Below are 144,179 nucleotides of genomic sequence, written 5' to 3' on the forward strand. Positions count from 1 at the left end.
TTTAATCCCAGCTTGTGGGAGCAAGAGCCAGGGGGATCTCTAAGTTCAAGACCAGCATGGTCTACATAGAGAATTCTTGGAGGCCAGCCAGAGCTATACAGTGGGTCTCTGCCTCTAAATGAATAAACAGCAAATTAATGAAAAGGAAAAAATAAAAGATACATTTCTCAGTATCCACTTTTGAAGAGACACTCAGACCACACAAATATTCCTAGAAAAATGAGTGAAACCAAGTGTCTTCCTTGCTTAAAATTCTTATATGCTTCAAGTCTTACCCTGTTATCTACATAATATACTATGAACTTTCTGGTATAAAATATAGAGATCTTCATGTTCCAAACATTTTTTTTCTCATTGGATATTTGTTTATCATTTATTCTGTGCTATCATTGGACAAGGCAATTGGGCTGGAATTTTTATATGCATATATATTCACACATACATATATTTATGCATTATATACATATATTTATTTATGCTACATATTTCATTGTAGCATAATAAAGACCATCTGTATTACACAGCTCTGACAAAAAAAATACAGCAAAGACACTGAGCAGCTAATTTTAGTAGAAAGATTTCTTTAAACAACAAGCATTCTTTAGACACATACTTTGATGGGCATAAACAGAGAGACTTTTTGCTTTAGAATACCAGAAAAGGCATCAAAGAAGTGAAGACATCTGAGTAATTAAGGAAAAATTTGTCAAATGAACTGAGGGGAAGAAGGCACTCCAGTCACAGACAGTAAGTAATGCAAACAAAGACAGGAGGCCCCCAAGAACTTAGAAATTGTGCGTAGAGAAATGAAGGCATCTCTTGGATGATAGTATTGAGGGGCAGTTCCTAGAGAAGAGATTGATAAAGTCTGCTAGGTTAGGTTTGGGGGATCATTTGTGTAACACTAATGGTTTGAAACTTCCCCTTACTTAGGAACCTCAATGGTGTCCTATTACTCAGAGGCTAGTAAATAAAATTGCATGTGAAACAGACAACCTGGTGATCTATTTCAGTGACAAGGGGAGACTGGAGGGTCAGAGATCAGTATGAAGGCAAGTGGATAGGACTTAGTGTGAGAGGGGTTAAGACCGTGAAGATTAAGGCAGTGTTGACAGCATTGAAGAACATAGGGTGAATTTCAAAGGCTGTGAAGTTCAAGTGAATAATAACTTGGTTGACTTAAGTAGACATTCAAAGTAAATAGAATGGTGAACAAGAAAGAAAGAGAGGCATGGTTCCTTACCAGTGGACAGGAACTCCTTGACACCCAAGCTAATGAACGAAGCTTTGAGAATCAAAAATGGCAAATAAACAGAAACCAGAAAGATATCCTATAGTCATATTTGTACTGCTACAGATAAAGAGGACTTCTTGTGCCTAATCAGAAACTTGTACCATCATGAAGACAATAACAAAGTGAAGACAAGACTGATGTGTGCCAGTTCAGTGGGAAATAGCCCAGCAGTGGAGTTCAGATCCCATAATACTTTTTTAAACCCAAATTTCATTTTTATATGCCTTTGGTCACCCCTCTCCTCAATTCCTTATCTGTGGAGGCCAGAAGAGAGCATCAGATTACCTATAAATGGAGTTACATATACCTGTGAGATGCCATGTGTGTGCTGTGAATTAAACATGGGTCTTCTGGAAGAATGGTCACAGCTCTTGACTGATGAGCCATATCTCCAAGTTCATACTAGAGAATTCTTTTGGAGACTTTCATTCTCATTTCAGTGAACACAGCCATGTAGACGGGTAGATGTCAGCTCCACTGATCTTGGCAGAGATGATTAATTTCTGTTAAATACCAAGTTCTTAGAACTTAGCTTCTCAATTGTGAGCTGCAACCCCATATGATGTCATCATGTATTGGAATGGGGGGGGTCACAAATTTTGGCAACAGTGAAAGGTTTCTGAACATGCAATGACCAAAAAGTAATTTAAAGTCAGTTATGTACTGAATCTGAGGTGTTCCTAGCAACAATAGCCCGTGTTGCACTGAGTGGTATTGTGACAGCCATGGCTCTGAACACACAGAATGTCCTCTTTATGGTGCACATATCATCACATCACATGTTGTCAATGAACACTGTCTAGTACAACTGTAACTGTTAATACTGATTGCCAAGTTGACAGCATCTAGAGTCAACTAGAAGACATAACACTGTGCATATCCATGAAGGAATTTCCAAATTCCATTAATGGAAGTATAAAGACCCAGCCTAAATATGGAAGCAGGCATTCCATGGCCTGGGTCCAGACTGAAAATCAAGGAGAAAGTGAGTAAAACATGAGCATTTGCCTTCCTCTGCTAGATGACAACTGATACACTGTCACCAGCTGGCTGCCTTACAGTACTACTCCCATAATTTTCCCATCAAGAAAAATCGTACCTTCAAACCGTTAGCCAAAATGAGCTCCTTTCTTCCTTAAGTTGCTTTTGTGAAGCATTTAGCCATGGAAATGAGAAAAATTATTAATAGAACCCCTTATCTCTAACTCAAGAATAACAATGACACACAAATATGTGAAGTGTTCCACATTAAAACGAAAAGAATATTGTTTACCGGTTGCAGTGTTATCCCAAGGTTTTCTGTACTTATAGAAATATAATGGTTTAATTACAGAAAAGAAAAACTTTATCCATTTCCTACTGTCATTCCTCAGAGATATCAGTAAATGATTGTATGCCTACATAGCAATCATTACATAAAACTCTCCCAGGTAGAAAGTGGTCCTAAGTGGAAACTGTTTATGACGCACCAGTCTAGAATACTCAACATTCAGCACTTGCCCATCTGCTTCTCTAAGTTGATGATTGAGCTGTAGGAATGAGTTACAGGAGTCCTGTCACTGCAATCCTTGCATCCCACACCAGCAGCAGTTTTCTGTCATTTAACAAACCCATAAACTACATTGTGCCATCAACCTAAACTGTCAGCTGTTGGTTTCCATTTTAAAGGAATGTATTCATTTCTGCTAGGTAACCATGTTCTTAACACCTGTCGATCAGCCTTTGCCCATCTCTCCTCCTTCCTGCCCCCCTCTCCTCCAGCCTCCACATATTACCATTCTGCTCTTCATTTCCTTGAGGTAAACTGTTTTAGGTTTTATGAAGGAGTGAGATGGTGCATTACGTTTAATTCCATCTCTCCTATTTCATTCTGAAGTTTTGTCTTTGTTGCAAATGCAGTGTTTTATCATTTTTTATGGCTGAATAGCACTCCATTCATTTACCAGCTCTTCAGTAGATAAGCACTTGGGTGCCTTCCATTTCTTGATTCTTAAGATTGTGCTATATGCAGCTCAGGCAGTTCGGTCACACAGCTTTAAGACTTCTATTCAAGCATTGTCTCATCTGGGTCCTCTAGCATTTCTTTGAGACACTCAAATGTTGGCTTCTGGGGAGATGCTTCGCATATCAGTGTGTGCTCTATGCTCTTCCATATTGAAGTTGGACTTTTTCTCTACTCATCTTTTCATGTCTTGTCCCTTGACCTTACCTGTAACTGAAGGCCGAGACTGATTGATATGAAGGAAATTCTAATTCCCCAGGGAGTTATGAGCTTGGAATGACCTGAACTCAATAAAAGCCAGTGGGACATCCCTCATGAGCTTCTAGGAAAGGTTCCTTCTCTTAAATGATGACTGAAGAAGTGGTGGTCTTTTTCTTATGATTTCATACTTAAAATTACTCTAGTCAGTTGGCCCTTACCTGAGGATGATGTAAACTCTGCAGCTGAGTCACTCAGTCTTGAGGCTTGCTCTACCTCTAGACTTCCTGTTATGTGAGAAAATAAATCTCTGTGTACTAAGGTCTTTATAATTGGGACAGGATTCTTTCAAATGGGCCATTTTGCAAACTATGTTACAATAGTGTTTTTCAATAAGGGAGCTCCAATTCCTATGATAAAGAGGGCTTTCTGAGGTTATTCAAGGCACTAAAAGGTCTGTATGAGCATTAAGTGTAATTTATGAAAACTTCTGACTTACATAGTCCTTTAAAATTATTATTTTATAAGTTTTAGAATGTTTATAGTTTATCATTTGAGAATTTTGTACAATATTTTTTTTATCATATTCTCTTTCATCCCCAAACTTCTCCTAGATCCTCCCCTCTCCCTACTGACACAACTACATGTTCTTTCTCCCTATTAAAAATAACTTTATTTATTGCTGAGTAGTGATGGTACATTCCTTTAGTCCCAGCACTTGGGAGGCAGAGACAGGGAGATCTCTGAGTTTGAGGCCAGCCAGGGCTACAGAGTGAGTTCCAGGACAGCTAGGATGGCTACACAGAGAAACCCTGTATCTAAAAACTAAAACACACACAAAAAAACAAAAAAAAAAAACATTTTATTTAGTTAGCCAAATAATTGACTGGGTTTTGTTTTTCATTTTGAGGCAGGATCTTTCTTTGTAACCCAAGCTGGCATGTAATTCACTATAAAGACCAAGGTGACCTAGAACTTGTGGGTTTCCTCCCTCACCCTCCTGAATCATGGGGTTGTTCTACTATGCCTGGCCTTATCTTATAATGTGAAACAGCATATTCTATAAAAATGAAAAACATTAATGAAACTATTGATATTTACTCTTGAGGAATGAAGTTCATGATTCAAAAAAAGATCTTCACATGTAGAATGAACTTCTTCAGTTCCTTTACAATGGAGCTCAGGAAAAATACTCAAGCTCACACTACCACAGGCACTGTAATGAAATGAGAAAATTCATCATTGGTTTGCCATTGTGAGTAAGCAGTGTGATATGAGAAATAAAAAGGCCTTTGTAAATAAAGGTGTAGTCCCCAGAGATGCTAGTACTGGATAATATATTCATTCACCATGCTTCTCTTCCCTCACATTGCTTCTTCACAACAGCTGTCCAGGCAGTACCGTGAAGAATGACCCCTTTTCTGCTTATTAGTTTCCCACCTGCTTTCTGGCTATTATTGCATTACAATGAAAATGACATCACAAATTCTTGAACATCTAATTTTTGCTACATGTTGAGTATATGGGAAGGATTGTAGTTCATTATCTCTGCTTCACTATAAATCAAAGGCTCAGTAAAAATTACCACATTCATCATTTGCAGGTTTTATATCTAGAATTGTTATTTGAATTGCATAAGAGAAAGATTCACATATGTGTTCCACAATAATTTCTGGCAGATTTAGGAAAGATAAACACAAAAGTATAAAGTAATCACCTGGGATTTAAACAGCAAAACAGAATACAGTAAGTCATGACACTAAGCTGTAACAGGCACAGGCTGGGGGAGGTGAGCCAGCCCAACTCCATAGATGTGTTTATCTTGGAAGATGCATACGGGAAGAAGGAGAAAGATTACAGTTCCCAAGAAGTAAAATTAGGGCAGGTCTGATCCACACTATGGGAATGCATTATCTTATAAGGATACAGCTGAAGTAAGCTTGGTTATGAAAGCCAAGACAAAATTACATATAAATACACTTACATATGTTTACTTATATCTACATATGCATATACAGGCACTTAAAGCTCACATACTTGAATGGTTCTAATAACTAGATATTTTGCAATTATAGACTAACATCAGTAATATCCAACAGATTATCTCATATGCTCCTTATAAGACTGGGACTTAGAGGGGACCACCGAGCTTTCCAATATGAATAAAGGAACTACATCTGAGAAATAGTTAATTGAGGTTGCTTTTTTCTTTCTTGTTTTTTTTCTTTTGCACTCTATATGTGAGTATGGCATATATGCATGGTATAAATGCATGTGTGTAGAAACCAAAGGAGGATTTTCAGTGTCCTTCTCTGTCACTGTTGACCTTATTCTATTGAGAAATTCTCTACTGAACATGGAGATAGATTGACAGTCACCAAGCTCCAACAAGCCTGCCTCTGTCCTTTGCAGTGCTGGGGTTATAGAGCCACACAGCTATGAGAGGCTTTTTATGTAGAGACTGGGATTTGAACTCAAATCCTCACTCTTGTGCAGCAAGCATTCTTACCCACTGAGCCACCCCCTATCAACTTGACTTGGGATTTTAAACTGAAACTTTTGGACTCAGATTCTTAGCTAATAAATGCTCTGTTTGGGAACACAAAGTCTCATTGTTTCAAGGCATCTTAAAATGGTCTAGCTTAACTCATCTTTGATTCAAGGACCAATCCTACACTTGATTATTTGGTTGATAAGTTCATCATACCCTGTGGAAAACAAAAAGATAACACAAAAATTACATGTAATTTGTCAAGTTTCCACCAACACCTTTCATCGAAAAGAAACAAAAATAATGCACACAATCATCATCCTGAAATGATGATGCTTTGCTTTGTTCCAGTGAATAAATAATTGTTCTGGTAGAAGCTCCACCTCAACTCCCCTCCCCCCTCTCTTTCCCTAAACTTGCCCCTTCAAAACCCACCAAACACAGATCCTCCCCCAAAGAAGCTCAAGACCACTCCCACAGGGTATATAAGCTACATCCCAGAAAACAGCCATGTGGTTTTTCTGGTCTCTCATCCCAGTCTCCTCTCTGCCAGAGAATCACCCAGGAACGCTTTACCCATTAAACCTGGGCTTTTCCAATTTGGTCTGGTTGGGTTTAATTTGGACTGAGGAGAGGCCTTCAGAGTGCAAAGACTTACCAATAATAAATAAATAATCAAGTCTCATATTTGCTAAGTAGATAAAATATAAAACATGAACAAGAAAATCTTCACATAACTTCTGAGTAGAAAGAAAACTGTCGTGGGTGCACATTGCCTCAGTTTGGCAGTGCTTAACTGGGTGACCTTTGGCAGATCAATTGTTCATTCTGTGCATGGATTATATAATGTGCTAAATGGCCAGGTTAGAAGAGATGATGCTTCAGGGCCTTTCTACTCACAGGCTTTATATCACCCCCATGAGTTGAATGAAGCCAGTAATGTATCCAAACAAGGGTAAAACTTGAGTGGTCTCTCTTGTGATTTTTAGGTGAATTATTGCAAGGGTTGGGCAGAATTCTGTTGAGTGGTATTAATTGTGTTACTCTGAAGCATATTAGATATTGAGTTGGCTTAGCAAAAAGTAATTTTAAAAACCTAGGCCAGCCTTGAAAGTAATTTTATTTTACCAAGATAAGCCTATTAACAGAATCTTCCCTGATTTCTGTTCAGAACTACCCCAGGATTTTACCTGTTACTTGTGGAGGTCCATAGAAGTTTCTTAGTGAGATCTGAGCTTGCTTTACCCAGCAGGACTGCATTAGAGGATGGCTTGACCATGTGCATGATTACCAGGTGATTGGAAGGGTTTTTGCACATGACTGTGCTAGGGGGAGATTTTTTGCTCCTCCCCTTGGCATTCTTATAAAAAGGCCTTTTGAAGAGACAGAAGGGGCTGGTGGACAATCATCTAGGCCCTCCCAAGGCTATCCTGTGTTTCTATCTGTTGCTCTCCCCTCTATCCTTCTATCTAAATATTTCTCATTCCTCCTTCCTCAAGAGTACCCTGGGGAAAATGTGGGAGCAGGCCTCCCACAGAGAAATGGGTAGGCCTCCCACAGTTACTTCATTCAGTTGTTCTTTTCCTTCTACTCATTACATAATGTCATTTAAAGTTACTGGGTCATACACCGTGGACTAATTGTGGCTGCTTCCTACACTGACTAGACAATTGTTCTAGTACATGGGATAATGTGGACAATGAGGCAGTGAGTAAGGGTGGGGAGGCTGGTGATGCCTTCTCCCCAAGCAACTGCACAGCAATTCATCTGCATGCAGTTTAACACAGATATGGATGGGACTCTGTATGTTTTCCCAATTTCTTAAGTGTCTTAGATGAATTTGTGGAGACGTGAACATACAATGCTTTCATGTTTCAGGACAGATAAACTAGGTCTGGTTATGGTTTTACCACTGTTTGATTATATTAAACCCAGACAAAGTATCTATGTCTTAAAAATCATTATCTACAGAATGGGACTTTGGGTATATATGTTATCAATTCTGCAAAACTTTAAGGAAGATCTTGTAGGTAATGTGTCACATCCCAGGACTAATTCTAGCCATGACCGTTTGATGGCTGGGAGATGGCTAGAATGTGAAATTCTGTCCACCCACTGCAATGGGAGAGTGGTGGGCAGAGACTCTATTATAGATTATACAGTTAGGAGTTCCAAGTCAGCCAACACAGTTTAGTATGTATAGGAAAGATATGGTTAAAGACAAGTGATAGTTACCTCGTGTAGTTTACTTACTTCTGGGATCAGTTATCTACACAGTTCTTAAAAGAGTTGAGAGATTCGCTAAATCCGATGTCAATCAATATATGTAATAACTTATCCTGTGACCTAAGGTAAGTATCTCTTCCCCTCAGACATTCATCAGCAAATGAAGGCACTGAACTAAGTAAACACTAAACTTTCAGTTTAACAGGTCTAAGGTCAAATATACTACTTGCTAGCTATGGAAACTTAATCTTTCTAAGCCCCAGCTCACATACCTTCAAAATGAAAGCAATAATTTTTATACAAAATTTCTGTGATAAAACTCATGTAACATACTCAGCAATCTCTTGGAAACAGGAAATTATGTTGCTGCTGTCATTTGGTGTTGCTTGGTATTAAATCTGAGACAGTGATTCCTCATGGAGATGGCTGAACATTATGAAGGGAAAGTGATGAACCATTCCTTGGACATCAAGTCAAGTTGACAGTATTGAAGAATTCTACCAGCAAAGAAGTAGGCTTGTTTTTGAAAAACAGTTTAGTATTGGATTTAAGGGGGCTGGATATTACTTGAATAGATAAAACTGGAAAAGTAGGAATCAAGTTCATTATATTTAACTCTAGTGGATAACAAAAAATATAGGGAAAGTGAACACTCTTAGGACTCCTGGAGCACTTAGCCAAGATGAATATAAATCAGGAGTCTCTAAGCCTCAATAGCATCATAGTCATGAGCAGGATGGGATCTGATTAAAAAATCATTGAGTACCCACTGAAAACTACAACATAATAAACTTAACATGAGACACTGTTCATATTTATAGAAGACATTGAGACTCAATTTCATTCCTGGAAAATGAGCACTGGTGATGTTGGCCTGTGATTTCATCCAGTTGTCTGCAGAGAAATACCTATGGAGAGAAGGATTCACAGAAACTGAAAGAAGTTTGACTTTTTTTTTTGTCTTAGCCCTTTGCTCTATTCTATAAATAAGGAAAAGTAGATGGTGTTATAGCAATACATACCATGTTTTTTAAAAAATGAGATTTAATATTTGTAAATAGTGGAGTCCTGAGATGTCCTCACTCTTGGGCCCCTAGAGGACTTATTTCTCTCCTAGTTCTTAGTATTTGTTAGCCACTATTCTTGTTTGCTTTCGTCAGTACCACTCAAAATATAAATCCTTCTCTATCCATCTGGATCATGGTTTTCACACTACATAAGGTTTATCTGAAGAGTGCATTAAAAGGCAGCTTTTGCAACATTTCTCCAAAAACTCCAATTTATGATGGGTAGGAAGCCATGGTACTCAATATTGTAAATTTTATAATGCAACATACTAGGCAAGAAATAATAGGCAGGTAAAAAAATAAGTGAACAAATAATTATAGATGTGATAAATGACACAGAGGAAGCACTCATGGTACTTCACTAGAAAACTATGGTAACATTTCATGTGAGATATTAAATTTGAGATAAGTAAGCAATAGAAAAGCCTAGCATATAGCACATAGTTTTTATTTGTAATGAAAATGATGACAATAATAATACTAAAAGTAATGTTTTCACAGTGATAGTAAATTTAAAGAATTACTTTTGGGGCCTGGAGAGATAGCTTATCAGTTAATTACACTTGTTGTTCTTTTAGAGGTCCCAAGTTCAATTCCCAGAATCCATACTAAGCAGCTTACAACTGCCCAATTTCAGATCATCAGACATCATCTTCTTGGCCTTGTTGACATTCACACACATTGCATAGATACACACACACACACACACACACACACACACACACACACACACTTTTAAAAATGTCTTTTATTTAGAGTCATTTAGCTATTTATATAGAATCAATCGAAACAAGTGTGGGTATCACAAATAAAGATAAAACAACTATTTAGGACTTGAAAAGCCAGGTGAAAGAACTTGGCAGCTTGATGTCCAGGTGCTGGTGGAAACTGACAGGATGCCATCTGGGTTCATGTTTGTCAGAAGCTATATCATGAACAGTAGATGATGTGTTGCTCATGGCAATTGAGAGAAACAGAAAACAAGGACCACACCTATGATTTTGGCATGATGAATTTTGAGAATTGTCTTATATGTAAGTTTAATCTGGTAAACTGGGGTTAAAGGATATCTGGAGATAAGAAAGGTCAAGAGCTATACTTTAAAGAAATGAAAGCGAGCAGATGAGCATGAGACAATTGGTAATAGTAATAATAATAAATATACTATTAGTATATTTAGGCAATAATAATAAATCAAGGTTTGGAATGTCTTGGATAGAACTGATAAGAATTTATGGCCAGTTAGAAGTTCTTGAACAAAATAGATACTGAAAACAATTTGAAAGTTTCAAGCTGGTAGTGAGGAAGTTCTGAATACAAGGAACCAATGAGGATGAAGAGTTTTTTTCCTGAGTTAGAAACAGTAAACTTGGATTTGAATACATGTTTAATAGTGTTTCATTAAAAAGAAGTTTGGGTCAAGAGTAAGGTTAAAATGGGAAATAAAGATTTGGAGCTATGTATCCTGAATACTATAGAGTTTCCTCCACTCTCCTGCTATGTGAACCCAGTTCCCATAGGACTTTGTTTACTCCCCTGTGGGGAATGCCTCTGCCTGTCCAAAAAATGATACCAGCAAGGTTCCTCCAGACAACCTAGTGATACAGCATAGCCACTCAAGGACGTTGTGCAAACAGCCCCTGTCTGGCAGTGAGACTTTCTGCCCCCTGAGCACACCTGGTGAAAGTGATGAGAACTACTCAGTAGGTTTATCATTGCTTCTCTGTCCCAGCTTTGAACCCTGAGCTACCCTGGAATTAAAGCCTCAGAGAAGCCCAGTAGAGGGCTCTTGAGCAGTATGACCTACAGTCCCCTGCTCCTGGTGAATCTCAAATTCTACTTCAGTTCTTCAGTACTGGTTATTTGAGCTCAGCATAGGTTATCTGCATGTATCAGAAGTGGTGGATCCAAAAGTATCATATTTAAGAGTAGGCAATGAAATTCGAATTTTCATGAAATTTGGAATGTCGATTTCATTTGATAAGTTCCCGTCATTTATCTGATTGTTGTCTCACAACATGCTCCATCTGGAGACATACAGAACCAAGGCACATAAAGATGGAATAAATGGTCTCAGCCTGGATTTAGCCAAGGGAAGAAGTGGAAGTCTAGGTTAAATATATCTAAATGCAAAACTTTACTACCATGCGAAAATTGTTTGACTTTATTGATTAGAGTCAAAAATTTCTAAGAAGTAACTAAGTTAGTTCAAAATACTATAGCACAGAAGATGATCAAATATTTAGAATGCCTGAATGTTGCCTTTATTAGAATAAAGAGATAGCAAAGTTAAGAAAGAATAGCTATCCTGAGATCACAGGAGAGGGAGAAGAGACTTTGCCTATGATTATGAGGGAGAAACTGATTAAGAGTTACAGATCAGGGAAGACAGAGTAAGAAAGGGGACTTTAGATTTTGCATCTTGAGGGTGGAGGGATTCTTCATATGAAGAAGGATAGGGTGTATCTTTGTGTACAAGTTACTAGTTCAGGTAATTCAACAATAAAAATTATTGGAGAACACAAAAAACAGAATTAAGGGAGCAATCAGAGGACATAACAATACTTAGTGTGTTGTTTAATCCAAATTAAATTTTATGCACTCTTTTGTATTCAGGGAGGCAAATTATATATTTATAGATGACTTTTAGGATATTTTCTTATCACAATCCCCTTGGATTTTATGACATATGGGTAGGTAGAAATTAATATCCAATTATTTAGAAAACTTAACTATATTAAACAATATTCTCTAAAAGATTGGCTTCCTGATATCTCACTTGAAAATATTTTTCATTACCTTTAGGTTCACTGTATGAGGTAACAGTTACACTGTGTTGTGTAACTAGACTTTCTGTTGCATGTAGCCAGGCTACCCATGGGTCTTTGAGTTGCAGTGCTAATAGGAGCAGGAGTCTCCACATTTCCAAGGTCCTACATTCTTTAGTGACAGATCAACTGAACTTTCTTTCCACCACCGTGTCTGAGAAGGTATTTTTCCTCCTTCAGATGACATTTCAGGAAGTTGACACACTTATTCCACCTAGAGTCACAGCTACTTCCTTCCTACTCAAATACTTTTCGAGTCCTATAAATATCTTCTTTCATCCAGCCCTCCTGCCTTCTTATTGAAACAAGTGAATAATTCTCAGAAAGAAAAACAAGCCTCCATAAACAAGAGCTTTCACAAAACTTGATCCTTGTGGTCCTAATGTGAGAGAGCGAGGCATTTCCAATTCTCTAACTAGTTAGAGACATTAATACCATGCCTAAGCTTCTTTCTCCTAGTCAGTAATGGTGGCCATTTGGAGAAACTTGATTTTGAAAATCCAAGCTCAATTTCCAAAAGCATCATTTAATTTATATAGTAAATTCAGAGACAAAAACAACACATTTAGGTAATGTCACCTTTGATTTACTGATAAAAAACCTTACCCTCAATGTTTTCAGCAAAAGCAAACAATACATCTTCTTTCTCTTCCTCTCCCTCCCCACTCCTCCTTCTCTTCCTCCTTCACATCTTTACCCTCTTCCTCCTACTGTTCTTTTCCCCCTTTTTACTTTCTTTTAAGATTTGAGTTTATTTCATGGAGGCCAGAATATGGCACATGATCCCCTAGAGCTGGACTTACAGGCAATTGTGAGCCAATGAGTGGATGTGGGTGCTAGGAAGCAAACTTGTGTCCTCAAGCACTTTTAACCACTGAACCCTCTCTCCAGATTTCCCTCCTCTTTATTTCATTACTAAAATATTCCTTGCACATCCCCTTAAGTACTCACACATTGAGTGGGGACATCTGAATATCAAAGAATTTTTTCCCTAGAATGAAATACTTTATTGAAAGTTAGGGGGGATATGCAATAAATAACAGTAACAGAAGAGTAAATATCCACTCTAAGGAAAAAATAGCTATTGTACTTTAAGCACATTTCTAGTTTCATTTCAGATCCTCTTAATAGGCAAAAATCCTTGCAAAGTAGATGTGTGATATTCTAAATACATGAGGAATTTTGTCCTCTTGATATGACATTTTTTCTTTCTTAGGTTCATTCATCTAGGTTTTATTAGATTTTCCTCTATAATAAGATAAAATGTTCACTGTGTATCTTCTACCCACAGACCTCTACCCATCACCTACAGCCACACAGATGAAAGCATCCAGCACCCACTTTCCTGAGGCCACCTTTTAGTCTTTCCAGGTCCTCTACTCAGGGAACAATATCATGATTACTTATTAATCTAAAGAATGTATCATCAAGTTTCCTTTAGGGAAATCTCCTATTTCCTTTTCGGGATACTTTATTGATTACATCCTTAAAACTTGGTAATTACAGTTGATTATAGTTTTTAATGTGTTCCTTCAATGGGTTATAGCACAATTCAATTTTATCCTTCCATTATTACAGTAACATGTTACTGTAAGTCCAGAGTCCATGATGATATTTTGGGGTAGCCAATAATGATCCACATTGATAATAGAGTGAATTATAAATATGAATGTCTTTTCCTATGATCACTCTACAGTGATTGTGTCTCTATACTCAGATTCCTAGTAAAGGCTCCTCAATCTCTTTGTAGAAATAATTCCTTAAACTGGAAAGTTGACATCTAGGGACTTTCAGTTAGAAATGTATGCCTCATTTACATAAAATTCAGCAATTCTGGATGTTTCACTTATTAACTAATGTATTTAATTTATTAACTTGGTTGTAAGTATATTTTAACAGTGCTAGTGTAAGGGAAATAAGATCCCTTAAAACAGTTTGGACTTCTATGACCACGGATGTATTTCACCTGCTCTAACATAAAAAAGGGAATATAATTCCCTGTCATCTTTTATGTATGCTTTCTTTCAATCATAATATGCTACTGAGATTGATTCAAGTTGCTATGAAGAGTTTTAATGCCCCAAAGACCTCCATTTCTAAAGAATGAAGTAGAAATGATCTGGCTAGTTCAACTGTGAGGTCTTTTTTGAGTTCTGGAAGTCAGTGAAAAGCTCTCTCCTTTGTTTTGCAATAATTAAAATGTAGGAATTTTGACCTGAATCAGTTGCCATGACATCATAACAATACTGGGAATGACAGTTTTGATGCGTAATCCAGTGAGAGCATTGACATTGCATGTCTGGTCAGGGAACATTTTATGCACCTGCATTATGTAACGTTAGAACCAGTGTTCCAGCTATGGATGCCCTCACTGACATCTGAGTTCTCCCACATCCAGCATTCTTCCCGGGTGACTTGCTAAGTTGGATTACACACATCACAATTAAAAAAAATTGATAAACAGGATTAAAATAAAACTCAATTCAAAACTCCTACTTACTTCTGTTTGGCAATATACATTTGTCATGTTTAGGAATAAATCTACAAGGTCAGGCAGACTGGTATTCAAATTCTGGTTCTTAATTCTTATCTGTAAGACCATGGACAAATTGGTGAAATCAAGGCAACATTTCTTCATCTGAAAATGAGATAAGGATAGCTACCTCCCAGGTTACTATGAAGGATTGATGAAATAATGCATGTAAAGTGATCAGATTTCCTGGAACAGGGATCCTGTGTAGTTTAAGCTGGTCATGAGTGCTGCTGTTTTTCTACAGTCATCAATCCTATGATCCTGCAATTCTAATTTCTCAGGGATAGTCCATCTCTATGGCTCTTCACATTTGATGGAAAAAGATTGATGTAATCACTGAGTTGTGGACTGCCAAATGGTTTTTAACCAATGCTATGGAGAGGGAACTTTCTAAAGAGAATGGATTAGAGCAATAGAATGAACAGTATGAACAATGGCCTGAGAATAGGAGCCCTGATTCCTTATGATTTCTCTAGAAATGGACATTTCATGATTTTTGAATGAACCATTAAATTTCTTTGGGAAAAGCAAAATCCTCAATGGTTTAGAGCACAGTATTTTTTTGTTGTTGTTGTTTGTTTTTGTTTTTCTCCATTTGAACCATATTTTACTACTTAATCTCAATTTTCTTAAACATTTCCAAAGGAAATTTCCCCTTTGGCAGGGCAATATTGTACATAAGTTAAGAAAATGAGTTAAGTCTCAGTCTCAATGTTGCTATTACTAATACAGATGAGATTTCATGGAGTTTATTTGATTTCTCTGTTCTTTGACTTCTTGATTTTAAAATGAATTTCTATGAGTTGGCTAAGAACATTTTAAATAATGTCTGACCCAGAATAACCCATTAACAAATGTTAAGTATTATTTGGAGAATAGCCATTATGGTATTTACCTCTTCAGATTGTTGAGCATATCCAGATGAGACAGGATTGTCTAAGTGTCTGGGATAGATCCTCAATCTAACTCACATGCTATTGCTAGATATTGTGACTTATAAAAACACAGTTTGGATAGATGTAATGAGGAAGTGTGAGGAAAAGTTAAACTTCCCAGTGTTGAAATAATAGGATCATTATTTTTTTCAATGAGAGAATAAGGAAACATGAATGGGAGATATTGAAATTGCAAAATCCATGATACAAAAGAACGATTTTAGTTTTTGCTTTATAATAGGAAAAATCAAACAGAAATTCTCAAATCAGTCAATAAAAGTTTATAAAAAATAATAGTGATAATAAAACCAATAAAATATGTTTGCATGAATAAACAGTTCTTTATAAGGTAGAGGCCTTGCTCTATATAGTTTGTGTTCTCTGCAGAAAAACAAACACTAAAGAAATAAGTATAGTCATAAAAAGGGACTCAATATGGTGATTGCTCTACAGAGGTAAGAAGATAAACAACATGTTAGAAAGTGACTGGGCTTGGAAGTGAGCCAAAGATAGTCTGATTTAGATTTTTATAAATAGAAGTCTCTGAAAAACTAACAGTTATGATGAATGATGTATAATGGTACAGAACCAGGCATTCACAACACCATGTTTTCTGGGCAGACAGAGCACCTGACTTATATGATACTGAAGTAGAAAGGGACTGCACATGTTGGAAGAGTTGGAACAGTGTGGATGGCTCTAGAATGTAATAAATGAAGCTTTCAAATAACAATATGATTTGATATTGGGAAATTCATAAACACCTTGTGAGACACAGCTAGGGCTTGTATCTAATTCCACATGTGAAGTTTAATGGAAAATAAATAAAAGGCTATAAAATTTAACCCAATTGCCCTAATTTTTTCCTGATTAGGCATCACATGCTATTATGTGAAAAATGGCTTGATAGCAGTATCCAAATAGGATCAAGAAAGCTGAGAAGGCTGGAGCAATATAAGTAGGCAAGACATAAATAGCTTCCTTCAGAGGACTGGGTAGAGGTGGAGAGATTCATAGGATTTTCCAGAGAAAGATTTTATAGGTTTTATTGGAAGAGTGGACATCAGAAATCTGATAGGAATTCTAAGATACTGGCCTGGAAAATTGAATTTCTGTTGCAGCCTCTTCCAAGGATAGGCTAATGAGATGGAGGTTGGGACTAGAGAGTTGAGGGGCTCCAGCCTAAATAGCTGTATAACTGTTATTTTACAAGTAATTTTAGTGGTACACCTAAGATATTATTTTTTAGTGGTAAATCCCATAATTATACTTATTTTTATGTTATTAGTATAAAAGAACAAATTATTAGATTGAGATTACCTTATTTAAAATATCTACTGATGTTGAATGCCTGAATAGGCATTCTTGAACAATAATATGCAAATGTCCCAAAATATCTGACATAATTCTTGACATGATTAATCAAAAGAGAAATTAAAACCAAGATCATAATGAGATATCATTTTTCTCATTTAGAATGTCTATTATCACAAAGATCAAGAAATATTAGCTAAAAATTTTAGAACTTCAATTAGTGTTGTCAATGCAGAAGACAAAGGATGGAATTCTTATATACCATCGGTAAAAATGTAAATTAGTATAGTCATTATGGAAAACAGTATGAAATTTCATAAATATATATATATATATACATATATATATATACACACATATATGTGTACACACACACACACACACACATATATACAGAGAGAACTATAATTGTTATCCAGATATCAATTCCTTGACATACATCAGAAAAAGGGAATTACTAATATTGAGAGAATATTATATTTTTACCAAACCAATATTTTGAAAAAAAATCAAGATTATAGGATCAATCTAGATGACCATTGACAGAAAAAATAGATAAAGAAAATGTGGCCTTTCTGCGCTCCTGCGGGCCTAGTGAACAGGCACAGCCTGAACATGCAGAACGACGACAGTGAGTTTGTATGTGCTGCGGAAATGCTCCATGAGCAACTGCATCATTGGTGCCGAGGACCACGCATCCATCCCAATGAATGTGGCCCAGGTTGACAGGGTCACAGGGCAGTGTAATGCCCAGTTAAAAACCTATGCTCTTTGTGGGGCCATTTGAAGGATGGGCAAATCAGGTGACTCTATTCTCTGATTGGCTAAGACTGATGGAATTGTCTCAAAGACCAGAAGATATCGGGGAATATTTGTCATGAATAAAAGTGAGGAGAGAGAGAGAGAGAGAGAGAGAGAGAGAGAGAGAGAGAGAGAGAGAGAGAGAGAGAGAGAGAGAAAGGAAGGAAGGAAGGAAGGAAGGAAGGAAGAAAGAAAGAAAGAAAGAAAGAAAGAAAGAAAGAAAGAAAGAAAGAAAGAAAGAAAAAGAAAGAAAGAAAGAAATGGTAAACACATGCAATAGAATATTATCCAACCATAAAAATATTCTGTTATTTTCAGGAACATGTACAGAATCAGAATACAGTAGTGCTGTGGGATGATCTGTATGTCCTGTGGGAGCCCTTCTTGGGTTCTTTGTGGCGTTACCCAGCAGGTCCGTATAGAGGATGATTAGGACCATGGGCCTGAGTGCAGGTGTTTGAGATGGTCTGCACTTGGCTGTGCTGGGGGATGGTCTCTATGTCAAGTTGTTCTGATTGGTCAATAAATAAAACCTGATCGGCTGTGGCTAGGCAGGAAGGATAGGCGGGACTAACAGAGAGGAGAAATAAAAGGACAGGAAGGCAGAAGGACTGGCTGCAGCCGCCGCCATGACCAGCAGCATGTGAAGACGCCGATAAGCCACCAGCCACGTGGCGAGGTATAGATTTCTAGAAATGCGTTACTTTAAGATATAAGAATAGTTAATAAGAAGCCTGCCACGGCCATACAGTTTGTAAGCAATATAAGTCTCTGTGTTTACTTGGTTGGGTCTGAGTGGCTGTGGGACTGGTGGGAGACAGAGATTTGTCCTGACTGTGGGCAAGGCGGAAAAACTCAAGCTACACAGTAGGTTAGGAGAACCATATTTAGCACAAAAAGGCAAATGCTTTTGTCACTTGTATGAGGAAACAAGAGTTGATCTCAAAGAAGAGAATAGCATAGTGGTTATCAGAATCTGGGATGGGCGTTAGGTGCAGAGGGATGACGAGACGATAGTAGAGGCAAGTGTGGGAAAGGAATTAGAAAATGTGGATGGATAGAGGATAATTAGTGGAAGCAAATGCACAGTTACATACAAAGAATAATGTCTAATGTTTTATAATACAATAGATTATAATTGATATCAATTTGTTGAATATTTCAAAAATAGATTTTCCTACACATAAATAATTGATATCTGACTCCAAGGAGATGGTACAGTTCACAAACTACTTTTTTCCCAATCATAAGGATCTACGTTCATATATCCAGCACTTGTGTAAAACTTGGACATGGCAACCTAAATGCCTGTAATCCCAGGAGGTGGAGACAGGAGAATTCTTGATGTCCGTTGGCCAGATAACTTCATCTAATTGAACCAGGCAGTGGTGGTACATGTCTTTAATCCTAGGACTTGGAAGGCATAGGCAGGTGGATCTCTGAGTTCAAGGCCAGCCTGGTCTACAGAGTGTGTTCCAGGAGAGCCAGGGCTACACAAAGAAACTCTTTCTTGAAAAAACAAAAAACAAACCAACAAACAACAAAAAGCCAAACTTTACTTTCACCTGATTATGAGGTCTAGATTCAATTGTAAACCTTACCTCAAAAAACAAGACATAGAGCAATTGAGGCAAGCAGGCGTATCCCTGGACTATTGAACAGAACAAAATAATAATATTGTCTAATACCTACTGAGACCTTAATACAGCAGGAACTGCCATGAAATTTATATAGGATAATTTACTTAATTTTAACTTGTGTAATCATGAGATAGCAACTGTAAAATTCATGAACAATTAGAGATAAGAAGTAATGTAACCTGCCTATATTTCCAGATGCAGAACCACGGAGAGTCTGCTTTCATCACCATGGTCTTCTGACCTTCAACAAGACATTTGAGCATTTTCCTCACAAATAGGAAACAGCATGAGACTATATATGTGGCCTAGTCCTCAAGCACTGTAGTAGTTATGAGAAAATACATATAGGCTACATAATACATTGTTTTGCTCAAGGATGATCTGGTTATAACTTGGTTGAAGCCCCAAGAGTGACCATTTCTGCTCTTTGTATTTGTGCAGGTGGCCAGTTATACCCACTCATCACCATTATTAACAACTATTGGGAGTTTCTAGGTACCATGCCCCTATTTATTAGTACTGTAGGTATTAGCAACAATCTTCATATGAGCCTTACCCTCTCACAGATGGAGCAAGGTTAAGTCAAATTCACAGGATCCCATAGCATGAAGTACCAAAGGCTGTGTTTAAAGTTTGCCTGTGTCTAGCTTCAAAATCCCAACGTTTCATCAGTGGAAATCGAAGGGCTATGCACAGCCAGTGTCAAGGATAAAGGGATGATTTGCATGTATTCCAATTATCACATTATGTGGGCTTTGAAAAACAGAGAGAAATAGAGAAAAAAAAAACCTTGACTAAGAAGAGTTACTGGAAGATATTTTCAGGGGAAGAAAGAATATAAGAGCCGGAGGATGGGGAGAAGAGCTGTGAAATGCTATCCCCAGAATATGACATGGCTGTTGCACACATGGAGTCACTACAGCTGTGGTTACCTACACAGGATCAGGCCAGTTAAAGTTTCTCCAGCAGGAAGGGGAGGGACTACCCCTGGCTGAGATCCTATTGAAAGTTGACAGCTGCTGAGGAAGAACAATCACTTTTCTTTGAAGAGTGGCTGCTGGTAGGTTGTTCATGCCCCCATGGATGATACCATACCCAAACTCATATGGGCAGTACCAACTGGACTCAGTGGGTGGGTCGATTATGAAAAAGACTAGAAGACATAACATTGTGAGGAAGATGTGTTGGGGGAGAGACAATGAAGGAAGTTGGAAGGAAGGGAGGTAGACAAGATCAAAATGCACTATACACATATATGAAAATTTCAAAGTATAAAAAAGTATAGAAATATCAGATTACTCCTAATTTTAAGAGAAAATGACAAAATAAGACTTTTAAAAAGTAACTAGGAATGGGTATCATTTATTGAGTGATGCTAAATCTCAAGAATACTCATGTTTTACCTTATTAATACAATAACTCTAAAATCCTATACTAGTGGAGTTGGTATGTTCACAGCCATTCAATGTTGGGTTCAGGATCCTGGCACTAAGCTATAATGCTAAAGCTTTTGCTTTGTTTTAATGTGTTCATGTTACAGTAATGCAGTTGGACAACACTTGAAATTGAGAGTGGTGGGAGCATGCAGGGCAATGGGTCATCCTCAAGAATGATCCCAAATAAATCCCAGTTCACAAGAGCATGTAGAAAAATGTGTAGTTTTTCTAGTTGGCCTTTTCTTTCTTATTTCTTTTAAAATTTCACTTCATTTATCTTCCTTGAAAAAGCCAAAGGTAATTCATTATTATAAAGTTTTTTTTTTGTATTTACCGACTTAAACTTGTTTGTGTAGGGATGTGTTTTATATGTGTTTGCCAGAAGAGTGTTTTGCGGGGGGGGGGGGGTATTATGTGGTATGTGTGTCTGTGTGTGTATGTGTTCCATGTGTGGGAAGGGTGTGTGAATGTGGCAAATGAATGCACCTGTTAAGTGCTTAGGGGTGAAATTATATAAATAGTATTTACAGCTTCAATTTGATCCTGAGCTATAGAAGAGATTTAAATTTGCTATAGTAAGAAAATGGATACTGAGTTAAAAGTAATTAATACTTAGGAAGGAAAAGGTATACCACATATTTGTGCTTTAATCTTCATTATGAACTTTCTTCGACATTTTATCCTGAACTCAACTCCTAGCTGCTAAATGCAAGCAAAAACATTTACTTCACAATATGAGTATATGAATGTTTAATGTGCTTTATAAGGTCTGATTCTGACATTAGTAATAAAGAGATTTTTTCTGAGCCAGAAAATAAGTCATCATTTTAAAGCATTCTAAGCAAACTAAAATTTTAACTAAAAAACCTTTGGAAAGTTAGAGAATGAGGTTTTCTTCTTATCACCGAATATTCATTTGTCATTTCAGTTAGACTGATTCCATCCTGCTAGAGATAGGACTAGAAAAAGAAATAGCGACTTATCATTTATTCACTAAAATTGTAATGTCAACTGGGTAATCTGAGTTTAATATCTGTGCACAAGAGGATGTCGTAGAGGAGTGTGGTCAATTACACTAGCACTCAGATTTTACAGCTCTAGATCCAGGGTGCAGAGAGAAGAACTGCTAAAACTTAGCTTTTAGAAATAACATCATCAGTGCTTAATTCTAAATGCATTTGGTTTCTAGTCTGCATTTTCTCGGCTCCTCCCCCATCCCTTTATCTATGTCATTGTCTCCTTGGAAAACAACTAAATGGGTAGGCTGCCTCATCTGTATGTTTTTATTTATATGCTGAGAATTTGATTTAAGAAAGCAGTCATCTGCTTTGGTTGCTTGTTAGAAGAAGCTGGGGTGGAAATAAAATGATTAAGTGAACTTAAATATATATGGATACTTCTGCATAAAAAGACATCCTCTAAATCCAATAATTGACCATAAATATGCACAAAGTCCTACAAAGACATAATTTGCCAGAATTTTAAAAAGATTTTGACTTTTTTCCCCCGGGACAGGATTTCTGGGTGTAGCCTTGGTTGTCCTGGAACTTGCTTTGTAGATCAGGCTGGCCTTGAACTCAGAGATCCACTTGTCTCTGCTTCCTAAGTGCTGGGATTAAAGGCATGTGCCATGACCACACAGTTAAAATTTTGATATTTTATTGTAATATGTGCATAATTGTGAAAGGAAAATATATGTTAGGCTGTTCTCTTGTTTCAAAGCTTCAGAATTTTACAATTTGGAGTTCTGTATCTTGTAAAAGTATGTGTCATATAATCAGAATTGATTGAGAAGCATTTTCTTCATCTCTGGGAAAAATGGGTTTTCTTGCTCCCAATGTTCTTGCTTTCAGTGATAAACTTGAATGTTATTCCTCTTGCTCTTGACCTTTTATTGGTTTCCTCTATGTTACACTCTTAAATTTTAGCAAGACAATTGCTCAGTTAAAATAATATCCATAACCCTTATTTAGCAGATGTTTTTTTTTTTTTTCACATAGCATCCTCAGTCAATAGATAGACAGCCTGAGGACTGTGCATCTACCTTAGGCCATTTATTGGCTAGGTCACTCATGATCAAAGAAAAGCCTGTAACTTCTCCTTCCTTAAATAAGCCAGGTGAGGCAGTTTCCTGCAGAAATGGCAAGCATGGTGGAAGACACCATTTTTATCACTCTTATATTTGGAGACTGAAGGGAATTTGGTTCTTTCTTCGTTGAATAAGAAATCTCTGACAGAGAAGAAATAAATTTTGTCCTAAAACAGATGTCTTGAAATTGTTATCCAAGCAATTGTACCTAGTCAGTATATCATATCTGGATACTTTGAAATGTTTCTCCTCTGCTTGGTATTAGCAGTCTGGCAATCGACTTTGTTAAAGAACACTATCTTATGTTGAACACTTTCTTTGTGAGGTATCAATTTTTTGTTGTATTTGTGAAAACAATTGTTATCACTGAATGTGTTGGTAGATAAAGAGAGATTGGTGTATGCGAATATAGATTGTGTGTGTGTGTTCATCCATCCTGGGGATTGACTCCAAGACTGTGCTCACAATATTCAAGTGCCCTGCCTTTGAACTCCAGAACCAAATCCTGCTTAAGCAACTATAAAACTTTGAAATTCTATTTTCTTCCAACTTCATTCATATATCTTGGCTGACCACCAATAAGATTCTTTATGCAGTTTCATTTTAATATGTTATTTTATGAACTTTGAACAAATTTTAATGACATGTCACTATTGATTATATAAATTCAATAAGGCTTTATTAATTATGTTTTTTAACTTGTGAAGCTACACTTCAATTTGGAATGCAAAAAAAATGTGGATGCATTCAACAAATATTCAAAGTAAGAAAGTTAACAAAGATATTTATTGAAATATAACATTGATTTCAGGTAGGTCTTCTGTAAAGAAGAGGTTAGATATTGATGAATTCTAGATGGGACAGCCATGACAAATAAGTCACATTCAGGGCAGAATCTAGGTGTGGTATCCCTTTTAGATCCAGTGCATTCTTAAATTCCATAATCATTTTAATGCATCTTGCTAGGATTAAATTAAACTTTGTAATATCACTTTTCCATAAAATAGTGCCCTCCTTAACTTCACCTACATAACCAGAAATATTTTGTCTCTTAAGGCACTTGCCAAATTCACTTTTCCCAAAAGTCCATTCTTCATCTCTCAGCTAATTGTGCAATGACTCTGTGGAATTTCACACTGAATTTTATCTTTCTGTAGTTACAAACTTGTGTTTGAAGATGACCCACACTGAGAATTTGGTTTATCTATCTTACTGCATCATGACTTTAAGACAAGGTTCCTGATTCATTTCCAATAACTACCACAGAGTGAAACCGATGTTCATTTTATCTGAGCCAATGAATGAATGAGATGTTTTGATAGAAATATAAGATGATGAAAGGGGTTGACTTTAGAAGTGGAGGAATGAGCAGCACCTGGGAATAGCACGGTCCACAGGAAAAGATATACTTCTCTCTCAAGTGAGGACTGGGGCAAGTTATAATGTGAAATCCAGAAACCACAGCAGAAAGTGTCCACATATGGTATCACTGAGATTTTCCAAACTGTGTTTCATGTTTTCTTTCTTTCTATCCATCAATAAATTAATCCACCAACAAATAGGGTTACAGTCCTTTGCTAATACCATCATGCTTGATGCTGGCTAAACTGGAAATTCAGGAGCAATGCCCCCTGTCCTTGTGATGAAGGAGGAGACACCTGCTTCTCCCCTTGAAAGCTAAGCACACATATATCTTATGCACATTGTGATCACATTCAAGATTTCATTATTTAAGCAATTATTCAGACACAGTGAAGATAAACATTACAAGTCTGAAAGAGATGCCCAGGCAGTTTCTAGAGAAGAAAGTAGAGAGGAAGTTAGTTATATAGACTTCGGACTGTAAAGTCAAGATAGGCTATACTTAGAAGAGAAGGAGACAGAAATTCAAGACAGATTCTAAAATGTAACAAACTGAACCGCCTTGGATTGGTAAAGATTTTTCACTAAGCATATGCCCAAGTCAGCTTATTATAAAGGCATCTTCTTATCCATGTTTGTTATCTAAATTATGAAACTAGCCTGGGTGTCCATCAGTGAATGAATACATAAACATGTTGGATACAGATGCAATGGAGTTTTATTCAGTCATAAAGAAAAAAATTAGGCTGGATTTCGTGATATATATCTTAATCCTGCAATTAGGAGGCAGAGGCAGGAGGATCATCTGCCCCCTGACAGCTTGGGCTTTATAACGAATTCAAGGTCAGAAAGACAGAAAGAAAAAGGAAAAAATATATAGAGATGACCATATTAGATGAGATAGCTCAGGCTCAGGGAGACAAATATCACATGTTTTCTCTCATATTTGGAATCAGAATGAAATGAGAAGGAAAAGACTGTAAAGAGAGCACTGTTTGGAATTTGGGAGGGAGAAAGCATGAGATGGGAGAGATAAGAAAGGATAGTGGAGGGTTGGGTGTGAGCATTCTATATGCATCTATTCTACACACCTATGAGAACTACAAAATGAAACTCCTTACTTGGTACAATTAACACAGAAAGAAGCTGTTTGAGAAAGAGGGACCTGACAGTTAGACATGGAAGAAAACAGCCTTTGAGAAACAGAGTCAAATAAAGGAGAGGGTTAGGAAAAAATAAAAAACAAGTTAAAACCTCTAGTCTACAAATCTTAGAAGCTGTTCTGTCTCTGGCCATGGGGGAGTTACTGACTGCTGGCAGATTTGTTCATGCATCCTGCACACAGTAGATTGAGACTAATCTTTTAAGTTATTACTAAGAAACTGGGCAAAATAATCATTTCATAGTTATTCATTAGAAAGTGGTCAGCCCTGAAATCATTCATTGTCATAAAAGTAACGTTATACAGAGCAGGTTGTTTTTATGTATTTAGGAATATACACACATAAGTATATGTAACAAACAAATAGAGGCCATGAATTTGAGACTAAGCAGGGTCGGGTATATGGATGGAAAGGGTTGGAGAAGAAAGTGAGAAATGATATAATTATATTTTAATTTCAAAATGTAAGTAATGAAAAATTAAAAGTAGGTGTTAGCTCTTCTGGTAAGTTCCCATATTGCCCTTTGAATATCATAGGGCTTTTTTGTAATAGAATTGATGGCCTAGTCACCAAGATAGTAAGTTGAGTCTTTATAGCCAATTCTGCACACAACATGGCTTCTGTATCTCTCCACTGGCCCTCTGAACTGGGTTATTCCTTGCTGAACATGTGTCTTACACATTGTAGAATATTTAGCAGCACCTCAGTCATTTTCTTCCAGATGCCATAGTGCCTTCCTAGGTACAACAACCAAAATCTGAGACATTGTCAAATGTTGTCTAGGAGCAGAACAGCCTCCCAGTTGGAGCTACTGGAAACAGTAAAGCTAATGAAAGTGTACATTTTTAATCTGCTAATGACAGTAGTAATCTAGAGTCAAACTCTGCACTAAATGATGCATATGAGGCTGAGTATATTCTCTGGAATATAAAATGAGGAAATGACAATCAGTCCCTAAGCCACACATAAATACGTTTTGGAAAAAAATGTTACAGGGACTGGGGGTGGCTTAGCAAGCATTTGAAGGCACTGAATGCACTTTCTGGAGACCAAGGTTCGGTTCCTGGCACCCACATGGAAATTTAACAACATCTGTAACTCCAGTTTCAAGGTATCTAATGCCCTCTTCTAGCCTTTGAGGGCACCAGGTGCTCAAATAGTTCATAGACATAAATTCAGGCAAAAAGCATATACACAGAGCAAATAAGTACAAAAACTTTTAAAGAAAATAGCAAATAAGGTACACACTAGACTGGCAACTGGGAAAGCTGAAACTTCTGACTTCTGCTGCTTTCTACCAATTGGTCATTGAATCAGTATCCTCCACCGGCTGTGACTGGAATAAGGAAAAAGGAATTCAATATATTAAAATATACTAAGGTTTCTACCAGCTTTAAGTCCTGTTTATGAACCTATGGTTCATCTAGATGATAAACTTCTAGAGACCACAGGTTGAATGTGTTTTCTTACCCAAGTCTACCCTCAATGGTTTTCCTTCTTTCTTTTTTTTTCTGATTCACAAGGGTCTCTGGGAACAATCCCTCCTGGTTAATGAGCGACAGAGAGAAGGTGTGATCTGGCAAAGGCGTTTATTTGCCCTAAAATGATATGAAGTTGGAAAGGAGGACTGGGTTCAGACTGCTCTGGTTTTGTAAGACACGTTTTGTTGAACTCATAAATGTGAGTTAAGTGAGCAAGGCTTCTAGCATGAGATCCTGTGGGAAGCTGCAGTCCTCAGACCTCTACACTGGCCTCTCTTCCCAGAAAACGGATGTCAGTGGACACTCAGCATTTCCGCCACAAGTAGGCAGTCACTGCATCATTGCATCATGACTCTAAAATGAGAGATTACTCTGCCTCCCAAGATTGTTTTTCCACACACCAGCTAATTAGGCAACATGACAGCAGGGTGGGGTGATACTGGTTGTCTCCACACCCACACTGGATTTGGCTGGGTGCCGCTGCAAACCACCCTCGCAGCAGGGCCATTTTCTGCAGCCACGCCCAGATACAGCAGCACATTGTTATTTTTTAAGGGCTTATTTAATTTAAAAGCGCGTATATTAGTTAATCTAGATGCAAAACAGGAAAGTGTCAGCTCTTTCTTGCCTTTAATTAATCCCTCTCTTTGTCTTTTAGTCTTTCTTTTTTCTTGTTTTTCAGACTGACAATTGCCCTTGTAGAGTATGCCCTATCATGAAAACAACTAGTGTAGCTTGACACACAATTTCAATTTGGACTAAAATGGGCCTTGGAATATCAGGAACGGCAGCCAACTTTAAGTCATCACAAAGAGCATTTTTAACTTATACTGTATGATTAGATATTCAAGACAAAATGGATATATGTAGGTTGGAATTTTTATTTACAAAAAAGGAATATGGCTTCAGATACATAAATACACATACCTTTTCCATTTCCAAGGTGCCTTGCTTCATGAGTAATCCAGGAATTGATTCTGTCCTGACAGACTCACATCAGCCAACAGTGAGGACAGAAATTCAAAGTCAGGCTTCCTAATATCACACCAATATGATTTTGACTGCATTCATGACTTTGCTAGTGACTTCACTGAGAACAACACAAAAGAACAGTTTCCCTCCAGCGTGTGAATTCAGCATTTGATTTTTAAACAAAGGGAAATGTTTGAACATTTCAGAGTTTAGAATGAGCTATTTTTCACGGACCAAATGATCTGTCAGTCTATCCAGCCATGTATGACTATTATTCATTGAAAGTGACCCAGTTCCCTGCAAAGGTTACACCATCTTGCAAACAATAAGCTGTCCGAGGGAAGGGGCATTGGTGAGTAAATGACTCCAATGCTCTGAGGCTATGAATTTGCCTCCTTAAAATCAGGTACTATTTTTGGTACTTCTCATATTATATTTGTCAAAGAGACTTAGAAGTAGATTTTCCCATTGTGATCTCAATGTAGCATCAATAGGCAGGCTTCTATTAACAGACAGCTACAGCTGACGATGTCCCATGCCTCCAAATACCACCTAAAGACTTCACATGACTTAACTCGCTTAATCCTCAGGACAATCACTGTTAACAATTCTTCTTTCATTATGACAAAGCAAGCTGACCTGGAGAATTTAGGTAAATTACCTAGTGGTAACATGACAAAGAAGTTAGTACTTAAACACAGTTAGTGTTACTCCAAAGTTCAATACTTCATTTATGAGTTACACTTCCAACTGGCTCTCAAGCAGACTCTATTATATATCACATTAGCAGTAACCCATGCTAATAAAGCCAACTGCTACAGCTTTCTCACATCATTACCCTGATATGCCTATCAATTTTGCCAAGTGGAAAGTATTGTAATCATGGTCCACTGAGGTAAAGATGGTGACAGGGCAGCATTTATAAAAAGTCATCATCTTCTATGTATAGGTTAGAGAACCTATATCCATCAGGCATTGAAAAACATGCTAGCAGAAGATGATTCAAAAAATTTGAAGATGCTTTATTGGGGAATCTGGAGTGGGATATGTCTATAGCTATATATCTATCTTCTTTTCTATCATATCTATAATCTTATCAATCATCTATATACCTACATATCAATTATTTATCTACCTATAAAATCTAACATCGATATATAATTTGTCTATAACTATGTATGCATGTATATTTGTCTATCAATAGTCTATTAATCACCTATAATAGATATCATTTAGTTATAATATTTTCTATCCATCTGTAATATCTGTCATCTATCTAGCTTTCTAGCTCTCTAGCTAGCTGTCTCTACCTGTCTCTAGTTCTCTGGAGAACCCTGACTAACACTAAGAAGAAGAGCTCAATGCATTTAAATGTCTTATGAAATACTCCAAATATCTAATTACTTTGCTAAAAATAGCATTTCTAGTCTCAAAAATAATACTCATTTAATATGAATATCTTACCAGATGAAAGTAGAAAGAGAAACATAAAATATAGAAGTAAATATACTCAGAGAGGAAAAAAATCTTAAGATCTTTAGGAAGGGAGGAATTCATTTCTACCTATCATAGTATATAATATGTGAGCTCTTTAAAAACAGTCTAGCAGTGAATGTACTTTTTTCTATAGTCAGAATTGTTAACAAGATTTTTATGAAGGATTTTCCTTTTGGGCTGAGTTGTGACATAGTTAATCACTTACATAACTCCAATGCAATCCAGATGCACAGTAGTTCCATCACCCCAGATGTTCACAACTGTCTTCCTCCTCTGACTTATGGTATGACAACCAGTGATCTAATTATTGTCTCTGAATTATTTTCATTTTAACCTGTCACACGAATGGACTCATGCAACATTTTATGTCTTGCCCCTCACAGAAGAATGCATGTTGTAGCAGGTTGGCAGTACATTTATTTTTGTTCTACAGTGGCAATCCATTACACAGATGAACTATTGTTTGTCTGCCCATTTATGAGTTCACATAAATATTAACTTTTCTGGGTTTTAGTGATAATGAATAATGTTATTGTAAGTAATTTTATATAGAAATATTTAAATGTATCTTGGGCAAATATCTAGGAGTTAGACTGTTATATTGTATGGTAAATATATGTAGAATTTTATAATGTATAGCATTTAATAACATTTTCAGAAATGATTGTAAATTCATGGGAATTTGAAAGATGATACACAGAGGTCTTCTGAATTCTTTACCCGTGGTTCCTAATAGCTAAGTCCTAATTATAATACAATAGAATTTGATGCAGCCTATCTGAATACTTGGTGTCATGCCATTCCATGCATAGATTTATTAACAATACACAAATTGTCGAATTTTCATTACCTTTAAAGTCATATCCTGCCTACATAGTCATATTGATTTTCTGTCCATCACATAAACTCCTGAAAACTACTAGTGTTACCATGTCTACAATTTTATATTTATAAGTTAATTACAATTTTATATTATATAAATTAAAATGTACTATAAGAACATTTAGAGAAAGGCTCATCTGAGTTGCTGTAGATGCATATAATTCACTAGTTTTTAGTGCTGATGGTTATATCTAACGTTTTGTTTTTGCTAACAATATTACTGCTGTAAGTTTTTCTTAGACTTTATTCTTGTAAAAGAGTTCCCACAGTTTTCTCTTCTTTTTTTTAAGAAATTTTTTTGATTCAGCTCAAACCTCCCCCATCCCTTGCCCTCCATTGCCCCCCCCCCCAGTTTGCTCATGTAGATCTCATCCATTTCTCCATCGCTGAGTGATCCCTGTGTCTATCCTAGGGTCCTACTTATAAGCTAGTCTTCCTGGAGCTGTGGATCAGGAACAGAGTGGGAGAACAAAGAAATACCATGCTAAATGAAGGCACCATGAGACTATGGAGAAGCAGAGTGCTAGAGAGGTCCCCAGGCACCCACAAATATGACTCCACCATAGACTACTGGCAATGGTAGAGAGGGTGCCTGAGCTGGTGATTTCATGGCTGGATACCCTAACTGTCATCACAGAACCCTCATTCAGTGACTGATGGAAGCAGATGCAGAGATCCATGGCCAGGTCCCACGTGGAGCTCCAGGAGTCCAATCAACAAGAGAGGAGGGATGCTATGAGCAAGAGATATCGAGACCATGTTTGGAAAAAGCACAGAGACAACTAGCCAAACTAGTGGAAACACATGAACTGTGGACCAATAGCTGAGGAGCCCCCAAGGCACTAGACTAGGCTCTCTGGATAAGCGAGACAGTTGTCTAGCTTGAACTGTTTAGGGGGTCCCCAGGTAATGAGACCAGGACCTGTCCCTAGTGCATGAAGCAGTTTTTTAGAACCTAGTGCCTATGGTGACACACTTTGCGAAGCTGTGGTGCAGAGAGGAGGGCTTTGGACCTGTCTCAACTGAATGTACCAGGCTCTGCTGACTCCCCATGGGAGACCTTGCCTTGGAGAAGGTGGCAGTGGGTGGTGGTTTGGGGGAGGAGGCTGAGGAATGGGAGGAGGGAGGACAGGGAAATCCATGGTTGATATGTAAAATGAATAGAAAAATCTCTTAATTAAAAAAAAGAAGAAAAATAAAGCATCCATAACCCTCTAAAAAAAGATTTTTTTTTATTGATTTTACATACCAATCAAAGATTCCCTTCTTCCCTCCTCCAGCCCCTCACTGTTTTCATTCTCATGTATCTATAGCGGTTGAAAGAGAACATACACTTTCACACACTGTTCTTGCATCTTGTGTGTGCTGTTCCTCTACTTAAACGCCACTCACATCACATCCCCATATGCTCAAACATCCTTAAGCATCAAGGCCAATTTCAAAGGCCACATCTTTTGAAACAGTCACTGCTCATTGCTTTGATATAAATAATATAATGTGTATTTCCTGTGCTTTCTTGATACTATTTATGTTCTATTGAGTCAGTTATTTTTCTTATTTAAGTATTATCATTTTAACTGTAAGTTGCTACAGTCTCCTGACCAGAGCAGTTTTTGTTGTTGTTGTTGTTTATTCTTTCCTTCCCTTCCCTAGGCATTGTGCAGCTATTTACTCTGAACTGAAGTGTTCCCCTCCAGAGGGAGGGTGGGGACTCATAAGACACAAGAGATAATGATTCTTAGAGCCTCAAAAAGTTAGGAGCTTCCCAAGTCCCCTCCTCAGTGTTACAAAAGCAGTAAACCCTTGCTGAGGGGCACTCCATTCTCTTCAGTGGAGCTGCCTACAAGATGGGCAGGGAGCTAGAGAGGTGCATATTTTGTGAGTCATCAACCATGCTGAGGTAGGCCATTCAATGGTGCAGCCATGTCTGAGTCAGACATGTTCCTGTAAGAAACCCCTCACTCAGGCTCCCGTAACTTGATGCACCCATTGACCTAGCAAGCTAGGCTTGGTTGAGATTATTCCTTGGTTCTGTCATCAGTTCATTATCTGATGAACAGATGCTTGTTCACATCTCCTGGGGAAAATGCACACGTGTGCAAGGCTTTCGGCTTCAGTTACGGGAATCCAGCATGCTTCCTATACATGGATATTGATTTAAAGTTTTGATTAGGATAAATCTTCATAGATTAGAGAAGAGGAAAATGTGAAATTCCACATATCTATGTTGATTGTATTCTTAATTATAACACTATTGTCATTTCTCATTAATTCCTATGTAGCACCCACATTTTATAGTTTTAAGTCCACTTATTCCGCTGGTGGCCCATTTAGCAGCTGCTTATTTACATGGGCTACAACTGTGCACTGTTTTCTGATGTCTCCTGAGAATGAAACTGCCTAGGCAAGGTAAATAGCTGCTTCTTACTTCCACTCAGACTGTCCGTAGATATCTGTTTCTTCCAAAGGACCGAGGTCCCAGCTTTGCTTCTTTGGAGTACATGGAGTAAAACTACCATTTTGTTCTGCTTGATAATAAACAATTTGAATTAGCTTTATTTCAATGGGTAAAATTCGTGATTGAAGTAATTTAGAAATAGATAATATGTAATTTGTTTATACGATTTGACAATCATTTTAGTCTAATCAAATGATTAATTGAAAATAAACTCTTGTCTACCTCTCTGTTATTGGGTACAAGGCTTTTAGATTTCAAGTGTCTTCTAGATGGGTTGATATTTGTCTTCGAGAAGAAATTTTCTTCAGTCCTGGTAATCTTTGTTTTGAAGTCATGTTGCCTAATATAAGTATAACTATTCACGTTTTCTTTTGATTAATTTTAGCATCATTTTTGACCTGTCTTTCACATTTTACACACTTGCATTTTTGTGTTTAATGTATACTCCTAGCAAGCAGCAAATGGGCAGCAAATGCTTTTTAAATCTAATCCGACAATAGCTATATTTTAATGTACATAGTTGCATATGTGATATGTTTATGTAGATTACTCTAAAATAAAAATTTGTTTAATTTACATATCAATCATAGAAAATAGCTACTTATTATATGGATTGTTGTTAACACAAGACTACCAGTTTGTTACTTATATTACATGTTTTCAATTTGTTCCATTTTTTTAAATTCTCTTTCAAAAATGAGGAAATGTTCTGCAAAATGCCATCTTCTGGGCAAAATACAGCCATTACAATAAAATCTCACTACAGTTGGGAATGCCTATACTGAATTTGCACAAGAATAGGCCTCTCAGCAACCAGACATTAATAGAAGAAGAGCTCAAGGGACTACTCACCCCTGCTGAACTATTTACAACTAATAGAGCCACAGAAGGGGAGGCATTGTCTTTAGTTGAGTACTCACTGATGACACCACCAGTCCTCAATTGATAGTTCCAAGCTAGCAGTGACACATGTGATCCTGTTTAATCTAAATGAGACACAAAACCAGACCAAAAGTCATGGGCCTGGTAGGGACGATGGAGTTGGAGCTGTGGGGGAGTGGGTAGGAATGGGAGGAAGATAAGAGAAGGTGTATGCACTTGGAGAATAATTAGAATAGTTTATATACAGGTATGAAATTGTCAAATAATAAAATTAATGAAAAGCAGCACATCTCATAGACACTGTAAATGTGGCTATGCTTGATATCAGGTGGATGAGTCCACTCGAAATCTGGGTTACTGTCTTAATTGATCACAGAACAACAGTTCATTTGATATTTATTAAAATGTCCTTCCCAAGTAAAAATAGTCTTTCTTCTATTTCATTTTTCCTTTCCATTAGATGAATCACATACTTTAGTGTAGCATCCTGCATGTAAGTTTACTAGTTATAAATTATCTTTGGTTGTTACTACTTTTAAATAATTCATTCATTAATATAATATAATATATATACAAGAATTTCTTATATCTTTACCCATGCAGTTTTCCTTTCTAGTTTTATTTCTTTGTAGAGGTCATATTTTATATGTTATGTTTTCTTCTGCCTGGAAATCTCAGCATTTCTTTAAATGCAGATCTTCAGCAACTATGTTTTTTTAACTTCCCTTTGGTAACTTTCCCTAATGTTTTTATTTTACCTTCACTTTAACAGACAATCTTTTTGAGCATAGAAATTTTGTCTGAGTTAGCAGTTCCTTTAAAGAAGTTTTTGTACTGCCTGTTCAATGACCTTACTTCCAAAGAGGAATCTGATTTTTATTAAAACAAATCTTTCCATAGGCTCTCACTTTTTGTTTTAATTTTACTGTGGATAGTTCATTGAGATTCTTGGATCCACCAGTGTGGAAACATTTGTGATGTTGTTGCTTTATGCTTTTTTTCTTCTTCCCAGGCCCTGCACTGGAAGACCAGAGTGGCATTCAGTTAGGCTGTTCTAGCTCTCCTTCAGTTATTGATGTTCCATGTTTACTTTGTTTTCCATCTTATTTTGCCTAGTTCCTATTGTATGCTTTCAAGTTCACTACATCTTTCTGTGTGTATGTGTTTTATGTTTTGTTTTGTATTTTTAAACATGATCAGATTCATTGTTAACTACATTTAGTCTATTCTTCCCTTAAAGTCAAAGTTTAATTTCTATACTCTTTTTAACTTTTCATGTGTAATGTTACATGTTTTGTGCATGTAAAACATGTTCATAGTGGATGTTTTAATTTCTTTTTCTTAGAATTCTAACACCCATAACAGCTGCAAAACAAGTTTGAATCAATTCGGAGTGATCTTTATTTTCCACAGGTCATCAGTTCTTGTTCATTGGCAGACCTTTAGAATCTTAGATCAATAACAGGAATTAACAATATATTCTTGGTTGATGAATTGGGTGCACATGCATTTGTGTCTATATGTGTGTGGTGTACGTTTTATCCCCCAGGACCATATAATGAACTATTAAGTTTTTTTGGGTAGAATTAGAGGAATAAATATTTGGTCTCTGGCAACTTATTTTGTTCTAATAAGGCAGAGCTCCTTTGAATGCTTAGTCTAAGGCCTTGTGAATTGTCAGGATATTCAGCCTGGATGGTGAGGAAGAAGGTACTGTCCCTGACACCATGACATCACTGGATATGGAGGAAGGTACTGTCCCTGACACCATGACATCACTGGATGGGGAAGAAGGTACTGTCCCTGACACCATGACATCACTGGATGGGGAGGAAGGTACTGTCCCTGACACTATGACATCACTGGATATGGAGGAAGGTACTGTCCCTGACACTATGACATCACTGGATGGGGAGGAAGGTACTGTCCCTAACACTATGACATCACTGGATATGGAGGAAGGTACTACCCCTGACACCATGACATCACTGGGTGGAGAGGAAGGTACTGTCCCTGACACCATGACATCACTGGATGGGGAGGAAGGTACTGTCCTTGACACTATGACATCACTGGATGGGGAGGAAGGTATTGTTCCTGACACTGTGACATCACAGGGCACTGCTTTCTTTGTCATTTGAATAGGAAATGCTTTTCCTTAATTGCAACTTGCTCTCCCATACGTTCTTTTTAAATTCTTATATTTTATTATTTTATGTGTATGGGTGTTTTGCCTGCCTCTGTGTCTATGCACATTCTTATTTCTTGGTGCCCTCAGGGGTCAAAAGAGGGCCTTGGATTCTCTCAGAACTGGGTTACAGATGCTTGTGAGACACAAGGTAGGTGCTGGGAATTGAACCCATGTCTTGTGGAAGAGCAGCCCAAGCTCTTAACAGCTAACCTATCTCTCCAGCCCAGCTCCCCAAAATAAATAATAAACATGCTACTAAATCCTTGGGTAACATTCAGGTCTCTGGAGTTCTCACTTTGTTTAGGTCTTTCTTGTCTAGCTCTGCTCCCTAGGAACTCTCACTTCTCTCTGCCTTATTATCCAGCAAGCTAGTCTTCTCAGGTTTGTGTAGCTAACCTTGGGTTTTCCCTCCACACTCTGCAGCTAGGAAGCATTCTCAAGCCAGAAAGCTCATGCAGTATTATGACACTGTTTTGTTTCTCCTCTCACTTAGAAATCAGTTGTTTTTATTTCAAGAGACTGGTGTGTACACTTGTAGTAATTGTATTCTACCTTTTATCCCCTTTGATTTTTATTTTGCTGTTGTTCCTCCTATTCCTATCTCTTTACTAACAATGGGAGTGTAATTCTAGGATGGGACTCATGTTTGCTACTGTTGCAGTACAATACTCTGTGGCTGAGGAATCAAAGGTAATAGTAAAGAAGCTTTTGTTCTTGCCTATCAAAGTGCCTTCTAAACATTCATGTATACTCCCAAAGATTATTGCTTCTATCAACCTTGGTCATGGAGAGAAAATTCTTATTTGGAGTAAGTTGTGGTTATTACAATGACTCATAACTAGAAGCTGCTGAGAATGAGTGATTATGCTGTGGTGGGGTGGCTTGAAGTCTAGCCATAAGTAGAAAAATAATAATCACTATATCAAAGCTTTCAAAACTAAGGAAGGAAGCATGAAGAAATGGCAGAGAAAATATAGGAGCCAAAAAGTGATGTGTGATGTCATCATGTCCTTCAAATGGAAACATTCTCTCCCAGAGGGAAAAGGATGACTTTTAAGACTCAGGAAGCTCACAAAACTTAGAGCATTGAAAACTCCTGAGCTTTTCCCCATAGTGACATAAGCAGCAAACCTTGGAGGCAGTAGAAGAGAATCTTGGCTGGAGCTGCCTGCGAATTGCACAGTGAACTGTGATGCATTATTCCTGAACCATAACCCATGTTGGAGTGTGCTTTTTCAGTGTTATAGGACTACTTGGGTCACCTGCGCTCCTGTTCTCACCATGTTCCTGTAAATAACCAGCTCACCAAACTAGATTTGAATGGAATGATTTCTTTGGTCTGTTGTTGCCACTTTAAGTTTTAAAAGTCTGCATGTCTCCATAGGAAAAGTTTTGGGATACCTAGTATCTTTGAATGAATTTAACTCTTTTGTTGACGATGAGAGAGTACGCATATAAACTAGGATAACAGCCGTCTTAAGTTCCAAGACAACTCTTCTAATTATTGCTGACAAGCTGGAGGCCAATCATTTAGTCACACTGGTCTTTAATCTTGCTGACTGTGATGTAGAAATGAGGTACTCTCTGCTTACCCTCTCATGAGGATGAACTGAACTTGCAGTCTATGACTTGCTATGGCTTATCTCATGGTTTTTCAACTTTAGGGTAGTAGGAAAAAGGAACACAGTCAGTAGAAATCAAATTTTGGATTTTGAGTTTTTATGTTTGTACAGGATAGCCATACGTAGTAGAAAACTCTTTAGAGATGCCAAGCAACAAGGCATAGTTCCCAGCCAACCGAGAAATCAAGAGGATCAGAAATGCTACCTCACATTGCACTGCTTTGCTAAGCTATGGTGTTCAGTGAATCATGAGCATTAAACATATTGTTGACACGTGATCATTTCTATTTGTTATAGGTTTATCAAAATGTAACCCTGTCATAAGTTGACATACACTGTATAAAATATAAGACTTTCTGTAGATACGTATTGTTGAAAATTTAGTTTACCACATTAATATATTTTAATAATTCACCAATGTTAGAAATAAAACAAGCTATATAAATACAGGATCTTGTTCTTTCAAATGCTCTTTGTTCAAAGTATTGATAAATAATGTAGGTGTCTATATGCTCTAAAAATTTATTATTCTTTATCTCCAGTAAGTAGAAATAGAAATGTATTTATGAGAAAAATTACACAGTCTTGATTAAAAATATTTTATATATATAACTTCATCATATAAATGTAGGAAATGGTCAAATAATTAAAAAACAGAAAAAAGAAAACTATTTTATTCAATAATTACTTTTATGAACACATTGCTTTGCAACAAAATGCACACATACTAGATAAGCACAATAAATTGGTGATATCTTTATTAATTCCAGTAACTATAAAAAGTTATTAAATCATTTGCTATACATTTTTTCTTTATATTGTTTTTTTTTTCATTTTTCTTTATTAAGAAATTTTCTACTCATTCCACATACCACCTACAGATTCTCCCTCCTCTCTCCTCCCCCCCCCAGCCCTCTCTACCAAGCCACCCCGTATCCCCACATCCCCCAAATCAAGGTCTCCCATGAGGAGTCAACAGAGCCCAGCACACTGAGCCTAGGTAGGTCCAAGCCTCTTCCCACTGCACCAAGGCTATGCAAGGCATCACATCACAGGCACTGAATTCCCTGAAACCTGCCTATACACCAGGGACAGATCCTGATCCCCCTGCCTGGGTGCCCCCCAAACAGTTCCAGACAAACAACTGTCTTCTGTATCCAGAGGGCCTAGTTCAGTCCCATAGGGGTTCCACAGTCACCAGTCCACAGTTCATGAGCTTCCACTAGTGTGGCCAGTCATCTCTGCATGTTCTTCCATCATGATCTCAATGTCCCTCACCTGCAGAATCCCTCCTCTCTCTCATCAATTGGATTCCCGGAGCTCAGCTGGGTACCTGGCTGTGAATCTCTGCATCTGCCGCCATCGGTCACTAGACAAAGGCTCTATGATCACAGCTAGGTTATTTGCTAGACTGGTCACCAGAGTAGACCATTGTCATGCAGTGTACCCATTTGCCCTAACAGTTTTACTTTCAAATGAATGTTCATTGTAATGAGTTGTTGGTTTGGATCAAAGTCTCTAGCTTCTGGTACACCATCAATACTGGTCCCTCTCTGAAATTTCTCTCTGATATCCTGCTATTACCTGAGTCATGGAGATACTGCAGCTATGGTTTATGCACTTCAGCAGGTCATAGATGGTGTAGATGTTGGGGTCAGCCAACTCAAAGTCCTAGACATGGGCCTGGGCGATATCTGAGCTGATCAGTCCTGGCCTCCACCAGGACCACCACCCTCTGGTGAGGATCAGATCCAACTCTCTCACACACTCCATCTGGGTTAGCTCTCCCCAGGTGAGGGGTGGTAACAGCTCTCCTGTGTGCAGGGCTAGCTCTCCCTGGCCCTTAGGACCAGTTCTCCTGGAGAGGTAGGGCAGTTCTCCCACTGAGGCAATCAGCCAGGAATAGTACTACTTCTTAGATGGCCAAACTACTTGGGCCAATTCTCTCATGGCCCCCCATGGTAACACTGGTCATGGACATGAATACAGACCCTGGCCATGGCAGGACCATGGACTTAGACATGGCCTTCGGCCTCAGCCAGTACCCAGATGTAACCATGGCCCCAGATGGCAGCCCAGGGCATCCAGATTAGCATAGCCCTGGTGACAGTGCGGCCCTAAGACAGCCATGTGGCCTCAGGTGGCATACTGAACCACAGGCATCTGCATGGCCCTTGGTGGTAACACAGGCCATGGTTATCATCACAGATCCCAGCTGCAACAGACCCAGACACTGCCTGAGCCACAGCACAGGCTCATATGTCAGCATGGCCCTGGGTGGCAGCACAGACCAATAAAATTGGTATGGCCTTGGTGGCAGCATGGCCCTTGGACACCAACATGGCCTCAGGTGGTGGCCCAGACCCCAGGCATCCTCACTGTTTTTGGTGGTAACATGGACCACAGACATCAGTCATCACAGACCTCAACTGCGGTAGGGCCATGGACTGATTATGGCCCTCAGCCACAGATATGGCCCAGACATCATCACAGCCTCTGGTGGCAGCATAGGCCACCCATATCAACCTGTTTCTCACCACCTTCACTTCTTCAGTTCAGTCTCTCCACAGCGTAGGAACTACTTTGCTTTCCATTCTCTCCCATTTCTCTACCACATACCTGTTCACTGTAGTGATGACCACCATGGCTGTCCTCGGCCTGCTTGCCTGCTTACCCAGGGCACGGGGCCTACTATACAGTTTTTATTGCTTTCCTTCATAGCATAATCCATGTTTTCCTAAGGGAAAAAGAAAAACATGTATATTTTACATCTTAGACTGGTATTAGGCATTCATTTCCAAGGCTGTTTCAAGTTGGCAACTACACTTCCTTGATATAGAGTGTTTGGGCCGGAAACATTTAAAATATTTTCTAGAACATACTCACTTCCATCATGCAATTTTACAGTAGGTACTAAATAATAAAGATACAAATTATCACACAGGAGGACTCATTTCAAATAACCAAATCCAGCACGTGAAAATAATGTCTGTGTTAATGTTAATTTCACCTAAGCATATTAGATAACTAGGTAGTTACATGGTGAGGACATGGGGCAGCTAGAGGGTGATATAAATGGTTAACAAAAGTAAGAGGGTGGGGAGGAGTGAGAGGAGGAGGAGAAAGGAGAGGAAATTTCAAGGACAAAATTTTAACTCCTATAATTTTAAAAAATGGTTCATTCCAGTTAATTGAAATTTTTCAAAAAAGTATGCTTCACTTTTCAGTGTTCAAACTTACTTTTACGTCGCCTATACACTGCCCATCCCATCTACAAGTGAGGCTTACATAAATTAATCCTCTTAATTCTTTCTACAGTTGGATTGAAGATCACCTATTGGTTCAGCAAGGAAAAACCACCATTCTATTGGTAGATTATAGTCTTACAGAAGGATTTAAACAAATTGCCAGTAGAATTATTCATGTACCACAGAATAATGAAAAGAATTGTGCAATTGTGTCTTCAAGTTGTGTTGAGGTTGAATGGTTGGTTGCCCAGATTGCTTCTCTCATAGGTTATATGGTCTCCTTTGTGCTTGTCAGTGATAACTCATATCGCCTTCTCTTACTTCATCACTTTTTCTCTAGATACCATAGAGTCCTCCTTCATTTTCCTTGCAGTAAAACAGTTTCTTCTTTATATCTGCTTAGAATGTGGATGCTTCCCTTCAACTGGTTTTCATCAACGAATAGGAGTTTGCTCTTTAAAATAATCTAAGAGATGGCTCAGCAGTTTAAGGCACTTGTTGCTTTTGCAGAGGACCTGGGTTTGGTTCCCAGCACCCACATGTTAAATTGCCAGCACTACAATCTATAGCTCATTTCCAGGCAATGTGACACTCTCACCTGTCAATCTGACTACTGAGGACACCAGGCACGTATTTGGTTCACATATATACATTCAGGTAAAGTACTCATACACATAAAAGATGTATTTTTAAAATAATTTAATGTGCATAATTTAATCTGGAATCCCTTCATTTTCACAAGTAAAATCTCTGTAATGTATAACAGCTTCTCAATTAACATCTTCATAAAAGTTACTTGGTAGAGTTGGTGAAAGAATGACTTATTTTCCTGTGGCTTTCACTAATCTGTGATCTCTCAGAAGTTGGATGGTGCTTTGTCTTGTTCTTAAGTCTACGATTGGGCTCTCTCATGGAGGCAGGCCAGCATAGCCATTTAGTAAATATTTGTGGTATTCATGAGAAGAATCATATGACTTCTGGGACTTAAGGGATAGAATATTTGTCTTACGTGTTCAAGGTCATGAAGTTCAATCCTTAGTTCTATCAAAATAAATAAGATACTATAAACATACTATAAAAGAATAGTGTAAATCCTCTGTCCTAGTTTGGGAGTAAATTTCAGTGATAGAATGCCAGGGTTTACATCTTTAACATACATACGCAAGTATATGTGTGCATGCATGCATGTGTGTGTGCGCGCACGTGTGTGTGTGTGTGTGTGTGTGTGCGTGTGCGTGTGTGTGTGTGTGTGTGTGTGTGTGTGTGTGTGTATGTGTGTTTAGTACCTTGGGCTCCTCACAAATCCACTCTCACTTCCATACCCATACAATTTTGTATACATTTTTATTCACCTATCAAGTCTGATTTGAGCTGCCCCATGTGTGTGCTGTGGATATGTGACCTTCTAATTGATAAGCTATTGATAACTAGTTGATATGTTCTTCCATGGGGAAGACTATTTCTTCTGATCTCAGCATTGCTTAGTTTCCTGTAGTTCTTTGCTTAGGGTTGAAGCCTGAGCTTTTCTCAATTCAGCTTTAGCACGTATATTGTCATTACCCTTGTTCAGCTCATGTTTAGGCAGTTATATTGATGAGACATTTTGAGTATAGCTTCTGACACTCCTAGGAGACACAATCTCACAGCAAACTCCCTGTTTCTCTGATTCTTACAATTGTTCTGCTCCTCTTCTGCAAAAGTCCCTGACCCTTAGGTACAGTAATGAATTGTAGATGTATAAGTAGGGACTGAGATCCACAGCTCTGCATTTTGGTTGACTGTGGTTTTCTGTAATAGTATACATCTCATGCAAAGACAAAGGCAAATAGCACTGTACAAGTTATTTAAAAGGGAAATGGGAGAAATTGGGGCTATAATTAGGGAGGGAGTACTGTTCTCCTCCCTATCGCTCCCCAATCCTTGAACCCCAGTAATGGTTCCTTTATCCCACAGTTAAGTGTTGACCTCACCCCTCAATGAAACTTCTCTTTGCAGCGGATGTAGATGTAGACTATTACAGAATACCACAACTAATCAAAATACAGAGTTTTACAAAGATGTCTGAAAAAGTCATGAGAAATAAGACTATTAACTATTTACATAAAAATACACATAGTTTGTATAAATCTGTCTTTAGATATGCATATGTAGTTTAAATGAAAATTTCCCATCTGAGTTGACAATCTTCTTCCAAAGCCAAAGCACATCCAACAAAACCCCAGAAACCATGCATAGGAAGTCCTCTTTTAATTTGTTGGCCAGAGTTGTTCAAAAGAGTCTCAAAATATCATAGGCTATTGATATCACCTTGGTTGCCACAAAAGATGAAACTTAAGTCCCTATTGTAGACTATGCCATGCACTTTAGACACTGGCCTGTAGCCCTGCACTGGAACTGACCTGAATTGTCTTCTCTCTGAGGACTAACTTTCATGGTACGAGAAAGTTCCAGCTAAGCTTCCAAAGGAGGGAAACAACCAAAAGTCTCACCCAGATATGAGGCCTATGAACTACAACATGACCAGCATTGAAAGACAACCATGTAGATGCAGTAGTGGCATACATATCTTGGTTGTATCCAAAAGCTCTTTTGGCCTTGAAACCAATTCAACAAGAAGGAAATCACACCTAGTACCCAGGACTAATGAAGTCATGGATTTTGGAGGAGAACCTGCATCCACCAATTTACTAAACTGGCAAAATCCCTAACTACAGCCCCTCACTTTCAATTTTAAGGTCTTAAGCTCTATAAGTGAGGCTCATATTGCCTACATATGAGTCTCACAGGTATTACCTGTCACTGGTCACAAGAACCACATCTCTTTCAGGCTAGGTTTGATTTTGTTAGTTTATTAATTTTTGAGATGACATCTCACTGACTCACACTGTTTCGGCCCCCAGATTGGTCTTAGACCTATGATCTTCCTTCCAGGTCTTCTGAGCTCTGTGACCATAACCAGGAACCAACACACCTGTCTAGCCTTCAAATAAACTATTATCTGTAGAAATTTGCTACTATAAAGTTGAATTTAATTTTCAGGATTGTTAAAAAAAATTTTCTCATTAATTCTTTTTTTTTTTTACAAGAATGGAGGAAGGGTAGGATAGGATAATGAGGAGATGAATATGTATTATATAAAGCACATCATGTGCATATTTAGCTGTCACTAAAGGATGTTGAGAGTGAGAAAAGTAGTCTTTCCCAGGGAAGAGCACATCAGTTGGTTATATAATACTAAACACTTCTGAAATCATTCATACAAGTAACATGATAAAGACTAAGCAAGCTGTACTTATGTATTTAAAGAAAGAGGAGACCATGAATTTTGAAAGAAAGCAAGGAGAAGAATATGAGTGCATTTGGGGACAAGAAAGGGAAGGTGGGAATGATCTAAATAAACCATAATCTCAAAAAAATAAAATGTAGATGTAATTCTAAGCGGTCTTACTAAATAAGAAACACAGAGCCAAATAAAGAGTTAAAAGCCCAGAGATCAGAGCAGTAGCCAAGAGCTAAGACCATCTTATCTTACCACTTGCTGCCATCCTTCCCCTCAGAGAGAGACTTTCTTCCTGTGTCCTGTCTTTTTATTGCCTTTCTGTTCTGTCTTCTCATTGGTTCTAAACCCAACCATATGACTTCCTTGTCACTGTCTGTCTATACAGACCTCCAGGTCTCTATGGTTGGTACTGGGATTAAAGGTGTGTGTCACCAAGCTGACTGTTCCCTAATGTGTCCTTGAACACACAGAGGCTTTGCCTGCCATGTGATCAGAGTAAGCGTGTGTGCTACCACTACCAAACTTCTGCTTATTGGCTTGCTATTAGCTCTGATCCCCAGGCAACTTTATATATTAACATACAAATAAAATCACATTTCAGCAAAAATAAAATATCACCATAATAAAATACAGTTTTGAAAGATTAAATTAAATGAAAATTTTTAATTAATTGCATTTTATAAAAATACTGTTTACAATTAAACTACTAAATCCACCCAAAAAGTCATAATGAAATACATTCTTTTTATGTGCATAAAAAATGAAGGATGAGTTTATTGTTTTCGTTGTCTGTGGGAAGGCAGGAGATTATCTTCCCTAAGTGCCAGTTAGTAAACAAGTTCAGCTTAGTAACAATTACCAACCTCCCTCACACTGTTCCTTTAGCTACCCTCTGGGTCTTAAGTCTTGTACTTCTGAGGATCAGGTTTAATCTTCTGCACCACAAAAATAAATAGTAAGAGTTTCCTGGCTGAGAATTGGATTGTGGTCAGAGGCAGCATCCAGGCTTGATCCCTAGCATCAGGACAAAGACACAAAACAGAAAACAAAGTTCTCAGCCAAGACACAGTATCTTCTACTGTCAACAAATGTCCAGGTCTGTTCTACAGCTTTATAACTTTAGTACAAAGACAAGTAGCTCATGCAAATCTCAATTTCCCAACACATTAGTGTTTGTATTTTTGCATGCACTGTGTGCGAAACTCTGTTAATATGTAGAATGAAGGTATCATTTGTCAAAGAATTCACACACACACTACTACCACCACCATCACCACCACCCCTATCAAACTGGGAAACTTAACAGAAACCTCAATTCCCATACTCCTGTAGGCTAGTATTCCAAGAGTAAGGTGTGTACAGGTTTGCTCTTAGCCTCACACTGACTTTGTGCTGAGTCTTCATGTGCTCTTTCCTCTGTGCATGCATGCCTGGGGTCTGTCAAGGTTTCAACTTTTCTTTTTGTGTAAAGACATCAGTAAGTTTTGCTTAAGGCCCACTCCAGGGGCCTCACTTTAATCTAAGACGCCACAGCATAGAGCTTCAACTTGTGCTTTAAATCAGAGTGTGGGACACAATTCAGATCAAAACATTGAATGTCTGCATTAGTGTAGATGTGGTAATGTTTACTATGCCATGTAATATTTATGTTTTTTGTTTGGTTTTTGAATTCAATTTACATCTTATTTCTTAAGTAGATATGGCACAAACTCATTTAGTCCATAACAAATTGAGGGTTGTTTACAGTTTGCTTTTGCTTGAATAAATTAACAATGATGCATGCATTTTCAGATACCTATAGTCAATTATTTCCAAACATGCTATAACTATTTGTACAGAAGCAATTATAGCATATGCTCAGTGCAATAGAGGCAGAATAAGTATGCCTATAATGCTTAGGAGAATGGCTTTTGGAGTTTTTGACTTGCTTGCATGATGCCATGTACAAAAATAACTACTTATAAGTTGAATGACCTCAGGAAAGTTTTAAGACTTCACCAAACCACAGGTTCCTGCAAAAAGAATCAAATTATATAAACCCATTACATTTATTGTCTTATCTGTTAAGTGTACAATACATGTTAACAAATTTTATATTTCCTTGAAAAGCAGCAAATCGTATTTGCCTAATATGATTTTTAAATTTTATTTCATGTGTCTCTGGAGCCTGCAGAGGCCAGAAGAAGTTGTTCTCATTCTTGCTGACATCACACACAAAAATTACGTCCATAAATATATGGTGTTCTTTTACACCTATTCACTGCATAGTTGTGTTTCAGAATGAATGTGTTATGTTTATTAGTGTTCTTTGTCTTAAAGAGGACAGCTCCACAAATCTTTTGTTTCAGATTGTTAGAATAAATCCTAGTAGTAACTGGAATTTACAACATTTTAACATGGTAGACACTGAAGGGATTCAAGTAAAGTAACTGTAGGGAGAAATTGGATGTTGTATTTAAAGGCAAATCATGCAATTTCATATGTAATATTTAATACATTATAATTTAGACACTGAAGCTGGGTGGTGGTGGCTCATGCCCTTAACCTCAGCACTTGGGAGGCAGAAGCAAGCAGATCTCTATAAGTTCGAGGCCAGTCTGGGATACAGAGTGAGTTCCAAGAAAGGCTTCAAAACTACACAGAGAAACCCTATCTCGGAAAAAAAAAATTAGACGTTGAGTCTTTCCTGTTTTCTTAACCTTAATCTAATAAAAGCAATAATTATGTCTATAAATAGCTGTCTGTATACTCACTGAACAAATAATAACCTTCTCGTTCTATTCTTAGATGCAAATAGATTCTTATCTCTTTCATTCTTAGCCTTTCCAGGTAAACAGACAGGAATTCTCTAAGAGGGAGGGAAGTGGATTGTTAATTAAGCATTCTGAGATAACAAGTTCAGTAAAGGCTGTCTTCCAGTGTGTATCTTTTCCAAAGAAGTATCAAGACATAACACAGATAGAGGTATTAATAGAATTCTAGGAGAAGGAATTAAAAGTAAGAAAATAAATATTTTATTTTGCCTTCTAAGATATTCTAAGAAACATAGATACTCCTCAACTAATAAATTTTGGGGTCCAAAGAAATCCATAAACTGTTGAGAATACTGTACTTAAAAATGGAACTCAAACAAACACTGTCAACAAAGCCAAGAACATATTATGGTCATTGATAGGTCATGGGCTCTAGAAAGGAACCTACTACTATTATTCTGCTATATGGTCATAGCATTACAACAATTCCTTACAATGGATCACTATACCACAGATTAGTGCATTGATCAACCCTCTTCAGAGAAGCTTTTCCCCCTAGTGGATGACAATCAATGAAGAGATTCACACCTGGACAGTTTTCAGAGAATAAGAGCTTTTGAATGCTCAGACAGAAAGATGTTCATATCACACCACACCCTTAATCTCAGGGATCTGTGCAGAAGAGAAGGTGCAAAGATGGTAAGAGCTGGAGGTTCTGGATGACTTCAAGAAAACAATGTTTTCCAGACACAACAGAGTAGCTGTGCATACAAAAGCACAGAGACTGTGAGTTCATATTGTGATTGCAAAAGACCTGCACAAATTCAAGCTGGACAAAATTCCAGCATGGAGGAGGGGAGAGGGAAAGAATCCCCCTCCCAATTCAAGAATTGTTTGCATTTGATAGCTCTGGGTGAAGGAAAGTCATTTTTCATTAGTAGTGTAACAACCAGGATATGACCCACACTCCTGGACACAAGCACAATGCCTAGAAGTAATTGGCCAACACAAAGAGGACTCAATGAGCTTAAAATAGAAATAGAGAGATGGAGGATGGATGAAGGTAGATGGATGAAGAGGTGGGTAGAATGTGGAAGGAGTTGATGAAGGGATGAATATGATCAAAATACATTGTATAAGATTCTCAAAGAATTAATAAAAATATCATTTTAAAAATATGGAAGATAGTAAGTAGTAAAGATTGTACAGCAGTGTGCAGGTACTTGATGTCCCCTAACTTACTATTTACAATGGCTAGTAAATTTTGTTATGCCTATTTTTGTTGTGGGATAATCTTTTTGTGCACTGTGAAGATGTGTCTCTGCCAAGGTACCTTCTGATTGGATTAATAAAGAGCTGAATGGCCAATGGCTAGGCAAGAAGGGATATGTGGGACTTCTGGGGAGAGAGAGGAACTTGGGGGAAGGAATCAAAGAGACAGAAATTTGCCAGCCAGACACAAAGGAAGTGGGACCCACAGTACTGAGCAAACGTGACAAGCCATGTGGCAGAAGGTAGATTAATATAAATGGGTTAATTTAAGTTTTAAGTGCTTGCTGGGTGGTGGTGGCGCATGCCTTGAATCCCACAACTCAGGAGGCAGAGCCAGGCAGATCTCTGTGAGTTCGAGGCCATCCTAGTCTACAGAGAGAGATCCAGAAAAGGCGCAAAGCTACACAGAGAAACCCTGTCTTGAAAAAAAAAAGTTTTAAGTGCTAGCCTAAGCTAAGGCCCAAGTTTTCATAATTAATAATAAATCACTGTGTCATTATTTGGTAGCTGGCAGTTCAAAGAAAGCCCAGTTACATATTTTGCCACCGAAAATTCATTTAACACTTCTAACCTACTGGGCATCAATACCCTAGACAATCTTAAAGGTTCTTAGAGTTCTTTCATTACAGTATTATGGGAAAATAACCTAACAGCATGCCTGTTTAACAACGAAGCAGTCAGCATCCCCAGTAGTGTACTCAACAGTCTACTGAAAGTACAAGCTGATTGGCTGCAAAATTATAGTCTGTTTTACAGCTGAAAACTGCAAGTCAAAACTCTTAAGTTGGGGGAAGACCTTTCGCTTGTGCTGTTTTTTTGTTTTGGTTTGATTTTTGCCAACTTGCCACAAGCTGCAATTGTCTAAGAAAAAAAGGAACCTTAAGTAAGGGATTGCCTCTATCAGACTACCTATGAGAAAGTCTGTGGGGCCATTTCCTTGATCAATGGTTGATGTGGGGAGCCTAATCAATGTGGACAGTGCCACCCCTGGGCAGGAAGTTCAGGGTGGCATATGCAAGGAAGCTAAGGAAGCCTCAGCCAGCCAATCAGTAAGCAATACTCTTCCATAGCCCCTACTTCGGTTCCTCCCTCCACATTCTAATGATGACTTTTCTTCACAATGGTCAGCAATGGGCATGTAAGCTGAATGACTCTTCCTCTTTCCAGGTTGGTTTTGGTCTTAGGGTTTTTTTTTTTCTCTCATAACAACAGAAAGCAAACCAGGACAATGCTCTTCATCATCATCTATTTGACTATTGAGATATATAATAGTGTGTGTGTGTGTGTGTGTGTGTGTGTGTGTGTGTGTGTGTGTAAGAAAATCATAGAAAATCAACAAAGAAAGGCATATCAACATAATATTAAATAAAAGACAGTTGTGAAAGCTCAGGAGTCACACAAGATCATAGCTTTATGGGTTTTTGTTGTTGTTGTTGTTTTTAATTAAACACCAGAAACATCAGGAGCTCAATGCATAGGAAAAGAGAAAACTAACTTTGATGTTTAGAAATAGCCTTTGTTTTGGGGGACATTGCTGGTCTATGAAAATACTGCCTATTTTTTTTCTTCTTTGTCAGTACCTCTCACATGGGTTCAGATTTGAATCTGGCTGACAAATGAACAGGATTGGAAAGTTCATAGCTTTTTACCATCTAATCCTTTCCCTTTCTAGAAAGAGGAAATAGAGTTCTCTATCTTTGATGAGTAAACTGAATGTTCAGAAGACAAGGACATGGATCTGAGAGATATTCTCTGATAGTCTAGCAGTAATCTAAGCCCAACTCCAATCTCATTCATTTGAATTTAACAACTGTGGTTTTAAGAAACAAAGAATGATTGACAGAACATGTGATTAATCCCTTCCAGATTTGCAACGTTCCTGAAGTGAACTGGAGGGAAAGCCTGACGGCATAGGTAGCTAATGGGATCTTTCAATATTGGGGGAACTGGGTGTTCTTCCCCTCCTGGGAGTGGAGGCGCTGGCTGTCAGTGAGGAGCACTTTGCCAGGAGGGAGGAATCCACCTCCTTCGTGTTTCCTCATAGCAGAGATTCTTCAAAGAGAGACTCACCTGTTGGTTCTTTTGTTCCTCCTTGGCTCTATATCCACCCGTGAGAATAGCATTCACCTTGTCTATAGTCGGCATCATCTGGTCATTTTACACAGTCACTAATTCTGTTGTAAAGTACTAACTTGCCCACTATCAAGCTGAGAGGGTTTCATGTGGCCTGACTGGGCAAATGCAAAATAAAATATATTACTATGTGTACATGAATATTTAAAAGGCTTTTATTGACACAAGGATTTTCCTACCAACAAAATTATGAAATGAAAAGATTTTCATTTTAACTTTGGAATGTAGATGCTCGTTAAACTTGCAACTGTGGTTGAGATCCAGATTCAAGCAGGTTGACTTTTCTGAAGAACCTACATTATCTAGTCCAGGCACAGTACTGGGAGACCAGCTCTCAGTAGCTGTAAAGCTCACCACATATTCCTGGTATTGTTAGAGTCATAAAGTTAGATACATATACAATCACAACACCTGGGTAACATTGGAGCCTTACAATGCAATCGTACAGCCCATGCATTATTTACTCTGCTTTACATGTTAGGAAACTGAGTCTCAGAGGAAGGAAGTGACCTGCCCAAGGCAGCATAGTCACTGGTGAGTCAAGATTTGGACCCAGAGAGACCTTGTTCCAAAGCTAGTTCATTTCCATTATGCTGTAGTCACACAGACAGGAATAGCAACAGACTGCCTGTCTCCCTGGTCCGTTTTCCTTCCACTTAAGTTGTGACAGACTCTGGGTTCTTAACCTATAACAGCAATGCATAGACTTTGCTCTCCATGCTCACTACTTTTCATGGCCACTGAAATGTGAGAAAAGTATTACAACATTAGTAGTTAATGGTTGTTTTATGTGTAATAAATTATTTGTTATGAGAGAAAAGAAAAGGGGGATATCTAACTTTGATATTGCTGAGATTATAACAAGTTCTTTCATTTCAGGACTTTCTTTTATGTATGTGGGGACCCTGAGAACTACTGAAATCAAACTATTTGGTTGTGGCTTCAGATTCTTTTTTATTATTATTAAGAGATTTTCTATTCATTTTACATACCAACTACAGACTCCCCTCTCCTCCCTCCTCCCAAGCCCAAGCCTTTCCCAACAACCCACTCCCCCCATTCCCACCTCCTCCAAGGCAAGGTCTCCCATGGGGAGTCAGCAGAGCCTGGTACACTCAGCTAGGGCAGGTCCAAGCACCTCCTCCATGCACAAAGGCTGCACAAAGTGTCCCACCATAGGCACTGGGCTCCAAAAATCCGGCTCATGAGATTTTTTAAAAATTTATTCTTCTCTTATACTATATATCCCAACCTCAGTCTTTCCTCCCTCTCCTCCTCCCAGTACCCTCTCCACCAGATCCAATCCTCTTCAATTTCCCTTCAGAAAAAGAGCAGGCCTCACAGGGATATCAACGGAAAACAGCATATCAAGATGCAATAAGACGAATCATAAACCCTTATATCAGGGTTGGACAAAGGCAACCCAAGAGGAGGGAAAGGTTCCCACAAGCAGGTAAAATAGTGACAGATACCCTTACTCCAATTGTTAGGAGTCCAATGAAAACTCCCCATTTCCTTTAGGTGGGAAATCTAAGCTAACAGTGAAAAATGATCTGGCTTACAAAATGTACTCCTTGTAGAATAGGAAAAACAAATCAACAATGTATTAGAAAAAGGTCACATTTCTGTATTTATAATCTTTAATAACTTACTTTTTTTCTTTGCAGGAAGGCCAAGTAACAATAGAATAAATTAATTTAGTAGAAACAGAATAATTTAGATATGTATGGGTTATGGAAAGTTAAATCTTGAATCTCTAATATTTAGGAGGAGTGCAGTATTTGGCTAAGATAAATTATTCTTTTGATTGAGAATTGTTTTTGTGGTTCTAAGTAGGTATGAAATTCAGCATCTCTCATATGTTAAACAAGCACTTAACCACTGAACTATATCAGTAGCCCAAGAGAAGTTTTAAAAAAGCTGTTATGTACAAGACATATTTTCACAAAGTCTCTGCTTTACCTGTGTGTGGAGTGAAAAGAATCCCAACTTTGTAGTTCCTATATAGCCAGTAAGTCCTACTTCAGAATATCTACCGATGGAATCAATGGGAATCCTAGGTTCTCTCAGTATACACAACTTTCCCCAGATGTGGAAATCTTTACATTTTTCCTGATGGGTAGGACAACCAATCTGTCTACTTTTCCCTTTCCTTCTCACTAGGAAGGGAGGTCAGTTAGAGAAAGACACGTTTGATGCATCACAGGGGAGCTCACACAGGATTAGAAATTATAGCCTGTAGGTAGGGTCCTTTCTATAGCCTTCTGGGTTGGGTATCATGAAAACATATGACTGTTTTAGAAATAGGCATTATCTGCTTGAATCTGATACTATGGCTGGACCTTATAAGATGGAAACTAAACTGATGTTGTCTGAGGAGTCTAGCATGAGCCTGAACAACTGGTTCTGTGTGTGTGTGTCACCAGGATGTATAAAAGTGAGCTGCAGCTCACATGCTCAGTCCTAGAGCACCAGCTGAGCAATGCACAGAGCAGACCTGTAACCAACTTACATCATCTTCAGCATGAAGACAGCCACAGTGCTAATGCTTCTGACCCTGGCTCTTTATCTCACACAAGGTGAGCAATTTGAACACATTTGAAGTTTCTTGCCATACATCTCAGACCCTGGGGAAGGGACTTTTATTCCCCATCCCCCACTTAGAAAAGAATTATATATTCTAATATATTTATGTATATAGCATGTATATATATATATATATATATATATATATATATATATAATGTTAAAACCTTGAACTATCTTTAAAAATGAAAGTAGTTTGAGAACAATTGAACTTTTATCTATGAGAGGCCATTCTAATAATTTCATACTAGTTCTGAAAAGTCAACAGATTATTCTGTATCTTTTCTTCACCAAGTATCTAGTTTATACTACCTATAGATATAAGACACTTAAAACTGGCATGTAATTACTATGTATATTTTAATCATATGTTAATTATAATTTAATTATAGTGACTGTTCCTGTTTTAAAACAATATGATTTATGTATTTATCTTATCTTAAAATTCAAAATGAATTGAAAATATTGTTCCTGAAGAACAAAGGACTTTTGTGAGAGCTAGAAAATAAATTTCCTAGTTTTGTGTTTAATTGTTAGGGTGGCATGGGCTACATAGATTTACCTTTCTCTGACCGGTTCCTTTTAAAACACTGAACCTCAGATATAAAGCTATTGAGATCATTATACACAAATGATGTCATTTCTTAAAATAAATATATAGGTGTAAAAGAGTAAGTCAATGAGAATGTAATAATCTGTGACTTTAATTAATCTTAATTTCTTACAGATCTCTGATTTTGCCTCTGTAATAATGAAGTAGAATAGCCAGAGTTCAGAAAATGAAATTTCATGTATATATATAAAACTTAAACTTCATATTATCTGGGTATTTTAAGTTATATTCAAATTATTTGTGTATGTGACATATGCACTATGTTATCATCTATTAAAGTAGAATGCTGTGCTTCACTCTTCAATGAGTTTTTAGGAAGTAGATAATCTGGTAGGTTTAGAGACCATGGGATGGTAGTAGGAAAGTAGATGGACCTTCCTAAGTGATTGGGCCTTTGTGACTGTGCCATCATTTGCTTTGCCACCACAAATCTTAATACATTCAAGATGATTTGTGGTTTCAGAATACATTGCCAGTAAAGCAATAAGAGGTTTGCATTGAGTGAATCCTATGTCTAATTTATTAAATAATTTGCATCCTCTTAACTTTGGTTTCTGCATTTTATCCCAGATGCCGCCAGTGGGAATACAATTCAGGTCAGTCTTGCTTTTTTTCATTGAATTCACTCCAAGTTTCCAAAAGAAAAATAATTTGTGGCTAACACCTTCATGGTAGTAATACAGAGAGTATACTGCCAGGTACTAATAACTTTTGTTAAAGACACAGAAATAAGTCTCTATGGATCAAACATGAGTACTTCTCTCTTTGTCTCCTTCTCAGTCTCTTTGTCCCTGTTTCTCTTTCTTTCTCAATGTATCATTGATATAAGGTGTTTGCAAGGCGCAATCTGCCATGCTAAAATAGTACTTTAAAAAGCCATAGACAACTCCATAGATATAAAAAAAAAACCAAGAAATTACTATTTTTCCATTCAACAGGTGAAGAAGCCAGGATAAAACACATGCATTTTCTCGTAATCATTATGCAAAGAAAGATGTATCTGTAGACATTACATAGTCATCACACACACACACACACACACACACACACACACACACACACCATATATATAATTAAATACATATTTATTTAATGTCTATTATATTTCTGATCTTATTTGAAATGCCAGGATATTCTAAAGTAAACAAAAGATATAACATTCGTGCTTCTGAAACTTTAGTTTTTGTGACAGTAAACAAAGGAACTAATAGGCAAATTACAAAAATATTCGACACATCCAATAATAATGCTAGGAAGAAAAAAAGAGTCAGATATAGAATATTCCAGGAACTGGATGGATGTCTCCATTTCTAAATGGGATAAACATATAGAGTTTTCTATGGTGGGAAAACATGGGAACAAGGATTGAAAACAAAGAGAGATCAGCAGCTTGCAGCAACCCGGGTAGAAACACCTGTGAGGGCAGAACCGTAGATACAGGAAGGTATTCAACTGACTACGACAGGCCTCTTATTGAAAAATAAAAGAATCATCTTGCATAGAAATACATTTTATATCTGTTTGAAAGATAATTGAAAAGGCTATGTCTTTGTCATGTACATATTTTACTTTTATCCACAGGCTGCTATGTATGCCACTGGTGTATCATTTAGAACACCATTGCTGGTGTAGCAAAATTTGCTACATCTCTCTAAGGCCATGAATACTAAATAAAGAAATGAAGCAGCTTTTCTTTAGACCAAACTTCTTTAAAGACATGATTAAACTATTTGTACCTTACTGTAACTGTGTTTAAGAAAAGAAACATTGTCACATGAATGTTCTACAGTATTTCACTATGTAGAGCCTCTATTATTTCATCACACAAGTTTGGCTAATAAATGAGAGTTCAATAAAATATGGTAGAGTCTTGGTTTTAGAGAACTGGACACATGTTGAAATCTCAGATCCCCGGCAATTGTTGAAAATTCTTGCATTGAATTTCTTTCATATCATTAAATTCTATTGTACTGAAAATTTTCTTGAAAACCACAGGTATAGCTAAAAGGCAAGATGCACACAAGAGAACAGTCATCACTCTGGGAAAGTTTCCAAGAATACTCTTTGGATATTATCCCCCAAAAGAAAACTATTCATAATGCTGGGATGTTTGCTATCCTTCTGAAAATTCATTCACTTGAGGTCTTGGCAATATAGAATCCTGTTGAGTATTTTAAACATGAGCCAGAACACCATGGACTAGCACTGTCACCACCAGAAAGGAGCTTACAGAGAGGCTGCCATCTGTCATCAGAGAAGGGTCATTGTAAAGCCAAAACAAATTGGTTAGCATTGTGATGCGAAAATGGGAGCAATGCCAGCTCCTGGAGGATTTGATTACAAGGTATGTGGACTGTGGACAGAAGACAACAACAGGAGCACGTGACCTGAGGTGGAGGATGCAGTGTTTTTCTGAGATGTGGAAATGGAGAGCAATTTTAGTGAAACAAAAGCAAACTGATGGCTGGGAGTTACGCTGCAGAATCATCTCCCATGGCTCTGAGGGATGATGTCTCAGTCTAGATGCTCCAGGGTCAATCTACTGTTCATTGATAATTTCAGGGACACTCAGTTTTCCCCAGAGAGAAACATGGCTAATGCTGTCCATTTCTATGGTCTTTCACTGCATCCCAGGGAACTATGCTGGGGTATTTAAACCTCAGAAAGCCACCAGTGATCCATCTCTGAGCACACTGAACGCTGTGAGCAAGTTTCTTAACTCATTCCCTAAACCTCTGGCTCCCATTGGTTTTGTTGTTGTTGATGATGTTGCTGTATTTAAAGCTGGATCTCATAAGGAATTACATCTAATTGTGACATTATGAAGTTTAACTGTGAAGTCCAGTCAAAACTGATCTGGGTTGATGCTTTTTTATGATTTAACTATTAAAATTATTTAGAGTTTCATTCTAATATTATCATGACTCTTTTTTTGTAAACATGTTGCCCAATATCTACCTCATAAGAGTTGTTTTTATTGCAAAGATACTAGGCTATATAGACTTTCTGTTATAAGGTTTTAAAAGCTCTATAGAACCATTTACAATCTAGGAAGTAAGCTTCTAAATTGGCATAAAACATCAAAGAACCAGATACCAGATCTCAAGATGGCCAGTTCCTAGTCTGTTACCATAAATTGCTACTTTGTCTCTCTGAGAGATCACTGAGCAATAACAGTCCAAGATGATTTAGCAGATGACCCTTAGCAAGATGTCCCCATGATGGACTGGTAGCTGATAGCCCTTTTAACTCCTTACTAATCATTCTGTAGGTAGTTGTAACTTCCAAACATATTTAAGAAGTTGGATTAGATACAGTGGTGTCCATTTGTCTCTATGAGCTACTCAGACCAGCATCCTTCCTCTACTTTACTAATGTATTATCATATTGAATTTAACAGTAATCTCATAATGAATGATTGTTGATGGACTGAATTATTGTAAAGCTTTTGTAGAGTCCACAGTTCCATGATCAGTTCCATGAAAGAGGTATGTTTGATAGGTGTAACTAAAGCTTTATTACTTGTCTTCTGATGGAAGCATGTAGGAGCAGGGTTTGTTTTTCAGGAAATCTAAAGAAAGCATTAACCTTAGATTTGGCAAGTTTGATCTAAGGGTCTAGTAAACATTCCCTGTTAGTAATGAAGATAGCATTTTGAATCACTGCTCACTTCCACAGCACAAATGCACTGTTGATTTTCAAATGTATTTCAGCCTTAGGAAAGGCGAAGTGACACAGAGAGCAGGTTGTCAATCAAACATACTGAGCACAGGAATGAAAAGTGATTCTCTTTATTTCAGAGACTTTTCCACTATTCTTTAGTGTTGGTTTTAAAATTCAAAATGGTCTCCACACACCCTTTTAAATGTGGTAAATAGGGACCAGTGGCATTTACCAAAAGGAAGTCCAAATCAAGAAGATCACAACATGTCTTTGAGGATGTTGCACAGATAATAAATAGTAGTACTAGACAGTGTGCCAAAGGTTAAAATGGAATTCCAAGTACCTTAGCCTATCCTAAGCCTTTGGGAGAAGAGTCCTGAGTCTTCAGCCCGATTAGCTCTGAAGTGAGTCAGCCTCTAACACAAGGCCAATGGTGTGCCAAAGGATCTGGAATTTGTCCAGAGAATGAATCATTATAGAAGCTTGTCTTCCAAGTACGAAGGAACATTTTGTAAACATTTAATAACTGCTAATATTGCTATATAAAATGCAGTATACACTTCAGAGTATATGACAGGGCCCCTTGGTAGTGTCCAGTGCTCATACACTGAGTTTCAGTTTTGTAGCGATTCTCTCACATTCTAGTAGCTTTTTACTGTTGTTTCACTGTGCACTAGTATTTAATATATCAGCTTAGCTCATTATTATTAGAATAGCCAGTGTCACCATAACAGTAGTAAGAAAGGAAGACATTTTACTAATTGAGTATTTATAACATGTCAACAATTCTGTGAGGACACTAGTGTAACCATGGAAGATCAAGGGGGATCCTTTGTCTCCATACATTTTTCCGTTTAATCAATTGTATTAGATAAGTGTTTATTAGGTGAGTTCACTGTTTTTAATGGACAAGCCAGAATCATTATTTTTGTGTTGTTTGAACTGACTACATGGCTTTTTTTACATGGGCATAGTACTATTAAACAATGTTATTTTATGAAGTTCTTAAATGATATAACTATATTTTTCCAGGGTGTATGTAGAAAACTTCGATCATTGATGGAAATTAATAAGCAGTTGTGTTCCGAAGACAGCGAACATATTCCAAACCCCAACGACAGTAACAACGAGCTATGTGTCTTGTGCAAACGGATACTGTGAGTAAAATTTTTTGTCTTCCACTTGTTCAAATCACCAGCTAGGCTCTGAAATGATGAGGGCATGACAGTGGTCTGTTTGCAATTTTTCTTCAAGTCAATTTTCTTTTCGAGCTAGAAGAGTAAACTTTACACACGCTGAGCAGACCATTCTGACACCTCCCATCAGATAAAACCGGATAATTGTCACCCATGCAGAAAGACTTTAATGATCACTCAATGGGATTTCAAAGGCCTTTCAGGGAGCCCCATGGGAATATCTTAACCAGCACTCTGTAGTCTTCTCAGGATGTAGTTCCACTTTGAGCTTCCTGCTTCTCAGATAAAAAGAACTTAAGACAGTCAGATTCCTGGGCCTGTTGAAACTTGCTTCTGCTGTAGCTGAGAGGCTAAGAAGATTCTCAAGGAAGAAAGCAGACTTGTCTGGTGGCGGCCAGCCAGCAGAGAGATTTATGCAGAATGCCTTGCGACCGGTTGAGGTGCCAGGGAGAATCTGCTGGGATTGCATGGGGGTGTGGTGGACTAAAGACCTGACGGTAGCTTTCACTACCATGCTCAGAAAGAATACTGGAAATTTACCAGGATGTTACTCAATATCTCAGCATCAATCCAATGCCCCTTAACTTGATTTCTTTCTTATCAATGGCAAACAGAAGACAGTAGGAGGTTTGAGTTATCGATTCTAAATCCTCAAAGCAGAGTATCACGATTCATTTTAGGATTCTTTTTGGATATTTTTCCTAGTATCAAGGATTGATCTTAAGGCTTCCTGAATGCTAGGCAAGGACTATACCACTGACATACATCTGCAGGCCCCAATCAGTTTTTTTAACAGGGATCTCAACATCTTCCATTTTTGAACACTGTCAAGACTTCAACACTGGTATCCAGGCAATGTTAAACTTACCCATTTAAAACAATTATCCTATAATTGGTTTTTCAAAAGTCACAGTGGGCTATGTCAAAGATTTAATGTGACATATTCAATAATATGGATATAACAAAGCACTAAAATTGCGTGTTACTTCTACTCAAGGGACTGAACGATGAAGAAACACACAGGACAGGACTTAGGATGAGAGGAGGCCATGCATGTGAAACACTTTCTCACTCTTTTGAAAGGTGCATGTGAACCAGCAAGCATTTTGTTCACAGCAAAGATTCCCTTTTGTCATATATGTGAAATCAAATCTATACATAGAGTAATATTCCTGATAATTTTAAACAAGAATAAAATAGTTTATTATTAGAGTCACTTGTTAAATTGTTATTTTTTCACCTGTGTAATAAAATAGTTGGCTTACCAGGGAAGAAGGGGACTATGGATTGCTAGAGTTATGTTGCCATTGATAATGGGCTGTTGAATTCAATGTACATAGTCTTTCAAATGTTGCAAATAATGACACAGACGGTGTTTAGAATAGCAATATATTCATCTTGCTGCATGACATATTCAAAGTCAGGTATGTAGTTAAACACCAAGTTTCTTGCTTCTCCTTGTCCATATTTGAGACTTTTTTTGAGCATAGAGGGGATAGTCGCACAGTCTATTTCCACTTCTGGCAGTCAGGTGGGGCTCAGGAAATAGTCAAAGCAACTGGACCATGGAAACTTTTATTCCTATAGGTTGGCAAGCAATTTTAACTTCAAATTATGCTGTTCTTTTCTCAGAGAAGAAAAAGAAGAAAAGTCCAAGACTAGCAGGGTGGGAGATTTATCAAGAGCCACCAGGGCGACTGTCCCAGCAAAGGTGAGCCTGATTGGAGTCAACTAATCAGTTTGCTTTTGAGAAGATGCTGGACTCCATTTAGAGTTATCTGTTTGTTTCCTAATTACCTGTTGTGAAGCCAACCACTTAGAAGGGAGGGAATGTGGCTTAGTCTAAGGGTGGGCTAAGTATCTGGTACAGCTTGTCCATAGGCCCAACCCATGACCCAACTCAGAAAACACTGGCAGATGCTGAGGGGTGGAGCAAGCCAGATGGTGTGAGCTTTCCGGGACTATTTCTCTTACCTCCTGCCTGTCTAGTTCCTGTAAGAATCTTTCTAGGACTACAGAGATAATTACACATCTCAGAACTTGTATTGTCTGTGTAATATGGACAATCTGTGTATCTCTGGGTGTCATTATTTTATCAACTAAAATTTAAAAGCCAGCTACAGTGTTTAATATGTATCAGCAGGCATTTGATGCATCTCTTTGAATTTTCTTTTCCTGTTTTATTCCTTTCTATTTCTTGTTTATAACACCTGGAGTGTTCTCCTAATTCAACTGGACTCATTTGTGTCTATTTTGCAGGTTGAGATTGAAGTTAATATTTTGTATGAGTTTAGTGTCCAATGCTTAAAAGAAAAACAACTTGTAAAATCAAAGAGGAAAAAAGAACCACTGAACAGTTAAGAGGCATCACACAATCATTTCACTGGAACAATATATTTTTTAGGGAAAAAAATCAAAAAATAAATTTAAAAATATTAATCAATAAAATAAACATTTCCACATTGATGGAAATGTCTGTCTAACAAAATCTCACAATTTTGGATGACCAAACATAGGCTATTACCAGTTAGCCTGACAAGCACATCACTTCCAGGTCCCCTATGTTGCTTTTCTTTAATTTCTTCCTTCTCTTCCTCCTCCTTTGGCTGTAGCCTATAATTAAAATGATCAGTCAAGGTAGACACACCCTAATTACTTGTATCATCCATGGTCTAACCCAGCTACCATCTTCCTTGGCACAGCAACCCAGGAATGTCTGAGAACTTCTGCCTCCATGATAAACATAGTTGACTGAATTCTTCTTCAGGGCTCAGTCAGTTTCACTCTTAAAACAATACCAGGCCAGCCACTCAGCTAGCCAATATCTACAAATCCTTTGTCTATAATTAAAGGGACTACATTTTAAGCTATAAAAGTGAGGAGGACTCCTTATTATTTTGAAATCTGAGTTACTCTTTTGTCATAAGACCACTCTGTAATTTCCTTTCTTCTATTCCTTATGTCTCTTCGATTAGAACTTTGGTCAACCCTTGTTGTTCAAAAATATAAAACACAAGTAAATGAGAACAAAATAAACATAAGAAACTCACACTCACACACCCCAGTCTTAACAAATCTATTTAAATGCTACAAGCTGCAGAAAACATGAAATAGGAATTCAACTGACTATGGCAAAAGCTATTACCTGGAAGAGTCAAGTACTCTTATAGAGGAAAGCCAAAACTCAAGGAGTATTGGTGATACTGGATTTTGGCTACATTAGCTGTATCATACAGTGAATTTCTTGTGTGCTGTTGTAGCTTTCTTATTTGATTCTTTTCCCAAGAACTTCTAACAATGTGTTTGATCATTTACTGGGCACAACTTCCCCTATGCTTCTGGGGTATTTTAGGTAACATTCCCCAGCTGTGTTTATTCTTCATTAGGAAATATCTGGCCAGGGCCATTCTCCAGACAAAAGTATTTCATCTGAGATATTTCTCCTACATCCAAGGACAGACAGCAGATAGATAAGCATTAGCTCATCTTACCTACAGATAAGAGAAAATAACCACTAACAATTAAATCCTTAACTCCTTACCTTCACTCTGGTTTATTAACGCAAGACCTTAATTTAAGAGATTTACCGCTTACTATTCTTGGATGGTGTTTTGGACATCTGCTAGTTATTGAGTAAAAGCAACTATCTCCCACTGACCCAAGGAGACTGCTGACCAGGCCAGGCAGATGATAGGTGCCAAGGTTCATTGGCTGTGCAAATTAATCCTCCTTCTTTTATTTCAGCCCAGGTGTTACTCCTAGTTCTAAAGATTTCCCCCTTAGCAATTAACTCAGAGCAAAAGTGCTTTTACTAACCGAATACTACATATTGTGATGCAGTTTGCCTAGCAACTGAATAAACTTCTCCCATCCTACCAGAAAGTTGAGCAGCCAAGAAATCTGGACAAATGTGGCACCAAAGGAATAAAAGACATTTTACTTTACTAGTGACTTATACTGACATAAACTCCTAACCTATTTACCCAGCCACTTCTAAGATTATAGTCTGAGCACATAAATTCCTTATTAGAATCCCTTAATTGATTTTAGCCCTTAGTTGACCTTACCAGAGAACTCCCATTAGTCACTCCCCTTTTTAGGTTGTAAAAGAAAGCCTGACAGTCACTGCCTGGTGTAAACTCTTATCTGCCTTTATAACCCTGAAAGAATTCAAACCTTGTGATCCTGCCTTGGCCAGAGAATTGCTGATTGTATGTGTATATAAACTGGAAACTTCAAAGACTTGAGGGAGAACAAGGATGGAAGGAACTAAGATAGAACAATGAGAGAGCAGCGGAAAAGGGGACAAAGAGGATCTAAGTGTGAGAACAGAAAAGAAGCTTTGTAGAGGGAATTGACTTAGAAGAATAAAGTGAATAGACTAAAGAGCTCAGTGTGCTTTGATTCATTGAAAAAAAAAAAACAAAAACAAAACAAAACAGAAATGTTAATATTCTTAGACTTACCTGAAAAATATGAAAGCAGATTTATTATATTGTATATTATATCATATATAACATTTAATATGCAGTATATTGTATATAACATATACTATATGTATTATTCATACAATTTATTTCATTATAAAAGCAGATTCATTGTTGAATTATAAAGAAATAAAATTAGTGAACACACAGGGAGAAAACTGCTTAGAAAGTGAAAAGACTTGCAGTTTTTCTGGAACAAGAGCTGTGTAATAAGAATGCCAAACAAAAACAAAGAAAGTAGAAAAGAGTAGAGGGAAAAACCATGTAAAAGATGCTGAAAGGGGGTTGGTAACATCTAGTAGCTTAGATAATGACTGTGTGTATATAAAGGTTCCCTGATGGAGAACAACTATCGAAAACAGCTGCCATCATGTTTAGAGATCAGAGCATAAACAGTTTGTCCTTAAAATTAATGAGAGAAAATAGCAGTTTATTCTTTTTTTTTTTTTTTAGTCAACATTGAACTGGAGCTTCTAGTCATTGTTAGACATATTTATCTAAATAAGTACACAGTTCTTGTAAACAACATATCTACAATTGCAGAATGGTGATATGATATATGTGTGTGTAAATTACTAAGTTCACACAAGAGAAAAACCATTAGAGCTGGCAAATGTGTACAGAATTGTTTCAGTGCATAAGCTCAGTTGTAGAAGCCAACTGTAGTTCTCTGCACTAGCAATGAATAATTCAAGAATTAAATGATTCATTTAATTACTCAGAACATAAAATGCATAATAATAAGTGTGTGGCTCACACTACAAAACATTGTAAAGAGTAATGAAGGATTTAACAGTAATGTGCCATATGTTCAGGAACTATGAGGATCTACAAGATCAGAAAGAGCTGTCTAGGGACCTCATAGGCCTCCCAGCATTGCAGCTCAATGTTATATTCGTATGTCTGTAGTGATACTTGCCTAAACAAACCTACTGCACTGTCAGTCATGTAAAGCTGTACTGTGTGCAAGTGTGTGGACTTCACAACAGGTGTTAGGTAAATGTTGCTAGTTTACATACTTAATATGCTTTAATTTTCCTAATTATTTTAGAGGTACTTCTACTTACAAAAACAATTTAGTTTAAAAGAGTGGCATGTGATACAAGTCAGAGTCATACATTCCTGTGTCTTTTGATTACATCATCTTATTGGTTTGATTTAATCTTCTGTTGTTCTGCTCATAATGGTCCTGGAATCAGTAGAGGTGTGTGTGTGTGTGTGTGTGTGTGTGTGTGTGTGTGTGTGTGTGTGCTCATACGTGTGTATGCATGTGTATGTGTTGTATAGTTTAATCGAGGTGAGTAGTAGACCATACTATATAAGTTTTTGTGATTATATCTCTGATGTTTTTACAATGATAAAAATCACTTAAGCAATGTAATTCTCAGTACATGCTCCCATCATTAAATGATGCATTGCTATGAAGTTTGAAGGTGAAATAATCCATTCTCTTCATTATTTGGAAAAGTCAGTATTTTCAAGATACTAATTTTTAAAAAAATCTACAAATTCAACATATATCAAAATATAGTCATGATTATTTTTACATGAATATTATACAGTTGATCAAGCTTTTGGTGAATGGATTGTTAGGGCAAGGAATAAGAGCAAAAGCTGAAAGTTCTGGAACCTGGCCCAGTTTTCTGCCTTTCTTCCTGGTCAGGATCCATCTGTGAGCGCTCAGTGATTGTCAGCATTAGGAAGAGGTGTTTTCTGTAGGTCGTGACTCACCACCCTTGGAGTCTAGAGGGCGAGGAAGTGGAGTAACAAATGCCTGCACCTGTTCTCTCACCTCCCAGCTGGCCTTTTGATTCACCCTGTCGTCCCCAGCCAACACCTGTGACCTAGTATGCTGCCCTTGTTTTTTCTGAGGAAGGGCCATGGCCACAATGGTCCCATGTCAAGTCACTTTGATCCACAATTTCTTATGGATGTTTCTACATCTTCTACAAATGACATCTTAAAGAAAGTCAGCAGCTCACCTGTCTTTTCCTTCTGTTACAACCACTTTCTTCTCTGCTTGAACAGCACAGTCATCCAGCTCCCAGAAATCTTTGCCCTTTCCTGCTCTCCCCCCAACTCTCTAAGGGTTGGCTCCTTCTCACTAATGTCGTTTCGCCACAGAAACAATCCTTTTAGAAAGATGTTTCTGGAACAATGACATTTTAGTGGAGTGTATGGTAGCTGTGTTACTGTCTTTGCCTTATTTTTGTAGCACTTACCATGACATAAAACTGTTGTTGATAATGTTGTGATTTTCCTGTTCGTATAAACTCCTCAGAACAGTATTCTAACTCGGCTTACAATGCAATCTCACAAAACAATAGACTACCCAAAGTCTTATATATATGTAATGAATTTTCTAGTACAAATGAGAAAATAAATGATTGAAATGACATATATGTGACTTTATTTCCATTCTGTAACTATTGTGAAACAACATGGTACAGCTGGTGGGATCATGCTGTAGTTTTTCTTACCTCTTTAAACTTTTTCCCTCCAGAATGTTCCAATCTGACCCTCTAACTGATAAATTCACTATTATTACATACATTCTACTTTTTTACATCTGCACTATGTAAATCATCACTGGCATACATCATATGTTCCAAATACACTATTGAAATATTTTAATGGCAGCAAAATTTGATTTTCAATGTGATATTGACAGTTAAATGGATTTGGTTTTAGATGGAAGTTAAACTCAAATTACACTGCATATTTTGTGTTAGCTTATTTTGCAATAGTTCTTTCCAAATCATGTTTCATAATTATTTCTTTGATCCTTACCATAAATGTAGAATGTGGGCTGGGTGTGTATTCCCATTTTTCACATGAAGAAAGTGAGGTTCCAAGAGGTAAAGTGAGTGGGAAGCAGATCAGAAGTTGGAAGACTTGTCTTCAGTAGTTTTCTCACCATACTGGTTTGTCCGTAAGCATATGCCATGCTATTACAGCAGTGACCTGGAGATTTCTGTCATCATCCTGGAAGGATGTTTAGTCCTCTTTCCGTGGTTGTGAGTAGACAAAGCATTTTATTTTATTTTATTTTAAAGATTTATTATTTATTATGTATGCAGCATGTATGACTGCAGGCCAGAAGAGGGCACCAGACCTAATTACAGATGGCTGTGAGCCACCATGTGGTTGCTGGGAATTGAACTCAGGACCTCTGGAAGAACAGCCAGTGCTCTTAACCTCTGAGCCATCTTTCCAGCCCTAGACAAAGCATTTTAAATAACAACAAGATCACAAACCATTTTGCATTCAGAGCATTCTAATTACGGTGCCTACATTAAAAACTTAAATATCGCAGTGGCATCAACAGTTGGTAAAATTATACCCATTTTGTAAATGAGAACACATCGGTACAGACCAGTTAAATTACCTGTAGAGATCACACAGTGGTAGCAGTAGAATTGGGAAGCTTGGAAGCTGGCTTAATCACTATCCTAATGTATCATAATGGAACATTTTCCCTAGTTTATAATTTCAGAGGGTTTCTATGTCCATTATCTGCTGAGGCTCATTATTACTCTATGGAGGCTACAGGCAAAATTTGGCTATGACACAGTGTGCTCAGTTTCATTAATGAGGGCTTGGCCTATCTCACTCAGACAGCAGGTGGCTGAAACCATATTCAAATCTTTTCTTTTCAAATCTAATCCTATATCTGCCTTCACACTACAGTTCATTGTCCACGATTTTATTAGCTGGCTGATCTCTATATTTATCTTTTCTGCAGTGAGTTACATTCTGGGTTTAACATACTAATCTATTTATGTGTCTAAGGAGTATTCTGACTTTTTGACATTCTTGTGTCTCTTGCAGTTGAATTGTGAAGAATTCAAGCAAGGAAGAAAAGATGGGGATTTTGCCTGTACCTCTGATGCTTCTGAAGTTTGTGGCACAGATGGGAAAACATACCGCAACAGATGTGAGCTGTGTGCCCAGAATGAGTGAGTAATCTATGAAACAGACATGATGTCTGTGAAGTTGCATGACATGTTCTCCTCTGTATTATTTGTAATTCATTTGCTATAAATTAATCTCCAATAGACTGTTTGCACAGCTTCTTTTCCTACTCTTTCAGGGAAATGTGCATAGTAAAACATTTTATATCTTACAGAGTACAGTTGTTTTGGCAATTACCACAGTCTCTGTGAAGTAAACAGGACATGCAGATACAAATGTATACACATAAATAGATGCTACACATATATATGCTATGCATATCTATCTTCCCTCATCTATCAATCTGTTATTCTCTGATTATATTCTTTTATGTGTAGAGTGTCATCATCATCAAATGACATTTAAATAATCAAGAAATTAAAATATCATATAGTATGTAATTGGAAGTTTGAATATTAAACTTTTTGCCAAATAGATATCATATCTTACTGGCCTACATTATCCCCTGTGTTCTTCCTCCACCCTCAGTGCTTGTTATGGTTATTAATTTTCTTTACCAATAAGATGCACACCTGCTTTGCAGCCTTTGTCTATGACCTCAGACTTGAATGAACTGCTCTTTTGTTTCTGGAAACACAATAACCAATGTTCAAGAAGGCTACCAGGGCAATAGTTACTCTTTGAGATTCTGAGTGTTTTGTTCCTTCTTATAAAGCTCTCAGCAAAACAAAACTGCAGTTAGCCCTTCTGATCTATTCATGATTGCATTTGCAGACTGCTCTCAGCAGTCACCAAGAGTGAATATACAGAAATACAAAACCCAGGGCCAGTGCAGGTGGTCACCAAGCATGACAACCTACATTCCATCCCTGAGACACACATGGCAGAAGAGAGAATTAACTCTAACAGGTTATACTCTGGCCTCCACTTGCATGATGTAGCAAGAACACCCACACCCTACCTCTCACACTAAATAATAAATAAATTGACAAATAAAGCAATATAATTTTAAAATAGAAAAGCTAAATAGGCAAATAAAGAACATTCCACTTTTTCATAAGGCATGCATCTTATGATACTACTTTAAACATACTGAACATTTAATTCTTACTATATCTTGAGAGTTCCTAGCTTAAATTTTTAAATCTCTGATCCATGTGATATTTTCTCCCAGAATACCATATGACTCATTGTATTGCTTCTTGCTCTGACTTCTAGAAGACTTCACATAATATTCCAGGTTACTTTGAATACTTTCTATCAGCCTTCATACCTTGAAAAAAAATCTGTTTTTCCTACTATCCTTCCATTTTTAATTTTGTTCTGAGCTTTTTTTTATTGTTACACACATGCTGAATTATAAACTTCTATAGAAAGTAGAAATTATTTTACACTTATGCTTCTGTTTTTGATATTCTTTAAAGTTCTACTAGTTTGAGCAAAGTTAGTCATAAGACTTTATGTACATTCCATGAAAAATAAAATATAAGGTAGCACAAGAGTCCTAAAATGAAAAAAAAAGATAAATTAAAATTGAACGTTTTATAAAAATTAACAATGGCAACCACAAACAACAAAGTTCTTGGAGAGGTACCAACCATCTACTATAAGCCTGAAATGTAGCCATCCAACATGACTCCATTTCCTTATTATGTTTTAAAGTTATAAACAGGGGCTCTGACTCTGCAAGCTAAATAAAGAATAAAATACGACACTGTTTTCAGCTATAGAGTAATTAGAATACAACGAGAAGGTGGACAGGATGGGCACTTCTATCATGTGGATTCCTATGTCAATGCACTTTTTGATTCCAGGAAAAGCAAGAACCAAGTTGACATAAAAAGTGAAGGTGAATGTGGCAGCAGCACTGTGGAGAAGGTAAGGACAAGTGCCTGTGTGGGGAACACTGGCTTCGATGTGAAGCTACGGTTCTCAACCTTCCTGATGCGGCGACCCTTGAACACACTTCCTCATGTTGTGATGACAACCCCCCCCCCCACACACACACACACAACCATACAATTATTTAGAACCAGAGTGGCCAGTTTACTTTGGTAGAAACCTCAGCTGGGCTCTTACTGTCAGGAATCCTTGAACTAAAAACTTACAGAAATGAGATTTAGACTAAGTAAATATTTTCTAGCTAAGATTCCGTGAGTTTTTGATGTTAGGGGAAGATGAAAAGTACCATACATTTCACACTTAATTTTCTAGTTGAATACCTATTCTTATTTTCATGGTTTGATACTTTCATCCCTGAAGTTACCAGCCTCCATCAAGTCTTTTAGTATATGTTGTTTTTAAGGACCTCTTTGTCTACATCACCTAGGACACTGTGAACAGGTTGAGAGTGAGGACAGTGATCCACTTGGGTTCTAGCATAACTCTCACTGTTTTTCTAATAAGCAAATGTGTAAGCGAACAGTTCTGGACTTACACGTGAGTTACACAGATACCCAAAGCTGTTTCTATGTGACCAGCATTTTCTGAAAGTGGAATTGCAAGCACCCAATTACACCTCTATGCGCCATCTCCCTACCCTCTTCTTTAGGATGTGTGCAGTGATTTTCGGGCCTATGTGCAAGATGGAAGACTTGGATGTACAAGGGAAAATGATCCAGTCCGTGGTCCTGATGGGAGGACCCATGGCAATAGGTGTGCCATGTGTGCTGAGCTCTTGTAAGTAGCCTCCCCAGATGGACTTATGAGGATGCCCTTATTTCCTTCTCTGGGAGCCCCAGAGTGATAAAGTCCTCTTCATGTTGCATGTGATCTTTTGTCTTTTTAAGTGAGATAGGTCTAGCTCCAAGATGAGCTTCTTGTCTTTTTCTTCATTTTACTGCAATCTTCCTAAAAGAAAAATTTGAAACTTCATTTTAAAATGTAAAATGCCTTTAAAAAAACACAGTGTTTTATAATATAATACTTTAAGACTTGGCGGCAAGGTTGGAGCAAATAAAGAGGAGGGAGAATTGATGAATACATACTTTGTTTAAATGTGCTTTAATGATATCTAATGCCTTATACACTGATTTTTTTTTTTTTTTTTTACAAAAAAGACTGACTTGGAAAGCACTTAAGCACTGGATAATCAAAATTGGTCATTTGACATGTAGGTTTTCTTTGGACTCATATAGGGACCCTCCCTGAGTAATGACACCTAATTTTAAATAGTATTATAAAGTGGTAGCAATAATAATGAGGATTGATGAAGATAATATGATGTCTGGACTTATTCTTAGAGTGGAAGGTAAGTGCATATAAAAGAAGATCTATTGGCTTCATTTTTCCCTGGGTGCCTGAAACTTGCTTACCTAGGAGGCACGAGTCTTCAGTGTTCAAACTGCCCCAAATTCTGTAGCTTTTTTGCTCCATTTATTCGTCATTTTCTGTCCTAACAGAAAAGGAGAATCTGCCTTTTCTAAATTGATTTCCTGCAGGATGGGCCTGGGGCAGCAGAATGAGTCTACTAATGGGTCACAGATGAGGTCCAAAAAGCTCAATTCAAGTTTAGCTTTTAGCAATAACCCTGCTTTGACGTGAAGGCAAACCAATATCTGGTTTAGAACGTTGCACAGGAGGGTGTGGTATGGCAATACCTGAAAGGCTCAGCTTGGTTTCACCCTTGTCATAGCATTGTTTCAAGGCTCTTGGTTCTGCCTGTTAGAGGGAATTTTCCTGGCAATCTTCTGTTTGTCACTCAGGGTGGCACACCCATTTGGCTCTACAGAACAAAGCTTCTAATTGACTCGCCATGAGTCAGCTTCACACCCTTCCTTATCTTTGGCAATGTCTTGGTCGCCAGCATCCAGGACAGGGAAGTGCTTGCCTCCTGTGAGTGGATCGGTTTCAACAGGTTATAGTAAAGGATGTGGAAGCCTCTAGTGCTTAGAACAGGGTGGACAGTGAGAAGATGACTGGACCATAAACAGATTCTGTTCCCTTGACAGTTTAAAAGAAGCTCGAGAAAATGCCACGCGTGAGAGAGAAAGCAGAATTCGGAGAGATGCTGAGAAGGTAAATGGTTTACTGCTACAGTGTTGCATGTGGGCCTGTACTTGTGGACAAAATCGCATTTGTACCTTTGAAGGAACACAATAATGCCATTGTCTTATACTGCTTCATGCATTTCATATTAATTTAAATTCCTCAAATACACTTTTCTTAGTATAGTTATCAATAGGATCATTTGAAACCGACTTTTCTCATCAAGTTCAACACTTATCAGTCTTTCTTTTATCTTCTTCCCCTCACAAAAGAAAGAGAAAAAGAAATCTTATACACACAAAATTCTGCTGATCTCTGTTCCGTTTATTAATTTTTTCAGGTTAGCATACAAAAAATTGGTTGCATGGTGGCATTTTCCTACATATGTACCAGCATACTTTGTGTTTGGTCATTCTGTCCATTTGTATCATATCTCTCTCTCTCTCTCTCTCTCTCTCTCTCTCTCTCTCTCTCTCTCTCTCTCTCTCTCTTTCTCTCTCGGTACAACCATTTTGCTTTGAATACATTTTTTAAACTTCAAGCACAGCATAATTTGGATAGGAAAATTTCTTAAGAGTTAAGTTTCTTAGGCAATATATTTAATGGTGCTTTACTCTAAAATTCTGTTGAAAGAAATGGAGCTATTCACTTTTCTATGTGGCCATTTTTCAGTAAGACCCTTCTTGATAAAGGACTTGCTCTGCTTAAATAAAGACCTCAAATATTGAGACAGTAATTTAAAAAATACTCTTAAAATCACATTTTGTCCCATTTGTTTGATGTTATAAATTCAGCCTTGGCTTCTTAAATCACCAGGGTTATTAAACCCCTATTTCAGTGGGAAGGATAGCAGTGACTTAGCTGAATGACTGTCCTATTGTTAGAAAGAGGAGGCACCTGGATTTTGGTTTCATCCTGCCATGCTGTGGGCATTGAGAATAAGCAAAGCACCTCCTTTCTGGGCCTCAATTTTGTTGTCAGAAGAATAAGGACATTGGTTAAAGACCTCAGTCTTACCTTCTGGTTGTGTCATGTTCTCACCAATACTCAGAACCCTCCACAGACCATTCAACACTAGCCAAAGATGGAATACAATGCCTTTTGTGGGGTTTGTGTTTTCAGCCTGAAACTCTGGGCTAGCCTGTCATGCTTCCCATCTATTATATGTAAACAGGGCTGTTTTCCAGCAAGCCCTGAGCATCCTAGCCTCTTCCTCTTGGTGGCCAGGGTCATTAGGCACCACTGGGCTGAGCAGGACTGCTTTTCAATGATGGCTCAATGTGTGCCCTGTAATTAACCTGTCAGTGGGTTGCTCACAAAAGTGCTTCTTCAGAGCCTTCTTGAATGAATCATAAGTTATAAACTGAAATTATCATTGTTGCTGTTATGGAAATCATGGAGCACTGATTTATATGACCGTGTTATGGTGATCAGGTGGCTGCTTTTTGCATCTTATTCCAAGTTTATTACCCAGAAAGTGTAGGGCATCCTCATCTCTCCTTTCAAAACGAGTATCTTCTTATAGTGCAGAAAGGATTTTTAAAAAAAAAGCATCTTCAGGAAGAAATTTGAACTTCAAATACAAATCAAAATATTAGCTAGAAAAAATCTCATTGTATAGGTGGGAACACCAAGGTTCCAAAGGCACTCTGACTTTGCTAGAGTCACTTACTGAGTTAGATCCACAGCACACTTGCCAACGTTGCCTTACTCTTGCTCTCTGTCTGCTGCTTACACTGTCTTGGCTGAGGTAGAAAGTGTAGCTGGAAGTTTTCCTGTGTCCCACCCAGTCTGCAGCCACTCAGACCCAAGTAAACACACAGAGTTTATATTAATTATAACTGTTCGGCCATTAGCTCAGGCTTACTACTGACTAGCTCTTGCACTTAAACTCAGCCCATTTCTGTTCATCTATATGTCACCATCTTTTCTGTGGCTTTACCTGTGTGCCATTACATGCTGCTCCCTGGATGGTGGGCTGGCATCTCCTGACTCAGCCTTCCTCTTTCCAGAATTCTCTTTGTCTGCTTATCCCGTCTATACTTCCTGCCTGGCTACTGACCAATCAGCATTTTATTAAACCAGTGTACAAAAGTATTATCCCACACCATTTCCGCTTTTCTGTTTAACTGAAAAGGAAAGTTTTAGCTTTAACATAGTAAAATTGTATATAACAAAACAGTTATCAAGCAAGAATTACAATTACAATAAGAAAGATTAAGGTGGCATAGTTAGTTACTGTTTTTATAGATTAGGCTACAGTAAAACAATATATACTAGCTCATATAGAGGCTCTCAAGCCTAGTAGTGGGTGTGTGTGTGCACATGTGCTTGTGTGTGTGTGTGTGTGTGTGTGTGTGTGTGTGTTATCTTTACCAAATAGAATTCTGAAAGTCCAGAACCAAATTATCAAGAAGCCTGGCAACAAATCTCTTGTACTTTTTTGAGAGTATCAGTTATTTTTTTAGAATTTCTAGGTAAGTATAGCTCACATAGGTCAGGGTAAAGGGGTTCCATTCATCCTCTTAGTTTTTATCACCTACAGAGACAGAAATGGATATGGTTAATTGAAGCAATGTACACATGATGGCCAGATACCACCTTGCTTCTGTCTCTCTGCAGATGAGGTTAAATTGGTCTTGACTATGAAAATACATTAAAACAACTATTTTCAAAAGTTCAATATTCTCATTCTGTTGGGCTTGTGTGAGAATATCATGAAAGACCTTTTTATTTCCATGAATATTTGAAAAAATAAGAACTGCTTTTAGTTTTAGGAAGTGCATGCTAATCCTTACTGTTTCCATACCCTTTTTCCTTAAAAAAAAAAAAAGTACACCACACAGATGCTACAAATGTCAGTTAACTTGCTAAAATAATTCACTTTTAGATAATTCTCATTTAGATAGTGTTATGTTAATCAACATTCCCAGAATTGTCATTCTGTGATTACAAATCTATTATTCAAAATGCCAAGATTGAAAACCAGAAAATGACAAATACAATTGCTTGTTTCCCCCCAACCCCCAAAGGAACTTTGTAAGGAATTTGAAAACCAAGTGAGAAGTGGAAGACTCTTTTGTACCCGGGAGAGTGACCCAATCCGTGGCCCTGATGGCAAGATGCACGGGAACAAGTGTGCTCTGTGCGCTGATGTTTTGTGAGTATAACTCAGCTACTCCTCAGTTCACTGAGAAGGTGAAGATGCACAGTGATGGATGGGTGACAGCAGTCCTGGGTCAGGCTTTTTGCCACTGTGATGTATTTGAACAGATTTACATCTTCTTAAAACCATAAACCCATCTGTCAAATGTTTTATGTCTGTGTGTCTGAGTAAACTAATTCCATTGTCCAGTTGGAAAGCAGGTGGACATCCTCGGTAACACCTGTGAGTCCTGTGCCTTTGTGACCTTTTAGTGAACTAGTCATAGTACAGAATGGGGAAAGATTTTATAATCAGTAATTAAACTCAGTGTGTCAGGACTGATAGGGCATTTAAATTCTTTACACTCATGTTATCATCTGAGACTATAAGTCACAGACAAAGACCTAACCCACAATACAACTTATACAGGCCTCATTATACTTTCAGTTCCTCTGAATTATGAACTTATGAACAAAGTTATGAGTTAAAAACTCATGTTTTGCTGTTTGTTTACTTTTTTGAGAGAAGTCTGTAACCCAGGTTAGGCTGGAACTCATTATCTAGCCCAGACTATTCTCACACTCGTGGCAAACCTCTGGCCGTAGCCTCTAAAATATTGGACTTACCAGGGTGAGCAACCACATTGAGCTGAGTTCCATGACCTCTTTTTTTACATGTTGTCTTAATGCATTAAGTTGTAGACTGCATTAAGACTGTCTCCCTTAGATAAAGCTTTTCACTTCCTAGTTGAAAATCAGTCTTCATAATCCTTAGTTATGGTCTTTCATAACCATCATTACAATCAGCAATTTCATAGTTATTTCTATAATTATTAGTTGACTATTACTGTTCTCTCCAAGGCTATAAATTCTAAGAGAACAATGGATAGGTTGGTGTTGTTTTTCTAGTATTTTCCCATGCTGAGGGCATTGTTGTCCCCAAAGTAGGTACTAACTGAATGATGAGTGAGTGAATAAAAGTGTACATGAATGAAGACCCTGCTGCCCATAAGCTTAAGTCTACCAGTGAAGCAACACATGGGTCTGTGTACATACATTTACATACTTCAAAACAGAATGAAACCTATTTAGCAAAATAAAATTCAACAATAAAAACACTAACAGATATAAAGTTTATTTCTATTTAGAGCCTGGAATATCTCCTTTAAAAAGCACAATTTAAAATGAGGAGGTTTAAGAGAAAGAAAAATGTTTATGCACATAAGTATGAACTTGTGTGCACATGTATATGTATATGCATGCAAAATGAAAAGGCCTTTTTGGAAATATGAAGTACCTTAAAAGCACCAGGAAAACTCCATTGCTCAGTCTGTGTCTAGTGAATATTGTGCAACACGAAAATTCAAAACCTTTTCTCTTCATTTATTTATTTTTCCCCAGCATGAGACAATTTTCTGAAGAAAAAAGTAAAGCACAGAAAAAACAGAGAGATGCTGAAGAAAGGGCTAAAGCTAAACTGGAAATTGAGGTGAGGATTAGTGAGCCAAGCTAGCTGGGACTTCTGTGTGTGAAGATGTGCACAAGCATGCTACTTCAGAACGCACTGTCAATGTGTTGAACTAGTCTTTTATTTTTTCATTTGTGATCTCTCCCTACCTTCCTCCTTCCCTTACTCCCTCCTTCCCATTTAATAATCTAATTAATTTATTTAAGTTTCATCTCTATTCACTCATATTCTCCACAGACCTGGGTGTTAGTGTTTCTAAAAACAACGACTTAACTATGTTATGCTTTATTATAAATATTTATCATGGTCTCATTTCATAAGAATAAAGCCTAAATTCCCCCTCAATGTGTGTGTATTGTAACTGGTTTTCAAGGTAACCTTTTTAAGCTCTTTCAAATACTTCCTATCACTACCCAACTAATTCTTAACTGCCACATTCATCATTGAAATGTTAGATTGTCTCAAGAAAATATGCTAGTCATTGCCTCTATAACTATGATAGTGATAATTTTTTAAAAATTTGGAAAATTTCTTCCATATGATTTTCCTGAAAATATCCTCAAAATAGAGCTCAATCAAAAATTCTTGGAACTTTTATGCATCATTCTTTTCTTTGTATTAGCATATACTTACTTCAGACCTTAAGTTTGTATATGGCAATTACTAATTCTTGCCAGTTGTCTAGAAAAGGAAACTAAGGCATATTCATACTTATAACTATGAATATACTTGTTAAGTATGTATGATGTGAACACACTTGCTGAGTATGAACATTACAAGGATAGACTTACAACTTTTTAATGGCCTAAATCTTTGTTTTCCTCTTTGATTCTTCTTGTCAAGTTTCATTTATACCCCATGCTGAGAAATACAGATGTAGAGCATAGTCCTGCACCTTAAAAATCTCATTTTCCTTGTTCAGAAACGCTGCAGTGAATTCCGGGATCGTGCAAAGAACAGAACACTTTTCTGTACCAGAGAAAATGACCCTATTCAAGGTCTGGATGGAAAAACACATGGCAACTTGTGTTCCATGTGCCAAGCTTTCTTGTGAGTATGGAGTTTTGAGGTGTCAAAGAAAGAAGACCCTTACATATGGCCTACTAGGACCAGCTTGTTTCATTCATGGGAAACTGACTCAAAATAAGCAAGACAGTTGAGTAAGGTACATGGAGAATGTTAATAATATAGAGCTAGGGGTAAATGCTTCCAGTTACTTGCTTTGAGATGCCTTATTTTCTGTTTCTTAATCTGGAGCCATGTTACAAAATGATCCTGTATAAATATTGAGGGTTTCATGTGCAACCCATCTAAGCATCTAGAGGGTTAAGTTCCAACACTATGATTTAACTGAGTTAAGTTGCCCACGAGTAAACATACCATACATAACCACAAACACCTATGAAATTACTTTAAATGGTATTTTACATGCTGTGAAATTTCTTAGCAACTTAGAGTTACTATCTCTCTTTCACAATTTAGAATACTACTCATATTATTTCATTGAACTCAAATTAAGTACTTGATTATATTTATAATATAAAAATTTATTTTTGTTTTCATTAATAATCATATACATTTTAAATGCCACCAATTACCTGTAGATACAATATCATTTTGTTTTATGAAGCAATTTGCATTATTTTAGTTTATCAATGTATGGAGATATATATGTATGTATGCATATATATATATATAAACATGCATATGCTCACACACACATATATGTAATATATATAATCATTGGGCTATATCCATCTGTCTAACTTTTGTATTTTACATAAAGCAGCCATGCATGAGCAATATATTTAAGTGTAAATAAAAGCAAAAGTACATGATGTAGGAGATAGACCAAAAATGTGGGAGAAGGCATTGGTGCACTCTGATTTGAGAGCGTGGCTGAGGCCAGCCTATCTCTCATCTTCCCTGAATATAGAGCAGATATGTCGGTGTGTTTTCCTAAGGTCTTTTTCAGCCTCTGGGTACAAGGCCACTGGTATCCCAGTGTTGATACTTCTTTGATGGATGCTGATAATCTTTTTCTCACCACAAACAGAAAGACGGTTCATAGAAAGCAAGTTTACATACCTACTACTGCCACCATTCTTTTGATGGGGAAACTCTGAAGACATTATAGGATCATTGAATATTGCAAGCAGTTTTGTTACTTCTTGTTATTACACAGTGATAAAGGGGCAAACTCTTCATCCCCAGGCTGAGAAGGAAGAAGAGATGATCAATGTGCAAAAATCAGCAGATCCCCTTTTTTACTTTTTTTTTTTTTTCATTCAGTGAAGCAGAAGCTGAGGAAAAGAAGGCTGAAGCTGAAACCAGAAACAGAAGAGGGTCTGAAGACTCGGAAACATATGCCGTGAGTGGGATCTACCTTGTCACTGTGCTGGGCACATCTGCTAGGGCCTAGCTGAAAGTCATAATCCTTCAGTCTGAAATGAAGTTGACATGAATGTTATGTGAAACTGATACATTCTTCCTGTTAAGAGAAACACAGTGGAAAGTGAAAACTAGAATGTAAGAACTTGAGTTTTACTCCTAGTTTATACACAAACCGCTTTCCAGGGAATCTCTCCATGTATACTTCTTGTGATGGATTCTTGAAACTTCCTATCTGAGTTAAGATTTAAAAACTTGATTTCATAAAAGCATGGCTTGAAAGAATAGCATTTACTTTATGTGTGTGCCTGTGTGTGTGTGTGTGTGTGTGTGTGTGTGTGTGTGTGTGTGTGTATGCATGTATGTTCCTGTGCATGTGTGGGTGCATGGTTACCCAGGAGCACATGTGGAGGGTAGAGGTCAGAGGACGATTTGGAGGAGTTGGTTCTCTCCATCTGCCACATGGGTTCTGGGGATTGAACTCGGGTCATCAGACTTGGTGATAACTGCCTTTTCCTGCTTAGATTCTCTCAGGCCAGAAAGCATGATTTTTTTTTAAGTCTGCAATGTTGCAATAGTCATCTCCAGAGACTTGCATGTCTTCTCATTACCTATTGTTTCGACGATAAAAGTCTTCTACATTTAGACTATCCTTTCCCTTACACTACCATTGAGATAATACAGAAACTACATATTGCTTGTCTTGCTTAAACCCCACACTGTAGGTCTAAAGAGATGACTCACAGGAATAGGTGCTGGGTGACAAACTTGACACCTTGAGATCAATCATTGGAACTTATATTTTAAAAAGTAAAGCTGGATGCGGTCCATTGTAATCGCAGCACTCCTATAGCAAGATGGGAGGAGAGTCCATGCCTAGAAAGGTGGACTGAAGCAAGAGCCAACTCCTGAATGTTTCCTGTGACCTCGGTGATGTGTGCCTTGAGTGAGACCTTCACACACACACACACACACACACACACATGTACACAGAGTTCATCAATCACAGGAAATATTTAAATATCCTCAGCTCCCTACTTAAATATTCTCACCTCCCTTCCAGCTTTATCACTTAGCAATGTTTATGCTTCTTTCAAAGTTTAGAAATACTCTAGGGTAAGCCACTACTTACCCTAAAATTAAAGAAACCATCTCCATTAAGAAATAAATATCCACATTTTAGTGACTTTTGTGTTCTGACAAAACATGTGTTCATTCCCTCCATTTTCCTCCTGGATCTTACAGAAGCTGTGTGATGGATATCGCAAGGTCAGAAAGAATGGAGTGCTATACTGCACCAGAGAGAATGACCCAATCAGGGGCCCAGATGGGAAAGTCCATGGCAACACATGCTCCATGTGTCAGGCTTTATTGTGAGTGTAGCAGGGGCCCCAGGGCTTATGGGGTTTCTGGGGCATGGGAACTATCATGGGAAGATTTGGAGGGAGGGTCTTTGAGTGGAGAGAAAAAAATTCATTTTCCTCATCTAGGTATTTCTCAGCTTTGAGGGTCACATTTAAACATCGACAATCAACAGCAAAAACAAATGGAGAGCTTTCTGATTGTAACTATTATGATGGAAACAGCTGTAGACGAGTCAGGAAACACAGAGAAAGAAGTAATACATGAAATCACTTATACGTGCAACTTCAAAAAATCCAGATGATAGTAGGCAGCAGAACATAGTTGCCAGTGGCTAGGGTAGTAAAGGGTGTATAGTGTGGGTGAGGAGATGCTGAACGAAGGGTACAGTTGGGTGGGAAAGTCTCCTCTTACATATCATGTCCTTGAGAGAACAGAGCTATTCTAATTCATTAACTAACAAATAGGTGATAGATAGATAGATAGATAGATAGATAGATAGATAGATAGATAGATAGATAATACTGCAAGCTTAATGTGCAGGGCTTTGGGGTTGCCCGAGAAAAGTGAAAACATTGAATCATAAGCCCATGAGTATAGTGGATCTTTGCTATGGGGATAGGATTTGTTTCTTCATAGTCTCTTTTCCCCCTTTTCTCATAGTATTCAAGAAGACAAAGCAAGAGCAAAGGTTAGAAGAGAAGCTGCAAAGGTAATTTTCTTAGACCCGCTGCTGCCCAGCCCTACAGTTTGGGTTCCACGGTGGCATGATGTTTGGTTGCCCCACTAGCAGAGTGGTTGCTGTCTAAACTTCATGCCTCATGGAAACAAATGAAACCTTTATCTTTCACACACACCGTAGTTCAGATGCATGGGAGGCTTGTTTGAGCCCAGAAGTTAAAGACAAGCCTGAGGTGTCTTTTTTATTAGTTTGAAACAAGTAAGACCAGTGGCTAGTAGATGAGTGGGGGAGAGAGAGACAGAGAGTGAGAAAGAAGGAGAGAGAGAGAGAGAGAGAGAGAGAGAGAGAACACTTAATGCAAAAATGATCATGATTAGATGCTTCCAAAATATCAACCTTATTTCATTATTGTTCAAATTTTGAGGCTCATTTATAGTGAAAATTCAGAGGGTCCATTCTTTTGTAAGGGATTTTTTTTCATGCATTTGCCTTTTATTAGATTTAGTTCATTAGGCATTTAATACTTAACATGTGCTGTTTTCTGAGATTAATTTACATAATCCATACCTTTAAAGTGCATCAAGTGGACAGTACAAGATTCCAGTCATTCTAATTTACAATGTCATGCATGTATGTTGTCGTATTTGTCATGGGGAAGTGCTACCCTTCTTAGCCCCAGTTACCAATATTATTTATTTTGACTTTCCAGTCACTCTTAGTCTACTTACTTTTTTTTCCAATTTTACTGTTTTGTAGATCACTAAGACAAGTATGTCTGTGTAGAGGACAGGTTACTTCCACCCAATAGCCAATTACAAGATTTACCCAATGTGAATTTTCAACATCCTTAAATGGACAAACTTAATCGTTATTTGGGGAAAGTTGACATGGTTTAAACAATAACTCTTTTGTTAGCTAGAACTATCTTTTTTATTAGTAATTCAGATTTGAAAATTTGACGTATACATGGTATATGACAAGCTACTGGGCCCTGTTAAGTACCCGCAAAGCTCCTAATACACTCCTCTTTCTCTCCTCTCTGATTGTGTTGCTCTGGTTCACATCCACATGCTCCGTTCCTAGATGAGGATCCCCTCCTGACAATATGTCAGAATCCCCAGACTTCAGGCTTGCTCTCTCCTTCTTATACAAACACTAATTCCTTAGCTGAACATATGTTTCCCTTTTCTTTCTCAGAATACTGAACACAAATGATAGCTCAGAAATAACTTCAGTTACTCCAGGAAAGCTTGCTTGCTGAATCTCTTCCCCTGAAATATTTCATGAGCTTTACAGGCTGCAGCATGCAGTACAACACACATACAGATGTATCTATTGGTATCTACCAAAATGTTCTGCCTTGTTCTAAAGCCCAGTTATAAACATTTTCAGTGCTGATACATGTTTGTACTTCTGCTGCAAATGCCAGGACTCTCAAGAACTCTCTTTCTTCTTAAAAAACAAAAAACAAAAAAACAAAAAAAACTGTAATTTCCCTTTATTCTTGAGAATTTCATATAGTATGCAATGGAATGTGATCTTATCCATTCTCTATTTCTCCCTCCCCTTCTATCCTGCCTAACACACCCTTCTTGCAGCTTCATGTCTTTCTTTTTCTTTTTCTGGTAACCCACTAATCCAGTTAGAGCTGCCAATATATGCATGGGTATGGGACCACTGACAAAAGCATGGGACCTACCAGTGGCTAGATCATCAAAGAATAATGATTAACTCTCCCTTAGGAACCATCCATTGCCAATAGCTCCTTAATAAGGATGGAGCCTAGAGAAAACCTGGCCCAACTCTGCTGGATTTTTGTGCAGGCAACCACAGATGCTATGAGTTCATGGTTATGATGGCTATGGCATATCCCAACAGACAGCATTTCAGAGCAGTCCTTCCCATCCTACAGCTCTTACAATTTTCCACCTCCTCGTTGGTGGTGTGCCCCAACCCTTGTCAGGGAGGAAGTTAATTGGTGATGATGTTCCATTTAGGACTAAACACTCTTCCTTTAGGCACTTTGACCAGTTATGTATGCCTACTGCAAAAGGGAGCTTCTATTACCAAGGTTGAAGTCAGCTTGAGTGTGTAGGTATAAGCATAACTATTTAAAGCCAGTTTGACAATGTGGCCACTTATTGAAATAACAAAAGCAGATTCTACCTTGGGTCCTGTTACTTCCTTAGTCATGGGCTTTGGGACCAGAATTGTAGCACCAGGCATAAAATTCCCTCCTGTTAAGCAAGCTTCACACCCTATAAGAAAGCAGTTAGTTACTCCATAACAGTTGTGCCACTACTATACCCATGTGTCCTTCTTGCCTGATAGTTGGGTAGCCTAGAATGTGAGTTGAGCACTAGGTAAGACCACTGATATTTTTCTTCTAGTAATCTAGACAGCATCTGGTACTATGAAAGCTGAACAGCATGAAAGTAGTTTCCAAGTCAGCTTGAGACTAATTTTCTATTTCTTGTAGCCAAAGTATGTGGGTTTGTTTTTTTTTTTTTTTAACAAAAATCTTGCTATGTAGTTAGGATAGTTGACTAAGAGCAATGGCACTAGCTGGTATTGTTTTGGAGACTTCTGGGGCCTCACTGACCAGTAATTCATAAAAACGTGCCCCATGCTTTGTACTGCAGTTTTTATTTAATAATGGAAACAAAATTGTGTGCCCATGCAGGATAATTCTGTTCCAATTCTTTTTGTAAAATGTATTTTGAAATTAACTTACTCACTAGTGGGTTTTGAGAAAGCTTTTTCATGCATATTTAGTTGTGCTTAACCTACCTACTACACTTTCCTCTCCCCAGTCTCATCCCCAGCCCCCATGCCTGCTTGATTCTTTAACACCAACTAATCCATCCTCCTCTCTAATATTTCATGTGTTCTATTATCCCTCCAATTGTATGGTTCAATTGGGTTGTGAGGCTTCCCTATGGCTTTTCACACAACTTTTCTTGGGTTTAGTCCTCCCCTCATTCCCTGGTTTCCCACATATACCTGTGCCCTATCCTGATCAAGTCTTTTTACCCTCAGTGTTCAACCATTCTGTTTCTGTGTTACCTATAATCTATAGTCTCCCTCCTTCAATCTATACTACCCCAAAAAAGGCCCCTTTCTGTCTACCTGGTTTCTTCTTTGATCCAACTTGATTATACATGTGAAACAATGTATTTGAACCTAAGATTCTCACTTGAGAGAAAACATGTAGCCTTTGTCTTTGAGACTCTGAGTTATCTCATTCAGTATAATTTTTTCTGATCTGTCATTTACCCTCATGGTTTCTGTTTTCTGTACGGCTGAGTAGCCCATTGTGCATACGAGCTCTCGATGAGCACTTTGTTCTTGATGATTTATTGCAACATTATTATTTCTCTTTTAATTTTTATGAATCACTGAGCATTATTTATTTCTCACAGTAAGAAAAGATCCAGGAAGAGTAGTAACTACCTTAGCATCTTTTTCATTTTCCAGGAAATCTGCAGTGAGTTCCGGGACCAAGCAAAGGATGGAATGCTCATGTGCACCAGGGAAAATGACCCTGTTGTTGGGCCAGATGGAAAAACACATGCAAACAAGTGTGCCATGTGTGCGAGTGTGTTGTGAGTGTGCACCCTCATTTATTTCTCCATCTAATCATTCACCATTATTCTTCCCTGGGTGTGAGATTCCAGGATGTACCATGGGTTGTTTGCTAGCAAAAAAATCTTAAAAACAGATGGACATGATATTAAGCAATACTGAATAATAAAGTCACATCATTTTCTATTCACTTCTAATTGAATATACTTTTCTATTGTCTTCTAATTATGTCAAGTGGCTAGACTCATCACTAAGTGTTTATAATACTTGACTGTCTTCATTTATACAAAAAGAAAGCACAAGTCTCAGATTGGATCAGGTGTTATCTTTGGCCTCTCTCCTGCCTCTGATAGTCTGTGATTCTGTGACTATATTCATATATGGGTTTTAGAAAGAAAGGAAAAAAAAGAAAAGAAAGGAAGGAAGGAAGGAAGGAAGAAAGAAAGAAAGAAAGAAAGAAAGAAAGAAAGAAAGAAAGAAAGAAAGAAAGAAAGGAAGGAAGGAAGGAAGGAAGAAAGAAAGGAAGAAAAGAAGGAAGAAAGGAAGGAAGAAAGAAAGTTGGGTGGAGAATTGTGGGGCTAGTATACAAGGACTATTAAAATACTTGACCAAGAAGTGGAATATAGAACATTGTATTTACCCTTTTAGGGATAATGTCACTCTCTGCCAGTGAAAGGCATGCTTTGGTAAGTGCCTTAGTGGAGGACAAAGGCCCTAAAAGATAAGCTCATGAACTAAAATGTACAAAAACATCTGTTTGTCCAGTTAGTCGAGGCCTTCTGGGACTTCCTTTTGCTGAGTGATATGGGTAAACCTGTTGCCAGAGTTCTTTTATGTGGGACAATATGGAAGGTGTCCCATTCTAGTTTATACTCCAACCATGATTCCAGCCCACTAAGATTCAGGAGCGACCTTTTGGGGCTGATAATAAGACTAAGCTCCTCCTGAAAGTAACCTCAAAATAAGTGTTGGGTGATTATCTTCAAATTATGGCCTAGAATTCTTGCACTGCATTACTCTGCTACCCTTATCTATCTTCAGATTGTATTTATGTAAAACACAAAGCTATTGATCATCTCAGTCTTCAGAAATTGGTCCATCTTTAAGTGTATGCCTTTAATTACTTAAGAAAAGTGATAGTGTAAATAGATCAATAGGATAAGGAATGGCCTAAGATTCGTGAAATAGCAGGCTTGTCTCATTTTTCCTCATTGATGATGATGATCAGATATAGGGAATGCTAATAATTTGTGAGTTTTGAAATGTTATATGGCAGTAGAAAATGCAAGAATGAGGGTGGGCTTGCTGGTTTACGCTTGGATCTCAGCTCTTGGAGGCTAGAGCAGGAAGATCGTGAGTTTGAGGCCTGCCTAGGCTACATGGCAGGACATTGTCTCAAAACAACAGCAAATGCAAAAGCAAAACCTAGAATCATAGGCTTGTGGTGGGCCTCATAAAGCTTACTGTCAAATCTTACTGGGCTTCTATCATGACTGCAACTAAAATATGAATTGTAATGTAATTATCTCTGTTAAAACATTTAAATTGTTATTTTATAGTGAAGGATTGTTTGTGTCATGATGGGCTCATCATCCGACTTGGCATCATTCCTTGCTTGTATCAATGATACCATAGTCACTTGGGAGGGTAAAATTTCACAATTTAGAAAAGAATCAAGATAACTATGGCTTGTTATAGATTGAAGTTAGTGACCTACAGAAAATAATGGTAGCAAAGGTCCTTGCAAACTTATAAAAATGTGTTTCTTTGTCATTGTTACTGCTTTTTAAGAAATGTAGTATAGATGGATTTCTTTGCATATTGTCCAAAATAATCTAACCTCTTAGGAAAGATCCTTTTGTCCCGAAAACTTTTATATATTTATTTTTATCATCATCACTATCATCATCATCATCAGTACATGTGTGCCTCTGTGTGTGTGCACATGACACAGTACACAAATAAAGCTCAAAGGACAACTTTCTGGAGTTATTTCTCTCCTTCCATGACGGGGTCCTGGGACTGAACTCAGGTCATCAGGCTTACACAGCACTTGTACCTGCTGAGCTACTCCCTGGTCCAGTGTCCAGGAGACTTCTGAGATTTGGTTGGGGGCATTCTATTCCTTCTGGAAATGTGTCAGAGTAATTGGAGAAATGAATTTAGCTCTTGTCATATATTGTAGCCTAATAGAAGAGGAAGAGAAGAAAAAAGATAACCAAGGAGAGAAGGCGAAGGTTGAGGCTGGAAAGTCGAAGAGAGAAGCAATACAGGTATCTGCTCCAGGTCATCATTCTCTTTGGCCAAATCGCCAGACTCAGCATCCTTAACGACTTTGCCAACTGGGAGCATACATTTGAATCCTTGTCTAAGAAACTGTCTTCCCTATTACATTTATTTATCCTTATTTTCTGATGATGTTCTACAAGCTGGACTTCAAGCTTTCATATACTCCTTTCCTCTAGTATTTCCTTATTTGGAAGCTCTCCTTTGTGTATGTGGTGTTGATGGTAGTAGTTTCTCTCTCTCTTTCTCTCTCTCTCTCTCTCTCTCTCTCTCTCTCTCTCTCTCTCTCTCTCTCTCTCTGTGTGTGTGTGTGTGGGGGTGCATTTGTAAGAGTGTGATTGTGCATCTCCTGTGTGGGAAATGGAGGCCAGAGAGGAACAGTTAGTTATGACTTCCAGGCTCACTCCCCAATACTGGAGTTACAGCCACACACAGCCATGCTTAGCATTTTATGTGAGAGCTGAGGATTCAAAGTATCTATTATTCCACATACCACAAACTTCATTACCAATCTAAGATACTAAATTGTTATGCCTTTTGTCTCTCATAGTTACTATATCAAAATAATGTTTAATGTTCTATAATCATTTTAATAGCAACAATCTTATGTTCCAAATAATGTGTTACTTAAGTTTGTGAACAGGACATCAGCTAAAACTGATATCTGACATCACTTTGTGCATCTTTAACATTTTGTTGCAAGACATCACAGTTTTTTTTGGGAGGGGGGCGTCTAAGGTAGGGGAAGTTTTACAGTAGTGATTTGGTTCTCAAACCCTCCTTCATTTGACAGGAGTTATGTAGCAAATACCGTCCCCAGGTAAGAAATGGTCGGCTCCCCTGCCCCAGAAAGAATGACCCCATTGAGGGCCTGGATGGGAAGATCCATGACAACACCTGCTCCATGTGTGAGGCCTTCTTGTAAGTACAATTGCAGCCAGTACAGCTGAGTGTCACATGTGGGGGTGGATTGACCAGCTTGCACCAAGACACTGATAAGGAAACCTGTCTTTCTTTGTGCTGAGTTTGGGGGATATATTTTCACCAAGACACACACTGACAGCACTTTCTTTGTACTGTTTTGCACTGCACATGGTAGGCTCATGTGCTAATACCAAGATCTCCCCAAAGTTGATGACATAATGATTTCTCCATCTTTGAGGTGACCACCGTGACTAATACAACACGTTGAAAATCTGTTAATACTTAATTATTTTTCTAGTTGCTTTCTGGGAAGAAAGACAACTCTTTATTCATCAAAAACGTTGTGGGAGATGTATTTGCCGTTGTGGGACAATATTTGTGTTTTATTTTTAAAGCTTTATTTTTAAAGCAATGTTAAAAGGAAGAAGAAAGATATAGAGGAGAGTATTTGTTTTCTTTTTTTCTCTTTATAACACTATGGATTGGTGCTAGAAATGATTCTTGCCCACCCTTCTCTTGCAGCCAGCAAGAAGCAAAGGAAAATGGAGCTGGTTTCAGAGTAAGGGCTAAAAGAGACATTACAAAGGTAATTATCCCCATGATGCTCCGAGCGCAATAGAAAGGTCAAGTTTTGCCATTTTGCTGTAAACATCACACAGAATTATTGAAGACTCTGGCTGGGAGGAAACATGGGTTCATATAGTGCAGAATTTGACAATAATTTTTTTTCTGACCGCATAGTTAAATTCACTTACCAAGCAGTAGTTTTCCATAAAACTTTAATCATATATCCTTAGTTTTAGTTAACTATCTAGCCACCACATCCCATTCTTAATAACCAGGGAGTGTATTATTTCAGTTCTGTAGCCCTGCTGTCTCTGCCACTACTACTAACTCTGCAGCTGGCGCTAGAAAAACAGAATCACAAACCCATTAGTGTGTCTAGATTCTCTTCAATCTTTATTAGAAAATATCAGGGTTGTGGGGGGACAGATGGCCAAACTTTGATCACAGTACACAGCTTCATATTTACTTCGTTCTCAGATGGTGCGATGGAAATTTGAGCCTCGAGAGAAGGATGTAATTACAAAACTGGTGTTTTATTGGTATTAGCACCCATATTTTAAATTTCTTACAAGGGATAAAGTAGAAGGAAAAAATACAATTTAAATGTAGGGGTCCTGACCTCAAACCCAGAAGTCTTCCTCAGACACTTCACTTTACTTTTTTTTTTTTTTTTTTGGTTGTCAACAATGGAGGGGTGGATTTTATAAATGCAGCATCCCTAAAAAATACTTTTGGTGATTCAGAATGACTGACTCAAGGTAACTTACTACAGACTGTGGTAACTTCTCTGTACCCATCAAAGGCCATGAGCACTAGAATCAAATCTCTGAAGAACCCCTGAGTTTTGAACCTGAACAATGACTTATTTACACAGTTGAATTGCAGACAAGTGTGAATCTGAAATTAAAAACAACACGAGTGTTTTCAAGTTTCCAATGTCTTCAAGAGAAAGTCCTTCAGTAGAATGCAGTTTCTGCCATCACATTAGCTTTGGCAGGTCTATCGTGTTTCTAATTGTGAGCAATCAAGGGATCTGGGAATAAACAAGAAAGAAGAAGAACTATGGGTAGGGATGTGTTCTCTATCCTTATTGACTTTTAACTGGAGATGAGGGTTTTAGAAGAAACACAAAAATCAATCCTAATTGCCACCAGTAAGTAACCCTCTGCTATTAAGTGATTTGCTTTTTCTCTCGCGTGTTCATATTTTAGAGCTAGCATCTCTTGGGTACTTTCTAGACTTTAGACACTAAGCATTTACAAATATTGACTGCATAGTGTCCATTATTAAATTATGAGATATATTCTTATTTCCATTGTGTAGGCAAGGCAATTCAACCTCATTTAGGCTTTCTTGGTAGGAAACTGGAATTCTAACAATGTAACATAACCACGAGCAGAGCAGTGCTTGTGGACCACACTTGGGACATCATTCTAAACTCTTCAGAGAAGGAAGAAAATCGAATGCAACAGATGTTGTTGAAACGCTGTCATACGCAGAAAAACTGCAGTGTCTGGGCACTTGAGGGAGAATATGGGGAGACATTCTTAATATGCAGTTGCTGGTGCTTTAGAGTTCTGTTCCAGTCTACTTCCATCCTGCCTTAACCTCATTTGCTTAGCTGGGAGCACATTAGCCAAGGAACATCAATGTAGCTATAGCTTTCAAGGATACAAAAAAAAGACATTCGTAGAAAAGAGATGGGAAGTCACTGAATTCCAATTACCCTCTCCAGCCTCAGTATGAAGAATCTGGAGGAGATATGCACTGACTTTATCAAAGACTCGAAGCAAAAGAAGCTAAGAGGTCCATCTGTCAGGCCCACCAGACACTGAGAATCAGTACAAGGAAACAGCTTGTATGGAGGGTCTAAGACAGGGTTTTGTTTCCTGATTCGAAATTTACGAGCGACTCTTTGTAGGAGTAGAAGTTGAAGCCACTATTGCAGAGGCCAAAGTCAACTATTTAAATAAATTGACTTATCAGTTGTTGAAGAAAAACGAAAAGCTTTTTTTCCAAATATTGGAAGGAATCTAATTTGGAAGAAGGAATTTTTTCCTGAATATTTATTAATATTTCATCTTCATATACTACTCTCAAGGAACATTTTCATCATATTTTATTAATTTAGGAAAATAAGCCTTAAATATAGGAATCTTATAAGATTTGTTAAGATTCCAATACTCCTCAAAGTAGCACTGTAGCTAACTTTTTGGAATTATCTGGTAGAAATTTCATTTGGGGATGAAGCATCTGGAAAGGTAATGGAACAGCCACAGGTCTTTATTAATAGAGACTGGAAGATACCTTTGTTATGTATCATGCAAGAAGAATCAAGAGAGTATGGAAGACAGATGAACTTTGAGGTTTTTCTTCAGAATACGGAGGTGTTTGATTCTATCTGTATGCTATTTTTATTGCATTATGACAGAATAGAGATAAGCAATAAGCCCCCTGAGCAAGGATTATGCCCAGTTCTCAGAAAATGTGGTTGAAGAGCAGTGAGATAGCTCAGGGATCAAAGGTGCTTGCCACTAAGCCTGGCAATATGAGTTCAATCCCCATGACCCACGTGGTGGAATGGGAGAACTGATCCCACAAGCTGTCCTCTGACCCCCACGCATGAGTCATGGTGCACACGCACGCACGCACGCACGCACGCACACACACACACTAAAGAAATAAATGTTTTTTTTTAATGTAAAGGGAAATACAGTTTATTAAGAGAATCTTACATGCATATGGATTCAGACTCAATTTCAAAATGGAAAAACTACAAAGCCTTTTATGGGTCCAATGTGCTTGGTAAGAACAGAATAATACAATCACCAGAGGTGGGGAAATTCTTTGGTTCTCTCTCTCTCTCTCTCTCTCTCTCTCTCTCTCTCTCTCTCTCTCTCTCTCTCTCTCTCAATGGCAAATAAGAAGCCAACAAAGTGATATATCTGAAACAATATTTAAACTTTTGAAATTCCCTTCTTCTCTTAGGACTGCAGTGAATTTCTGAGTCTTTTAAACGGTGGGGAACTTTTCTGCACAAGAGAAAATGACCCTGTGCGTGGGCCAGATGGCAAGACCCATGGGAACAAGTGTGCCATGTGCAAGGCTTTCTTGTGAGTACAAGACCCACACTCCAGCTCCTACCGTGAGTCCAGAGAGTAGGAGAGGCAACAAGCCTGCAGACTTACACATATATAATATTGTAGACAAGAGATACACAATGCAATTCCCACTGTGAGTGAAGAAAATGGGAAAGGCAATAATCCGGGCAGACTTACACATGTATAATATTGTACATGACATTACTTACATATGAAAGAAATGAATGATTATTTTTAAAGTATCTTCAGGTGAATCACTCTTATTCATCCCCAATATTTATAATTCTAGAAACAAACAGTATACTATTAGAGTATTACCTTTTTTATTAGTTTTCAGTAGATAATCACATCTTTGCTCATAAAAAAATTATCCATTGTCAAATATATTTCTTCTACTCATTATCTTAGAATTCAATTAGGAAGAAAATACCCAGATTTTATTTATCACTCTGTACCGTATTATGGGAAATATATTTCAGGAAATAAAGATAAGTAATGCCTCACACAGAATTTGGAAGTACATCTAAAATACACAAGTCATTCAAGAGACATTCACTGAGCACCTATAGTATTCAGTATGTGTAATCATTAGATAAAGATGAATGAGATAAATTCTCAGAGATCATACAATTTGGGATTTCTTAAACCTTTGCCACTCACAACTCATTTTCCCTGAGAAAATGTTATTCTACTTACTAAGCACTTCAAATCAAACACTTACTTGTAACTATCCTGAAGAACTTTAAATCAAATAATTATTTACTATATATTTAATTAGGGAAAATAAAATGAAAATGAAATTTACAACTGTTCAGTTGTAAATTAAAAATTAAATCTTGCCTGAATATTTCATACTGCAAGACACAAAACATTTTCAAATTTTTTCAAAGTTGATTAATATTTTGACTTTATAATCATCAATGCTGAGAATGTAATTTTGCATAAATATGTCATCTTAAATGGCAGAAGTATACTTGAAGTCATTTCAGAAATTGTTTGAAATTTTATCCTAATCTGAAGACAAAATTTATTTAAAAAATATTTTATGAAATACAAGTCAGCAACTCACAGAGCAATTTCTAAAATCAAATACTCTAACATAATGTGATCAAAAGAGGAACTAGCTTGCTCCATCCGTGTTGAAGAATGATGATAGAAGATTATTAAAAGTCTTTAGTTCCCACAATTAAGTCATTATGCTCCTGTATGAACATAAAATTTGTAATGTACAGAAAAATGAAATCACTGCAATTCCTAACTTGTAATAGTTTTGAACCTGAGCTGAGATCTTAGGCAATTTTCTATGGCACTGAGTGGCTGCCAGCTCACAGAGTGGAAAGTGTGCGCATTGTGTGTTCAAAACAAATGCTGCAGTGAAATTCCACGATGTAACATAGGCAATGACAAGGACCCATTCCCTAAGTCGTTGGAAATTTGATATGTTGAGACAGTCTTTCTCTTTGAAACAGTCCTAGCTGTCCCAGAACTCACTCTGTAGACCAGTCTGGCCTAGCACTCAGAGTCACATAGATCCACCTGCCTCTGTCTCCAGAATGCTGAGATTAAAGGCATGTGCCATCAGCACCCAGCTTGGAAATTAATTTTTGATCATTGCACATTCAGAAACCTTTAATGTTGCTCTTCAGTGAGGGAACAGCTAATAGAATGTTTTGGGTGGAAATAGACCTGAACCTTATAATCTGGGTAAGAGATATAAATGACTGGGCCATGTGAAAGAATAGCAGAACTGCAGAAAGTCCAGATTAGGAAAACTGTGGTGTGTAAGGAACAAACATCTAGAACTTAAGAACTTCAGCAACTTTCAGTGTCAAACCAAGGACTTGGACATCAATTTTACATGTAGTGAGGGCTGCAGAAATGTTTCAGTTAGGAGAGGAAATGGTAAAAAATATGGCTCATTTAGAAAAATGCATACAGCAACAAGCAGTAGAAGAAAATCTAACATTCCCTGTGCTACTGGTGTGAGGGGACTGATGGGTGCCATTACCCAGTGAGGGGCAACTACAGGGAAGAAGGAAAACACATGTGGTCAAGGTGAAGATGGGTGACAGAAAGATGTTAACAGGCAACAACTTTAAGAAATAAAGCCAAAGGTTGTGAGCAAACATTTAGGAAGCTCTAATTAGCTGGTGGTTAAGTATATGTTGTTTTTCTCTTAGCATGATGAAAACTTTGCCAAACAAAGATTCCCACATAATCCATCTGTTGTATTTTTTTTCTGAGAAGAGGGCCTATAATACAGATGTTAAATAAACACTGATATATTCCATCAATATCCAATTGAGACATTTCATAGGCTCATAGAAATGCGTTCTTCATTCAGTAAGCTATTATTCCTTCCACTTTCTGACTTTCAGCAAGAAAGAACATGAAGAAAGAATGAGGAAAGAAGAGGAAAGTCAGAGAATCACTTCAGGTCATGGTTCCGGTGGTGGGAGACAGAAGGCTAAGGTGAGAGGAAGCCCCACCTCACTGCATGAGAAGGCAGAACTCATGGCTGGTGGGGTTGTGATGGGGCACAAGGTAAGGGGAAAGGCAGAGTGCCAAGAGAAGCAGGTCCTTGGAAGGACAGTCTTCCATCTCATCTCCGCCTTTGGGAAGACATTAGCAAATTCTGCTGCTGTGTGACTCTTGGCTTCTTTAGATCTGGAAATAATTGGAGACAGTGAACCTTCCCAGTCTCCTGACCCTTTTTAGGACTCTAATCTTGTGTCAATATTGATTCTCATCAGCATCTTCACTTTTTTCACTCTACCTTTATCACTGTGGATGAGGCTAAGCCTTTGAGTTATCTTTTCTACTGTCCAAAGCAGGACAGTATAATAAAAGAGAAAAAACTATGGGAGCCTGTACCATTGGCCCTTACCATATGGACTTGTGAGACTCTGAATAAGTTGCTTCCTCTCTCTTATCTCAAAGTTCTCTTAAAGAGAAAGAGAAAATAATTTAGGTACCTTGAGCACATTTGAGACATTTTACAGCATGAGCATGGCTTTATTGAATGAGGTACAGCAACATTTCATGAGATTTCTGCCGCCTATTCACCTTTATGGCCACAAGGAGACCAAGGCCATCTCTTGGCTCCCAAATGTGATAAAAACCCATCTTTTCTAGGTTTTTTTTCCCCTAACGCTTCTCCTTAGGACAATGAATTCTCACTCTCAGGAAGTAGACATGTTCAATCTGGTTGTCTGTCTTGTTCAGACAGTGAACCTGTCTGGTAAACATGTTGTATTATTCTGGAGAAGGAATCCCAAATGATGCCTAAATAAATAAATGAAGGAATGATTGTTTCATTGAAACATTACACATCTGAACAAGCAGGAATGTAGATTTGGTCTTTAGTCTATTGTTTTTCTGACCTTTTATCTGTGCCATCAGACCTTAGCCACTGTATGATTTCCCTGTGCAAATATTTAAACACAGTAAGGGCTATGAAACTGACCCTTTATCATTAGAACATGGAGGATTCTAGCCCCTTTTTCTCTATGGACCGCAACACGTGGTGATGAAATATTTGCAAGGGTGAAAGGAAAGGATGTTTCTGATAGTGATTGCTTCATGAACTTGGCAATAATAAAATAGACTAACTATGTGGCCTGCTTTCTTCTCCCTTTTCAGGAAGAATGTGCTCAATATTGGGAAAGCATGAAAAATGGAGAACTCAGCTGTACTAGAGAGAGTGACCCTGTACGTGGTGCTGATGGGAAACCATACAACAATAAATGTGTCATGTGTAAAGAGCTACTGTAAGTGCTTCTCATAGCAAGTGTGTCTAAAAGACAAGCATTTCTCCTGAGTGAATGATATTTCTCCTTTTCTATGGCTCCTTCTGTGAAAGTTCTTTTCATTAATCCCAATGGTCTTTTTTTTAATGTTTCCTCAGGAACATAAGCTCAAGGTGGCAGTTAATCAAGTGGCTGATGGTCCTCATTTGCCACTGTAATTCTGTGACCTCTGAGTGTCATTGTGACAGAAAGTTGTTCATTGCCTTGACCTACCTAGTGAAATTTAATGATAGTCCTCTGGAGTAGCTGACCACTGTTTAAGAGAGCTAGTTTCTTGTCATGTGTATGAAATATACTTAACTATAGAAATGGGAGTAGTTACTTCTCTTTATTTTCCATTGGTGAATTATTAGAGTATTTCATGACATAGTTCAGCCACTTTGATTCATCCCGTTAGGGTCAATAACACAGTTATTGCTAGTGCCATCTGTAAATTGAATCAGTCCTAGATGACCCTAAACATTAATGTCTCGAAAATTATTAAGGACCAGCCTGAATAATCTTCTTCTCAGGGGCCCAGAAGAGAAGCTACAAGCGGCGTGAATTGTTTTCAGGAAAAGAATCTAAGTACACTGAGCTCTTTCATCCGTTTACTTTATTCCTCTGCAATAAAATCCTGTCTACACAGCTTCAGTTCTGTTCTCATGCCTAGCTCCTTTCTTGTCTGATCTCTCTCTACATTAATCTGCTGTCCCCTCTAAGTTCTACCTTAATTCTCCCATCTAGTTCTGCCCCATCTAGGTTCTCATCCATCTAATTCTTTCCCGTCTCAGCTCCTCTCCCATCTCCTTTCTCCTCTTGTTCTTCCCCATCTGGTTCTTCCTCATCTTCCATCTCATTCCTCTGGTACTCTCTTCTAGCCCTCCAATCTGGTTCTTTCCCATCTCAGTTCATTCCTCTCCAGTTCTTACCCATCTAGTTTTTACATTTTCTTTTCTCTTTACCCATGTCATCCTCTTTTCTCTTTTCCATCTAGTCCCCCAAGTCTCTGAGGTTTACAGTTATATATCCATGTAAAGCAGGGTCACCAGGGGGGGCAATGAAAGCCACACAAAGGAGAAGTAATTGCCAGCCATCATCTGCAACCCAAAAGGGAAGTGACTAATGGGTAATAGAATCAACTGAGGGCTAAATTCAGTTAATATCTGAGCAAGGGGGATTTTATGTGCTCAACTATATTCTTAGAAGCAGTTAGTTACAGTGTTAGGAGTCTATCAGTGATGAGTGAAAATAAAACTGCCTTATTTTCCTTGGCCCATTATCTGTCCAAGCTATCTTGGCTACTGAGGTTTTCTGGCCGGGCCGGGGAGTACACTTGGTGGCTGGGAAGCCTGAGTCAGCTTGATGTACCTGTAAGTAGAAACCCTTCAGTTCTGAGCTAATAGTTTAAGGTAGATTTAAAACTAGAGATAAGACTTTGGAAAGGGAGAAAGTTAAGCTTAATTAGATCATCTGCCAGGCCTACTCAAACAGATCGTCTAGATGCTTAAGTCTGTTCTTAGAGAGTACAGAGGTATCTGTCATAAAATACTTTCCTTCATCTGAGGATGGTCCTGGACGGATGCCACTAATGACAATAATGGCAGAAAGGCCTGAATTTAGAGATCCTGGCTGCGTTACTGCACAGAAGATTATCTAAATATTCCATCTGTAGAGGGGAAATTGTGCCCAATGAATGATGGAAAAGCTACAATAGCACACAAGAAATTCATGGTAGGAAATGGCTGATACTCAAAAATCAAATATTGCCAAGACTCCTTAAGCCTCGGCTTTACCTCTGGAAGGCCTTTGGTTTCTTCCAGGTAAAATCCTACAGTCAGCTGAAATCCTACTTCATATTATTGTGGCTTGCAGCATTTATGGGAGCTTTTAGTCATGGCATTTAGTTGTAGCGCCATTAGTAAATATGTAGCATCTATCTTTCATCCCAAAAAAGTATAATTCACTCATTCCTTACTTTTCTGAGGTTATGTGATGAACTCTTATCCAAATGCTGACATTCTATAAGATTGGTTTTCTTAAAGGTTTCATGGAGAGTGGTCTTGAGGGTTCTAGTTACAGTCCATTTCTTCTGTACAACAACCTAGAGCTTACTCTGCATTATTAGCATGTGTATCATGTATTATTATGGGTGGGAGACTTGGAGTTGACTGGCCAGTGGCCTTCATAGATTCTCTTGTCTCTGTATCTCCATCTTTGGGATTATATGCATCTGCTTTCGACATGGATGCTGGGGATTTGAACTTGTATCCTCGTGTCTGTGAGGCAAACAATTTAACAACTGAGCTATCTCTCCAGGCAATTATTGGAGATTTATAGCTAAAGGTATGACTATAATTAGATTTTTGTCATGCTATGACATTCCAGGAACCCTCTATTTTCAATAATTAAATTGATTAGAATGTTATGACTTACTTTTGTTTGAATTTACTATTTATGCAATTATTGAGGGCCATGCTTTAAGAAATAATATACAGTGGTTGATTTTTTTTTTAACCTCAAAATCATGGATCACCATTCTAGGAATGTGGACTAACACTGGAGATGTGTTTAGATTGGAAGTATGAGAGCTGTAATCAAAGGATTTGATAATGTATTTTGTGGTGAAGGAGGCTCCTACCCTAGAATCTTAGTGATGGAGTAGTCTGTGGCTCTCAAAGAGCGGAGACACTCACTGTGAAAGAGAAGGTTTAGAACCAATGCCCTCAGACCCCTTCATTCCTGCATTTGCGTTTGTGCCAAACAGATGACTATTGACCCCTTCTCTCATAGGCAGAGAGAAATGGAGGAAAAGAATAAATATTCTGCCTCAAGATCAAATGAGACTGGATCAGCCACCAAAAAGGTAAGTCCATGCTGAGGTTTGGTGTAAGCCGTCAAAAAGGTGGAACGAGATTGTTGTCGATGTGGTCAATGGAGACCTTCCCTTTGGACTGTCAGCACTAACACTGGATTTTATATTGTTGCTATAAAAAGTTACTATAGACACTGGCTCACAGTGATGCAAGTTATTCTCCTACATTCATGGAGGTCAGACATTCCAAATGACCCCACTAAAGCCAAGATGTTGGCAGACCTATGCTCCATTGTGGAAGCTACAGGGCGGGGTGTTTCTTCCCTGTCTCTAGACTTCCAAGAACCGTCTTCCTTCTTTGATTTTGTGATTGCCTTCTGTCCAGCATGCTTACTCATGTCTGATTCTCTGTCCTTCTTGTATCAACTCCTCTGTTTGAGTAAGAACCCTTCGTGGTTACAATGAGTTCTCTCCACTCGTCCCAAATAACCTTCCCACTTCAAATACAACTGATTGGTGCTCTTAATTCTCCATTTAGATGATTACATTAATTGATAAAGCAACATATTTACATACTTCAGACATAAAGACATAGATGCCCTTATGCCATAATGCTGCCTACCTCAGTAAGGTTTTATGACTGCCAGACATTTAAATGGAAATCTTCAGCTTTCCAAACCCAGTCAATTACTATGTGAAACAGCACTGATTATCTTTCCTTATTTATTTTCAGGATGTGTGTGATCAGTTTAGAAGTCAAATGAAAAATGGGAAACTTCTCTGTACTCGGGAAAGTGACCCTACCCGGGGTCCAGATGGCAAGACTCATGGCAACAAGTGTGCCATGTGCAAAGAAAGACTGTAAGTGTTTTCCCAAACAGTATTTGGGCTGTGAGTCCAGATAGCATAATAATCACATTGCAGCCATTTGAGCAGAATAGCAAATGGCTTAGAAGTGAGTCCTATACACAAGAGATATTTATCCACTCTGGTAGAACTGTTTCTTCCCATCCTTTCTCTCAGGGAAAGAGAGGCCGCTGAAAAGAAAAAGAAAGAGGATGAAGACAAGAGAAACACTGGGAAAAACAAGAATGATAAAGAGGTAATATGTCAGACATTTTAATACTGAATTTGGTGGGTTCATGTTAAGGAGAGGCAGGTGATGGCTTCGGAGCCAGCATGAAATTACCTTTCAGAAGATGGGCTTTATTAAGAGAGGTGACCTTGCACCCATGGGAGCGTGGTTGGGCCATGGTGAAGTAGGTGAATATTATGAGGGATGATGCATCATGTCTGAGGCAGCACAATGGGACTGTGAGGTGGAAGAAAATTATAGACTTCTAAAACCATTGAGAAGATCAGTTTAGGGAGAAAAAGCTACAATGGACTGCACGGGAGAGATACCTGACTGAGAGAATGACAAGAAAGAGATGGTGAGGGTGAGAGACAGTGAGGTAGAGAGAGCTCTAGGGTTGGGGAGCCTGTCCAAAGTTCAAAGCCAGTTCCAGGAGAGGCATCAGAGCTGTCTAGTTGAAGTGGCACAGATAGGAGCATGTATGTGCAAGTTTCTGTCATATGCACAGGAGACAGTGTGCAGACGTAAAGAGGCACATTTTTTTTTTTTTTGCACATTTATTTTGCCTCTACAGAAGATAAGGAGCAAGCAGCCTCAGGGAGTTGGAGACCTGAGCTAGCAGGGGAGGTATGCCTTGATTCTTTCTGGCTAGGCTCGGATCTTTGAGACTCAAGCACTTAACGCAGTGAACACCTTAAAGCCACAGGCTCACCTAAAGTTTCATTGTAAAGGGAATCCACGTAACTAACACTTTTGAAATGCCCATTCTCTCCCAGTCATTGAGGATGTGGTAATGAACAGAAAAAGATATGGCTAGCTCTGCCCAAAACAGTATGTCACTCTGTCTTAGAAACAGCTCCAACATGGGTACTCCACATTCGCAGGACCAGCAGCAGTTATCAAAGTGTTGTGACTATCCACCCAGTGGATTTCTTTTGAAGCTCTAAAAGGCAATTGGGCCATGGGAAAGGGTTGGGCTTGGGCATAGGGGAGGAAAAGGTAAGCACCAAAGATTTCAGTCAGCAAAAGAAATCTATTTGGAGCATGCACAGTAACTTCTCCAGATGGCACTTGACTGCCACCTGGTGTTCAACTTGGGGCTTTACAACTAGTGCTCTTTTCACAACGACAGCACCGAATGTCCATTATTATGCAGCACGTCTCACCTGTGAAATCCAATTAGAAAGACAAACTTGCAATTCTCTCTATATAATATTCAGAATATTGCTTTGAAGTGTGTCAAAAGAGAGCTATAGATTTCTTCATATGATCAAATCAAACTAAGATTGGAAAACTCTTAGGTCCAAACAGTTTGAAAAATCTATCTCATGAACATCTCTGGTTTTACCACCAAGAAAAGTTCAAGAGAGAGGAGCCTCTCACACACACTATAAGCAGATCAGGAGGTCAAATCCTGAAGGCCAACAGTACGATGATAATGAGCGTTACTGTTCACATATATGTGCTCAATAGTGTGAACACCTGGGAAAGAAAATACCTCCAGCTGCTTCTGAAAATGATGTTTGTGAGACAAATAATACAGTGGTCAGATGTTCAAGTCCAGAGATAATTTGATAATTCCATGGTACAAGTAAGCATGAGATTGTCTGTAGGAGAAAAAAAACCAAAAAAACCAAAAAACAACAACAAAAACTCAGTCTGTCTCTAAGTCTCTGTTAGTATTTTAATGACAGTGTCTCCAAAGGTCTCTTTGGAGTTCAGGGAGTTCAAGGTAAGATCTCACAGGATCAGTTCCTTTGACATTGTTTTAAAGTTGATTTTTTTTTACATAAAAAACCCAGCTCTATTTTCTTATAAATTAATGGCTTTTTTCTCTGTCATGGAAAAGCAAAGAAATAAAAATGAGGAACGTCTCTGTCAGTAGATACCTGTCAGTCACCAACCCAATGTTTACCTTGATCATTTAATATTTCTGAGTCTTTTCTAAAATGTAAAATGAGAAAAATGGTTGCACATCACATGAGCTGACATGTAATTCACATGATAGAAAATATTTTAAAGATGTGATTGTGTGACAAGCTGACTCAGAAGGTAAAATGGCAATTGCCACCAAGCGTGAAACTCTGAGTTTGATCCGTGGAATTCATGTAGTGAAGTGAGAGAACCAACTTCTCTGCAGGTCCCCTGACTCTGCACATGTGACATGGTAAGCGTGCCCACATACATCTCCTTTTCTCTATTTTCCTCCCAGGATTATGAGTCCGTGCCTAACTGTCACGGTGCTTTCAGATGGTAAATGTTTAGAGTAAGACAGTGATATGTCTCTTCTTCTCTGTCCTGGTGATTTCAGATGACAAATTGCTAGGCTAAAGTAGTAATATGTGTCTATTTGCTCTTGTCAGGATCAATGTCATGAATTCCGGAGCATGCAGAAAGATGGGCTGCTGATCTGCACCAGAGAAAATGATCCCATCCGAGGCCCAGATGGCAAGACGCATGTTAACAAGTGTGCCATGTGTCAGAGTATATTGTACGTTAACAGGCTTGTTGATGAATTTGATAAATTGTGCTTGTTTGCCAGAAAAGAATTAGTCACTTACAAGCCTATGACACTTGGTTTCATACATTATAGATAAATACATCTCCTCGTGTATGTAGACTAGTGTTAGTTTTCAAGGCACTCAGGGAGGAGCTATACTTTTAAAAGATGAGAAGCATAATCCTACCTAGGTCTTCTGAGTTGGAAAACCATCATGATACATTTACAAATCAGCATCTTTTGTTTATTTATTAACTTTATTTATCTGTTTATTTTATTTATTTTTTATTTATCTATCTATTTATTTATTTACTTATTTAGTTTGGTTTTTTGAGACAAGGTTTCTCTGTGTAGCTCTGGCTGTCCTGGAACTCATTCTGTAAACCAGGCTGGCTACGAACTCACAGCGATCTGCCTGCCTCTGGCTCCTGAGCACTGGGATTAGACACCAGAACTGAACTGAAGCTCTGTGAAAAACACAGCTCTCATCAGTGGCAGTCAGTGTCTTTAAAAGAAAAAGCTCAGCCACTGATGAGAGGCACGTATTTCACCTAACTTCAGTTCATCGTGTATGTGAAGGAATTACAAGGACCACACATACAGTTTTAGTGGAGATCCAAGGAGACAGCGTTTTCTAGAATGCTCATCAACTTTAAAGCATTGTAACTATGAGAAGAAGAAACAAAACAGAGTTTAAGCAGAATGCAACTTTAAAAGTACCAAAAAAAGGAGAAATGAATCTATAGTCTGGATGAGAGAATAAAATAAACATATTCTCTTAAGAAGCAACAGCCCTTTAGCTTCCTTTGAATCGGGATGATAGTAAAGCAACAGAATCAGTAAACGTTCAGCATGTTGCCACAATAGACCATGAACAGTCCAGCCATCAGAGACAACAGATGTATGTCTAGATGTTTTTAAGGTATAGGACCATAGCATTATATTTATTAACGTTTTGTATTGGAAAAATACTTGGTTAAAGACAATTCAGCATGATCCTAGAGCTATTTCTTTATTGGTTTTCCTTATTTCATTCTGCAGTGAACGAGAAGCTAGTGAACGAAAAATGAGGAATGAAGAAAACTCAAGTCCTCAGTCTGCAAATGAGAGAAAGGTTGGGTTTTAGTGGATACAATATGGGCTTTACCACTCACCCTCAGAATTTTACCTTCCCATGTAGTCTTAAAGTGAGAAAGATACTAACATTATACTTAAAATTTTAATTTTGACAACAATCTCACTTTCAGTCACAATACAAGATATATCAACACACACACACACACACACACACACACACACACACACACACACACGTGAGTTAATCCTTTAAAACATTCTTAGAGAATTCTCCCATAGTCTATGTCAATTTTTGTCTTTCTACCTTAACAGAAATATGAATTGGAAAACTAGAGGACCCAGCTTTCTTTCACCTCAACTACATGCTTATAGTTGACACTTTAAATGTGAAAGGAGGCTTTAGGTAGCTTGTTGATATTGACTTTAATGATTCCTGTAACAAACAGACATCCTAAGACTCATGTTTGGCTCGTCTTTGATGATGTCTTCTGTTTTCTCCAGATGATTTTCTCGGCATCCATGCATCAATAGCATGCATGCATTACAATACTATTTCTCTTTACTTTTCTCTCTTTTGAGGGGGCAGGAGTTGAGACAGGTTTTCTCTGTGTAGCTTTGGAGCCTGTCCTGGAACTCCCTTTGTAGACCTGGCTGGCCTCAAACTCACAGAGATTCACCTGCCTCCGTGTCTCAAGTGCTGGAATTAAAGGCATGCGCCACCACCACCCCGCTTCTCTTTACTTCCCAATATTGAAAAGAAGGCAGCATTTTCACTCAGTCATTTCACAGTGATCATCACACTTTTAGCCCAGAGTGCTTTGAGATTCTCCTTGGCTTATGGAAAAGAGAGAGGACAGATGATGGGTAGGCAAATAAGTAGGAGATGAGATGTGCCAGTCAAGTCTTTTCTTATGTTTCCCTACCTTTCAGGACGAGTGCGGAGAAGTTCACAACACAGCAGAGGATGCAAAACCTAGGCAGGCCAGGAGTTCTTTGCCCTCCGTTGCTGGGATGAGCGAAGTGAGTACCAGCCAAGAGCCACAAGATATCTCCTAAAGCCGAGTTTGATTAAAAAAAAAAAAACACCCAGCAACAAGAGGAAAGCTCATGCCCACCTCCACCTCCCCTATCTCATTCCCTAGGATGAGTGCAGTGAGTTCCGAAAGCTTATGAGGAATAACAAGCTTCTCTGTACACAAAAGGATGACCCAATTCGTGATGCTGATGGGACCGTCTATCAAAACAAGTGCCACATGTGCAGAGATGTCCTGTGAGTAATCTCATTGTGCTCAGCAACCAGCAAGGAATGCACATTTTTACAAAGTGCTGATTGAATGCATGTATGTGCTCATGAGTCCAAGAGAAACGGTATGGACAAAGGCTGCAAATTAAGATACAAGGGTTTGGAGACAGGAAGTGAAAGTGTATGTCCTTACCAGAGCACTCATTTCAAATCCTTGGTCCAAAACTACGTGAGAGCTGAAAGAATAGTCATAAAAAAATACTAAGTTTTATACCTTAGAATGCAATAAATAAGGGTCTCAGGAGCTAAATGATTTGACCAGTGAACAAACCCATGTCAAGATGAGTGAACACTGTGTTGGTTTAAAGCACCCATGAAGACAACATCAATACTCCGTAGTTTTTCATAGAGAATGTTTTTGAGATAGGAATGAATTATCAGTGCCGCTCAGTGTGTGTTTTAATACATCTCATTCTGGTCATATCCTGATGGATTGTTCTAGGGTTCCCTCATCTTTTCCTGGGACTGTCTGTCTTTACATGAGAAGTTACAGAAGTTTTGTGAATATCCTTTTTAATGTTTTTTCTTTCTTTTTTCTTCTAGTGAAAAGGAAGCTTTGGAAAGGTCGGAGCTTCAAGAAAATCCATCACACATTAGGGTTACTAAAGAAGAAGATGGTCCAGGATTTTCCAGCTCCTCTGAGGTAAAAAGTTTCTCCTTGGATTATCAGATCAGCTGCTTTTGTCCTCCAGGGGTTGGGAAGCCTGGCAAGCATCCTAATTGTTTGATTGGAGTGGCCTCATGAGAACATTTGTTTACAAGTCTTTGCCATACATGTGGGAGGTAGTGTGGCAGAGATAAAGAAGGACAATTTTTACATATTTCTTTTGCCACTATAGAAGATAAAGACCAGAGAGTCTCCTAGGGAAATAGAGACCAGAGTTAGCAAGGGACATTTGGACTAATTTTTTCAGACTGGAATCTGATCTCTTAGAGCAACCAGTATCTTAAACAGGCAAGCCCATACCAATGTCCATTGCAAAGGAAATTCATTATTTAAGAGTGAATATTGTTTCTAGCATGATTTTTTTTCTCGACTCAATCCTAGAAACATGTCCCAGCTTGTTATGCTTCAGATCATTAAAGAGTTCACTTACTGCTTCATTCTTGGTTTCTTTTTTCTTTTTCTTACTAATATTCTCTAGTTAAAAGAAGCCAAAGCCAGGAAGTTATGCCAACTCAATCTGACATCAAATAATATGTGCATTTGAAAAACGTATCACAGTCCTATTCTTAATAGTTGACTCAGATGCAATTAGGAAAACCAATGTTTCTCCATCCCATACAATTACTTGAAAGTCTTAAGCAACTATGCTCTCTACTTGACCCATGTAGGACTCTGACATGTGCAAACACTACCGAATATTACCCAGGATGGGTTATCTTTGCCCAAAGAATATACAGCCTGTCTGTGGGGATGATGGCCAAACATACGCCAACCCTTGCCTGCTCTGTCACGAAAACCTGTAAGTACCCATATTACACCATCTCATCTTCCAGTGTGGAGGTTTCCAACTGCAATATTGCCCATCATAGGGTTCTAATATCTGTTATCTGTTCGTCAGCATTTCAAAATTCAAAATGTGTTTGTTTAAAATAAAAAGGATATAATAGTATCCTTTTAATATAATTGTCTGTCTCTATTATTTCATACTTCAGAATAGTAGGAAAAGAGGAAAGAGTGGTGATGAGCTCACAATGATTGAAGAACATCTATGTAAGACTGTGTAGACTCATGTAGATGATGAGAGTGTGACCATCATCCGTCAGGCACATAGGAAGAGAAAGCAGTTGAGAACCACCACATATGTGGTGTCTGTACCACCCGCAATATCTAAGATTGTATGACTGTAAGACAGCCATTGGTTTCCCATCATCTCTAAGCCTTCCTCTTGAAGGAATTAGTACCACCCAACAGAAACAATGCTTGCATCAATGGCATGTATGATGTCTGTTCTCAGCTTTATTACTGCTTGTATGTGTTAGGCAATTATCTCATCATGTGGAGTCTCAATATCTTCCTTGGAAGAAAGTGGAGACCACTCCTTAAGCTGCTAAGTTCACTGATTACTGAGAAGAACTTAGATATGAAAGTATAGGTTAAGTGCAAAGAGCTGTTTAATTCTTTCATTATTTGTTTTAGCTTGGTTGATTGTCTTTTCAAATACCAATTTTGCAAAAACTCCTCATTGTCCATATACATATCACTCACCATCTCCTAGCTTCCCTGTGACCAATTTTCCTTAGACCTATGCTGGCAATGCTTCATAACTAGAAATGTGAACTGTAAACTGTGTACTTACATGCCATTGTACCTGCAGGTACGGTGTGGTGATAAGACATTTTCCCATTTCAACATCAAGTTTTCATAACCTGATGTAGAGTCCTGTTATTATCTTAGTACATGGGTGAACCTGATACTCAAAGAGTTCCATTAGTTTATTGAATGTCACAAAACTCACAAAAATTAGAAAATATCTTACTTTTGCTTTTTCTGAGTCTAAATAATTGAGGTTTAACTTTAGTTGCTTTACTATACTATTGTTATCTCCAATGTAGTGGTTCTACTCCCATTTGTGAGACTAGAAATTCCTTTGATAATATAAAGATGTGGCATAATGTGTGGACTCAAAATCTACAAACTCATGGGCTCCCTGACTATATCAGCGGAAATTAAATATTTGTTTAAATAATAAATTAACCTTTCTAGGAATTCAATTACTGTATATACACAGTATCTCCTACACCTAAATTCTTCGATTCTTTTTTATTATAAACCTAAGGACCTTACATTATTGATACTGTTTAAATTTTTTCATTAACTATGCCAGCCCAGGGTAAACTCTAATCAAGAAAACTTCCTAGAAGCTCAAGTGAAGAAGGTTAATGTAGTATACCTGGGGTGCGTGCCAAGGCTAATGAAGGTGGGACTAGACCTCATAGAGAAGACTCAGGTTTTCCCATGGAAGAGGAACCAATATTTACTGAAGGGCTAGAGGAAACTATAGGGAAGCAACTTCAAATTAAGCCAATTCTGCTTCTGTGATAGACAATGGATCCTCCCCAGCACTGCAGATGAGAAGCAGGATCTTTCTTTACAAAATTTCTTATGTTAAAGGTCTTAAAATTCTCTCAAATATAATTTCAGGTTCTAGAAATAATTCTATATTATTATATTTTGTTCTATTGCCTATCCCCAAAGTTATATTATAGATACTTTATATAGCCAAACTTCTATCTGGGATCTAATTTTCTCACCTACGAAATAAAGTCATGTGGGCTAGTGAGGTGGTTCAGCAGGCGAGGACACTGACTGCTTATATCTATTTACCTGAATTCAATCCCCAGAACCCACAGTGAAAGCAGTGAACTGGTTCCCAAAAGTTGTCTTCTGACCTCTGCATCAGTGCTACAGTACATAAGTGCCAGTGTTCATAACACACACACATGGGCACACAAACACACATGGACACACAGACACATATGGACACATACACATGCAGAGTCTCTCTCTCTCTCTCTCTCTCTCTCTCTCTCTCTCTCTCTCTCTCTCTCTCTCATTGAAATTAAATTTATAAAACAGCTACGGATTAAGAAGCAAATGAGTCTGTCTTGTTTGAAGTGTGATGAAATCAGCTTAGAACTAAGGGATAGGTTAGGAACAGAAGAGAGAGGCCAAATCTAGATGATGCTAACTAGAAAATGGTTCTGTGAATATTCTAGACTTTTATATTCATTTCAGTACTTTTTTTTTTTTTGGTTTTTCAAGACAGGGTTTCTCTGTGTAGCTTTGCCTTTCTTGGAACTCACTTTGGAGAGCAGGCTGGCCTCAAACTCACAGAGATCAGCCTGCCTCTGCCTCCCAAGTGCTGGGATTAAAGGCATGCACCACCACCGCCCGGCTCATTTCAGTATTTTTGGTACTCAAATATTATCTACATTTATTTCTCATTCTTCCTAAGTATTTTTCCCATCGTTGAAATATCTCTCCTTTTTTAGGATGCGTCAGACTAATATACAAATACGTAGTCAAGGAAAGTGTGAGGAGAGCAGCAACCTGGAAGCAATACCTGCTGGCACACCTGCATCTGTGAGTCACTGGCCTTTGGGTGATGGTGGTAGTTGCTATGGGTTATGTTTTGGTTCTCTGCACCTGGAAATGAGAATTTGTCGGGCCAGAGAAGTCACACTTCTAGATCAGATGACTTGAGAACTAGCCACTTTACTACCAGGATGATTAAGTAATTATTGAAGCATGTGGTAATGAGCATATACCGATCATAAGATGAGACGAAGGCCAAGAGAGGCAGATAGTAACAACTGAATTGAAAACATTTCTAGGTAATGCTTATGTTTTTGCATATTGCAAAGAATTTAATTTCCCTCAGTGTCAAAAATTGGCCTTTTATTTAAATTCCTAACAGGATATTTGAACATGCATTATTTGCTTTGAAATTCTCCCTGGTGACTCTATCTGAAGTCCATTTCCCAGGTTGGATGACATAGAACTTGATAATACAGAAACCTTTAATGAAGACTTGGTTTGAATTCTGGTTTTTAATGGTTTTCATATAGAATATTTCTAGTGAATCACATACATACTCTTAATCTTTTAATGAATTATTGAAAACATTCAACATACACTAACATTAGAATATTTGTCACAGTGTCTAAAAATTAATGGCATCTATTACTATCATCATCATCATCATCATTACCTATATCAACCCAAGAAGGAATTTAAAAAAATTCTAAAGTATAAACTTAGAAGAAAAAGAAATATGGACATAGTTATTATTTAACTTGAATAAATAAATTAGTTTAAGTAAATGTATTTTTAAGAAATATATTTACATGTTATTTACATCTAATAACTACTATTTTAATGCTGATTGTTACTAGAAATAACTGTGTTATTATACTCCATTTTGATGCCATGTAAAACTTGGACCATAACAAAATTGGTAAATATTCCACTTTATTTGCAAATCTTAATCAAGACATGTTGCCTGGTGAGGGAAAATGGATTGGGAGATTTTTGGTTCCAGATCAACAGTGGGAAGACACATTGTAATGGGCTGAGAGCTGGAATCTTTCACCTCCTTCCCATGTGAACTTGCAACCTATTTCCTTACTCTAGGCCTTTACACATACATAAGTTAAAAAAGGGTTTAACCAATTCTAGTACACTATTGTTGGTTATTTTTGCATACAAATTCTTATTGGCTTGATTCCCGTTTTTATTGGATGAATATAATCTTCCACCTCCTTATAATCCCACTTAAATACATGTCTTAGGGCAAAGAGATCTCAGTAATTTTCTGAAAGCTCAATGTAATAGAATAGCCTTGGACCACACTTCCCTGTAACTCTAATCTTGTGTAGGTAACTTAACAAAAACTACTTCATGTGGAACTTACCTGAAGATCATACGAAAATGGATTTCTTTAAGTAATGAAGGATTGTGCCAAAGGCATGACCTAACTGGAGAATATAGAAAGTCATTAAAAATTCTGATGCACAATATCCTTATCTGTGAGATGCTGCTAGTGACAACATCATCATGAGGGAGCAGGCAATCAATAGCAGAGTTAAGTCATGATTGTTTTTGTGTCCATCTCAACATTTGTTTCATAGTAGCTGCTCAGGTAATAATCATCATAGCATATAGAATGTGAGCATGATTTAATATTGTTAGGTTTTGACATGAATTATTAGTGCATTGCTTTATGGTACAGACCATATCCCTGTAGTTTCAATGAGTTCTAGCATCTAACCTATCTGTCTTCTTTTCCAGGAAAAAAATGATGCAATGATTGGTAAAAGTCACAAGGAAAAAGCTATGCCTTGATTCTGAACTGCCTACCTTCACCATCTGTGTATATAAAGACTTCTTCATTCATCTTTTTACTATAGAAAACAACACAGAGCTGTTGGTATTGGACTCACTGGTTTTCAGTCTTTCCATCTCTTTCCTTTTAGACTCAGTGACCGGAGGATGTGGAGAAATGTCCACTCAGTCTGTACTCTGGAAATCTGATCACAATGTTGTCTGCCCAACTGCCTGTTTAATAAAAGTAGAAACTCAGCAGAACATCCTTTTTGGGATTTGTTTCTCACTGCTAATAATAGGAATTAAAAAAAAAAAACAGAAGCTGGATATATGATGCCCTTTGACTTACACTGGTAGATAATTTGCTGCCATCATTGGGAATAAGTCCCTAGAATGAAAGGAGGAGCAATATGGGCTCTCAGGCAGCCAATACATGTGTAAAACTGTCTGCCACCATATCAGACACTTTACCTAGTATCTGTATTTCCATAAATACTATATCTCAATTACATAAGTCCTATAATTGACACAATCTAGTAATTTCTCAAGCATAATTATTTACCTCTTGATAATTTCCTTTTTATTTTTTGAGATTATGCCAAGGTTTTCTACCTACAGTCTGAGAAAGACTAAGGAAATGAATCTACAATGTATGTAAATCTCCACAGTGGCAATCTCCAACAGAAATGTTGTATGAGCCATATATATAATTTAAATTTTTTAGTAGTTAACAAAATAGGTAAAATTAATTCTAATTATGTATCTTATCTAGCCCAATATATCACGTATTAACTAAAATAATACAAATGTTTTATTTAATAAACCTTTGATATTGATGTGTATTTTCCATTATTCATAGCTCTAGTTTGGACCAGTCATGTTTCAAGTGTTCAGTGGCCACATGTAGATGGAGGTGGCTGTCGTGGAGAATGCAGCTACACCGTGCAACAATAGACAAGGGACATCTGAGGAGAACGAACATTAGATAGGGTGGCTCCAGGCTCTCTGCTGGAACGCTGCTCTTCTCAGACTGTAGTTGCTGCTGTTGTGTGGTAGCAGTAGGTACCAGATTCACTCTATGATTCTAGGCTGAGGCAGGACAAACTCCAGAAGGCACATAGAGAATCTTCCATGTCTCTTAGCTACAGGAAAAAAATGTTCAGAGTGTGACTGACATGCTTAGACCTAAGAAGTTAATTTTGTATTTTCTCTCTGCTCTTGTGTTTTTATAAATAAATCTCCACTAAGCTAAATACAATGGGATTTTATTATTGCTGTCCTTCATAATTGAGTGAAAATTAATCAGTCTCCACGCTGTATTTTTATGTGTCATCAAGAAACAATGATCAACAACCATTTGTCAAGCATTGTTGGGACTTTTTTCCTGGTAATTCTGGTATGAACAAGATAAATTCAGAGATTCTCACATGTCTCTTTCTTGCTCATATGTAGGAAATCTGGAGACTCTATTTTCATGAACTTTTGAGAAACAGATGTTTGTCGTGTCATTTTCAATAATTTGTTGATGTCTAATCAAGAAATCCTTTATATTCCACTTGTTCTTTTTTAATATAATGTGCACGAAAACTCTTTGATTTAGCCAACCCTTTATAATCATCATGAAACTTTGTTTCATGTTCAATTCATTAAAAATATTGTATGAAGCTGCATTAGGCTATCAGCAGTACGTGAGGCACAAAAAAAAAATGTGATTTTAGAATTTAAACCTAATTTTTTTATATATTTAAATTTTTTGTTGTTCATTTTACATACAAACCACAGATTCCCCTCTCATCCCTCCTCCTGCTTTTCCTCCCCCACCCCTCATCCCCTCCTCCAACAGGGTAAGCTCTCCCATGGGGGGACAGCTAAATCTGGTACATTCAGCTGAGGCAGGATCAAGCCCCTTCCTGCTTTATCAGGGGTGAGCAAGGTGTCCCACCATAGGTAATGGGATCCAGAAAGCTGGCCAGATTATGCACCAGGGTAATATCCTGATCACGCTGCCAGGGGGCCCTCAAACAGACCCAGCTACACAACTGTCTCCTGGGTCTAGACTGGTCCCATGCAGGTTCCACAGCTGTCATTCTAAAGTTTATGAGTTCCTTTGAGCTTGTTAAAGCTAAATCTTAACCACCAAGATATGTCATTATCTAGGAAAATGATCCAGAATGTCAAAAGAAAGGAAACAAAGACAGAAATCCAAAACACTCTGCTCCCTCGCTTTTTCAAAATAAATAAAAGGTAGATAGATAGATAGATAGATAGATAGATAGATAGATAGATAGATAGATAGATAGACAGACAGATAGATAGATAAATGAATAGCCTGCAACCTGTACTAACAACAGCAGAAAGTGAGTCAAATTTGGACTGTAAGGCTTCAGTGTCCCTGGTATAGACCAACACAGCAATGGACATGTTCATCTCCCTTATTCTCTGTAGCTTGTGCTCACTCCACCACCTTCCATTCCATTTAGTACCAGGCAACCCTCTGATTCTTTGCACTCTGTAATAGGAAACAATAAAATACAATACTTATGAATACTTAATATTTGCTTGAAACTGAGAAAAGTGGCTGTAAAGGCTTGAATGTGTATCCTGCGCTGGTGAAGCGTATTATGAACTGCTGCATTCTCTCAGAATCCACAGGCTAAGGGACCCTAATCTTGCACATATAGCTTCTAAAGGCATGAAAAAGTAAATTCCTATTTTTGTGAGCTATGTAACAATGGTATTTTGTTGTGTTCTTTCCGTTATGTGACCTTTTCAGTTCCCTTTGACTAAGGTGACTCTTGTTTCTTACCCAGTTATATTACAAATGTGTTCTCAGATACCTCAAAATTTCAAAAACAAACAAAGCAAGGAATGTCCTGCTTTTCCCTTGTACATCACTGGCACATAGATGCCTTTTGCCTTCCAGTTTATCTAAATAAATGTTGGGAGTTTTATCTAAGTAAAATGTGGTTGTAAATAACTCCTTAAGCATGACCTATAAGCAGAACATGATAGTTGTCGAAAGATACCTGGAATCATGGGAAATCCTTCAAGTGGCTTCTATAATTTTCAAGATGAACTATCCAAATCCTCCTGACATGCAAAGCCTCTATTTGCCTCAAGCCTCACTCAACTCTTGCATTCTACTCCTTTCATTTTCTAGGAACATAATTTCCTTCAATTTGTTCCTGACTGTCTTACCCTCCTAAAAAGAAGTTTTCATAGTGCTAGAGAAACTAGGGCCCCATGCTTACATGCTGCCCCACAGTCTACCTCCAGCACTATCAAGACCATTAGACACCCTACCCCCTCCTTTTTCCTCTTCCATCTTGCAAAATTCAATGTTTCCCTATTCTGAGTTGATATTTCCTACCACTTTACTCTGGATTTTTTTTATGTATGAATGTGTTTATTTCCTTTTTAAGATCCCATTACCCCAATCCTCCACCTATGTTTCCTGGATCTGCAGTTGGAGAGTCACCTGACATAGGCTTACTGAAGGGCATCTGGTGGGGTTGCACACCCTCAAATTGGCCTCACTTAGAAGCACAAGGTAAATATTCTAGAGGAATGGAGAGTGAATGAATTTCCCACTGGGGCTGAACTGGAGGGGTAGGGACTGAGTCAATGCTGACTGACTGATACTATCATCATTTGGTTTAGTCTATTCACCCAACAAGAAGAAATTAAGATGAAATCCAAGCAATAAGAAATGAACCAAAGTTTGGAGCTGGAGACTTCAAGGGCTTGCTTTCTGCCCACATTATCTACGCAATATGGGATTTTAGTTTTGTTTGAAAATGTCTATTTAACCAAATGGCAGAATTTAAAACTGGTATTATTTCAATATATCTATTTTTTTTAATTTAAGAAAATCTTCCACTCATTCTACATATCAACCACAGATTCCCCCTCCCATCCCTCCTCCAGCTTTTTTACCCCTAGCTTCCCCCTCAGCCTTCCCCGCTCCATCCCCTCCTCCAAAAGGGTAAGAGCTCCCATGGAGAGTCAGCAAAGCCTGTTACATTCAGTTGAGTCAGGACCAAGCCTCTCCCCACTGCATCAAAGCTGAACAAGGCATCTCTCACCATAGGTAATGGGCTCCAGAAAGCCAACTCATGCACCAGGGATAGATCCTGATCACATTGCCAGGAGCCCCTCAAATAGACCCAGCTACACAACTGTCTCCTGCATGCAGAGGGTCTAGTCTGATCCAGTGCAGGTTCCACAGCTGTCAGTCTAAAGTTCTGAGTTCCTATGAGCTTGGTTCAGTTGTCTCTGCAGATTTCCCCATCATGATCTTGACCACCCTTCCTCATATAACCCATCTTCCCTCTCTTCAACTGATCTCCAGAAGCTTGGCCTGGTGCTTGGCTGTGGATCTCTGTATCTGCTTCCAACAGTTATTGGATGAAGGCTCTATGGTGACAGGGTATTCACCAATCTGATTACCAGGGCAGGCCAGTTCAGGCACACTCTCCACTATTTCTAGTAGTCTAAGTTGGGTCACCCTTGAGGATTCCTGGAATTTCCCCAGCACCAGGTTCTCCCTAACCCTATAATGTCTCCCTCTATCAAGATATCTCTTTCATTGCTCTCCTCCTCTGTCACTCCCCCAGCTCAACTATCCCATTTCCTCTGTTCTCATCCCCCATCCCCTCCCATCTATTGCTGCCTCCTTACCCCCAGTTTATTCATAGAGATCTCATCTACTTCCCCTTCCCAGTGTGATCCATGCGTCCCTCTTAGGGTCCTCCTTGTTTCCTAGCTTCTCTAGAGCTGTGGGTTGTAGTCTGGTTATCCTTTGCTTTACATCTAGTATCCATTTATGAGTGACTACATACCATGTCCTGTCCTTCTGCTTCTGGGTTACCTCACTCAGGATGATATTTTCTAGTTCTATCCATTTGCCTGTAAATTTCATGCTGTCATTGTTTCTTACACCTGAGTAGTACTCCACTGTGTATATATACCACATTTTCTTTATTTGTTCTTTGGTTACTCAATATATCTTTAAAGTGCTTTTTTTATTTTAAGTTCTAGAGAAGAACAGAATTTCAACCGCACCTTCTTTTTTTTACTTAGCTGTTTCTGCTGAATCATATATTTTTTTATTTTTATTATTTAAAACAATTTTTAAATTTAAATAAATTTTATCATATTCTTTCCCTCACCCTAAGTCCTTCCAGATACCTGTCCCCACCCTACACACCCAACTTTTAGTTCTTTCTTAAAAAAAAAAACAAGCAAACAAAATCCAAATTCAGCAAACTCCCCAAAATTCCCCCAAAACTAAATAAATAAAACAACATCTAAACAGAAAAAAGCATGAAATAAAAACACACACAAAACAATAGCAAACAAAGAAAAAAAAACTGTATGGAGTTCATTATACATTGGTCAACTACTCCTGAACATGAGGCCTGTCCTGGAGCAGGTGATAAACACAGTGTCACTCTAGTGGAGAAAACTGATTCCCCTCTCCCAGAAGGTATAAATGACAACTGTGTCATTTTAATACAACATATCAAACAGCTACATTGGCCTAAAAAGCAATGATTTAAAAAAAAAAAAACCCTAAAACTAGTGACTAAGTTTTCTTGTCGTTTTTCCCTTCTTGTCATATATTAGAAAGAGTTGTGAACTTAGCACCAGTAGTTATTTACAAACAGGAAAAAGGTATAAATCAAGGTCAAAGCTATATTATCAGTAGCTTGACAACATTTTGAGCTTCAGTATTGGTCATCAGCACTGCTCAGCATTCTTCAACAATTTGTTTCCAGAATACTAAATATCCAAGTGTGGAAGAATGAAATTGAATACTTATACACTGTGGTTCTTTGCAGGAAAATGGCCCCCATAGGCTTATATTTGAATGCTTAGTTTCCAGTTGGTGAAACTGTTTGGAAAGGATTGGATGATGTGGGCTGCGGAAGAAGGTATGTCACTGGGGGCAAGCTTTGTGGTTTCAAAGACAGGGTATAGGGGAAGAATTGGAAAGAAGAGAATAGAGTGGATTTTATCTATATACATGTTTGAATGTGAAATAAAATATTTAATAAAAAGAATAAGGTCTCAGGATATGAAAGGTTATATACTAATAATTACAGAAATTAAAGATTGATGAGGTCTTATTGAGTATGTTGTCACCCATCCTCTTTGTAAATGGCAAGAATTCAGTGTTCAGGAAGAAAGTGATTACAAAAAGAAAAAGTAAGGTTCCTAAATCTCAATAATGGGAAGAAATCAAAGATAACCAGGAAGCTGATGGTTACCTATAAAGAACTTTGCCTGAGGCTATCCAGTCTGCACAAGTAGGGTTTTAAGCAATACCATTCCAAACTGAGTAACCATTATCCCATTGGGCTTCTCTGCTATTTTTGTCTTTAGGAATGAAAAACATCCAAAATATAAAGCATTCTTCTCTTAATATCTTATTAGCCTCATTTATAGTAATTGTCATGCACAATTGCTCTGCTCCATTAAACTTCAGACCTCTGAAAAGTGACAAGGGATATATTTTACACATGAGTCAAGGTTTAATGGCCATGGGATCACAGAGCATTGAACACACTGACTGAGTCCAAGTGTGATTAAGATTAAGCAATGCTCAGATTTTGCCTCACAAACTTCAATTTTTGATTGGTAATAAATATTATTTTCAAAACTACGACTTGATTAGTTCTTCACATTTTCACACACATGGAAAGTCTTACATATATGCACAAGAGGAGAAAATGAAACAGCAGACATTCATGTATCTTTCAGCTAATCTTGACAAATTCATGGCCCAAGACCTCTGAAGTAAAGATAGAGATTTCTTCTCTGAGTAAAGTATGGCACCATTTAGAAGCAATCATGCAATAAGCTAACTTATGGAAATGGATTGAGGTAACAATGAAAACTTACCAGAAAAGAAATGTGTCACTGAACGTGAATATGTCCAGCCAGTGCCTGCATACAGCCTTTACCCCATGTCCCAGCATCTTTGGGATAGGAAGGGACTCTCCATGCTATCAAAAGAGAAAACACCAAGCCACCCACGAACCCTCTGATCTACAGTGGAGTTCTGCCTGCAACAGTGTCACAAAGCTTGTGGGAGTGGCCAAACAATAAATGATTTGACTTAAGGCCCGCTCCACGAGATGGAATACTTACTCAACATTGCTTGGGTGACCAGGGAATTAGGGTAAAAATCAAATAATATTGGTCTAAGAAATGAAAAAAAAATATTGATAACATGACTCGTAATTTGGGGGGGGGGGGAGGTCCTGCAAGCTCTACTGCCTTCAGAGAAATGAACCAGAGGTGTCAAAAAGGAAATATGGTTTAACATGACTTAGTTAGCCTGGCAGTTCAAAGTCCTGGAGTCTGACCCCCAGTGGCTTGTTTTATTTTTTCACATATTTAAGCACAGTACAACTTTGGGGAAAGTTTCCTTGTGACAATTATCACAATAAAGGTGAAAGCATAATTATATAAAACTCCCTTGAGAAGTACATGTCTTTTGCAAAGTAAATGTGACCTCTTCCACAAGAATTGATTCTATTGCCTGAGAAACAATGCTCAGGATAAGGGCTTAAAGAGAAAGGATTTGTAATATGCATAACGATGGATTCTATTGACTGGAAAAAGCTCAGGATAAAGGGGATCTGGTGAAGGATGGATCTATAGAATAGCAAAGATTACCAGGTTATTAACACACTTATTCCCAGTCTTCTGAATAGAAAACAGGTAGGCACATCCCTTCCATTGAGGAGAAGAGCACGTGTATTTAACATCTCTGGTTTCTCTATTGCAGTCTGTAAGCATGTGGACCTCATGCCTTCTACATTTAATGATATTCGATTATGCTCAGAGATGCCTTGTTCAATTGTCATCAGAGGAGCTTCTTCCTGCAGGAAAGGGGAACAAATATAGAGACCCAAAGCCAGACTACACTGGAGAGTGCAAGACCCTGAAACACTCAGCCCTAAATGGGATGTCTCCAACAAAACCCTTCCTTAAAGCTCAGAGAACCTCAGGGAAGGGGAGGCATAAAGGGTGTAAGAGCCAGAGGAGGTGGAAGTCACCAAGAAAACAAGGCCCTCTAAATCAACATGAGCAAAGTTCCTATCAGTTCACAAAGACTGGGGCAGCATGCACAGGTCTGCACAGGTCCTCTGCACTCTATTGTGGCTTCCAGTTTAGTGTTTTTATGGGATTCCTGAGTATGTGAAGGAGTGGGTCTCTGATTCATGTGCCCTCTCTTGGGCTTTTTTTCCCTCAACTGGTTTGTCTTGTCCAACTTCAGTGTGATAGTTTATGTTTTAACTTACTCTATTTTGTTTAGTTATATTTTAAAATATGAATAAATGAATGAATGAAAAACTAGACACTAGGGTAAAGATTGACAACTGAACTGTCTTGTATACTTGCTGGGAGAGGGAAAATCACTTTCTCCTATAGAGTGACACTGGATATATCAACCTCTCCAGGACAAGCCTCATGTTCAGAAGCAGTTGATCAATATATAATGGGCTCCACAGTTTTTTTTATCATGTGTTTTTATTTGATTACAGTTTGTTTATTTTCTTTTCTTTTGGGGTGCTTTATTATTGGGGTTTTATTTTTTATTCTTCATTTTGGGGGAATTTTATGCTGTATTAGTTTTTTTTCTGATTTTTTGAGAAAGAAAAAGTTGGGTGGGAAGGGAGTAGGGAAGGATCTGGAAGCACTTGAGGAAGGGGAAGAATATGATCAAAATACATTTAAATTTTAAATTTGTTTTAAATGATAAAAAGAAAGAAATGTGTCCTTATATCTGTAAGGGCTCATCTGAAAATTTAAATGAAAACAAATTAATTTTTGCCTTAGAAACAGTGGACAGCTCTCAGACTTGAAGATTTAGTCTAGGATTGAAAAAAGTCTGTGCATGAGGAGCTCAGCTTGCAGAGAGCAAAATTTTCTTTCAAACTTTCTTTCAAACTTTCCGGACTGTGATTCACAGCTAAGACAAACCAACATACAACCCCCTTGGCTCAGCCCACAGAACTATTTATTCTGCTTTCTGGAAGGATGTAGCACTTGATTCGAGAATCACAAAATAATAATAACACAAATTTACATCTTAATGTATATGTTTGCTTACTTGAAATAGGCACACAGATTTATGTTGTGCCATAATTTTATTCTATTCTATTTATTGCTGTCTTCTTAGGGTTTGTTTTAAAATAGTGGAAGTATAAAACAAATTTTGCAACTCCTTAGAGAATTCAATTACAGATTGCAAACAAACATTTTCACTGTTCAGTCTCAACATCAGTGCTTCATTTTAACAAGTGAGAGGGGGTCTGTGACTGTGTGGTCAGACTTGTGCATCAGCTCCAACAGTGACAGAAGCAGGCATACATCAGTTCACACATCTCAGAACAGTGCAAACAAGGCAGAGCCTCTCCTGTACAGTGGCAAAGCCCTTCCATTAAGACATTCCGTAAGTGAAGTTTGTTGTCCCAAGTGAAAGACAGCCTTTGAAAAGTGATAAAAATTGACGGGACAATCAGACAGACCTAAGTGAGTTAATCATCAGGGCCACATTTTAAGGACTTTTTAGGTATTTCCTTCTTATTTGTAGGTTATAGCTTGTTTTATTTCCCCCCATCTTGATAATCCCCATTACATATTTTTAACAATTTAATTTTTATATTGTAAAAATTACATGTATATTTATTAACATTGACATAAATATCATTTCATTGCTCTTTTAATAAAGAATATATTAATATATACAATTATGCAGATGGGGCTATGTCCAGTCCAGAGGAATAAAATAGATCACAGATTCTGTTACACAAATCATTGGTCAAGAGCAGAGACTGGGCAAGTGTGGCTAATGCTGTCCTGAGACTTCCACATAACCTAATAGAAGGAAACACTTCATCCTCTAATCTATGGCGGAAAGAACAATTTTGTGGCATTCAACGGCTTTTCTGGGGAAGAGAAACATCTGCTGGAATCTAAAGGAAAGAAGACCACAGTGGTGGTAGAATGGCTGTCCCACCACAGTCCTTTGGCTCTGCAATAAAGGAGTGAGTTTCTGCACAACGACAACGGAGTTATAGATCAGTCTTGGATTACTAGAGTTTTCCACATCCTTGAAACCTGTGTTGTGCAATGGAAGGATTTGTTTTGGGGTGTGTTGATTCAAAGTGACATTGGAACCACGAAACTGAATTATTTCATAGCTAACAGTGGGATCATGTCAGCCAACGGGAAAATTTTATGTTGTCACTTTAAAATTAATACAATAGATGATAAGAAGTGTAGATTGGGGTTCCCCAATACAGGTCTGATCATTAATCAATATCTATTCTATTCTCTCAAAATTAGTTCTAGTGGGATTTGGAAGGGTATGGAAATGCTAAAAATATTTTGGCCTTTTTTATTCCACATAGTATCTGTTTTTGTTTTTGTTTTCCTGAGAGCTTCAAGATTAAATAATGTTTACAGACTAGTGTTACTGTTTACATCTGTTGAATGAAGCTGTGTGGTTGCAATACACAATCCTCTTTATCTTATAAAGTTGGTACTCACTTTTACATAGTTGATGCACTGGATCTGTGGGTTTTATTGTTTCATTTCTCAATTCTGATGAGAGAAATACAGTGGCCATCAGCAACACGCTAATGCCACAAAACTCAGAAAATTCAAGTATTGGAAGTTACTTCCTTGGGCTTGCATAATTATTTACTTAGTGATTTTTCCTGTCTGAGGCATTGGCTACATTAGAGAAAGAGATAGATAAGCCATTTGTTTCAACCTTGTGTTTCCAGTTTTCCTTTCTGGTTCTGACCAATCAAAATCCCAGACTCCTCAAGACCTATGGGACTCACCCAATCAGTGGTGAGCTGTTAATAAACTTGTCCCTAGTGCATGAACTAGCTTTTTGGAGCCCATTTCCTATAGAGGGATATCTTGCTCAGCCTTGATACAGGGGAGAGGGCTTGATCCTGCCTCAACTTGATGTACCAGATTTTGTTGACTCTCCATAGGAGACTTTACCCTCTCTGAGGAGTGGATGGGGGTTTGGGAGGAGGGGAGGTAGGGGAGGTGAGTGGGAGAACGGAGGGGGAACTGTGGTTCATATGTAACATGAAAAAAAAAACCTTTTAAATAAAATAAAAAATTGCAATAAATCAAAGTAGAAATGTTTAATTATTTATTCTCAAGTGGAGAGTGATTTCACATTCAGTATTATTATTAGTTTTTAGACACAGAGTTAAACACATTTGTTTGCACATGCACAACTCCCATAAAAACACAAAACCAGAAACCATAAAAACACAAAACCAGGATTCATAAAAAGGACCTGCAAGGTTGAAAACAATGAAGAAACAGAAAGTCCTAACAAAGCATTATGAGAAAAAGAATGTCCAAAAGTGCCATTGAGTTCATTTTGGCCAACTACTGGTGAGCATGGGGCCTTGCCTTAGTGGTATGTATGTGTAGTTAGACTCTATTGGAGGAAACCAGTTTCTCATTTGTAAGTGGTTATCAATCAGAGATAGCTTCTGGGTTAAGGATGTGGGCTTAGGTCCACTTCCCCTCTCAGCACTGGACCCCATCTGGCCAAGGACTGTGCAGGCCCTGTGCGTGCTGCCATAGTCTCTGTGAGTTCATATTTGCACCATCCTGCTGTCATTTAGGAGTCACTGTTTCCTTGGTGTCCTCTACCCCTTCTGACTCCTAAAGTTTTTCTGCCTCTTCCACGGGTTTCCCTAAGGCCTGAAAGTGGGGATTGATGGAGACATCCCATTTAGGATGGTCTCTCACTCTCTACACCTTGTCCAGCAGTGACTCTCTGAATTTATTTGCACCTACTATAGGAGTAAGCTTCTCTGATGATGGCTCAGAATGACACTGATCTGAGTATCACAGGATGTTGTTAAGAGTCATTTTATTGCTGTGTTTCTTCAGCAGAACAGTAGTATTTTGTTTTTCCTAAGGTCCCTGGCCTATCTAGTCTTAGGTTTTTGGCCTCACAAACAGTATCAGGTAAGTTCCATCTCATGAAGCGGGCCTTAAGTCCAATCAGATATTGGTTGATTAGTCCCAGAGGCTTTGAGCCATGATTGCCATAACACATCTTGCAGTGAGGTCACCATTGTAGATCGTAGGGTTTGTAGCTAGATTAGAGTTTTCCTTTCTCCTTTGGGAGAAAGTACCCTGAGCACTGACCAGTAGGGGTGAAGGTCCTATGTAGGCACCAGCTGAGCTTCTCCATGTCTAATGATTTACGTAGGTGTTGTCTTCAGGAATCGTCCTAGCCATCAGTTTGTGAGGAGCAACCAATAGCCTTGGCAATAGCCTTGGTTTCTTGGCAATAGCCTCCAGGTCTCTATGGTTGGTACTGGGATTAAAGGCGTGTGTCACCACACTTGGCTGTGTCCTTGAACACACAGAGACTCTGCCTGCCATGTGATTGGATTAAGGGCATGTGCTACCACCACCTGACTTTTGTTTATGAATGGCTATCTATGTCCTCTGATCTCCAGGCAAACTTTATTTATTAACATACAAATAAAATATCACCACATTGGTTGTTTGGGAGTTCCCATGGGGTCCCTTTAACCAAAAATTCAATTAGATGTGACCCATTCCTGGAACTGGAGGCTTCATTTGGTGATGCAAGATGTTCAGTTGGGGTGGCCTCTCCCCATCTTCCCTCATGAGTATTTTAACAATGAATGAGTCTATGGCTCTGACCCTATGACACCTGTACCAATAGCCATGTACAAAAAGCCATCAGAATAAAAGCACAGGGAAATTTCTGCAATGCACAGGGAAATCACTTTCCATGTTGGCAAAACACTGTTGCCAGATGTGTTTCTACATCTGTAAGCCTTCATAAATAGTGAAATGCCTCTTCTTTCTGAGCTGGGGAGTAAATCATTCACCTAAGATTATTACATTATTGTCAACGTGGCCTGTATTATAAATATGGCACGCACAGTAGATAAAAACATCATTGGCAAATACTGGTTTTACAGACATGTGTTTCATTACAACAGTTCCACTCATGTGTATAATGTGTTTAGTTCATATTCCTTCCCTCCATTGCCCTCTCTTGTCACCCACCTTCTAATGCCCTTTCTCGCCTCAAATGGTCCACCCTCTACTTTCCTCTCTTTATTTCTTGAATCTAACTTTCTGCATATGGAAAGCTTTCATATTTTAGGTGGCCCATATTCTTTATAGAATCTCCAATATATTTATAGACAAGCATATCAAAATATTAAAACAGAGTAAGATACATGAACCAAGGCAAATACAAATCTGTTATTAAAGAATTTTAATAACAATTAAAATTCAGAATCACCATAATTATCAACAATTGAAAAATATTAATATGATTGTCATTCACATATGTAATGGATTATAGCCTAATGCATATAAATGCAAGCTTTAAATGACTATTTGAAACTAAGAAAATGTGGCAGTTCATTTTTCATTGGAAAAAAGAAAAAAAACAATGTATACTGAAAAACAAGATTGAATATTGGAATAAAGAGCAAATTGTGTGTCATTATCTGTATATCTGTTTAGTTTTAAAGTGGAATAATTAAGTCAACATTTTTAACACTTCTTTTGAACTTGTGAGACTCCATGTCATTTTTTTTTTAAGTTTATCTTCCAAATTCTCTAAGTGAATATGTATTGCCTTCATAGAAGGAAACGAAATGTTCTTTATAGAAAACCAGCAAGAAGCAGAAAACTCAGGCCACCAAAGGAGCCCAGTCATGCTAACACCATCCCCATTAACAGTGCAAAGGCTCAGGATGCCTAAGGGACAACGCTGTGCCCACTGCAGATGGCATCAGTGGATCTCATGCACCACTGCAAATCACCGCTCCAGCCTTCTCTATCTCAGATGTTTGTGTGTGTGTGTGTGTGTGTGTGTGTGTGTGTGTGTGTGTGTGTGTGTTTCATTCTGCCTGAGAAGTCTTAACTGTTGGGGGATGTGTACTCTGTTTGGCTATACTCTTTCCAACTGTTCACCCATGCTCACACAGCCACCCTGGCTGTCCTATCCAGGAATCACTTCTCACCCGCCTCAAGTCCTTTTCAACATCCCCTGCTGAGATCTGACCTTAATCTAAGTGGAATCATGATGGACCTACCAGGGCCTGCTCAGCCCAGCACACAATGCCTCAGTGCTTTTTCCTACGCAGCTAATGTCCTCTCAGGAGGTCCCAAAACTTAAGCTTTAAAGAAGAGGTAACAGCTAAAGGGAGCTCATTAACTTAGTCTCCTCCTTCTACGGTGGGTCACCTGTGGCGTAGGGCATGAAAGGGTCCGAGTGAGTTGGTGTGATTTGGACTGTTGCTCCCCCCCCCATTCCTGAAGAATTAGAAAAGATAGTAAGATAAGATAGTGATGTGCTTAGCAAGACCATGGTGCCCAAGGTTGTCTCAACATCAGGCAAGGCAGGAGTCTTGAATATTCTGCCAAAAATGTCCAATCATCGTGGAGAGTGCTATTCTCTAGAGACAGTATTATGTCTTGGATAATAGAACTTCAGTTGACCTGATATGGGGACATGATGAAGGTTTTTGTTTCTTTGGTTTGGTTTTCTTGTTTTTCAATATCCCAGAATACCTCCCCCCAAAGAGTTTAATATTCAATCAGAAGATTCTCAACATAGCCAAGTTTGCCTGTAATGTCACTTATCTTTATTTTGAATCAAAGACTCCATCTCTATTTCATGAGAAAATATAGACTCCCCCAATTTCTCCAATAATGCCCCATTTTTGTTTTTTACCATTTCAAAGAAATAAATGTGGGTGGAATTGGGGGTAAGGAGTTTCTTTTTCAAGAGATGTAAAATGCCTCCACACTAGAATAGTACAGTTGTTAACACAGAATAGAAGCATCTGCTCCCTGCTTCCCTGTTTCCGGAGTATTCACAGGTCTGCCACTGAACTCAATAATTTTAACCTTTTGACCTTTTAGATGATTAGTCAAGGTTTAACGTTCCCTATACATTTATTTATTCTTGAAGTGGGAAAGAACAGGCTTTTAAATTGGAGTGGGCAGTGGATTGGTCTTTCAAGAGTTGTTTTAGCATTGTGATGATGTCTCCTGGGGTAATTTTATCAAAAGGTGGTATCCTGAACCAGCACCTCAGCATTTCAAGGATATACCAGAAGGAAAAATGGTCAAATATTCCCAGATACTATGGTCACTTTTGTTCTTCATCATGCTACATTTGGCGCTCCTGTCTGGTGAGTAATTTAGCTTTCCCACTAGGAATATAAATTTTTGTGGGTGCTAACATTGTAATCTGAAAGAAAATGCTTTGAACTAAAAATGTTTTTTAATGAAAAATGTATGTGAAAATAGGTATAAACACCTACATACATGCTTATTCACATATATATGCTTAGAGAGACAGTGAAATCTGGGTCAGAGAGGTAAAGTTTTGGTTTTCCTGGCTATGATGTGCAGGTTGTGGGACCTGTTGCATGGGGAAAAGGAGGCTTTGATATACAGGGAGGTAGTTAGTGGGAAGTGGCCAACAGTATGTCTTCATCCAGCACACACCTCGAAAACATTTGAAAATGCCCCACAGTGATCTCCAATGGCTCAGGACCTGTGTGGTCTTTCTAGAGAAGAGATCATGCTGAAAATCACAAGAACAGAGTTCTCAGCTTTTCACACATCTACCATGAACTGCTGAGTATTAACGAGGTGTCATTTCCTTCCCTGCAAAATGCAGGGTGCAAACGAAAAAACTATCAAGTTCTAATGTTTCCCCTATCTTTCTCAACTACCTGCTACACCAGCTCTGAATCCACTCCAGCTTGGCTAGTATTAATCAATGAAAGCATTTCTCTGGCATGGTAACCTCCTGAAGTGGTGACACCCTGGTCCCCTCTGCTGACTATCTATAGCAGCAGGAGTGCCAGTCCATATTTTGAAAGGGGTGATAAACGTATAAATGATATAGTGTTTTCAATTATTTCAAGATTTCCTAGTAAGAAAGTAGAGCATTTTTCTTCAGTCAGTAGATTAGGCTATGATTTATCAGAAATTAAATTCTGTAACATATGTACGTATTCTCCAGTTCCAGGTGCTCGTGTTTGGTGGCCACCACATGGAGTTATTAAGGTAATTGCCTACTAGGTTTTCCAGGACTCAGATTCGAATCTAATCTTTAAAATGTTTTTTGAAAGAAGTTGTGTATAGTGTTGTATCCGTTTCTACGTAAGTGTGCTGCATGTGTGCCAGGTGCCCACGGTGTGGAACTGGAGTTCCCGATTATTATAAGCTTTTGTGAGGGTACTGGGAACTGAACCCTGGTTCTCTGCAAGAGAAGCAAGTGAGCCAGTGCTTTTAAACACTGAGCCATCTCTCCAGGCTCTGAAACAAATTGTTTTTATTTTATTTTATATATCTGTTCTTTAGAATTTCATACAAGTATACTATGAGTCTTCATTTTTCTACTCCTGTGCCCTCTCTTACTTCTCTGAGACCCCTACTTTCCCCTACTAACTTCCTATCTTTTCATTTTTCTCTTCAAAACCCACTAACTCAAACTACTGCTGCTCATGAGTGCACCGGTATATGACTCATAGACTGCCCCTGCTCCAGTAAATCTTATTTTTTTAAAAAAAAAAAATCTGTCATTTTACAAGTTTAGCACAACTATGAAATTCTTCAAGGTCTATTCACAAGAGAGTTACAGGCCCTCAGTTGGTTAGAGTCTACAATAGAGTAATCTAAACTGGGAACCAAGTCAAATGTGTACACACACACACACACACACACACACACACACACACACACACACATACACGAGAACATCCCAAGGTATTTAACTATTTCTCAATGGTGACAGCTTCCAGTTGCCAGCTGTGGGGGACCCACAGACTTGAACATTCACAAAGCTCTGGAAGAGTTGTGCTTTTGTAAGAGAGTGAACAAAGCACATTCTTCTAGGCTGAAAATATGGAAAGCAGCAATCTCTTGGATTCTAGAAGCAAGAAAATGTAAAAGAATATCTGGGCATAGGCTCAAATTGTGTTTGCAACTTGTGTATGAGTGAAACAGAATGGTGGTTTTTTTTTTCTTTTTCTTTTTCTTTTTCTTTTTGTCTATCCTGCTCAGCTTTGTGTGCATTGTGGGGCCAACACATGTTTGATTAGTGAAATAAAAGATAAATTGAAGGTCATTTCTTTTGTGCTTTTATAGATTTGCTTTATAGTATTCTTTCACTTTAGAAGTACTTGTAGGCCGGGCGGTGGTGGCGCACGCCTTTAATCCCAGCACAGGCAGAGGCAAGAGGATCTCTGCTAGTTCCAGGCCAGCCTGGACTGCAGAGTGAGTTCCAGGACAGGCACCAAAGCTACACAGAGAAACCCTGTCTCAAAAAACAAAACAAAACAAACAAACAAAAAAAAGTACTTGTGCCTTGAGGTTGGTTTCCTTTGTGAATTTAGATGTTTTCTTTCCCCTCACTATAGTTTACCAGGCCGGTAGGAGTTCCTGACCACAAGCCATGATACTTATCAGACCACAGAAAAAGATACATACCTACCTACAATGTGGAGATAGACTCCAGTGGCATTGCACTCTGAGGACTGAGTAGGAGAGCCTTGTGATACTGGAACAGGATTCGGACTTGCTCAGATGACCCTAGTACAGTCCACAAGTGACCTATTGTTTCAGCATGGTTCTAATTATATTGTTTTCTGCTCAATTTCAGATCAAATGTCCTTACAAGAAAGTAAATTTGAGCTGGTTTAATAAAACAGTGGACCCTTGCCCCAACTTAAAGCAGCCCATCTGTGGCACCAATTTCGTAACCTATGATAATCCCTGCATCTTATGTTTTGAGAGCTTGTGAGTATTTGGAACCGGGGTAAGGGGGAGAACTAAGACTAAGCTTGTTGGTTGGGATTTCTGTCTACCCTACCCACCACCAAGGCCAGCAGCCATAAAGCCTGTCTTTCCCATTTGTGGAGACAGCAATTGGTCCCCACTTAGAAGAACCATAGTAACAGAAGGTTTATTGGCATATAGGGTAGACTCATTAGACTGAACAGTGCTCCTTAGGTGCTTTCTCTGAGTCCTAATATTCCCGTAATTGATGGATTCCCTACAGAATTTCTAAAACACCTTCAATCCTCACCACTTTGATTTTAAAACCAATTTTACTTTTACCTTCTGTTAGATATTTTCTGCTGCTTCTATGTCTAACATTTCCAACTATACTAGAATAACAGTGACTTTGGTCCATTGCTTGGGATCAATTACTCAGATATGTAGCTAGAGTTTTCCTGCTTTGCCCACAGTCAGGACAGTCTTTGTCACCTGCCAGTCCCACAGCCACTCAGACCCAACCAAGTAAACATAGAGACTTATATTGCTTACAAACTGTATGGCCGTGGCAGGCTTCTTGCTAACTGTTCTTATAGCTTAAATTAATCCATTTCCATAAATCTATACCTTGCCACGTGGCTTGTGGCTTACCGGTGTCTTCACATGTGGCTTGTCATGGTGGTGGCTGGCAGTTTCTCTGCCTCAGCCTTCTGCTTCCCAGAATTCTCCTCTCTCCTTGTCCCACCTACTTCCTGCCTGGCCACTGGCCAATCAGTGTTTTATTTATTGACCAATCAGAGCAATTTGACATACAGACCATCCCACAGCACTTCCCCTTTTCTTTTTTTAAAAAGGAAGGTTTTAACTTTTACACATCTCCAAAGCCAGCTTGATATATTTTGGGAATTTGGGGCGTAAGCTTTTTCTTACTACTTCCTGCTGGTGGGGGGCACTGTATCTTATGGGGACACAAAGAAAATTTAAGGATCATAGTGCTGTGGGATGGTCTGTATGCCATGGCCATACAGTTTGTAAGCAATATAAGTCTTTGTGTTTACTTGGTTGGGTCTGAGCGGCTGTGGGACTGGCAGGTGACAAAGACTTGTCCTGACTGTGGGCAAAGCAGGAAAACTCTAGCTACACAGATATTTAGATTTACATGAGAGGAAATCAGTCATTAGACACCCAGATTGCAATGCCACTGTGATTTTAGCTGTGATCTATGTGAAGCAGTATATTTTATAAGAAGAAAACCATTTCTTGTGGTGTCAGATTGGAGCCCTTACTCCAGCAACCCTTCAGTTATTTTGTGCAAGGAGCAAAGAAGAGACCACACAAGCCCCCGGGCATCCCACTAATTACTAATTTAACCACAGGATGACGGTGTTGGATGATAGCTGATGGCACTTATATCTCATACATCACAGACTCAGGCCCAACCAGGCAGATTATTTCCAAAGAGCTTCTAAGTATCTTCAGTGACAAATGCCCTGGCCTTTGTTCTAAGCAATTCCCTTTATAGTCGGTATCTTAATTTCCCAAAGTAAAAATGTCTTGATGAAATGCTTCTTATGCCTCCACTTAGGAAATCTCATGGAAGAATTAGATTTTATCATGATGGAAGGTGCTAGGTGAGTGAACTTGGATGTGCAAGAAGATATCTTCCACTCCAGTCCAGCACAACCACTTCCGTCTTATGCATTATCCACCCTTCTGCCTTTCCTTGCATAGATTCTTGGTGACAAAGTCCTGCTGGAAGCTGATGACTCCAGGGTCCTTCTATGTTTTCCTTGATCTGGAAACTATTCTGGCCTGGAAATGTAGCTCACTTGTAAATCACCATCTCACAGGTTGGAGGACTCTGGGGTCAATTTGACCACTACAAATAAACAAGCAAATGTGCCTTAACATCTTGACTGGTGTCATGTGTCTGTGTCTCATATCTTAATAGTAGAGCTGATTGAACATTTGAAACTTAGGTCAAAGACAAATAGTACATTTTATCAGCTCTCATAACATTTTCAACAAGTGGCCTTATTTATGTAAAACTTCTATGGCTTCTCCAGATCAAATTATTCTAGATTTCACTGTCATTTTAAAAATTAATCAAATTATAGATCATGGTGGTCTTCCTAATCAATCCCTGTTGTCCAGCTTTTAAATCTCTCATTAAATATTTAAACTTTTCATTATTTATATCTTTTTTGATATGGAGTCTTGCTGTGTTGTCCCGGTCAGCCTTATGTCCAAGCTGATCTCAAACTTGAAATCCTCCTGCCTTAGCCTCTCAAGCAGTTGGGATTACCAGAGTGTGTCATTGTACCCAGCTGTAGCAAGGTCTGAGCCTTGATACATAAACATCTTTACATGTCTGATGTGGTCATGTGTCTTCGATAGCCCTGTTTTTCTCCATAGAAAAAGCATGCATCATTCATATCTATGAATGTCCCGGAATTGGTCATTTTTCTTAAATTCTGAAGACACATTTTATCCTCTGGAGTATGTAAGAATATGTCTCTCCCAGTCATAATACCTCATTTGTGTGTATGTATACATATTTCCTAATATGGTCATCAGACTGGTATGCACTCAAGTGCTATCTTCTTTCAGTAGCTTGGTCACATCTGGTCTGGGAGAAAAATGGCTTTTTTACTTGTCAGTGCTCTGTAAGCTTGCATCAGTTTGATGGCTCTGTGGTGCATGGTGGGGTACGGTGAAAACAAAATCACTTCAGATATTTAATCTTTAGAATTTGAAAGCCAAGAGCCTTGGGGGAAAATGAGGTATTCTGCCTTCATAGCATGCCAACTCCCATTACTTCAAGTCCCTGGGACAGGAACATCAAGAGCTCTAGGGATGGTTGTTTCTAAATGCTACTGATTTTATATCAGCTTCATGAATCTCTTCTTTAAAAGTCCAAATCCCACATTAAGGTCACACAGTGAATTTTTTAAGTAGGTGCTGTTGGCATCCTGTGTAAGATCTGGGTTCTGTAATCTTTTTATTTCTCTCCAAAACAGGTAGCAATTTGCAATCCATTGAACCCTTTCCATAGCATGGCTCTGAGAGCTAGGCACTTTTGTCTCTCCTTCCTCTCAGCTCTGTGTCCTCAGTTCAGGGTAATACCAAATGAGTTACTCCTTCTTATTCCTAAAATCGTCCATAATGTGAATGCCTACACCAACCATGCAGATAACTTGGCACTCAAAAACAATGTCCTTCAATGCCTTGTGCTATTTAGTCTAATGTCTTAAGTTTTTACCTACTACATCATAGATAGTTTCTCTGAGAATATATTGTCAGAAAGGACAATAAAGTGTCTTTATTATGCTACTTTACTTATTTTTCCTCCAGAGTTTTCTAAAGTTTGCACTAGAATATAATGCCATTCCTTTCCGTAAGAATCCCAAAGGACAAGACTGTTCCGTAAGAATACAGGTGATTTTAGCAAACAGAAACTTGTGTATGTAAAAATATGCTACACATAACTGGTAAAAGGCTTTGATGCTATTTTTTTCTGTAGACATTTCTAAAGAGAGAAAAAAGATCAGCATGCATCTAAATGTGAGATTGTCTTCTAGTGTGACTCAGGGATGATCTCTCTACATCTCTCAAGGCTACAACACAGAAAGCGATCTCTGCCTTCAGAATCCTAGCTCTAGTAGTCACTAGTCACTGCCCTCTGCCTTTTCTTTCCTCCCACACTCACTCTTTCCTTCTCTTTTGCCCCGTGTCCTCTTTTTCCCCCTCTCCCTCCTCCTCCTTTCTCTCACATTCTCTCTTGTCTCTCATCTGCTACTAGATGATTACTTTCCTCTTTGGGACCTTGATTGAAAATTTTAAATATGCTACTTAAATATATCACTTCTCAGCCTTATGGCCAAGACCAAGTGTTTTCATCACTACATATAACTTTTAATCCTGTAGTTCCTAACCACTTCCAGGCTTTTCCTGTTCTCATCTTACCCATCCCACAACCTCAGACTGATAGTCATCCTACCGTCAATGTACCTTAAATATCTACATCATGAGACCACAACATCATCTGAGCACCAGATACTAAATGTCTTCATTTCTTTGACATATGGAATCTTTAATCATTTCATACAAATTTAAGTCCCTTTTTTCTTCTTTTAAATTTGATCCTTAATGTTTTCATACAATAAAAGGTAAATTAAATGTTCTCTCTGACGTCCTTAATACTAAAGTTCAACTTCTATCCATAATGTCTACATATTCTTATTTCATCATAGGCATGGATAATATTATACCTTCAAATATTTATTTATATTATATCTTCAAGTATTTATTTAATTCAAACTATTGTATTTTAGTAGGTTTTGATATTCTTATTATCTCAGCCTCCATCTTATTCATTAAATCATCATTCTTTTAACATTGCATGAGCATTTAAACACAATCTGTTAAAATCACTATCCATTGAGAATTGCAACACACGTTAGCATCTCAGTCTAACATGTAAGGCAAATTGCTTGCTCTGCTACATTAACTATCAAGAACGTCAATTGTGAAGAAGCTTTGAAGGATTGGGACCGACTTCTATCTGGCCATCAGGTGGCAGTAAAGTACTGCAACTTAGACCAACACCTTGGAGGACATTCACTTGATCCTGTACAATAAAGGTGTCTTGGAGCAGATGGAGTTGTGCACACTCTGTAAGCTACAGACGTCTCCTAACTTCACAGGACAATGCTCTTCTCCCCAGAAATGTGACAGTGACTGATATACATCACGTTTACCTTTTACTAAGGTCTCACAATGGGGACCAGACACGCTTAGGGAAAGTTTGTAGCAGAATATTCTAACCAATGGATGTTCTAGCAAATGGCATGTTTATAAGTAATTTTAAAATTGCTCCTCTAATTCTGTGAAGTTTCTTTTAGTTTTAGGTTCTTGTTAGTAACAAGTTCAGTAAGTTAATTCCAAGACACAGACCTGAATAAACTGTTTCTCATACATTTTCCAAACATGATTTAGGAATGACGGGGGCCTGGGCTTATTTAAACAAACAAGAACATCCATTGTCAGTAAAATGCCATTCAGATGACAACCAAAAAACTCACACAGTGGTTAATTTCCTTTAACTTAAAATTTGTTTATGTGATAATTTGATAGCTCATAATTGTATATACTTATAAGGCACAATATGATGTTCTGAGCACTGTATTTTGTGGTGAGATCATTGGAATTTCTTTTCATATGTTTCAAAGGAAGGTAACTAAATTAGGCTGCTGTGAAACTGACCTCAGAAACTTATTATTCTCCATTGACACTAAAATTAGTGTCTCCTGACTAACGTATGTTCCCTCCAAATTCCACCCTGCATATTCCTGTCTTCTTCTATGAGTTTGACCTGCTTGGACTCCACATGTAAGTGAGATCTGGCAGCTTTTGTTTGTCTTTACCTAGTTAATCTTACTCATTTTTCTAGCTTTTTTCATGATGTTGCCAATGACAGAATTTCCTTTTTATGAAAAAAAAAAAAAACAATCTCCATTACTTAGTGCTTACCTATCCATTAGTGAACAAGCTCTGAGGTCTATTTCCTATTTGTCCCTTGGGACTAACATTACAGAAATCGTACTGTTTCTATCTCCTTATACACCCAGCATTTTTATCAATGCATAGAAACTACATACTCAGTGTATGCATATATCTGTACTAATTATACATACTAATAATTCAGAGAAAACACTACTTGTCACTGTGCTATATCTGGAGACCTCAAGGTCTTCTCTTCTAGTTTGACTTTGCCACCTATGTTTTGGGCTCCCATTCAAAAATATCCTGGACCAGGCCAACAGCATGGAGTTTTTCCCTGTGACTATTCTAGGTTTACAGTTTCAGATCTCATAGGTTACACTTTAATCTATTTTTATATAAGGCAGGAGAATATTTTACTCCCATCTAGCACTGGATCTCTTAGGCAGCCTTTCCATACTCTGCTAACCACTATTCTATCCTCAGCTTTGCATGAAAGGAACTTTTGTATGTGTCAGTTCAACATGTGCATGATATCATACAGTATTTCTTTCTATGTCTGAATTATTTCAGCTAATGTAATGAATTTTGGGTTAATTGGTAAAGTAAATAATGATATCTTATTTTTATGGCTGAGTAGTATACTGTGTATGTGTATTGTATTTTGTATCCTTTAATTCATTCTTTGAGAATTCCACATGTGTATACAATGCATTATCATTATAACCCTTCCCCCTTAAACACTTCCAAGACCACGTCATTATTGCACCCATGGGCATGTCTTGCCAGAATGGTGGTTATAGCTCACAGTGTTCTTCACAGGGTAATAGTTTTGATGACTTTTCTTCCATCAGTAGCAAGGACAGTACATTCTGAAAGTAAGAATGCTAGCCAGTAGAAAGGATATATCTAAGAAATATCTTGATTTCTCCATATCATCTGACCCAACTGTGCAGTGTGTTAAGCAATAGGCCTCACCATATCTGCTGTTCTGACCTACATCTCCTTTCTTCCTTCACTCATTCCTACCATAGTAACTAGTCTATTGTTTCTCTGGTTCTAAATGCTTGACATTTTCTCTTTTGACCACTTATATGTCAGACTAGGAAATATTATCCTTCTGTTTGTGGTTTTGATCACTGGTCCCATGTTTTCCAAGCATAACCATATTGTGGTGAATGGTAAGATCTCTCAATGTCATTTTATATCTATCATAGTTTATTTATCCATTTGTCATTTGACAGAAAGATTGTTTCTGTAACTTGGATTTTTTTTAAAATTACAATGAACATAGGAGTGTGTAACTTGAGGAACTGATTATCTCACATTCTTTGAGTGCATGCCCAGAAGCAGACCACGAGTCATATAGCACAAATCAAATCAAAAGCAAGTCAAGCAAATTCAGAATGATTTATTATTTTTGAGAGGCAAGAATACCTAAGGTCTACCCATTCAACAAAAATTTTAAATACAATTAAACTCATAGAAAAGTACAACCTGCCAATATTGAACTATGAAGCATTAGAAAAGTTTAACCAATCAACAAAAGAATTAAATTAGAAATTAAGGTTCATGGACTCTGGACTAAGGAGCCTTCACGGGACCAACCTAGACCCTCTGCATGTGTGTGATTGTTGTGTAGCTTGGTCTGTTTGTAGGGCTCCTAGCAGTGGGATCAGGACTTGTCCCTGGCACTTAAATTGGCTTTTGGGAATTCAATCCCAAAGCTGAATTGCCATGCCCAACCTTGATGGAGGGGGAAGAGCTTAGCTCTGCCTCAACTTGATGTGCCATGCTGTGTTGGCTCCCATGGGAGGCCTGCCCCTTTCTGAAAGGAGATGATGGAGGAGGAGTGGCGGGGGGTGGGGTGGGGAGTAAAAGGCAGGTAGGAGAAGGGAACAGGAGAAGAGGAGGGAGGGAAAACTGTGGTTGGTATATAAAATAAATGAAAAAATAATTCAATAATAATAAAAAAGAAATTAAGTTTTCCCAACAGGAAAAAACCAGGAGGAGTTCATTTTCAATTTGAAACCTATAATATTTTCAAACAATAGTTAATTCTGCTACTTCTTAAATTCTTCTCCTTAAATAGAACTAGGAGAATTATTTCTAAGCACATTATACACAACTAGTATGGTAACAATAAAGCCAGGCAGATACATAACTTCAAAAAACAGAAATGACAGGTTTCTAACTCTGATGGACATTGATGCAAAATACCAAATAAAATACTAGAAAAGAATTCAGCAAAATATCAACAGATTATACATTATGATTAAATATAGTTGTCTTTTCTATAGCATGTAAGCCTTTAGCATTATGTCAATGTTTTCTCTATGTTATGAAAAAGAAAATTAAAAATGAAATGACTGTGTTTTTTATAAAAGAACATTTTCAAATCATAACCTTCTTTCTGAACAAAATCTCAGAGCACTTTAATAATAGTAGAAAAGTTACTTATCATAAAAAGACCATCTATGGAAAATTGACAGCTAACATCATAGTCAACAAAGAAATATCCATTTTTGCCTTGTTCTGTATTAAGAAGGAAAGACTTTCAGTATTTCTTTGTTGATTAGATGCATAATCTTGTTATTTCCATAGTACCATAGACCCAGAAGCACAAGCAATAACACTCTGATGAGAAAAAAAATCAGAATCAAAAACCAGAAAGGAAGAAATAAAATTATCTATATTTGAAAATGACACAATCTCATATGCAGGAAACCTTTGCTATTCTACAAAACACTGGATGAGGATGAGTTGGAGAGATGGCTCAGGGGGTATAAATTCTTGCTGCTCTGTAATAAACTGGAATTGGTTCCCAGAATCCACACAGTTGCTCACAGTCATCTGTAAACCCTGTCTAAAGAGTCTACCACCCTCCCCTGACGTCCTTGGCTACCAGACTCTCAAACACTCATACACACAAAATGAAAGTAAGTAAATAAATGATGAAGTCAGTAAATTTTTGGAATATAAAATCAGCATAGAAAAGTCAGGCGAAAAAAAAATAATGACCTTCAAAAGTCAAATCTGAAATATATATATTGAGTCATTAAAATAAAATATTTAAAAATAAATTTAGCCAGGCGGTGGTGGCGTACGCCTTTAATCCCAGCACTTGGGAGGCAGAGGCAGGCGGGTCTCTGTGAGTTCGAGGCCAGCCTGGTATCCAAAGCGAGTTCCAGGAAAGGCGCAAAGCTACACAGAGAAACCCTGTCTCGAAAAACCAAAAAAAAAAAAAAAAAAAAATTAACCAAGGAGGTAAGCAATCTCCGTAGTGAAAACTATAGTATCAGTGAAAAAAATCTTAAACTCTGACAGGGACAATTAGCATTTAAGTGAGTTTGGGGGGACGTGTCATTTTCTCCACTCATGTGGCACTGCCAGTTGACTTTGCTCCAGTGAATAATGTGCCACCCACACTGGGCAAGAAGCCCTGGTGAAACTCAGTGGGTCACACACAAAGAAATCATGAAATCATAAAGAAGCATTGTGGGAACAAAGGGCTTCAGCTGGAGAGGGAAGGGAACGAGAAAGGAATGGGTAAAGCAAACAATTGAAATTTGCTCGATAAATGTATAAAGCTGTCAAACAATAAAAAAAAGAACAAGAAAAAATTCAAAGACCAAAATAAACAGAATGATACACCATATTTATGGATTACAGAATTATGTTAAAATGTCCATGCACTTAATCCAATGTAAAGATTCATTACAACTGTTTTAATCCCTAGAGCATTCTTCACAGAAATATAGTAAATTAAACTAAAAATTGGAAGCATAAAGGACTCTGAGAAGTCATAGAAATTTTAAAAAAGAAGAATAGAACAACTTCTTGATTTAAGTTATGTTACAAAGCTGTATTATCAAACAATATTTTACTGGCATGAAAATCATGAGGTCAAAGGAACAGATACAGAACCCAGAACCAAAAGGACACAATGGGAAATCATAGCCTTTCCTTGAGTTGCCAAGGCTGAATTTACTCAAACAAAAAGGTGAAGCAGCACCTTATCTTATACTCCATACAAACATCCTTTCAAAAAGGTTTTATTCTTAATTTCTAAATTTTGTGACCTCTTAGATAAACATCTCGTTCTGACCATCGGAGTTTTCCAAACACAGTGAAATAACTATTGTTCCTTATCTAGAGATATCAATTTAATGTAACTCTGAGATAAAGAGCATTGATGTATGATGACGTTATTTTGGGCTCTTTTTGTGTTTGAGGGGGTGCGTGTGTGAATGTGTGTGCTCTATGCACATGTGTGCATAGGGGATGGGTACATGGATCTCCATGCATGTGTGGAGGACAGTAGTTGATGTTGCATCTCTCTTGAACCTGGAGCTAATGGATTGGCTGGACTGAATAGCCAGAAACCTCCCAAGATTTCTTGTCTCTTTCTACCAGTGCTGGGCTTGCTGGTCCTCTCTGCCACATCCAGGCTTTTTATTTCGGTGCTGGATAGCTGAGCTTGGGTTGTCATGGTTGTGCACCAAACGGTTTGTAGACTGTATCATAGATCTCAAATCTGAACACCACAGTTGTCGTCATCATCATCATCATCATCATCATCATCACCAATAAAGTATGTGGAAGAGTAGCCTCTGCAACCATCAAATGGAAAGTCTATATACGTGCACATGACTAAGAAAGAACTGTCAACTTCTCTTTATGATGTAACATCTGTTTGAAAAATAGTACTAATAGAATCCTTCCAGTGCCATGGGGAGTATCTTGCTCAATTTCCTCAGCTTGCTGCACATTTTCCAGCAGAGAGAATGGGACATGGAAAAATGAGTATGTCAAAAGCATCCACTATATATTGTAATAACAGCTTCAGTGAATACACACTTACTCAATATCACTGTTCCAATGGAGATCAGGTCATATTATCATCATGACTAAATTTTAAGAGAGGAAATGCCCAGATTGCAGAATAGCATCTGAACCTGAAGCAAAACCTTTGTCTCTTTGTCAGTCACATCCCCATAGATCTCACTGTTACAAAAGGACTCGTGACTAAGAGAGGAATAAATCACTGCCTGGGACTGAGACAACTTTGTATGCCACCTCCCTAACACACCTGGATCTATTTGATTAAGTGACTAATTCTTTGTCTTCCACAAAGGACTATAAATTATTTGCTTGCTGATCCTGTGTCAACTCGGTGCCCTTTGGACTGATTCTTGTAGGTGTTTTATATGTATTTATTAAGCAATTTATAAGCTTGAAAGCCAACTATTGTATAACACAAAGAACCATGATCCTGTTCCAGCTCCTTGTCCACTGCTGCACAACTGTGGAGAATTCATTTAACCTTGCTGAGTATCTGTTTTCTCACAAGTAAAATGATATGATACTTTATCAACACTTTACATAATTTAACATTAAAGATTAATATCACAACAAATGCAGTATTCAAAGGACATGCTCAAGAAAAAAGGTGAGGGCCAACTCACAAAAAGGCAAGAAGTCAAATGCACTACTTTCTCCCCTTTTCATGAGAGTTCCAAAGCATGGCTGAGAACTGAGACAAAACTCCTCTTGGAGATACTAAATCCAAAACTTTATTCTGTGATAATTGAGTACTAAATCTGCTATTTAAAAAAAATCCCCAAACAAAAAATAAGTAAATAAAAATATTTTTTAAAAAATCCTCAAAGAAAAGGACAAGTACTTCAAACAAAAAACATTACAATGGGCAGCATTATAATCTCTCCTACTACAAGAACATGAGAATTGTTCAAAACCTATATTAAAATTTAAAAAAATTACATTAAAAACAAATAGAATATAATAATATACAGCAAAGGACAAGGGTAATACAGTGCTCTTCAGCACTAATTGCAGAGCTGGATTCGAGTCAGAAAACATTGAGAATCCTCATTCTCAAACACATTTCCTATTTAAATGAGACATGAGAATAAATCCTAAAAGATCTATAGTAGGCTCCTACCAATCTAGTTATGAACTATTAGTATGTAGACTCTTTCTCTTTCTAACAAAGACAAATCATTTTTTCTCTTTATTAGTAGAAAAAAGATCCATTGTCTGGGTTTGGCAGATTATACCTGCAACCCAAATGCTTGAGAGCTAGGCATTATGGAACACACCTATTCCAGTACTTGAAGGCCGGAGACAGGCGAATCAAGAGACAGGAGAATCAGGAGTTCAAAGCCAGTCTCAGAAAATAAGAGATCAGTCTGGAATACACAATACTCTGCCTGAAAAAAAAAAGTCCTAAATAAGTTACAGAATAAAAGAAAGGAAGAAAAATGTCAAGACAATGACCATAAATTCCATTTTAAGAAATTAGAAAAGAAAAAGGAAATGAAGCCCAAATAAACATAGAAAATAAATATAACAAAATAAAATAAAAATAAAAAAACAAGAAAGCATGAGGGGAAAAAGGGAATCTAAAAATTAAGTAAAAGCAAGTTACTTACAATTAGTAAAACTGTCACACTCTAATCTCGTCAATCAGAAACAATACAAAGATATAAAATACTAATAAGAGTGACTGAGATAGTAAACTAAGCACTTTGTACATCTTTTCATTCATTACTGAACTAAAAATTCTAGCCAAAGCAGGAAGAAAAGAAAGAAGGAAAAGAAGAGAAAAAATATTATAAGACAAAAAGGTAGTGAAATTCTATTTGAAGATAGCATGGTGTTCTATGGAGGAAATGTGATGAAATCTACTTTTCAAACATGAACTCAGTTCAGAAAGGGGCAGGCCTCCCATGGCTATCAACAAAGCATGGCATATCAAGTTACAGTAGGACTAAGCACTTCCCCTTATATTAAGGCTGGAAAAGTTTCCCAAGAGCCACAGAGGAGGAATGTATTGAGGGGGGTGGCAGAGGGAGGGAAAAGGAGGGGAGGAGGAAGGGAAGACTGCAGTTGGGATGTAAAGTAAAGAAATTAACTATTTTAAAAAAAAGGAACTCAGTAAGTGAATTTAACAAGATTAAGAGCTACAATGTCAAGTGCAAAATAAATTGCATTATATTGAACTTTTAAGTTTAGTTAACAGATAATGCATATAGACTTATGAGCAGCAATGCATACCTGCTTACAATACTGTAGAATCATTAAATTAAAAAGCTGATTTATATCCTCATATATTTGTTATTTTTAAATCAGTTGAAATGTTTTATTTCATTAGCAGCTGTACTTTTTTATTTAAATAACTTTTTTGCATTTATTTTACATTCTAACCAGTTTTCCCTCCCTCCTCTCCTCCAGCCCCCTCCCTTTTCCCATCTACCCCTCTCCCCACCCACTCCTCCTCCATCTCCATTCAGAAAGGGCTTGCACAAAGCATGGCATATGAAGTTGAGGCAGGACTGAGCTCCTCCTGTTTTGTGGAGGCAGGGCCAGGTAATCCAGCTTGGGGAACAGGTTAACAAAAGCCATCTAAACACCAGGAAGAGGTCCTGTTCTCAGTTAGAAGTCTTACTAAGAGTCCAAGTTACACAGTTGTCACACATATGCAGAGGACCTAGGTCAGTTGTAGGATCCCTGACGGTTGGTCCATGAGCTCCTGAAAACTCAGGTCAGCTGTATCTGTGGGTTCCCCCATCATGAACCCCCAGCTGGTACATTCCTTCCTCCCTTTCTTCCACAGGACTCAGTGCAGTGCTTGTCTGTGGATCTCTGTCTCTGCTTCCATCAGTTACTGGATAGAGTATCACTGATGGCAATTAGGGAAGTCACCAATCTGCTTGTAGTAGGTGGCCAGTTCAGGCATCCATTCCACTATTGCTAGGATTCTTAGTTAGGGTTATCTTTGTGGGTTCCCAGGGGTTTCCCTGGCACCAGTTGTTGCTGGAGGGCTTCTCTCCAGCTTCCACCAAGCCCCACAGTCCCACAATCCACGTATAAAATAATCACTCAGACGCTTATATCACTTATAAACTGTATGACCGTGGCAGGCTTCTTCTAACTGTTCTTATATCTTAAATTAACCCATTTCTATAAATCTATACCTTGCCACATGGCTGGTGGCTTACCGGTGTCTTTACATGCTGCTTGTCCTGGCGGTGGCTGCAGTGTCTCTCCCCACTTCTTCCTGTTTCCCCAATTCTCCTCTCTCTTTGTCCCGCCTATACTTCCTGCCTGGTCACTGGCCATCAGTGTTTTATTTATATAGAGTGATATCCACAGCACCAGTTTTCTCCCAAATCCTGAAATGCTCCCCATATCAAGAAGTCTCTTTTGTTACTCTCCCCCTCCATCTTGCCTCCAACCCACCTCAGGCACTCAATCTGCCAACCTGCTCCCGATTATTTCCACTCCTCCCTGCCACAAACCCCCACCCTGAGTTTACTCAGGAGATGTTTTATACTTACCCTTCCCAGGGAAATCCACACATTACTCTTTGGGCCTTCCTTGTTATCTAGCTTTTCTGAGGCTGTGGATTCTAGGTTGGTTATCCTATACTTTATCCCTAATAACCACATGTGAGTGAGGACATACCATTTTTGTCTTTCTGGGTCTGGGTTTACCTCATTCAGACTGATTTTTTCTAGTTCCATTCATTTGTCTGCAAATTTCATGAGTTCATCGTTTTTTTTACAGCTGAGTAGTACTCCATTGTGTAATTTACTACATTTTCCTTATTCGTTCTTCACTTGAGGGGCATTTAGGCTATTTCCAGGTTCTGACTATTACAAATAATGCTGCTATGAACATAGTTGAGCAAGTGTCTTTGTGGTATGATTGTGCATCCTTTAGTATATACCTAAAATTGGTATAGTTGGGTCTTGAGGTATATTGATTCCCAATTTTCTAAGAAACTGCCATACTGATTTCCGAAGTGGCTGTACAAGTTTGCACTCCCACCAGCAGTGTAGTAATGTTCCACTTGTTCCACATCCTCTCCAACATAACCTGTTACCAGTGTTTTTTATCTCAGCCATTCTGACAGGTGTAAGATGGTATCTCAGAGTCCTTTTGATTTGCATTTCCCTGATGACTAAGGATGTTGAGCAATTCTTTAAGTGTCTTTTGATTATTTGAGATTCTTCTGTTGAGAATTCTGTTTAGAACTGTACCCTACTTTTTAATTGGATTATTTGGTATTCTGATGTTAAGCTTCTTGAGTTCTTTATATGTTTTGCAGATCAGCCTTCTGTCAGATGTGAGATTGGTGAGGATCTTTTCCCACTCTGTAGGCTGCCATTTTGTTTTATTGACAGTGTCCTTTGCCTTATAGAAGCTTTTCAGTTTCAGGAGGTCCCATTTATTAATTGTGGATCTCAGTGCCTGTGCTACTGGTATTATATTCAGGAAGCAGTCTCCTATGCCAAGGAGCCAAGGCTCCTTCCCACTTTATCTTCTATCAGGTTCATTGTAACTGGATTTATGTTGAGGTTTTTTATCTACTTGGGCTTGAGTTTTGTTCAGGGCAATAGATATGGATCTATTTGAATTCTTCCACATGTAGACATCCAGATATAACAGCACCATTTGTTGAAGATGCTTTCTTTTTTCCAGTGTATACTTTGGCTTCTTTGTCAAAAATCAAATGTTCATCGGTGTGTGAATTTATGTCAGGGTCTTCAATTTGATTTTGTTGATCCACATGTCTGTTTTTATGCCAATACCAAGCTGTCTTTATTACAACAGCTCTATAGTAGATCATGAAGTCAGGGATGCTGATGCCTCTAGAGGTTCCTGTATTGTACAGAATTGTTTTAGCTTTCCTATGGTGATATTTTATTTGTGCTGAAATGAGATTTTATTTGTATGTTAATAAATAAAAGTGCCTGGGGGTCAGAGCTAATAACAAGCCATTTAACAGAAGTCTGACAGTGGTAGCACACACCCTTAATCCCAATCACATGGCAGGCAGAGTCTGTGTGTTCGAGGACATTGCCAGTTTGGAGACACACGCCTTTGATCTCAATACCAACCATAGAGACCTGGAGGTCTGTGTAGACAGGCAGTGATGAGAAGGTCATGTAGTTGGGTTTACAACCAATGAGAAGGCAGAACAGAAAGTCAATAAAAAGAAAGACACACAGGAAGTAGGTCTTTTTCTCAGGGGAAGGATGGCAGAGGCAGTGAGGGGTAAGAAGGAGGTCTTGGTCTCAGCTCTTAGCTTCTGATCTCTGACCTCTGGGGATTTTAACTCTGCATTTGGCTCTGTGTTTCTTATTTAATAAAACCATTCAGAATTACATCTTCACCCTCCTGCATTTTTGTTTTTTCCATATGAAGCTGAGTATTGTTCTTTTTAGGTCTTTAAAGAATTGTATTGGGATTTTGATGGGGATTGCATTGAATCTGTAGATTACTTTTGGAAAAAAAATGCCATTTTTACTATGTTAATCTTACTTATCCATGAGCATGGGAGATCTTTCCGTTTTCTGACATCTTCAATTTCTTTCTTTAAAAACTTACATTTCTTGTCATACATGTCTTTCACTTGTTTGGTTAGAGTTACCCCAAGATATTTTATATTATTTGTGGCTATTGTTGTTAGAGTCCAAGAGAAGCCCCCAAGAAAGACCAACAGTCACGTGTGCAATTTAACAAGAGCATTTATTTCCAGCATATTGGGGTGGCAAAAGTGACCCAGAAAGGAGGTCACAAGCTCCTTTGAAGCTGAGTTAGGGGAATTCCAGGGAGGAGGGATTAATCTGGTGCCGATTGGTAGAGCAAAGATTAGTCTGGTTTTTGAACTATGATCTGATGATTCTCTAAATTTCTTCAGTGTCTGTTGTTATGTTCCCCTTTTCATTTCTGATTTTGTTAATTTGGATATTCTCTCCCTGCTTTTTGGTTAGTTTGCATAAGGATTTGTCTATCTTGTTTATTTTCTCAAAGAACAAACTCTTCATTTTATTGATTCTTCGTATTGTTCTTTTTGCTTCTATTTTATTGATTTCAGTCCTGAGTTTGATTATTTCCTGTCATCTACTTCTCCTGGGTCAATTTGCTTCTTTTTGTTCTAGAGCTTTCAGGTGTGCTGTTACATTGCTAGTGTGAGATTTCTCCAAATTCTTTATGTGGGCATTTAGTACTATGAACTTTCCTCTTAGCACTGCTTTCATAGTGTTCCATAAGTTTGGGTATGTTGTGCATTCATTTTTATTGAAATATAGGGAGTCTTCAATTTCTTTCTTTATTCTTCCTTGACCCAGTAGTGATTCAGTTGAGTGTTGTTCAGTTTCCATGAGATAGACTTTCGGTAATTTGTGTTGTAGAATTCTAACTTTAAGCCATGATGATTCAATAAGATACAGGAGGTTATTCCAATTTTTCTGTATCTCTTGAGATTTGCTTTGAGACCAAATATGCAATCAGTTTTAGAGAAGGTTCCATGAGGTGCTGAGAAAAAGGTATATTCTTTTGTGTTTCAGTGAAATGTTCTTTTGATGTCTGTTAAATCCAATTGAGTCATAACATCTGTTAGTTCCCTTATTTCTCTGTTAATTTTCTCTCTGGCAGACCTGTCTATTGGTATGAGTGGAGTATTGAAGTCTCCCACTATTAATGTGTGGGGTTTGATGTGTGATTTGGGCTTTAGTAATGTTTCTTTTACAAATGTGGATGCCCTTGTATTTGGGGCATAAATGTTCAGAAATGAGACTTCATCTTGATGGAATTTTCCTGTGATGAATATGAAATATCCTTCTTCATCTCTTTTGATTAGTTTTAGCTTGAAGTCTATTTTGTTAGATATTAGGATATCTACATCAGCTTGTTTCTTAGGTCCATTTGATTGGAAAATCTTTTCCCAATCCTTTATGCTGAGGTAATGTCTGTCTTTGAAGGTGAGGTGTGCATCTTGAATGCAGTGGAAGGATGGATCTTGCTTTCATATCCATTCTGTTAGCCTGTGTCTTTTTATAGGTGAATTGAGTCCATTGATATTATGGGATATTAATGACCAATAATTGTTAATTCCTGTTATTTTTCGGTTTGGTTGATGGTGGTGGTAGTATGTGTGTGTTTCCTTCTTTGGGATTTGCTGGTGTGGGATTATCACTGTGCTGGCCTGTGTTATTAACAGTGCAGCTAACTTCCTTGGGTTAGAGTTTTCCTTCTAGTACTTTCTATAAGACTGAATTTGTGGATAGGTATTGTTTAAATCTGGTTTTGTCATGGAACACCTTGTTTTCTCCATCTATGGAGATTGCCATTTTTTGCTGGGTTGTAGTTGAAAGGTTTCTCCTCTCCCACCTGGCCCCACAGTCCTGCAATTGCTTATAAAATAATCACTCAGAGCCTTAATATTAATTACTAATTTACAGCCTGTGGCAGGCTTCTTGCTAGCTAGCTCTTATAACTTAACCCATTTCTATTCATCTAATATTGCCACATAGCTGTGGCATTACTGGTCTGTGGGCATCTTTTAGCTTCTTGGGCAGCAGGCTGGTATCTCCTTTCCTCTCCTTT

At 38.0% G+C, this 144,179-nt stretch overlaps 2 protein-coding genes across 2 annotated transcripts; both read left to right on the top strand.

Annotated features, from left to right (window-relative positions):
- The first annotated feature begins 52,492 nt into the window (after positions 1-52,492).
- Positions 52,493-108,746, top strand: Spink5 (serine peptidase inhibitor Kazal type 5). Its single transcript, XM_037197132.1, has 32 exons — positions 52,493-52,629; positions 53,820-53,845; positions 57,945-58,069; positions 59,741-59,819; positions 66,427-66,554; positions 68,325-68,388; positions 69,062-69,189; positions 70,461-70,527; positions 73,530-73,657; positions 75,043-75,130; positions 76,032-76,159; positions 77,402-77,480; positions 78,746-78,873; positions 79,526-79,574; positions 83,022-83,149; positions 85,315-85,402; positions 86,209-86,336; positions 86,862-86,925; positions 89,895-90,019; positions 92,386-92,479; positions 93,650-93,777; positions 96,589-96,661; positions 97,344-97,471; positions 97,634-97,712; positions 100,049-100,176; positions 101,227-101,299; positions 102,193-102,282; positions 102,405-102,532; positions 103,109-103,208; positions 103,901-104,031; positions 106,565-106,655; positions 108,363-108,746. The coding sequence occupies exons 1-32, from the start codon at positions 52,575-52,577 to the stop codon at positions 108,414-108,416; spliced, it is 3,102 nt and encodes a 1,033-aa protein (XP_037053027.1). The 5' UTR covers positions 52,493-52,574; the 3' UTR covers positions 108,417-108,746.
- A 14,842-nt stretch (positions 108,747-123,588) lies between these two features.
- Spink14 (serine peptidase inhibitor Kazal type 14 (putative)) lies at positions 123,589-127,888 on the top strand. The gene is made up of 4 exons (XM_028881700.1): positions 123,589-123,658; positions 124,501-124,544; positions 126,142-126,278; positions 127,843-127,888. The coding sequence occupies exons 1-4, from the start codon at positions 123,589-123,591 to the stop codon at positions 127,886-127,888; spliced, it is 297 nt and encodes a 98-aa protein (XP_028737533.1).
- Positions 127,889-144,179: the final 16,291 nt, after the last annotated feature.

This window comes from Peromyscus leucopus, chromosome 19 (genome assembly GCF_004664715.2).
Source record: "Peromyscus leucopus breed LL Stock chromosome 19, UCI_PerLeu_2.1, whole genome shotgun sequence".
NCBI lineage: Eukaryota > Metazoa > Chordata > Mammalia > Rodentia > Cricetidae > Peromyscus > Peromyscus leucopus.

Coding starts and splice junctions, on each gene's coding strand:
- Spink5 (XM_037197132.1), top strand. CDS start 52,575: ATGAAGACAGCCACAGTGCTAATGCTTCTGACCCTGGCTCTTTATCTC. Junction 85,403..86,208: donor CGAAGAGAGAAGCAATACAG/GTATCTGCTCCA, acceptor TTCATTTGACAG/GAGTTATGTAGCAAATACCG. Junction 96,662..97,343: donor CTGGATCAGCCACCAAAAAG/GTAAGTCCATGC, acceptor ATTTATTTTCAG/GATGTGTGTGATCAGTTTAG.
- Spink14 (XM_028881700.1), top strand. CDS start 123,589: ATGGTCAAATATTCCCAGATACTATGGTCACTTTTGTTCTTCATCATG. Junction 124,545..126,141: donor CACCACATGGAGTTATTAAG/GTAATTGCCTAC, acceptor GCTCAATTTCAG/ATCAAATGTCCTTACAAGAA. Junction 126,279..127,842: donor ATCTTATGTTTTGAGAGCTT/GTGAGTATTTGG, acceptor GCCTCCACTTAG/GAAATCTCATGGAAGAATTA.